We start from the raw sequence: 144,179 nt of genomic DNA on the forward strand, positions 1-144,179 counted from the left end.
CCACCGGCTAAATTGTTGTGGTATTTACCAATTATACCGAGACTAAAACGATTATTTTCAAACGAAAAAGAAGCAAAATTATTGCGTTGGCATTCAGATGACCGTGTTAATGATGGAAAATTAAGATATGTGGCATATTCACCTCAATGGAAAAATATTGATAATATGTATCCAGAGTTTGGCAATGAGGTTAGAAACATACGGTTTGGACTTAGTTCAGACGGAATTAACACATTCGAAACCATGAGTAGTATTCATAGTACGTGGCTAGTTCTTTTATGCATCTATAATCTTTCACCATGGTTATGCATGAAACAAAAATACATAATGATGTCAATGTTGATTCAGGGGCCGAACAACCTGGTAATGACATTGATGTTTACTTGTCTCCGTTGATTGATGATTTAAAAACTCTATGGGGGTACTGGTGTGGAGGTGTATGATGCTTATAGAAAGGAGAAATTTAATTTGAGAGTCATGATTTTTTGCACTATAAGTGATTTTCCAACATATGCTAATTTGTCAGGATACAGTACTAAAGGTTACCTTGCATGTCATGTTTGTGAAAATGAGACAAGTTCAAAGCATTTGAGTAAATGCAAAAAAATTGTCTACATGCGATGTCGACGATTCCTTCCTTGTGATCACATTTATCGAGATAAGAAGAAGGAGTTTGACGGGAATTCAGAACATGAAGCAATAAGGCAACAGTTTGATGCATTTGACTGAGTTAAAAATATAAATACTATGTTGGGGAAAAGAACTTGCGGCGAAAAAACAACCATTTCCACCGAAGGCAATTGAAAAAAAAAGTCAATATTTTGGGATTTACCATATTGGAAGGAATTACAAGTTAGAAATTGCCTAGATGTTATGCATATCGAGATAAATGTATGTGACAACCTTTTGGGCTTATTGTTAAACCTTCCAGGGAAAACTAAAGATGGGTATAGAGTTCTTCAAGATATGATAGAAATGGAAATACGTAAAGAGCTTGCTCCTGTTGAGACGGCCAAAGGTTTTTATCTACTACTTGTGTGCTATACTATGTCGAAAGATGAAAAAAAGGTTTTGTCAATGTTTACATGACATTAACGTTCCATCTAGTTAATCTGCAAACATTAAAAGGCTGGGGTCGATGAATAAGTTTCTTGGTATGAAGTCTCACGATTGTCATGTTTTGATGACACATATGATTCCTATTGCAATCCGTGGATTGTTACAAGATTACGTCTAACATACCATCACAAAACTTTGTTTGTTTTTTAACAAGATTCACTCAAAAATTATTTGCCCTGCTTACGTTGCGTGCATATAATGTATATATGTGTGAACCCTCGGGTGGGCAAAAGTGAAATTGCACTAATTTTGACGTTATTTTACTAATTTCGTGAAAATAACGTTAAAAGTGGCGGAATGTTAATCAGGCATCATGTGCTGGAGTTGATAGCCAAAAGACATGGGTACATGCATCAATCGGCGGTGTCCCGATGGTTGAGTGTTATGTGCCTTATGTCCAAGGCTTGATACAAAACTACTATCGAGCCGGGGGTCTCACCGGAAGCAGCCTCTCTATTCCTAAAGGGTAGAGGTAAGGAAGTCTACATCTTACCCTCCTCAGACCCTACCATAGCTTTGCTATTGGTGGGATATACTAAGTACGATGATGATGATGATGATTCACTCAAAAATTATTGATCCTGAGTCACTGGATGCATTACAAGAAGACATTATCGTCACCATATGTGAGCTTGAGATGTACTTTCCTCCGTTTTTTTATGTGATGGTTCACCTAGTAATCCATATCATAGGAGAAATCAAAGCTTATGGTCCTGTATTTCTACGCTACATGTACCCTTTTGAAAGATATATGAGTATCTTAAAAGGTTATGTTAGAAACCGTTATAGACCTGATGCTTGTATTGTTGAAGGATATACGTCTGAAGAGGCGACCAAGTTTTGCACGAGTTATTTGAACAACATCAAAAGTATAGGTGTTCCTCAATCTCGTCAATCAGGTAGACTTGAAGCGGTCGGAGGTGTTGGTATGAAGATGATCAAACCAAATTATGATCTTTTACAACTTGCACATTTTGAGGTCCTAAAACACATGACATGTATTGCTCCATACATTAACGAACACAAGGGTACACTACGTTCAACACACCGAGGTGAAAAGAGGACCGAGATGTGGTTTGAAAAGAAGCATAATGAAGAGTTTGCTAGTTGAATGAAAAGTAAGGTAGCGGCAACTTCCATTGATAAGGTTGTGGAAGACTTGGGGCGTGGTCCAGACTTAAAAGTAAAATCTTACCACAGAAAAACCACTCTAAAACAAGACGTAACGGATTAAGTAGATTTCGGGATAACATTGATCATTTATGGCCTCAACTCGTATCAGTTGATCCACATTTTGAAGTTTTGCAAGATCCTCGTTCTAAATTGTTTTCCGCGGCTAGAGTAGGAAAAGACAAAGATATTGGATTGTATAAAAATGATACAATCGATGATGTAGTCGACGAATTGGTAAATTTATACACACATTTTTAAATGTAATATCATTCTATGTTATAACATTTATAATTTTTCAAATGGACGTACTGAGAAAAGGATGAAAGAAGATGGAACATATTATGAAAGGAGGTCCGATCCAATAATGGAATGTTTTGGACCAGATCACGGCGGTCGAACACGACTATATTCATGCGTATTAGGTAATGACATTCATATATAAGGGTAATTTAGTTTAATGCTAAATATTATACTGCTATTTTAGTATATTAATTTATTTTTTTTGGTGCATCGCACATTGTTGGAGGATTGTTTAAATGTGAATGTGATGAGGGGGTTAACTTGAATCAAGAGAGCCAAAGTGTAGACGCGACCCAATGTTCTCGTGACTCTAGCTGTGCATCTTATATCGATCATGCAGTTATTCAGGTAATACATCTGAATAAAGCATGTTAAATAAAGCCCAAAAATTAGTTTTTATTTTTATTTTTTAATAAAGCATGTTAAATACATTTGAACAAGTACCGAAATATTATAGTGTTAGAAAACACATGGCTTGTCAATTGGGTTTTATTCGGTTGTAACCGAAATTGAACAGAACCAAAATCATTAAGTTTAAACCGAATAAAGTACCGAAAGTTCGATAAGTAGTTTAGACCGAGCTCGGTTGTTGGTGTGGTTTTAATCGGTTTAGGGCTGGCCCAACCCTTTTTTGGGTTTAATTGGTTCAGATCTATAATATGCAATTAACTATAACATTATCAAATCAAATAAGTTACAAAATCATATAGATTTCCTGAGCTGAATCAAACAAGTTACTGTTTATTTAAAATTTATTTGTTTTTGCAGGATCTACGTGAGTGTGAATTGTTTATGCACTTTGATGCATCTGCGAAAATAATCATTGCTGAAGGACGGGTATATCCTACTTCAGAGTATAGAATCGTACAAGACGTTCTCATAAACGAGGGTTGTTTGATTGTAAAAGTAGATACCATCACGCCACAGTATGTGGGTTTCCCAGTCCCTAATCAAACATTCACCAATAAAATTAGTGTAATGAGTCACACCCTTGGTAAATGTGTTCAGTGGCCCATAAACGCCTTAAAGGTATATTTGACTTATCAATAGTTGTACATATTTTCTTCTTCTTATTATTATTATTATTATTATTATTATTATTATTATTTAATGTATATTACTTGTTTAATTGTAGATAAAGACGCTGAGTCACCCCACCAATCAGCGAGTGACTCGAGGCACAATGATGACGTTTCACCTTATATACCATCTTCACCTGAAAACGATCAATATAGAAAAATTGATTATTGTATGATCCTACTTTTGATAATAATGAATTGGTCAATACTCTGGTAATTAATCACTTCACTTTAGTCATACTATGGTCTGTGTGTAGGGGTGTTAATCGGGCCAACCTAATCAGGTTTCGGGTTAATCGTGCAGGGTTAATCGGGCTTTTTAGAAAGAAAACTAACAAGCAACCAGACCTTATTAAGGTTCGGGTTAGTCGGCTTCGGGTTAATTGGGTTTCGGGTTAGTTGGGTTTGGGTTACTTTTTAGTCGAGCTCCCGTAAGCTAATGAACCGAGCTCGTTTACAACCACATATATGCGTGTGTCTGTGTGTGTGTGTTTAGATTATAACATATTATTTGTTGTTTTAGTGGGCTAATTTGGAAGATGATCGAGTTCAACCACTTCCAAAAAAAGTTAAGGTTGAACACCCACAAGTGAAGAAAACCGCTCAAACCGATCAAGAAAGGCAGTCCAAAGAAATTGATAAAGCTTTGAAGGTAATTAAAAATCGATCAAAAAAGGATTAAAACTTTGGTTGACCGATTACATCGTTACATTGAACGGGAGTCTGATCGAGTTGGGTATTCTACACCTAACGGGATGTTTTCCACGGTAACACCAAATTGGCTCGAGTACGAGGGGATGTTAAAAGATTCGCAAAAGGGTGGGTTGATATCATCATCATAAGTTGGTTTGAAATGTAAGTTTTTTTTTGTACAATATACCGGTTTTATATATTATTGACTTTATTAATTTTATAATGTTTCTTTTTCTTAATTTAAGGTATTTTTACGAGGAGTCTATTCGTTTAGGCAGGCCATGAGGTTTTTTATGCCCTGACTTTATCACCGCACGTTATTCCCAACTTTGTAACATCCCGTTTTCTAGTTTCGGTTAATAAAATGAAAATATGAGTTAGTAAGAGTCAGGCTAGAGTTGGGTTAAATGGATATGCGTTATGGACTTGGGTTATGAAGGAAAGAGGGAAAGACCATGGGCTTAAGCCCATGACCCATAATTATATAAGCCTTAATTACCCATTTAATCATTCATTTCACACATATTCCATACACCACCAATACACACACTTAAGCTCTCTTTAATTTCTCTCATTTCTCTAGCCGAACCAATATAGAAAAACGATCTCGATTCAAGGTAATGATAGTATGATGTTGTTTGAACTCAAACCCGTTAGATTTAGTCACGAAATGACGAGCCAACATCGTTAAAAGGTTAAAGTCACGAGCTCCGGGTGGAATCGAGTATAAACCGAACCTAATATGAGCTTAGGGGTCACCCTAGCTCAGATCTGGATCGAACGGGACGGAAAACGGCGGAAAACGAGTCAGATCTTGTTTTTCCGGTGAAGCCGCGGTTTTCCGGTGACGGCGCCAGAAAGGCGGCATGTACGAGGAAGGTTATGTCAGAGAATGTTTCTAACATTCTCTGACCTAACCCTAATTCGTTAACGAGGAATTAACGAACTAGGGGTAATTCGTCTAATGATTCGTTAAAGGAAGCCTAACGAACCAGACTTAGTTCATGTTCAAGATCGTTAAGGTAAAGATAACGAACTAACTCCCAATTCGCTATGATCATTCGTTTAAAAAAAGATGCCGAATTAGAAGGTCCAATTCGCTACATGGACTGATTCGTTATATGGACTGGTTCGTTATATGGACTGATTCGTTATAAGGACCAGTTTGTTAGAGGGTCCAATTCGTTATAAGGACCTGTTCGTTATGATAAGTCAATTCGTTAAAGAGCTGAGTAACGAACTAGAAGTTTAACAAAATGACAGAACAGTCCCAGGACTTAGAAAAGAATGATTTAATTATAAAATAACCCTTGGAGTTTATTAATTTATGGAAGATACCTTAAAGGATTAAGAGGTTAACAATAAAATATTATCATGAAATCCTAATGGAAAATGTGTTAAGGCAGTTAATGAAAATAAAATTTTTCCAAGCTGACCTGGCAGCTTAACCCCAGCCAGGGGCTCTGCCCCTTGGATCCCGCTAGGGGCTACCGTCCCTAGAACCCCGCTGCCATGGGCGCTATCCCCGGACCCCCGTTCCTTGAGGGTTATAATTAGACTAGAAACGCTATATGGGTAGTGATAGTTAATTGGTACGTGTAATTGTCATATAGTTAGTCGTGCACAGCTCAAGAAAGGAATAACCATAAATGGTGAACGTAATCGCGTTCAGGTGAGTATCTAGCCCCACTTCCTTGTTATGTTTTCGAGGCTGTGTGCATACTCGATGTGATAGTTAATACACTTACCTTAAGTGGTAAGTGTATGCTTCGTATGATTTATGTATGACGATTGCTTGACGGTACTTGAACGATCTTCGGATATTGCATGTACTGTCAGGTAGTAGTTAAAGATATGATTGGTAAATATGATGTATGAATGACGTATGTATGTGATATATATATATATATATATATATGATGTACGAATGCTGTATGTAAGATATGTTGACAGTACGTGAACAATCTTCGGATATTGCATGTATCGTCAAGGATAGTATGTAAAGACAGGTATGGTACAGTGGCACCAAACAAAGGGACCAGAACCTAATAATATCTATGAGGATAGGGACCAAACCCTAATAATATCTGTGAGGATAGGGACCAGACCCTAATAATATCTGTGAGGATAGAGACCAGACCATAATAATATCTGTGAGGATAGGGACCATTCCCTAATAATATCTGTGATGTTGGGGACCAGACCCTTATAATATCTGTGAGGTTATAGGGCGGAACGCTCTTTACATAGTATGGAAAGTTATGCATGTAAAATAAAGTATGAATAATGTACACACCTTCGGGCATGTGTGCAAGTATGTGAACAGATTGTATGTAGTATGATTAACTAGAACTCACTCTGGGTAGGTGACTTTTAGTATGCACGCAGGCGAGTAGAATGAGGCAGCTTGCTTGAGGGGAAGCACATGGCATAAAATTGAAGACATTGGCATCTCAATGAAATGTTATGTTATTTAAAAGACATGTTTTCATGATTAAATGATTCGAATGCTTGTTAAGACAAGAAATGATGGTTATGTAATATATGATGAATGTTTTTGATATTCCGCGAATGTTTTAATTAACTCTGATATTATGAACGATGTTTATGAGTAAATCCAACGTCCAGTGTAGGGCACCGGTAACGGGGCTTTACAAGTTGGTATCAGAGCAAAGTTCGAGATATTTAAGCACCTTAAATGCTTAGACTCGAACAGAGAATGGGATTAAAGTAAGAAAAGAAAGAAGAAGCCAGTCGGAGAATGCCATGTGTCACTCAAGCCAGCTAAGTTAAGGTAAAGTATGTGATTAATTTCACATGTAAAGTTGAATAATGTATGAATGCTAGCTTAATTGCTAAGGATAGAAGTATATGATGATATGAAATGTTTGATTGTCTAACTGTTAGAAGTAGAAATCGCACAAGTGGACTCACAATAGGGAGTGTATAGGACACGGAGAGTAACGTGATCAGCTAATCACAGCTGGCCAATGTTATTACCTATTAGCCTTACTATCCTTGTACTAAATGGTTCCTTAAGTGATGGCGTTTGTATTTCCTTATAGAATACGAATGGCTGGAGCTAAGAAAGTTGCTGGAAGGGGAGGACATAAGGGACGTCGTGGTAGGCCACGCATGGTCTGAGAACCGTCGGTAGAATTAGCTACTAACACTGAGGGAGAAGGAAGTGCAGCTGGTCGAAATCAAAGTAACAACGAAGGGGTTCAACTGGATCCCGCAATTCAAGCTGCCATTGCTCAAGCGGTAGCAACTGCTATGAAAAACATGAATCATGAAAAGTCTGCTGGAATCCAGGCAAAGACTGCTGAGAAGTCTGGAGAAAAGAGTAAGAAAGATGATGAGAAGAAGAAGGAGGAATCAAGTGTGGTTAAGCCGGTAAAGGTTGATGATAGGAGGAGGGGCCGAGGTGGGTGCAACTACAAGTCGTTCAAAGGTTGTGATCTACTGAAGCTAACTGGCTTGGAAGACGCAATCGCTACTCTCCAATGGATAACCACGATGGGCAAGGTTATCCGAATTAGCGAATTCCGTCCCGAACAAGCTGTGGGTTACGCTACCCAATATTTTGGTGAGGAAGCCATGTACTGGTGGGAGTAGATTGAGCAGAGAAGGAGTTGGGAAGAGATCAAGGCTATGAGATGGGACGATCTGAAGGAGTTAGTGATGAAGCGATTATGTGCTGATGCTGAGGTTGAAAGAGTTGAAATGAAATTTCTGAGTCTGAAAGCAGGCAAGATGACACACCGCGAATACACCACTGAATTCAACCGTATGTCAAGGTTGGTGCCAGACATGGTGAACACTGAGGCCAAGCGTTGCTGCAAAATGTTCGCGTCTTGGTCAAGGCTAGTAGAGCGGGTAGTTTTGATTCTGCTGTAGGGTTGGCAGAAATGGTGTATGATGACTTGTCTACAGATGAGGTGGTAGTGGAAGAGAAGAAGGGTAAAAAGTGGGCCGCTCCTACTAAACGACCTGGTACTCAGTTGTGGAACCCCAAGAATAAGTAGCCAAGAGTTTGGGAGAAGAGGTCGTGTAAGACCTGCGGAAAGATGCACGGTGGTGAGTGAAAGTGGAGTAGGAGTTCTGATGTTTGTCCCAAATGTGGAAAGGATCATGGTGGGGAATGCAGGATGGGGTCTAATGCATGTTATAAGTGTGGGAAGGTAGGGTATTATGCCAATGAGTGCAGTGCGAAGCCAGCATGTTACAAATGTGGCAAGACGGGCCATATGGCAAGAGCATGCACCGATGGTGAGGCTGGAGGAAGTGGGAAGAAAGATGCTGATCAAGCAAGGCCAAGGACTAGAGCCTACATGCTGACCTAGGAACAAGCTAGACAGATTCCTGATGTTCTGACTGGTAAGTTCTTAGTAAACGGTATCTCTACTTCAGTATTGTTTGATTCAGGTGCGAATAGAAGTTTTGTAGCTATGACATTTAGTAAACTAGCTAAAATGAAATGTTGCCGAGTGTCTGAAACCTTCATAGTAGAAACTGCTAGTGACACCTCGGTGAAAATAATGAAAATGGTTAAGAATTGTAAGATAGAATTAGAGGGGCATGAGTTGCCTGTTACTTTGTATGTTATGATGTCAGGAGGGTTCGATGTAGTTTTGGGGATGGATTGGTTGTCTGAATACGAAGCTCAGATAGTATGTAAGAGTAGGATAATAAAGCTGAAGTCCTTGGATGGTAGTGCCATGACGGTTTATGGTGATAAGGAAAGTTTAGGGCTTAACGTTATTTCGATGATAAAAGCCGAAAGGTTATTAAGACGAGGGTGTGGTGCCTACCTGGTGATGGGTGGTCCATTGGACAACCCTTAAGTGATTTGAGACCGTAATAATCATGTATTGAATTGATTTATCTTGTTGAATTAGATAACTACAGTGTTTTTGGTGAATTGTAGGTTCAAAGGAGGTTCCGGGGCTATTATGATGAATAACGAAGAAACCAAAGGAATCGGAGACACGAGAAAGGTCAAAAGAGGTGAAAACGGGAATGCAAGGCTCAAGTCCACCGTGACCCACGGTTGAGACCGTGGGCCACGGTCCAAAATGTCAAAAGTAGACAGAGGCCACCGTACCGTGGCCTTTGCTCCACCGTGAAGACCACCGTGACCCACGGTTGAGACCGTGGGCCACGGTCCAGTTTGTCCAGGAATCCACCATGACCCACGGTTGGAAAGTCTCATGGGGGTACTATAGATATAGAATAACTCTCTAAATGAGACTCAATCTATACAATCAATCAGTATGTGCAATATACCGGTCTTTGCGATATGCTCTTTCAAAAAGATCACAGATCTTCCCGCTTAGCTGCACTGCTCTATGAGCTCTTTTGTCCGCTATCGCTTCCTCTAGTACTAGCTCTGATCTCTCTTCAGCAGTTGCAGTACGAGTCTTTCATTCATCTCCTGCCCTTTATAGTCGTAATCGCTAGAAACTCTATATCATTGGCAATTAATTGGCATTGACGTAATCTTTTTTTTTCTCATGTCGGAAGGGGGTCCTGTCGAAAGCCAGAAAAGGCATTGCAAATGGGTTGTAAACCATGGGCCACGGTTCAGGTCATAACTGCCCAATTTCCTTTGTTTATTACTCATTTTTGGGCTGTCTTTTCACATATCCTTCATTCCAAATACCTTAGAGACGAATTGTAGAGTGCAAGTACTTTATTTTGGTGATTGTAATAGTTGAATTGGATTTGGGATTCATCTACATACTTTAATTGATGCTATGATGAACCGAATGATGAGGGGCTAGTACTCTTTATGTTCTCTCCCAAATTGTAAGGTTTTCAATTGGATATTTGTTAATCGTTTATGTTATTTGTGGGATAGTATTTTGATCTTATGATTATATTGCTATGGTGATTGTGAGTTTGTTTTGTAATTGTTAGTATAGTATAAATTCGTGTTCTTGACTATCCGTTCTTGGTGCCATATGCAATCGAGATTTAGTAGAAGAGAATTAGGGTTAACAATACTAAACTGATTATTGAGTGACAACCTTGCGTTTTTATAATCCAAGTACTTAGTCCTCTTTTATCACATCCAAACGCATTTTCACGAACTATATTTGTGTAGTTCATCTCATAAGTAAATGTTAACTTTATCAACATCGGAAACCTGAAATTGAGAGAGAATTGTTTCTTATATTGTTTAAAACTCTTTTATTGCTTTAGTTCTTTTTTGTTAATAAAAACCAAACAACCAAATCTTTGAATTTACTTTTGCACTTAGTTTAATATAGATAAATTTTATAGCTATTCAGTAACCCACTTTCCACAAACTCCCTGTGTTCGATACCCGCTTACCGCTATCTAATTAGTTGTAATCGGTTTATTTTTTAGTGAGTCTTCGACCTCACGTCAAATTTTGGCGCCGTTTCCAGGGAGTAGTGCGCAACGTGTGTTAGTTTTAGTGGTTTTTGTTTGTTATTTTCGGGTTTACGTTGGTTGTGTTAGTGTGCAGGTATCTACAAGTGTATGCATACTAGAAGATCTAACAGGTCATCACCACTAGTAATCGATCCCGAAATTGACAGAACGCTTCGAAGAAACCGAGTTTTACTTATAGAGAACAAGATTTTGAGTTCTCCAACTGCATCAAACTGCAAAATGGATTCACCAATTCCCACTTCAGGTCAACCAATCCCGACTACACCTCCACCAAAGTCACCTCCACCGATCACTACTAATATACCTACAACATCAAGTGAATTGCAACCACCACCCATAACCGAACCCATCTCTGCTCAATACACCTACGCAACATCATCCACATTGCCATCTATTTCCAGCCTTTTTCCTACCTTTTGTGCATTATCATCTCAACAAAATCAACAACCAACCTTTCAACAATCACAATCAAATAACCAATATCAACCCCCACCTTTCATGCAACATTCAAGATCACAAGGTGACGGATACGGATATAGGTTTGACAGTGAATTCTAGGGGTACGAAGTGGAAGGTTACTACATGGGAGGTGATGGAAGAAAAAGGGTAAATCCGGGAAATTTTGGTTATGGTCAATGGCAACAACCGGAACCGTTGTAATAGCTTAATCGAAAACAACCACCGCCGGTTGTCCAACAACACGTTCAACCACCACCAGTTCAACAACAAGCTCAACAACAACCACCGGTTGTTGTTCATCAACAAGTTCAACCGCCACCGATTATTCAACAACCATAAGGGCAACCTCAAGATCAACAATTTCAACAAAAAATGCCCCAACCACAGTTTCAACAACAATTTGCACAGCTAAGGCTCGTTTATAGGCAAATGGGTCAACCAAGAGTACCAATGGGGGTTCCAAGAAGGCATGCAAGAGAGATGGTTAGGGGGATTGAAGCCCATTTTCGACCGATAATTACTAATAACCCGTCTCCAATGGCTATTCCTCATAATCAACAAGGGAGGACATTTGAAGTGAGAACCAATGCACTCTAAAGTCTACGGAAGTATAAAAGGTCTAGCAACGGAAGAACCGTATTTTCATTTGTACATATGACTCTATGTGCAACACGATTGGGGGTCAAGGTTTTTCAGCGGATGAGATTAAGTTGGTTCTCTTTCAATTCTCTTTGGAAGATAAGGCGAAAAGATGGTTCTACACATTGCCTTCCGCATCAATTTACACTTGGGTTGAGATGCAACAACGATTTTTGGAAGAATTTTACACGGCTCAAAAGACTAACGATGCAAGAAGGAGTCTAAGATCTTTCCAACAACAATCGGGTGAAATATTTCATGTGGCGTTTGAGCGGTTTAATATGATGATCTAGAATTGTCCTCATCATGGTATTACTCTTTGGGAGTTATTGAATGCGTTTCATGAAGGGTTGAGTGCGGAAGATGAACAAAAGTTAATGTCGATTATGAATGGTTCATTTGGCACCAATTATGAACAAGATGATTTGACATATTTGGAACAAATGGCGGTCACTTCAAAGAGAAAAGCCCAAACCGTAAGAAGAGCAAGATCGGCGATTGGTAAACCGCAAGTGCAAATTGTGGAAGAAGGATATGTACAAACAACTAATCAGGTAATTGATGTTTGTACAAATTGTAACGAGTTGGGTCATGCTTCGGAGGTGTGTGCGGTAGGTCAATCACCGGTGGAGGAGTTGAATGCACTTCAAAGGGGAGGTAGTAGGAATTACAACATGAACTCGAACACCTACCACCCCGGGTTAAGAAATCACCCAAATTTTTTATATGAAAACCCGGCCACTCAATCTAACCCGAATTTTCAAGAAAATCAAGGAAATTATGTTCCTCGCCAAAAATATAATAACCAAGGCAATTTTCATGGCGGGAATAATCAAGGGTTTCTAGGTCAAGGAGGTGGCGGTCAAAGTGGGTCAACGAATCAAAGTTCATCAAGTGGGAATGAAGTTATGGACATGTTGAAGTTGATGCAACAAGACATGCAACGAACAAATCAACTTGATAAAGTGAGAATGCAAAAGGATGAAGTTAGAGATAAGGCCATCCAATCGTTGACCACACAAAGTGTCGGACTTGAAGAAGAATAAGGGTCAATTTCCAAGCGACACAAAGGTAAATCCTTCTCATAACTCTTCACGTAATGTTCCTATTAACCACGTTAGTGTTTTAAGAAGTGGTAAAGAATACAAAAAGGATTTATCACCGGGTGTGGTTGAAGGGGAAGTTGAGGACATTACGGGTAATGAAAGTGATGATGAAATAGTAACAAATAAACTCACTAAACATGTCACTTTTGAAAAACCGTTACAAAATCCGGGTCAAACTTCAAATTTAAAAAATAAAAATACGGAAGTGGAACCAAATGTGGTTCCATTTCAGTCGGCTTTACTTAACCCGGGTAAGAAAAATATCATTTCAAGAAGGGGCCCTCAAAAACAAGAGATGTGGGAAGTTTTTAAGCAAGTCAAAGTGAATTTACCGTTACTAGAGGCAATCAAACAAGTGCCAGCGTATGCTAAGTTTTTAAAAGAACTATGCACTAAAAAGAGGCAACAAAAAGTGACTACACGAGTGGATTTAACCGACGAGTAAGTTCGGTTTTAAAAGGAGATCTTCCTCCTAAGCTTCAAGACCTGGGAATGCCCTTAATTAATATTCAAGTAGGCGATTTTCAAATGTCTAGGGCGTTACTCGATCTTGGTGCCAGAATAAGCATTCTTCCGGGGGGGGGGGGGGTTATATGACCAATATGAAGTCCTTTAAAACGAGTTGATACAACGGTTGTGTTAGCCGATTTGTCTCATAAACTCCCCGAGGAATTGTGCGGTATGTGTTAGTAAAAGTTGAAGAATTTTACTATCCGATTGACTTTTTGGTCTTAGACTACTCATCGGTTGAATCGACCCAACAACAAAATGTTATATTGGGTCGACCGTTTTTAAACACCGCTCATGCTATTATTGACTGTCTATCGGGTACGGTTGATATGGCTTTTGGAAATAGGAAAATGAGATTAAATGTGTTCACTAACGGATCTAATTCTTTATGTGGTGATGAGTGTTTCATGGCAGATATTGTTGACATGTGTGACCCGCATGATTATGAGGAAGATGCTTTGGAAGCATGTGTTTGTGATTTTTCTGAACAGGTACATCTCTGTGCATTGAGAATGGAAGAGAAAAATCAAGACGTGTTAGCGGTAAAAGAAGGACGACCACCATGGACTCATCAAATTGAAAGTCTACCAGCTGAGATTGATTCGGGTACAAAACCGTCCTTGGAATGCCCACCGAATTTGGAATTGAAAGACTTGCCGAGTCACTTAAAGTATGTATTTTTGGGGGATAATGACACACTCCCGATCATTATTGCATCTAATTTGGATGAGTTTCAAGAGGAAGAATTATTGAAGGTGTTGAAGATGAACAAGGCGGCGATAGGTTGGACAATTGTCGACTTAAAAGGCATTTGTCCGTCTATAGTTATGCACAAAATTATCACCAACGATGATGCGAAACCAACCCGAGAGACTCAAAGAAGGTTAAATCCAAATTTGAGAGAAGTTGTGAAGAAAGAGGTAATAACGTGGTTGGACGCGGGAATTATCTATCCCATCTCGGATAGTGCATGGGTAAGTCCTACACAGGTGGTACCGAAAAAAGCAGGTATACAGGTAATTAAAGATGAAAGCGGTGAACAAATCGCCACCCGTCGGTCACCGGGTGACGAGTTTGCATTGATTATCGTAAATTAAACGCCGCTACATCTAAAGATCATTTTCCATTACCTTTTATTGACCAAATTATTGAAAAATTATCGGGTCAAAAGTATTACTATTTTTTGGATGGGTACTCGGGTTATAACCAAATTGCTATCCACCCGGATGACCAACACAAGACCACCTTCACTTGTCCGTATGGCACTTTTGCTTTTCGGCGAATTTCGTTCGGATTGTGTAATGCCCCGACCACATTCCAACGTTGTCTGATAAGTATTTTTTCGGATATGGTTGGGGATTCACTTGAGGTATATATGGATGACTTTTCCATTTTTGGTCCAACTTATGAAACTTGTCTCAGTGAATTAGAAAAAGTTTTAAAAAGGTGTGTTGAGACAAATTTAGTTTTAAGTTGGAAAAAGTCACTTCATGGTGCAAGAGGGTATCGTGCTGGGTCACGTTATTTCAGAAAGGGGAATGGAATTATATAAGGCAAAGGTCCGGGTAATATCATCTTTACCTCCACTTAAAAACATTAAATGGGTAAGGTCATTTTTGGGCATGAGGGTTTTTATAGAAGATTTATTAAAGGCTTTAGTGTGATCACAAAGCCTTTATGTAATTTATTGTTAAAATATGCTCCTTTAGATTTTACTAACGAGTGTTTGCAAGCATTTAATGTTTTGAAGGAACAGTTGGTGAAAGCTCCCATTTTACAACCACCGGATTGGTCAAAGCCGTTTTAGGTTATGTGTGATGCTAGTGATACTACTATCGGAGCGGTCTTGGGTCAACGAATTGATAAAAAACCGGTGGTCATTTATTATGCAAGCAAAATATTATCCAAATCGCACCTTAATTATACAACCACCGAAAAAGAATTGCTTGCTGTGATGTATGCTTTGGATAAGTTTCGCTCGTATATTTGGGGGAGTAAGGTGATCGTATATTCGGACCATCGTGCGGTTCGATATTTGATGGAAAAGATGGATGCAAAAGCGCGTTTAATTCAGTGGGTATTGCTTTTTCAAGAGTTCTATTTGGAGGTTCGGGATAAAAAGGGGTGTGAAAATGTAGTGGCAGATCACCTATCCCGAATTCCATTGGAGAGTGTTGATGACCCGATGGAGATTAATGAACGGTTTCCCGATGAACAATTGTTAGCCGTGTCGAGCGCACCATGGTACGCTCACTTTGTGAATTATTTAAAAACGGGGTCTATTCCAAGTCACTGGGTGAAGAAAAGAAGGCAACAATTCATGGCCCAAGTGAAACAATATATTTGGGATGAACCGGACTTGTTCAAGATTGGTTCGGTTCAAGTGATAAGGAGGTGTATTCCCGATTTTGAGGTATTAGAGGTTTTGACTCATGCACATGCATCGGCGTGCGGAGGTCAGTTTAGCGGTCAAAAGACGGGCTAATGGGTGCTTCAATGTGGGTTTTATGGGCCCACCATTTTTAAAGATGCAAGTGAGTATGAGCGACATTGCTTGAATTGGAAAAAAGTTGGGTAGTATCTTGAAACGGGATGAAATGCCATTGCAGCCGATTTTGGTGTTAGAGAATTTTGATGTATGGGGAATTGAATTTATGGGCCCGTTTCCAAACTCAAATGGATTTTTATATATCTTGGTTGCGGTCGATTATGTGTCCAAGTGGGTAGAAGCGGTAGCAACAAGAACCAATGACCATTCGGTAGTTTGCAAATTCGTTCAATCAAACATCTTTGCTTGGTTTGGTATCCCGCGGGTTATTATTAGTGATGGTGGGTCGCATTTCAAGAATTTCAACTTTGGGAAACTTTTAAAAAGGTACAATGTGAATCACCGAATTGCTACACCTTATCATCCACAAACAAGTGGACAAGTTGAAGTGTCCAATCGCCAAATTAAAGAATATTTGATGAAGATGGTGCGGGTCGATAGAAAGGATTGGTCTTCTAAGTTAAATGATGCATGGTGGGCATATCGGACCGCCTACAAAACTCCTATTGGCACAACTCCTTGTCGGTTAGTTTATGGGAAAGGGTGTCATTTACCAATGGAGTTGGCACATAGGGCGTTTTGGGCGATCAAGAATGTTAACGCGGATTATAAGGAAGCAGGTGAATTGAGAAAGTTGAAATTGAATGAGATTGAGGAAATCCGGGATGAAGCGCATGAATGTGCTTCTGCATACAAAGACAAACTGAAAAAGGTCCATTATGCAAAGTTGAGAAAAAGGACCTTTGAAGTGGGTCAAAAGGTGTGGTTGTACAATTCAAGATTGAAGTTGTTTCCCGATAAGTTAAAAAGCAAGTGGATGGGCCCATATACCATCACAAGAGTGGGTAGTTTTGGTGATGTGGAGATAGAAGATGTTCAAGATCAAACGAAACAAGTGGTGAATGGTCAAAGACTTAAACCTTACTTAGAAGGAAAGGACATCAATATGCTCGGTGTGGATAGCGCGAGTTACTTGTTAAGCTCACCGGATGATGAAATAAATTAAGAGGCTAAGGTATCTTGTATATTTTAGTATAGGTTAATTAAGTTTTTATTCTAATTGTTTTAAAAATTACCTTGCTCGCTTTGGAGTTGTCCAAATCATGTGTGGGGAAGTCCTTATGATTTTTATATCGTGTTAAGGGCAACTCCGGTTTTTCATAGGGGGTAGGGTAATTTTGAATTTTAATTTGGTAAATAAGTTTTTAATCATTTTAGTTATTTTTGGTTCCTATTAATATTGATTTCTAAATATATATATATATATATATATATATATATATAGAACCGTGGACCACGGTTTGGACCGTGGCCCCCGGTGGCTTACCAAGAGGCACAGTGAAGAGAGGCCCCATGGTACGGTGGCCTCTTCTCGATTTGACAAATTTACACCGTGACCCACGGTGTAGACCGTGGGCCACGGTCCGCCAGACATAAACAAACATATTGCAAGTAACCGTGGACCACGGTTCAAACCGTGGCCCACGGTGCGGGTCGAGATAGTATGGGAGCCGGGTTTTGGCTTAAAAAACAAGATAATCAATTATTTTTAAACCAATCTACACAACATAACTTACCTACCTTCATTATTTACTTCATGTTTCTTCTTCATCTTCCTCACAATCCATCTCTACAAACCCTAACTCCCCACTTCAAACATTCATAACCTTCTCATATCTTCACCAATTCAACCGATTTTTGGGTCTATTTTGACTAGAATTTCACAAGGGTTTCAATTTTATCATTGCATTTGAAAGAATCTCTTGTTTTGTTGGTCGATTTGGGACAATTAAGTCCGAAAATTGTGGGTTTTGGTTTATTTTGAAGCTTTCTTCATCTTCAACTTCTACAACACCAAGGTATGTTATTTATTTTCATTATTGATGGTGTATTGCAATGAAGTTGTAAGGTGTTCATAATTGTTTCTATATACCCACTTGCTTGTTTGAGTAATTAGTAGAATGGTTGTACATTATGGTTGTGGATAGTGAATAATGGCTTGAAACATATGGTTGTTACATTGATTAGTTGGAAATTATGTGTTGAATAATTTATGAAATTTTTGATATATTGATTAACGAGTGATTATCCACAACCATAGTAACAAGCAAGCATGGGGAAGTTTATGTTGAATTAACTTGGTTTGTTCGGGTTGTTTGTTGTGTGTAGATGGGTAGAACCTTGGATAAGGGAAAGGGAAAGGCGTCATCTTCCAGTGGGCGAGCAACCCAAGCAAAAAGGCAAATATTGCATGAAGAACAAGTGCGAGTGCCTGCACAAACTGTAAAACCCGCTTGGAGAGGTTGGGTATTGTCAAAGTACGCGTTGGAATGGCAAGCGGAGCTGTTCACTAATAAGATGGCCACGTTGCATAAAAGAATTGAAGGATACATGTGTGAGAAAGTGGTCACGGATCCCGGGTTTAAGGCGTTTGGGATAGTTGACAGATTTAAAGACTTAGGTTAGGAAGCAGCTTTTAAGTGTTACGATGAAGAGAGTAACACTTTATTTGATAGAGAAATTGAAGAGTGGGTATCTACATTGCAATGTCCCCCCTACAAGAAGGGGTACGATATGAAGTTAATTGAAACGGTTGGGGGAAATGAAGTGGTGATGTCCTTTGACACATTCAATCCGATAGCTCTTTTTGACAGTAAGCCGAGCAATACATATGTGTACCCTTCTGCCAAGGATTTGTTTGAATGTCCTGACAAACACCCCCAATGGTACAACATTCTAGTAAAGGTTCTTAAAGGAGATAGAGGTTTGAGTGATCAGATTAAGAGAAAGGATCTAAAGGTTGAGGCAAAGTTGCTGATGTCTATTTGTCTATACAATGTGGTGCCCCGTCGGGGGGACATTTCGGTAGTAAGGAACAGTGATATTCCCATCTTGTACGCGTTAATGTGCGGAAAGCTGCTCATTTCGTTCCGATATTTAGTAATGCAAAACATTTGGATCAGCCGGGAAAGTAACAAGCGGAAGTTAATACCGCATTGTCGGCTGATCACGACATTGTTAAAGAATCATGGGGTGATAAATGAGTGGGAATGACCAAGGTATTCAAAGAGTTCAAGTTATCAGATTTACCGGGGTGGGTATACACAAAAAATGATAGACATCACGAGCTTGTGTGTGATAATGTGAGATGGAGAGTGATTAGAGAAGATGTAGAAGCCGAGGAGGAGGTAGAACAAGTAGAGGAAATGGGTGAGCCAGATTTTATGGATGTGGGTGGTGGTAGCAGTTTCCAACACGGGGGTTGGGATTATTCGGCTGGGTACGACTCGTATGGTAACAATTGGGCCCATGTGGGGTCAATGAATGAGGTGGTGGAAAGGCATAGGCCTTCCACGTATGAGAATTGGTCGGATGAGTTGTGCGCATTATTTGACCATCATACCTTTATGGTGGCTTATGGTGAGCGGGCCGAAAAAGAGAGGCACGAAAGGTTAGAGATGTGGAACCGTGCCAATGCTTACGGGCAAGAGCATGATATGAATATGAGATACTTGGATTATAGGAATCGGAGGATGCATGATCAATGGCATGCAGGTGAACCGGTTGTACCGGATTCACCAATCGTAGATTACACGATCCCACCTCCATATGACGGTTCAGTACGCTATCTTGAACCACCTCTTCATCATTCCATGTGGGTCAGCCCAATGCAGTCAATGGCACCACCACCACCACAAGAAGAAGGAAGCAGCGGAGGCGATGGGGCGTTTAATTTTGGCCAGTTCTCAGATTTCATGACATCTATCTTTGGGCCGGCCCACCCGCCTTACAACTGATTGAGCCTCGTGATTCCAGGTGAACCTTGTTCTGTATATTTCTATATAGTTGTTATTATTTGTGTTTTTATTTGTTTTTGGGTGGATGGGTGGAGAATGGAATACTTATAATTAAGTATTATGGGTTGTGTTGAAAAAAAGGTTGTGTTTATGAAGTAGTTTGTGTCATTTTTCTCAAAACCGTACATTGGGGACAATGTATCCCAAGTGTGGGGATGAGAAAATTTTCGTTTGTTTTGAAAATTTTTGTTTAAAAAAAATAAATAAATAAAATAAAATAAAATAAAATAAAATAAAAACATAAAAAATCAAAATGTGTGTTTAAAGAAACCGGAAAGCGGTAAGATGGCGGGGTAAAGTTTTGGTCCCTTTTCATAATCACAATTCCCTAAATATATGTGCCTAGTTGTTTTAAAAAAATGAGATTATGTAGTTTTCTAATCAAGGTTAGCATGCTTTCGGTGTAATAACTTGCATAATATATTCGGTTACACTTGAGAATTGAGAAAGTATTGGTTGGTGAGACGATTGATATTATCCGATAGAGCTTGTACAATTAGTGCGTTTCGAGATCTTAGCGTGGCATGAGTGCAAAAGTGATAGAGGCACTTAGGTTAAGCCTCATCTGGATGAGCGAGAGTGTGGGTTTTTAGGGGGTTGGGCCTCATACATTACATATATGAGCGTGGATATGAGAGGGGCGGGGGGTTGGTTCCTTTAGAAAACTTTATCGGGCATATTCTTTTATTCAATCAACCCCGGTGTTATATTGCGAAACGATCCGACTTAATAGGTTTCTATGTAACTGTGTTAGTATTTATCGATTACATATGTTAAGCATCATGTTTATCATGCTTACCAAAAAAAAAAGATTGTGTTAGAGTTACAATGTTTAAGTATGCAATGTTCAAGTTTTATATTAGTTCAAAAAAAATTGATGATGTTAGTGATGTATATAGTTGTTTATTTCATTGTTTATTTAGTTTGTTTGTAATAAGTCAGATCGGATCGCGTGAGCTACTTTCAATATTCCCTTCCATACCCTTACACTTAGCCCCGTTACAACCCATTTTAAGCCCTCTTGATTTGTAATTATGTCAAAGCATTTACATAGGTGGAGATTTGATGATTGTACAAGCGTATGCGAGGAGAATTGATTAAATGTGACAATGTATGTATGATCGTCAAGAAGAGGTTAATGTGTAAATGTGTGTTATGTATAGGTAAAAAACCGAAAGCATGTTAGGTTTGGTTAGAAATCTATGGTTTAAATGGGAACGTCAAGTGGACTAGTGCAACCGATAAAAATAAGGGAATAGGGTATGACTTGGGACCTTAACCGAACCGGAATTGTGGTAAGATTGGTGGCTACAAATTGAAAATAATAAAAAGTTTGTATTGAGATGCTGCTTGAGGGCAAGCAACAGGTAAGTGTGGGAATGTGACGGGTGGTCCATTGGACAACCCTTAAGTGATTTAAGACCGTAATAATCATGTATTGAATTGGTTTATCTTGTTGAATTAGATAACTACGGTATTTTTGGTGAATTGTAGGTTCAAAGGAGGTTCCGGGGCTATTATGATGAATAACGAAGAAACCTAAGGAACCAGAGACGCGAGAAAGGTCAAAAGAGGTGAAAACGGGAATGCAAGGCTCAAGTCCACCGTGACCCACAGTTGAGACCGTGGGCCACGGTCCAAAATGTCAAAAGTAGACAGAGGTCACTGTACCGTGGTCTCTGCTCCACCGTGAAGACCACCGTGACCCACGGTTGAGACCGTGGGCCATGGTCCAGTTTTTCTAGGAATCCACCGTGACCCACGGTGTAAACCGTGGGCCACGGTTTGGGTCGTAACTGCCCGATTTTCTTTGTTTATTACTCGTTTTTGGGCTGTCTTTTCACATATCCTTCATTCCAAATACCTTAGAGACCAATTGGAGAGTTCAAGTACTTTATTTTGGTGATTGTAATTGTTGAATTGGATTTGGGATTCATCTACATACTTTAATTGATGCTATGATGAACTGATTGATGAGGGGCTAGTACTCTTTATGTTCTCTCCCGAATTGTAAGGTTTTCAATTGGATATTTGTTAATCGTTTATGTTATTTGTGGGATAGTATTTTGATCTTATGATTTTATTGCTATGGTGATTGTGAGTTTGTTTTGTAATTGTTAGTATAGTATAAATTCGTGTTCTTGACTATCCGTTTTTGGTGTCATAGGTAATCGAGATTTAGTAGAAGAGAATTAGGGTTAACAATACTAAACTGATTATTGAGTGACAACCTTGCGTTTTTATAATCCAAGTACTTAGTCCTCTTTTATCACATCCAAACGCATTTTCACGAACTATATTTGTGTAGTTCATCTCATAAGTAAATGTTAACTTTATCAACATTGGAAACCTGAAATCGTGAGAGAGCATAGTTTCTTATATTGTTTAAAACTCGTTTATTGCTTTACTTCTTTTTGTTAATTAAAACCAAACAACCAAATCTTTGAATTTACTTTTACGCTTAGTTTAATATAGTTAAATTCTATAGCTACTCAGTAACGCACTTTCCACAAACTCCCTGTGTTCGATACCCGCTTACCGCTATCTAATTAGTTGTAATCGGTTTATTTTTTAGTCTTCGACCTCATGTCACCTGGTGTATGTTGTCAACGCTACAACCGAGACGAAAGAAATGAAATATGTTCCTATCGTGTACGACTACCTAGAAGTATTCCCTGAGGATCTTCCGGGGTTGCCACCGGAGCGAGAGATAGAATTCCAGATAGATTTAATACCAGGAGCCCAGCCCATCACGAAAGCACCTTACCATCTAGCGCCGTCCGAGATGAAAGAATTGATGTCCCAACTGCAAGAACTCCTCGAAAAGGGTTTTATTAGACCCAGTGTTTCCCCATGGGGCGCACCAGTGTTATTCGTGAAGAATAAGGAAAGAAGTATGAGAATGTGCATAGACTATCACGAGTTGAATAAGCTTACAGCAAAGAGTATATATCCTTTGCCAAGGATTGATGATCTGTTTGACCAACTGCAAGGCTCAAGTTGGTTCTCACGAATAGATCTCAGATTAGGCTATCATCAGCTGAAAGTGAAAGAGGCAGACATCCCTAAACAACGTTTCGAACGCGGTGTGGACACTACGAGTTCCTTGGGATGTCATTCGGTCTAACGAATTCTCCCGCAACATTTATGGACATGATGAATTGGGTGTGTCGGCCAATGTTGGATAAGTCAGTTATCGTCTTCATCGATGATATATTAATTTATTCATAAAGCTAGTCTGATCATGCAGAGCATCTGAGAGAGATATTGGAAACCCTGAAGAAAGAGAAGTTATATGCAAGTTTTCAAAATGTGCGTTCTGGTTAGGAGAAGTGCAATTTCTAGGCCATGTGATTAATCCTGAAGGGATTTCAGTGGACCCAGCTAAGATTGAGGCGATAACGAATTGGAAGACTCCGCAGAATCCAACTGACATACGAAGCTACTTAAGGTTAGCTGACTACTATAGGAGATTTATCGAAGGTTTCTCCAAGATAGCCGCACCGTTAACCGGTATGACCCGAAAGACGATAGTATTCAGTTGGGGTAAGTTTCAAGAAGAAGCTTTTGTGGAATTAAAGAAAAGACCCACGCAAGCTCCAATCCTTGCTTTGCCCGTTGGTGACGAGGATTTAGTTGTTTGTACAGATTCTTCGCATCGTGGGTTAGGTTGCATATTGATGCAGCGAGGGAAAGTTATAGCTTATGCGTCCAGACAGTTGAAAGTCCACGAGAGTACTTATCCGATGCATGATTTAGAACTAGCAGCTGTAGTGCATGCTCTCAAGATATGGAGACATTATCTGTATGGTACAAAGTGTACCATTTACACCGATCATAAGAGTTTAAAGTACTTCTTCGAGCAGAAAGAGATGAACATGAGGCAGAGAAGATGGTTAGAGTTGATAAAGGATTACGACTGCGACATTAAGTACTATCCTGGTAAAGCTAATGTGGACGCCGACGCGCTAAGCCGTAAGAATGAAGAAGTCATTGCAACAGTGAAGTCATACCAGCTGATTATGAATTCAAGCCTATATGAAGAAATCATCAAGATGCAATCAGAAGTGCCGATAGATGAAGGATTAGTGAAGAAAGAAAGAATTCACGACCAACAAGATGAGTTGATGGAAAACACGCATGGTGTTAAGACTAGGTTTGACCGTATGTGGATTCCTCGCCATGAAAATCTTAGAGGTCGAATCTTAGATAAAGCTCATAAGTCAATGTATTCAATTCACCCAGGAAATACTAAGATGTACCAGGATTTGAAAAGAGATTACTGGTGGTCGGGTATGAAGAATGATGTAGTGGACTATGTTAGTAAGTGCTTAACTTGCTTACAAGTCAAAGCAGAACATCAGAGGCCTTATGGAAAGATGCAACCTTTGGAGATACTAGAGTGGAAATGGGAACACATCACCATGGATTTCATAACTAAGCTACGTACAACTAAGCATCATGATACCATTTGGGTGATTGTGGACCGTTTGACCAAGAGTGCTCACTTTCTACCTATACGAGAGGCTATCTCGTCAGAAACGTTAGCAAGCTTGTTCATTAAAGAGGTTGTATCTAAACATGGAGTACCGTTATCGATCGTGTCCGATAGAGATACTCGGTTTACTTCGAGATTCCGGAAGAAGTTTCATGAAGCTATGGGAACGAGATTGAACATTAGTACGGCGTATCATCCTCAAACAGATGGACAGTCTGAAAGGACGATCCAAACCCTTGAGGATATTCTACGTGCTTGTGTTTTAGACTTTGGAGGAAGTTGGGATGATCATCTGCATCTGGCAGAGTTCTCTTATAATAACAGCTGCCATTCAAGTATTGGTATGCCACCGTTCGAGATGCTTTACGGTAGAAGATGTAGAACCCATGTATGTTGGGGAGAGATTGGTCAGAAAGAGATGGGAAGTTTAGAAGTTGTGCAAGAAACTTCTTCAAATTTCGATCAAATTAAAGCAAGGATGAAGGCTGCTCAAGACCGTCATAAGTCGTACGCTGATAAGCGGCGACGACTGGTTGAGTTTAACATTGGTGACAATGTGATGCTCAAGGTATCACCTTGGAAATAAATTATTCGTTTCAGGAAGAGAGGAAAGTTGAGTCCGAGGTACATTGGACCGTTTAAGATTGTGGAACGTGTGGACGAAGTAGCTTACGAGTTAGATTTACCAGAAGAGTTGGAAGGAATTCATTCTACTTTTCATGTCTCTCATCTGAGAAAATGTCTAGCCGATGACACGTCTCATGTGCTATTAATGAACATCGAGGTTGATGAACAGTTGAACTACATTGAGCAACCAATCGAGATAGTTGATCGCAAGGAAAAACAACTCCGTCACAAGGTTATACCCTTAGTGAAAGTGATATGGAAGCATCGCAAAGGATCGGGCGCTACATGGGAAGCTGAGGAAGAGATGCGCAAGTTTTATCCAGATTTGTTTTAGTAATAGTTAGGTTTCGGGGATGAAACCTCTTTAAGGAGGGAAGACTTGTAACATCCCGTTTTCTAGTTTCGGTTAATAAAATGAAAATATGAGTTATTAAGAGTCGGGCTAGTGTTGGGTTAAATGGATATGGGTTATGGACTTGGGTTATGAAGGAAAGAGGGAAAGACCATGGGCTTAAGTCCATGACCCATAATTATATAAGCCTTAATTACCCATTTAATCATTCATTTCACACATATTCCATACACCACCAATACACACTCTTAAGCTCTCTTTAATTTCTCTCCTTTCTCTAGCCGAACCAAGATAGAAAAACGATCTCGATTCAAGGTAATGATAGTATGATGTTGTATAAACTCAAACCTGTTAGATTTAGTCACGAAACGACGAGACGACATCGTTAAAGGGTTAAAGTCAAAAGATCCGGGTGGAATCTGGTATAAACTGAACCTAATATGAGCTTAGGGGTCACCCAAGCTCAAATCTGGATCGAACGTGACGAAAACGATGGAAAACAAGTCAGGTCTCGTTTTTTCCGGTGAAGCAGCGGTTTTCCGGCGACGGTGCCGGAAAGGCGGCGGGTACGAGGAAGTTTATGTTAGAGAATGTTTATGAAATCTCTGACCTAACCCTAATTCGTTAACGGGGAATTAACGAACTAGGGGTAATTCGTCTAATGATTCGTTAAAGGAAGCCTAACGAACCAGACTTAGTTCGTATTCAAGATCGTTAAGGAAAAGATAACGAACTAACTTCCAATTCGCTATGATCATTCGTTAAAAAAATGCCGAATTAAAAGGTCCAATTTGCTACATGGACTGATTCGTTATATGGACTGGTTCGTCATATGGACTGATTCGTTATAAGGACCAGTTTGTTAGAGGGTCCAATTCGTTACAAGGACCGTTTCGTTATGATAAGTCAATTCGTTAAAGAGCTGAGTAACGAACTAGAAGTTTAACAAAATGACATAAAAGTCCCTGGACTTAGAAAAAGAATGATTTAATTACAAAATAACCCTTGGACTTTATTAATTTATGGAAGATACCTTAAAGGATTAAGAGGTTAACAATAAAATATTATCATGAAATCCTAATGGAAAATGTGTTAAGACAGTTAATGAAAATAAAATTTTTCCAAGCTGACCTGGCAGCTTAACCCCAGCTAGGGGCTCTGCCCCTTGGACCCCGCTAGGGGCTGCCGCCCCTAGAATCCTGCTGCCATAGGCGCTGCCCCCTGACCCCCATTCGTTGAGGGTTATAATTAGACTAGAAACGTGATATGGGTAGTGATAGTTAATTGATACGTGTAATTGTCATACAGGTAGTCGTGCACAGCTCAAGAAAGGAATAACCATAAACGGTGAACGTAATCGCGTTCAAGTGAGTTTCTAGCCCCACTTCCTTGTTATGTTTTCGGGGCTGTGTGCATACTCGATGTGATAGTTAATACACTTACCTTAAGTGGTAAGTGTATGCCTCGTATGATTTATGTATGATGATTGCTTGACGGTACTTGAACGATCTTCGGATATTACATGTACCGCCAAGTAGTAGTTAAAGATATGATTGGTATATATGATGTATGAAAGACGTATGTATCATATATATATATATATATATATATATATATATATATATATATATACATGTATGTATGAATGATGTATGTAAGATATGTTGACAATACGTGAACGATCTTCGGATATTGCACGTATCGTCAAGGATAGTATGTAAAGACAGGTATGGTACAGTGGCACGAAACAAAGGGACCAGACCCTAATAATATCTATGAGGATATGGATCAGACCCTAATATTATCTGTGAGGATAGGGACCAGACCTTAATAATATCTGTGAGGATAGGGACCAGACCCTAATAATATCTGTGAGGATATGGACCAGACCCTAATAATATCTATGAGGATAGGGACCAAACCCTAATAATATATGTGATGTTGGGGACCAGACCCTTATAATATCTGTGAGGTTATAGGGCGGAACGCTCTTTACGTAGTATGGATAGTTATGCATGTAAAATAAAGAATGAATAATGTACACACCTTCGGGCATGTGTGCAAGTATGTGAACAGATTGTATGTAGTATGATTAACTAGAACTCACTCAGCGTAGCTGACTTTTAGTATGCACGTATGCGAGTAGAATGAGGTAGCTCGCTTGAGGGGAAGCACATGGCATGGAGTTGAAGAAACTAGCATCTCAATGAAATGTTATGTTATTTAAAAGACATGTTTTTATGATTAAATGATTCGAATGCTTGTTAAGACAAGAAATGATGGTTATGTAATATATGCATGAATGTTTTTGATATTCCGCGAATGTTTTAATTAACTCTGATATTATGAACGGTGTTTATGAGTAAATCCAACGTCCAGTGTAGGGCACCGGTAACGGGGCTTTACAAACTTGAACCCGAAAAAGTTAAACGTCACATTATTGACATATTAACTCTTCATAAAGATAAAGAATATTTGTTTGATCCCCATTTGGCAGAGTAATACATATTTTATTTTTACGTCTTTTAATTAATTTTTATATAGTTTATGTCTACATTTTTATCTAATTATTCTATAACTTTCTGTTTTGTAGGGGTCATTGGAATTTGTTTATAATTTCCCCTAAACGTAAAGAAGTATATATTTTAGACTCTATAAATGGCGTTAAGGACCAAGAAAATTATCTTCTTACGAACATAATTCGGGATTCTTTTGGGAAAATGTTTACATGGAAAATAGTTCAGGTATGCTTTTTATTTTTTGTATTTATTTTTTAGTTTTTGCTAATTGGTTTCTAGTTAAATGTATATTTTTTATTGTAGTGCAAGCAACAACAAGGCAGCTGGGAATGTGGATATATGATCATAAAGCATATTTTCGAATTTGTTTATCATTATCATAATCAATTCCCCAACAATGTAAGCATTTTCTAATTATTTATAATAATTTATTTATTACACTATTACATTATATTATATATATATATATATTAGTTTGAATGCGTTTGTTAGTTGTAGTATGTACAAAATATTTCTTATATTAGTAGTAATCCACATGTTTTGTAGTAGTTTTATTGCTTATATTTGTTAGTTGTAGTATGTACAAAATATTTCTATAATCGCATGTTAGGTTAACTTTGGTTACCATGGGCATTCTAGTCAATTGGGATTAGTAACAATATATGTTTGGTTATTCGGGCTTGGGTTTGTTTGGGTCAGGTTCGGTTTTAGAGCGAAACTTAAAATGACGGTCATGCTTTTTGTTTCGTGTTTTCGTTTATGGGTTAGTTTTGGAATGGGTTGTTTTTCGTTAACGTTTGTCGGGGACTTATATATAAGAGTGTGGTTTTGTTCGGTTATTCTAACTATATTTATTTGTTTTTAGATTTGGCAAGAATCTGGATTTGTTAAGCTCAAGGAGATTGATGATACGATAATGGGATTAATGTCATCGCTTTTTGATAGATTATTTGCGAACAAGCCCACTTTAAATTAGATTTGTATACTTTTGATGTTAAATTTTGAAAACTTGTATCCTTTACTTTTGATCAAACATGGAAATGTTGTATGATTTTGGAAACATTATATATATATATATGTGTGTGTGTGTGTGTGTATAGCAAGGTTATAATAAAAAGTAGATGATGTGTGAAAAACGTATATAATATTAAAAACCAAGTTTTACCGAATTCACCTAAAAAACACACAATCGGCAAGTGTACCGGTCGCAATGTAGTTAGCAAGTAAGAACGGATATCGAACCTAGGACACTATGGGTAAACTCTAATTATTAAACATAAAAGATTATTAACCTAGACTCTCTTTTGATTTTTTAGAATTTTTTTTTTATATTAATTAAACTAATAAAACTTAACTAATTATAATTAAACTAAAAATAAAACTTTATAAAAATTGGGTTTTAAAACAGATATGAGAAACGACTACCTAGGTAATGGAATCCTACTAGTTAAACTTAATAGCTAACGAACTTGACTTGGTTGAAAAACAATATCTTAAAAATATGACACTAAAAACCACTAAAATACGCTAGATCGCCTCCCGGCCTCACCAACGACACCCTAGAATTCTAATGACATGTGAAGCTTAATTGTTAAAGGTTTGGTACACCTCCCGGTCTCACCTTGCCTAATAATACTATGGTACCCCACAACCCAAATCACCTCCCGGCCTCTTCGGATACAATATATATTAATATAAAGGGGGTATGTTTAATTAACTTGAGCAAAACTTGTATCACAATAATCTAAGGGGCCTAGGCTAACCCACTCCCGTGCAATTATTACCCAAACCCGCAAAAGACAAAGATGACACAACACTAAATTGCCTCCCGGCCTCTCTAGTGACAGAACAATAAAATCTAATAAACTTTTATTAATTATTCCTACGATTTTTTTGACCATAAATCGCAAACAAGTTGAAAACACAAAGTAGACAACCTAATCAAGCGCCTAACAATCTAAAAAAAAAGTACTAAACACAAGTGGAATAAATATTAAAGTGATAAACTAGATTCAATTACTCAACCATATCATGAACAAACCAATTAAAAATTTTACCACAATATTAAATCAACCAACGTCAATAGTAGTTCGTCAAACTATTAATATAACATAGTGTTCAACCAAAACCTAGATAGTATAAATGTTTAGCTACTCATAATCAAATACGAAACAAAAACAATAAAAGAGTTCATGGCAAAATTATTAATGAAAAAATAATACTTGCCGATATGCTTAAAATTATTTGTCGTGGTGGATTTTTGTGTTGACCAGCCAATCACTTTGCTTCGTTTGACCTGTGAATTGTTCCCTGACTCATGCACAGTAGCCGCAAAAACCCCACCTCCTCTCGAATTATTATTCTTGTTATTGACTTTTTGGTTCCCAGTTTTGTGCACCACACCTTTCGACCAAAACCAAACCTAAAATAATATTATATATCTATTCTAGTGCTGCCGTCTACTCCCAAAAGACCAAAACCTATAAATTGTTTGCTTCGTTTGATTTTTTACCCACAGCCACAACAAGACGAAAAATAATATATTGATCTCTCTTCTGTCTCGTCTCTTTATATATATTTCTTAGTATCTTTTTTAGGGTTTTTTTTTTATCTTTGTATCCAAGTAATAGCTTTACAGCAACGGGCTTTCACCATTAATCTCTTGGCCCGAATCGGTTTTCCTCTTTATTTTGAAAGTTCATGTGACCAAAAATAAGCCCAACCTTCCTTGATTTTGCGGGCCACTCTATCATCAGCCCATTTAAAATGTTTCAACGAGCTCCCCTGTAGTTTGTAAAGAAATAAAACTCATAAGTAACTGGAGCATGGTTAACGTGGAATTTTATCTTTTAATAGGCATATGAACATGAAACTCAACAAAATATGTGGCCATTTATTCCACCAATTATTAATTTGATGCCATGGTGGTCTCAGATTAGCATAAATACTTTAATTTAGCTTATTTAAAAATTTAACCTTTAAAATCCAATTATGAACCAAATGAAAATATATTCAATAAAAAACCGGCTCAAAATACTTGAAATTGTAGGGAATATTTATATAATAACATGTATATTTTAAACCATATCAAATATCCCCACACTTAAACCTTTTTCGTCCCCGAAAAATATATATATATTGCAATGGAATCAGAATTCAAGACTAGTTTTCAAAACATATAGGTTATCTTTTAAGCACAGATAAACGCAAAAACCGCGATTGCCAATATTGTTGTCCACTTAAACCCAGCCACCAGCCTATCAAGACCCAATTGCATTAAGCGCTTTAAGTCAAAAAAACACGGCTACACCTACCCCATATCAGACTAAGAGAGCTAGAAAAACTAGATTCAAAGAAAATTGGTTTGACAAATCACAATAAGCCAAGGACTCGTTGATGGTACTAATTAGATGCACTCGGTGAAATTTGATGGATGAATGGTCATGTGGAGGTTGTACGAGCTATTCATAAATATTATTGGACTTTGTCCTATAAATCATAATTTGATATTTATTGACGAAGAACCTTCGAGCCCCAATAGTGTATCCTCAGAGTCACCATCCCCAAGGTAACACGTAAACTCTAAGTCCCGTCTAGTATGTGCATCTTTGGCCTCTTTTACTAACTTTAAAGAATGCTCATTTGGCATTTTACAATACAAAACTTTTTTCATAAGCATTTTGCTTTTCTTGAACTACTTTTGATAATACAATACATAACTTTCATAACAAACTTTCAAAACATACTTCTTTTTTTTTTTTTTTACTTTTTTTTTCATTTTTTTATATCACCCTAAAATATATAACTATTTTTAAGCTCGTAAAAAGATGGACATATGGTGTGTGCTGGTTTGAGTGTATTTAATTCTTACCATCTCAAAGTTTTCAGATTGTGGTAATCCTCCCTAAGCATCGAAATTCGGTATCACCGTTTTTCAATTTATTATATATATAAAAACTGCTAAAGGGGACTATCAAAGCTAGTTGGGCCTACCGACACATCCCAAGTTTAGTGCGTTATCTTTTATTTAATCTCATATATAATAGTAGTTTTAAAAACCAATCTCAAATTTTTCTATCATTTTCCATTATTTGCAATAAAATTCGTTAAAATTTTTGGGACAAATTTTTTTTAAATTTTTTTTAACCATTTTTATATTTTATATTTTTTTCTCTTTTTTTTATAAAGTTTGAAACTGTATTTTTTTTAACTTTTAAACTTTTTTTTAACCAAAAGAAAACGTCAATTCCCATCCCCACACTTAAAATCTACGTTGTCCCCAATGTAGGAATAGAAAAAGGACAGAAAATAAAAGCAGAATAAAAATTTAAAGTAAATAAAACAATAAATTGGAACAGACTCCCCTAGTAATTATGCAGTTATCTTCACAAGTCTCGTTCCAAGGCGACCGTATAACATTTCATTCGCGGTCGCAGCTTCTGGGTGTCCTCTAAAATATGATAGGCTCAGAAAATCCTCATCCGAATGGAGATTGAGTACGAATGAGAAAATCCAATCCTGCAAAATAAAACTCAAAACAACCCAAGCAGACATCAAACATACTAAAAAAGACTAAAAAAAATAAAATAAAATAAAATAAAGCAGAATAAAAATAAAAGAAAATAATGCAACTTAATTTTATACAGACAATACAACTCGGGCAACGTCCCGAGTGTGCTCTCCTCCTCTACTCTCCAGGCGGATCAAGGTAGATCGCCTACTCCTCGTGATCACCAAGTGGACCTCCAACATAATTCTTCAGTATATGCCTATTCACTTTCCAAGAATATCCATCATCAGCCTCTATCTCAATCGTTCCATACGGAAATGCCTCATTCACTACAAATGGACCAGCCCATCGGGATTTCAATTTACCCGGAAATAACTTCAACCGAGAATTATATGGAAGAACCTTATCCCCACACTTAAACTCTTTGGGGCCCTTAATATGTTTATCATGTCGTTCCTTTGTCCGCTCCTTATACCCCCAACTTCTTTCATACGCCTCATTCCGTAACTCCTCAACCTCGTGAATTTGAAGAAACCGACTCTTTCCCGCCGCAGATAAATCAAGATTTACGGCTCTTAAAGCCCAATAAGCACGATGTTCTAACTCTACTGGAAGATGGCACGCCTTTCCATAAACTAGTCGAAAGGGAGTGGTCCCGATAGGCGTTTTGAATGCGGTACGAAAGGCCCAAAGTGCATCATCTAGCTTTTCAGCCCAGTCCCCGCGACTGTTCCCTACTGTTTTCTCTAAGATTCTCTTAATGCCATGATTGGTGTTTTCCACTTGACCACTAGTCTGAGGATGGTAGGTCGTAGAAAGTCGACGGGTGACCCCATAACGATTCAGAACCTTATCCATCTGAGCATTACAAAAGTGGGTACCCCGATCACTGATCAGGGCCTTAGGAGTACCAAATCGAGCAAAGAGTTTTCGAAGAAATCCCACTACAACTCGCGCGTCATTTCTAGGTAAAGCTTGGGCCTCAACCCATTTGGACATGTAATCGACAGCAACGAGGATGTATCTGTTCCCTCTAGACATAGGAAACGGACCCATAAAATCAATGCCCCATATATCGAAGATCTCAACCACCTGGATGGGGTTTTGGGGCATCTCATTTCGGGATGAGATGTTACCAGCTCTCTGACACGCGTCACATGAACGAACAAACTCATGCGCATCACGAAAAATAGTCGGCCAATAGAATCCCGCATCAAACACGCGTTTGGCGGTATAAGACGCACCAAAATGGCCACCGGTCGGGCCCTCATGACAATGTCGAAGAATACTACGAGCTTCATCACCAAAAACACATTGGCGAATCACATGATCTGAGCCAATACGGAATAAGTATGGATCCTCCCAAATGTAGAACTTAATATCTGCAAAGAACTTCTTCTTTTGCTGATATGTCAGTCCGGGCACTAACTCACCAGAGGATAGATAATTAGCAAGATCAGCAAACCATGAAAACCCCTCATCACTCGCCTTTACATACAGTAGAGTCTCACCCGGGAAATCATCACCAATTCCCTGTTCTCGGGTCTTGTCTAAGTCGGAATTTTCAAGTCATGACAAGTGTTCGGCTTCGACATTCTCAGCTCATCTCTTATCTTTAATTTCTAAATCGAACTCTGAAGCAAAAGGATCCAACGAAGGAATCGAGCCTTCGCATCTTTCTTAGCGAACAAGTAACGCAGAGCCGCATGATCCGAGAAAATGATAGTCTTAGAAAGCACGAGATAGGAACGGAATTTATCACACGCGAAAACAACCGCAATAAGCTCATTCTCTGTCGTGGTGTAATTCTCCTGAGCATCGTTAAGGGTTTTGCTAGAATAATAGATGGGATGAAAATGTTTCTCTCGACGCTTTCCTAACACGGCTCCGACAGTAAAATCGCTCGCATCACACATGATCTCAAACGGAAGATTCCAATGGGAGCAACAAGAATAGGAGCACTCACTAACCTCTCCTTAATCAACTCAAAGGCCCTCAAACACTCCTCACTAAAATCGAACGGCCTACCTTTCTCTAGAAGCGGGGTCATCGGACGGGAGATTTTCGAGAAATCTTTAATAAATCGGCGGTAGAATCCCGCATGACCTAAAAAACTACGAATAGACTTCACGGAAGTGGGTGGTGGAAGTTTGGAAATGGTGTCTACCTTAGCTCTGTCTACCTCAATCCCCGCACTAGAAATTTTATGACCTAAAACAATACCCTCACGAACCATAAAATGACATTTCTCCCAATTAAGCATAAGGTTCGTCTCGTCACACCTAGCGAACACTCGATCTAAGTTACGTAGACAATCATCGAAGGAATTCCCAAAGACAGAAAAATCATCCATAAAGACTTCCATTGAATCCTCGATTAACTCATGAAAAATTGCAACCATGCACCGCTGAAATGTTGCTGGAGAATTACATAATCCGAATGGCATGTGTCGGTACGCGAATGTGCCAAAAGGACATGTAAATGTGGTCTTCTCCTGATCACCCGAGGCGATGGGGATCTGGAAATTACCAGAAAAGCCATCAAGAAAACAGTAGAACTGTTGTCCTGACAAACGCTCAAGCATCTGATCGATGAATGGAAGCGGGAAGTGGTCCTTTCGTGTGGCCTCGTTAAGTCTGCGGTAGTCGATGCAAACTCGCCACCCTGTTACAGTCCATGTCGGTATGAGCTCATTCTTTTCATTCGTGATAACTGTCATACCGCCCTTTTTAGGGACCACCTGGACTGGGCTAACCCACGCGGAGTCGGAGATCGGAAAAATCAAACCAGCATCGAGCAACTTAATAACCTCCTTCTTAACAACCTCCTGCGTGTTCGGGTTAAGCCTCCTTTGTGGCTGAACCACAGGTTTAAAGTCGTCTTCCATAAAGATTTTGTGTGTGCAGAATGACGGGTTTATACCTTTTATATCCATAAGCTTCCATGCAATGGCATGCTTATGAGATTTCAGAACAACCATCAACTTCTCCTTCTCCTCCGTCTCCAAACTCGAAGAGATGATGACGAGAAGTTGAGACCCCTCCCCTAAAAACACATACTCGAGGTGAGATGGCAAATCTTTTAGCTCTAAAGATGGGGGGTTCTCAACAGATGGTTTTTCGATCGGAGACTCTCGCTCTTCAACCGCAAGGACATTAGAAAATATTTGGGAACTCATGATTGGCTCGTGTCCTTCTATCTCAAGTAATTGCTGCTCCTCCTACTCCTGCAACTCAAGATCAAATTCTATCATCTCGAATGACTGATTCTCCACATCGATGATCTGGGTGTCGGACGTGTCTCTCTGGCAGACCTTCATAATATAGTCGCCTACATGCATCATGAAAGTGTCGATGAAGTAGAGAGTGTCGTCATGCTGCTGAGTATGCCTCATGGATTTCTGCACGTCGAATGTGACCGTGTCATCATTAACTCGAAGAGTCAATTTGCCATCGGCAACATCGATGAGAGAGCGTGCGGTGGCTAAGAAAGGACAACCGAGGATGAGCGAAACGTTCGAGTCCTCATCCATATCGAGAATGACAAAGTCGACCGGAAAGATGAATTTGTCCACCTGCACCAACATGTTCTCCACAATGCCCCTTGGGAACTTAACAGATCGGTCTGCCAGCTGGATACTCATTCGGGTGGGAAGCAGCTCTGCCACGTTAAGTTTGGCAAACACAGAATAGGGCATGAGATTAATGCTTGCACCGAGGTCGGCCAAAGCATTGCTAACATGAAGATTACCAATCAAGCAAGGAATGGTAAAGCTGCTAGGATCTGTCATCTTCCTAGGAAGCTTGTTCTGTACGGCGGCAGAACACTCCTCACTAAGAGTAACAGTTGAAAGCTCCTCAAGTTTTCTTCTTATTAGTGAGCAAGTCTTTAAGAAACTTGACGTGTTTTGGCATGTTCGCAAGTGCTTCAATAAACGGAATGTTCACATGGAGCTTCTTAAGCATGTAGAGAAACCTAGAGTACTGCTCCGAATCATTCTTCTTCACTTGACGACCGGGATATGGCGGTTTTGGCTTATAGACGCGCACCGGTTCCTGCTCAACCTGCTTCTCCTTCTCAACTAACGCACCGCCTAACCGTGAGGTACTTGCTGGGCCTCGCCTCTGGTTCACCTTGTCAGGCGGTGTCTCCATTTCCAACTCCTCGTCAACTTCCTACCCTCACTTGGTGTATCTCTAACTACACCTCTCCCACTTCGGTTGGTCACTGTCTTGGCCTGAGCATTTTGAAATGGTTTATAATAGGTGCGGCCAGGATTAGGAACGGTGTTACTTGGAAGACTCCCCGTGGGTCATTGATCAATCTTTGCGGACAACTCACCAAACTTGGCCTTGAGATTCTGAAATGCGACCTGTTGTCCCTTCATGAACGTCTCATACTGCATAAGAGTGGATTTGGTGTTGGCATCATTTTGTAAGAGCTGATTTAGCAATTGAGATTGACTAGCCAACATCTCCTTGATCTTGGAAGTACTATTTGGTACAGGAGCAGGTTCGGGGGCGGGTTCTTGGAACAGATTCTGGCGTTGCTGATAACCGGTGTTACCTGCCCGCCAATTAGAATTAGAATTATTGTTTCGCCACCCAGAATTGAAAGAACGGTTTTGATTAGCAAGAAAATCTACCTCCTCCTGAGAATCAACGGGAAAATCGGCTGTCTCGTGATTTCCACGACATATCTCGCACCTACGAGCTTGCAACTTAAGCTCTTTCATCTCCCTCTTGAGTGCCTCCACATCTGCCGACACACTCGTATTCTGATCAACATGATGCACTCCACGTGATGCTGAGATGGCTGCGGCCTTGGAAGCTGAGACGGACCTTCTACTCGGTGTATGTTGGTCCTCTAATTCAATGCTCTCGAACATTTCTTTAGCCTCCTCTATGGTGAGTTTATCGAACATGTTTCCTCCGGCAGCGGTATTGAACCGCTGTTGGGTTTCGGGAGTAAGACCGTTATAGAATTTTTCAACCACAGCCCAATCGTTTAGGCCATGCTGAGGACAACGACTTACAAGAGTTTGGAAACTCTCCCACGCAGAATAATAGGACTCATCGGGGTCCATATGAAAAGAACGTATTTGCTCGCGTAGACGCCCGGCCTTTGATGGAGGGAAATACTTCCTAAGGAACTTGGATTGCAAGTCGGCCCATGTGGCGATTGAGGCGTTTGGAAGAGAGTCAAACCATGTAGCAGCACGACCAGAAAGTGAGAACGGGAATAACTTAAGATGAATGACGTCGGATGTGATATTATTAATATTAAAAGTTTCGCAGATCCGCACGGATCGAGACAGGTGTCCCGGAGCATCTTCGTCATCCAAGCCGTGGAACTGAGCAGAATTTGTGATGCAATTCATGATGTGAGAGGAAATTTACCAGTTTTGATTATTAGTCGCAGCAGGTCGGACAATTGCAGATCGGGCCCCCATGATACCATCGCTGGCTCTAGCATGAACAGTTTGTCTTGGCGGTGGAACGACGTCGCCCATATCTATTCTAGGAGTAGAGACGCTAACATGGATGTCGGGTGAATCGCTCTCGCTATCTGTAGTCTCCTTAAGTCGCTCTTGAAACTCTCTCTCGGGCTCTTTTTATGCATTGAATAAAGGTGGGCCTTGAGAACGGGTATTATGCATAAACTAAAATAAAAAAATAATTTAGAATTTTTTTTTTTTAAATTATCTAAAACTAAAGTAAAAAACAACAAGTTAAAGCACCTAAAGAAAAAAAAATAACAACTAAAAAGAAAATAAACAATTAAACAGATCAGATAATCAAGTCGGTTTAAACAAAGAATTTGTCAGTGTCCCCGGCAACAGCGCCAAAAACTTGATGTGTGAAAAACGTATATAATATTAAAAACCAAGTTTTACCGAATTTACCTAAAAAAACACACAATTGGCAAGTGTACCGGTCGCAATTTAGTTAGCAAGTAAGAACGGATATCGAACCTAGGACACTATGGGTAAACTCTAATTATTTAACCTAAAAGATTATTAACCTAGAATTTCTTTTGATTTTTTAGAATTTTTTTTATATTAATTAAACTAATAAAACTTAACTAATTATAATTAAACTAAAAATAAAACTTTATAAAAATTGGGTTTTAAAACAGATATGAGAAACGACTACCTAGGTAATGGAATCCTACTAGTTAAACTTAATAGCTAACGAACTTGACTTGGTTGAAAAACAATATCTTAAAAATATGACACTAAAAACCACTAAAATACGCTAGATCGCCTCCCGGCCTCACCAACGACACCCTAGAATTCTAATGACATGTGAAGCTTAATTGTTAAAGGTTTGGTACACCTCCCGGTCTCACCTTGCCTAATAATACTATGGTACCCCATAACCCAAATCACCTCCCGGCCTCTTCGGATACAATATATATTAATATAAAGGGGGTATGTTTAATTAACTTGAGCAAAACTTGTATCACAATAATCTAAGGGACCTAGACTAACCCACTCCCGTGCAATTATTACCCAAACCCGCAAAAGACAAAGATGACACAACACTAAATTGTCTCCCGGCCTCTCTAGTGACAGAACAATAAAATCTAATAAACTTTTATTAATTATTCCTACGATTTTTTTGACCATAAATCGCAAACAAGTTGAAAACACAAAGTAGACAACCTAATCAAGCGCCTAACAATCTAAAAAAAAAGTACTAAACACAAGTGGAATAAATATTAAAGTGATAAACTAGATTCAATTACTCAACCATATCATGAACAAACCAATTAAAAATTTTACCACAATATTAAATCAACCAACGTCAATAGTAGTTCGTCAAACTATTAATATAACATAGTGTTCAACCAAAACCTAGGTAGTATAAATGTTTAGCTACTCATAATCAAATACGAACCAAAAACAATAAAAGAGTTCATGGCAAAATTATTAATGAAAAAATAATACTTGCCGATATGCTTAAAATTATTTGTCGTGGTGGATTTTTGTGTTGACCAGCCAATCACTTTGCTTCGTTTGACCTGTGAATTGTTCCCTGACTCATGCACAGTAGCCGCAAAAACCCCACCTCCTCTCGAATTATTATTCTTGTTATTGACTTTTTGGTTCCCAGTTTTGTGCACCACACCTTTCGACCAAAACCAAACCTAAAATAATATTATATATCTATTCTAGTGCTGCCTTCTACTCCCAAAAGACCAAAACCTATAAATTGTTTGCTTCGTTTGACTTTTTACCCACAGCCACAACAAGACGAAAAATAATATATTGATCTCTCTTCTGTCTCGTCTCTTTATATATATTTCTTAGTATCTTTTTTAGGGTTTTTTTTTATCTTTGTATCCAAGTAATAGCTTTACAGCAACGGGCTTTCACCATTAATCTCTTGGCCCGAATCGGTTTTCCTCTTTATTTTGAAAGTTCATGTGACCAAAAATAAGCCCAACCTTCCTTGATTTTGCGGGCCACTCTATCATCAGCCCATTTAAAATGTTTCAACGAGCTCCCCTGTAGTTTGTAAAGAAATAAAACTCATAAGTAACTGGAGCATGGTTAACGTGGAATTTTATCTTTTAATAGGCATGTGAACATGAAACTCAACAAAATATGTGGCCATTTATTCCACCAATTATTAGTTTGATGCCATGGTGGTCTCAGATTAGCATAAATACTTTAATTTAGCTTATTTAAAAATTTAACCTTTAAAATCCAATTATGAACCAAATGAAAATATATTCAATAAAAAACCGGCTCAAAATACTTGAAATTGTAGGGAATATTTATATAATAACATGTATATTTTAAACCATATCAAATATCCCCACACTTAAACCTTTTTCGTCCCCGAAAAATATATATATATTGCAATGGAATCAGAATTCAAGACTAGTTTTCAAAACATATAGGTTATCTTTTAAGCACAGATAAACGCAAAAACCGCGATTGCCAATATTGTTGTCCACTTAAACCTAGCCACCAGCCTATCAAGACCCAATTGCATTAAGCGCTTTAAGTCAAAAAAACACGGCTACACCTACCCCATCTCAGACTAAGAGAGCTAGAAAAACTAGATTCAAAGAAAATTGGTTTGACAAATCACAATAAGCCAAGGACTCGTTGATGGTACTAATTAGATGCACTCGGTGAAATTTGATGGATGAATGGTCATGTGGAGGTTGTACGAGCTATTCATAAATATTATTGGACTTTGTCCTATAAATCCTAATTTGATATTTATTGACGAAGAACCTTCGAGCCCCAATAGTGTATCCTCAGAGTCACCATCCCCAAGGTAACACGTAAACTCTAAGTCCCGTCTAGTATGTGCATCTTTGGCCTCTTTTACTAACTTTAAAGAATGCTCATTTGGCATTTTACAATACAAAACTTTTTTCATAAGCATTTTGCTTTTCTTGAACTACTTTTGATAATACAATACATAACTTTCATAACAAACTTTCAAAACATACTTCTTTTTTTTTTTTTTACTTTTTTTTCATTTTTTTATATCACCCTAAAATATATAACTATTTTTAAGCTCGTAAAAAGATGGACATATGGTGTGTGCTGGTTTGAGTGTATTTAATTCTTACCATCTCAAAGTTTTCAGATTATGGTAATCCTCCCTAAGCATCGAAATTCGGTATCACCGTTTTTCAATTTATTGAGAACTAGACACTACTTCGTTACATTCATAAACATATAAATAAACTAACGAATCATCTCCTGATTCGTTAAACATCCTTAACAAATCAGGGAGATCTTAACTTAATTCTAGTTTGCTAAACATCCTTAGCGAACTAGACCTTACATCTAACGAACTAACTTAAACAATAATATTTTATTACATTAAACAAAACGTCAAATACGTTAAAGATAAATACAAAGACTCGAGACGCAAAACCGTGCGCTAACACAGTATGTATGTATGTATGTATGTATGTATGTATGTATGAGTGCATGTATGATAGTGGGGTAACTGGTTAACAATGGATATGTATCTTGGATATGTATGTGTACGTATGATTTGTGTATGTATTATATGTCGCCTGATTAACTAGAACTCACTCAGCGTAGCTGACTTTTAGTATGCACGCAGGTGAATATGTTTAATGAGCTAGCATGGGGAGGGCACATGACATGAATTGAACGGCTAGCATCTGAAGATGGAAGAAATTATGCTTTAAATATGATGTTCATGTTAGAGCATTCTCATCCCATTCCCCATCCCTATCTCTATAATTACACTAAAAAACACTACATTACAGTTTTCCCCATCCCTATCTCTCTCCTGTTCAACTAAATAATATTTTTTATACCTTTATCATTACAGTTTTTCTCTCCTCTACTCACAACCAATCCAAAAAGTATTAAAAAATTAATAGGGGCAAACAATGTTCCCCAAATTTACAAAAAATCACTATATTTCTCTCTCCACCCTATAATTTACACTCACAATCACTCACAACATCACCCAATAATTTGCAAACTCCCCACACATAATTATAGGGGATGGGATGAGAATGCTCTTATGGATTTAAAGAAAATATCAAATGTTTTGTAACGATTGATTGATGTTTATGTTTCGAGAAATGTTTTAATTAACTCTGATTTGTAGGAACTGCGTTTATGAGTAAATCCGACTTTAAAGTAGGGCTATCGGGTTCGGGGCCTTACATAAGTACAAATGACTTTTTGTAAAAAAGCCTTATAACATATGACTTTTTGAAAATAAGTTCGTAAGAAAAGTGTTTGGTTTAACTTATAAGAAAAGTCCAAAAGGACTTGTTTGAAAAAATATATAACATAAATTCGTTTACATACTTATAATTTCTCGATTAGACCATAATAATATTGCGTTCGGATTGTTAAAAAACACCAAAATGCACAATAAAACAAAATAATGCATACTACATTCTTATTCGAGATTCAATTATTTCTTGCGCAATAGTATCTCTTCTCGCTGCCATATGCATAACATCATCATCCATACAATTTGTAGTCAGAACGTCTTCATTAACATAATCACGAGTACTACCTTGTGTGGGATTGCAAGATTCTTGTTGTGCCGTGTTAAATGCTTCATCAAACCCACCGACCTTTCTAATAAATTTATGAATCGCCATCGATACAATTCTCACTTGGTGCTCGTATGCGTAATTTACATGCATGTCTATTAATAACGCCCACCTAGCTTTCCACACTCCAAATTTCCGTTCAATCATATTTCGCAATGATGAGTGGTGATAATTAAATGTCTCTTTTGGTCCGTGAGAAGCACGCATAGTGCTAGTCTGTCCACTGTGAAAATCCGGTATATGATCATGAACGTTCATACCTTGGTATGGAGCAAGATACCCTTTAGTATTTGGGTATCCGACATCAACAACGTAATATTTATCTACAAATAAAAGAAATAGTTGTTAGTTGTTCAAACAATTATTTAAAAAATAAAAATTTCATGCAGTCTACAATTGTTGAGAAGGGTTCCTTTTGTGGAAAAGTTTGTGTGCTTTTTGTTGATAAGGTATCCAATACAACATCTAGCTTGTTCTCAAAAGATGATGTTTTGCTCTTGGTTGAACATTTTTTTCCAACACCTTTAGACTTCCTTTTAGTCGAACTACTTTCAAAGGAACAAGGAAACAAAGGCTCATCTAAACTTGTCCCACCCCGACTTAGGGCCTAAACGTGTGACCAATAGTTGGTACTTGTTTTGTAAATATATCAGAGTTGCGGTTATTTAGCAGAAGTCTTTTGTTTAAAAATAAAATATTAATTGTAAGGCCCCGTTACCGGTTCCCTACATTGGACGTTGGATTTACTCATAAACACAGTTCTCAGTATCAAAGTTAATTAAAACTTTCGTGGAATAATAATAATAGTCAACCATTCATTACAAACATCCATAACTTGTCTTTTAAAAACATAACATAACATATAATATCAAACATCATAACAAATCAGATGCCAGTCTCTTCCAATCCTGCAAAGTGTCTCTCTCAAGCTAGCTGTCTCAGTCGATTAACCTACGTGCATACTAAAAGTCAGCTATGCTGAGTAAGTTCTAGTTAATCAGACGACATGAAATTCATTCACACATATGCACCCGATGGTAGATACCTTCATATTTACTTACATATGCACTTTCATTCTTTCTTTCATACTTACACACATACTTTCATTCACACATATACATTTAAAAGAGCATTCCGCCCTATAACCTTCGCCGATATTATTAGGGTCGGTTCCCTACATTCGCCCCTATTATTAGTGTCGGTTCCCTACATTCGCCAACATTGTTAGGGTAGGTTCCCTATATTTGGAGACATTATTAGGTTCGGTTCCCTACATTTGCTGACATTATTAGGTCGGTTCCCTACATTTGCCGACATTATTAGGGTCGGTTCCCTTTTCTAACTATACCTTCCACACCTTTCTATACATTCATAACTATGACTTCCATACGTTCATACATCATTTATACATCATATATATATATTGATGTGTGTCTAAAGGGTGTTTCTTTCTACCGAACTCACAACTAAGTTATAAATTTATAAAGCGGATTTTCCTAAATAAACTACACACAACCGGCAAGTGTACCAATCGTAAGTACTATAGAACTAAGGAAGTCCGAGTATCGAACACGAGGACACGTGAAAACGTCTATGATCACTAACCCTAGAAAAGACCTTCCAATGAATAACATATTTTAAATTGATTTTTAATTATTAAACTACTTGACCTAACTTACTTTAACTAAATTAAAAGACTTAACTTAACAAGACTTAGCGAAACTCTGAGACTTAACAGTAATTGGAAAAAACGTCTACCTAGGTAAGAATCCTATTGAAGGTCTAATAATTTCATGGTATGAATAATCTCATGACATCGGTATCTAAGGATGACACAACTAAGGTTCGCTCAAGAAAGCTACATCACCTCTCGGTCTCACTAACAACCCCTAACTTACACTTAGTTGATTTTAAGAACAAACCGGGAAACAAATTGCTAAAGTGTTCTAATGTCGACTCTCCTCTCGGTCTCACCGACACACGACCCTAATGGAAACGAATACTATGCAACCAAGGATAGAGGAACCATTTGGTTTAACTTAAACTAGATCAACTAATCGCTCACAAACCCAAACCTGGCAAGAACCGAACCCGCTCTCGCGCGATCCTAATCCTAACAAGTACAAGATATGAGACGACCTTACTTGCTATCACCTCTCGGTCTCTAAGAAGGTGCCTACCCGCTGAATTCAATCAATTAACACACCCAACTAAACCCTATGGTTGTACACCCCGCAAACAATCTCTAAACACAAAGTAAAGAGTCAAACAAGCAACAATCAATCAAAACTAATTCACTCAATCAAAGCAAGGGGTTTATGAGTATAATTAATAAATTTACAGCCACTAAACACAAACTAATTCAATATTAAACCAAACTTTCATTAACAAATCAAGTCATGATGATCAAACAATCCATATTACTTACTAAAACCTAACAATATTCATCAAACCAAGGTATAACTAACAAGTTTAGCCTAACATTATTTTTGGACATCGGCTATAACTCTTAATAAACACCATGTTAATCATCATAAACATCATATTAATCATTCAACAATATATCAAGATCATACACAATCCAATCATCAATTCAATTGCAAAAGAAATCAAGTTTAAAGATCAAAATCAACAAGTATGAACCTTGAACAAGAACACAAAGTTTATAAGAGTTATACTTAAGATTAGGGCTGAGATTATTGATGAAGATCAACCCTAGCTGTGTACCAAGTCTCCATTGATGTTATTCTTCTTCCCCTAGCCGCCACAAGCTCAAAACTCTTCTTTTTTCTTCCTTTGTGTCTTCTGAATTGCGATTGGCAGGTTGGGGGCTGCTGATTTCGGGATTTTTGGCTGGTTAGGGTTTGTTTTTTTTGTTAATAATCTTATATAATATCATGTAAGGCTTTGATCTTGTGAGCTTGGGTCGGGCCTTGAGTTTTAGTCTTCAAAATAGATCAAAAAGGCCTCTTTTCTCTTCCAAAACCCATACTTTTTCTCTTGTAAAACTCATAACATACACTAAGCATTAAGCTTTTTAAGATCATGTTAAAACGAGTAAAAATCATCCGTTATTATATAATTAAGCACTTAGAACGTGATAAAAAGGTACGGAAAGTAAGTGTGTTTTACAACACATCATATATATATATATCATATATTTAAACTATCCTTTGACGGTACATGCAATATCCGAAGATCGTTCATGTATCGTCAAGCATTCATACATAAATCATATAAGACGTACACTTACCACTTAAGGTTAGTGTATTAACTAATCACATCGAGTATGCACACAACCCCAAAAATATAACAAGGGATGGGGCTAGAAACTCACCTGAATGCGGTTACGTTCGCCGTTTACCTTTATTCCTTTCTTTAGATATGCGTGACTAACTCTATAACAATTACATGTATCAATTAACTATCACTACCCATGTTGCGTTTCTAGTGTAATTATAACCCTCAACGAACGGGGTCCGGAGGCAGCACCCCTGGCAGCGGGGTCTAGGGGTGGCAGCCCCTAGCAGGGTCCAAGGGGCAGAGCCCTGGCTGGGGTCGAGGGATTCTTTGTAATTAATCCAATCTTTTCTAAGTATAGGAAACTTTCTGCCATTCTTTCAAACTTAATTTTTTATCCAGTTCGTTAACGGATGAGGTTCATTCGTTACTCCTTAACTTATAACGAATTGACCCTCATAACGAATTGGTCCTTATAACGAACTGGTCTTTATAACGAACTGGCCCTTATAACGAATGACCCTCTATAACGAATGAACCTTCTCATGAATGAGGGTTCATTCGTTATCTCTCTGTAGCGAAGGACATAACGAACTGCTGCTAATTCGTTATATTTCTTTAACGAATGGGCATAACGAACTGATGTTAATTCGTTAAGAATTAGGGTTTGGTCAGAGAATGTCAGAAACATTCTATGACATCCTTAAAATCCGATCTGCCTTTCCGGCACTGTCTTTCCGGCGCCGCCGTGCCGGAAAACCGGGCGGTGGTCGGAAAAACGTATTTTGCACCATTTTTCACCATTTTTCGTCTCGTTCGATCCAGATCTGAGCTAGGGTGACCCCTAAGCTCGACTTTTGACCGGATTCCATCCGGATCTCGTGACTTTAACGGTTTAGGGTGTCGACTCGTCGTTTCGCGACTAGATCTAGCGGGTTTGGATCCATAAGATATCATAACATTATTACCTCGGATCGATGCTCGGTTTTCTTGGTTATTTAGGCTAGAGAGAAGAGAAATATGAGAGAGAGATTAAGTGTGTGTTTTGGATGGTGTATGAAATTGGTGAAATGAATGGATTTGGTGGATAATTAAGGTACTTATATCATGGGTCATGGGCTTAAGCCCATGATCATTCATCTTCCCTTATTAATCCAAACCCATTACCCATTTTTATTTAACCCAACACTAGCCCAGCTCATAATAACTCATATATTATTTTATTAACCGAAACGAGAAAACGGGATGTTACATTAATATATCTTTTTGAAACATTAGTTTACTTATAAACCTTTATTTATAATAATAAAATATTTAATTTATTTGGAAAGATTCTCAAATAATAAATACCCTAGTGTTTAATTTATAAATCTTGTTTAAATATTGTTTGAAATATATAAATAATTAAAAACTGATTCATCTCTACCTTGTGAGTGATGTGTGAAAAACGTATATAATTTTAAAAACCAAGTTTTACCGAATTCACCTAAAAAACCACACACGATCGAAAAGTGTACCGGTCGTAATGTAACTAGCAAGTAAGAACGGATATCGAACCTAGGACACTGCGGGTAAACTCTAATTATTAAAACTAATGATTACTAACCTAGACTCTCTTTTGATTTTTATATTTTTTTATATTACTTAAACTAATAATACTTAACTAATTAAAAATTAACTAAAAATAAAACTTTAAAAAAAAATCGGGTTTTACTAATATGCGAAAACAACTACCTAGGTAATGTAATCCTACTAGTTAAATTAATAGTTAACGAACTTGACTTGGTTGAAAAAAAATATATAAAAAATATGACACTACAAACCACGAAAGTACGCTAGATCGTCTCCCGGACTAACCAACGACACCCTATAACTCTAATGACATACGAAGCTCAATTGTTAAAGGTTTGGATCACCTACCGCTCTCACTTTACCTAATAATACTATGGTACCCCAAAACTCAAATCACCTCCCGGTCTCTTTAAATTCAATATATATATATATATATATATATATATATTAATATAAGGGGGTATTAATAATTAATTTGAACGTGACTTGTATCACAATAATCTAAGTGACCTAGGATAACTCACTCCCGTGCAATTATTACCCAAATCCGCAAAAGACAAAGATGACACAACACTAAATTGCCTCCCGGCCTCTCTAAAGATAGAATAATAAAATATAATAAGCTCTCAATAATAATTCCTACGATTATTTCGACCATAAACCGTAAACAAGTTAAAAAGACAAAGTAGACAACCTAATCATGCGTCTAAAAATATTAAACTAGATTAAAATATTAAAACATCAAAAACTATTAAACACAAGTGTAATAAATATTAAAATAATAAACTAGATTCAATTATGTTATGCCTTTTTGTATATTTTTTAACATCACGTGACCAAGTACCCACCACCAAGGAACAAGAGTAGAGACACTTTTTGATTTTCTTGAATTTTTCGTGTTTCCAGATCTCCACAGCAGCCACACCAAAGTAATTTTTTGATTCTAACTTCACGTGTACTCCAAAATTACTTATCCACAACGGCAACACCAAATTAATCATGTGTAGGGTTTTCTTTCTTTTTTTTCCCACCTTCTCGATCTTCTGCCGCTACAAACAAATTATTATTATTATTTTTATTCTCTTTATAATAATGATAATCATCATAGGGTTTTTATTTTATCCCTAATAAAACATTAAGCCCACGTGAGTTTTCTTAATTAATTCATGGCCATTGTTAATTTGTTTATTTTGATTTTCTTGTGGGACCATCTCATATGTCTTGTAAAATTTGAAGTCCAAGACTTCGACACCTACAATGCATTCACAGATTCACTTATTTAGTTTTAAACTCGCTGTCTCACGAAACTAATAAAATCTAGATATGAACCAATTAGATGAATTATATAATAAAAACTAGCTCAAAGGGTATTAAAACTATAGGGAGTATTCATATAATTTATGTATATATCAGAGCACATCAAATATCCCCAAACTTAAACTTTTTTCGTCCCTGAAAAAGTAGTCTGTACAGGATCATAACCGAGATAAACAATATAAACCCACACCTCTTGAATTTATTTAATATATATATATATATATGTATATATATATTGTATTTTTTTCAAAAAAAATTATCAAACACATTAATCACGATTGCCGATATACTTATCCATTTTAAATAATTGTTCACTTGTCGGAATTCGCCTAATAAGATAAATCCGTTTGATTGCCATTATTGTTGTGCACCTAAACCCATGCCCTTTAATACTTATCGAGACAAGTAAGATGCGACGAGTTTATTAATTTATATGATCTAGCGGGACCCACAACTGAAACAATTTTATATGGTTTTACCGGAACCGAGCCACCCAAACTTAACTTAAACCTTATATCTAGTTGATCAAAACATGCTATACCATTTTTAAGAATAGCTAAAGAAGATCAAGGATATTGTTTATCCCCCTAAGCTTAATCATTAAGGTCTACCTAGCAGCCATTAGATATGATTATTGTAAGGCCCCAAACCGGTAGCCCTACTTTAGCGTCAGATTTACTCATAAACACAGTTCTTGCAATCAGAGTTGATTAAAACTTTCGCGGAAACGTTTACTTGAAGCATTCGTTACAAAACATTCACTGATACTATAAAACAAATCATTATATTTAAAACATCTTTTCTTCCATCCTAAGATGCCAGCCGTTCAATCCATGCCATGTGCCATCCTCATGCTAGTTCTTTGGTCTGATCACCTGCGTGCAAACTAAAAGTCAGCTACGCTGAGTGAGTTCTAGTTAATCAAGCAACTTATCATACAACCACTACATGCATCATATACGTATCTGCAGACACGTAGTCCACTATCTAACCTGCTTACCTTACCACTTATCCTCTTATTTACACCTACCACCTTGCCACTTTGCCACTTTAATAACGTATAACGTTATGCCACTTTGCCACTTTAATAACGTATAACGTTATGCCACTTTGCCACTTTGCGCTTTAATAACGTAGTCACATATAGGCTTACCCTACCACGTACTATCGTCGTGCCATTAACACTCTTACTACACTCTTGCCACTTCTAACACGCTCTACCTCTACTTGTCTACAACATGCTTCATATCATTTACATAATAAGCAAGTCACATCATAGCATTCATACACACTAATAACCACTTGGCAATCACTATCCTTGGCGATGCGTGCAATATCCGAAGATCGTTCACGCACCAACAAGTATTATATAATAGCTACCTCGTATAACATCTATAGCATACACTTACCACTTAAGGTAAGTGTATTCACACTTCACATCGAGTATGCACACAGCCCCGAAAACATAACAAGGAAATAGGGCTAGAAACTCACCTGAACACGGTTACGTTCACCGTTAATCGTAATCCCTTTCTTCAGTTGTGCACGGCTGACTGTATAATATTTACACGTATCAATTAACTACTACTACTCATGTTGTATTTCTATCTTTATATGACCCACAACGAATGGGGGTCCGGGGGCAGCGCCCCTGGCAGCGGGGTCTAGGGGCGGCAGCCCCTAGCAGGGTCCAAGGGGCAGAGCCCCTGGCTGGGCGAAGTTAGCTTTAGGCGAAGTTAAACCTTAGGCGAACTTAGCTTTAGGCGAAGTTAAACCTTAGGCGAACTTAGCTTTAGGCGAAGTTAAACCTTAGGCGAACTTAGCTTTAGGCGAAGTTGTCATCAGGCGAACTTAGCTTTGCAGGCGAAGTTCATCAGGCGAACTTAGCTTGCAGGCGAAGTTGTCGGCTGCAGCTACTGTTCGTCCTTAATCATCTTCGTTTCTTAACCAAATAACTCGATTTAGGTATCCACGGAATCGTCTGACCAGCGCCTACAAACCCCAACCATCAAATCGACCTAACATCGATGTTTAAAGGGTGCGATTTAGGCATATAGGTTACGGGTTCTTTTATCAATTGATTAACCCATCAAATCGTAACTATTTTCAGTAAGTTTAGCTTTGTTGGATTCGTTTTTACCATACAAACACAGATCTATCATTTCTATACTAATCCAAACCTAAACGAACAAGTTCTCGATATAAACATACCGTAAATGAGTCGAACTACGAACACGAGCTGGTTTTGTTGCTTTGGTTCGTCACGACGATCTAGCACCAACGAGCTCGGGTCCTCGCCTTTGGATCTTGGTTCGGGTTGTGTGTTTTGGGGTGTGTAGAGATTAGGATGGATAAATGGATGGAATGGAAATGATTGGGGTTTAAGGGGGTATTATACTCCCTTAAGCCCATGGACCGAAGGCCCATATTTCCTCTTGGTCCCTATCTAATCCCATCTAACTATCCTACTAAGTCTTCATATTTTGCTATTATTATTATCGTTCCACTAACTCATTTATTTCACCCGACAAAATAATATATTAAATATTACTTTAGAAATTTCGGGATGTTACAATTAAGGTATGTATTAAGTATCTAACTAGTAACTGTTCCCCACTACATGACATGCCGTTATCAAGCAATACACCAAAGTCCATCACCATAGGTGAATATGCACGAATTCATATGTAGGCTTACATATGGCGTGTCACTTGTGATCCATTTCTTAATGGTAATAGGACGCGAGCAAGGGGACCCCGTATGACTAACAACGTGGATGATCAAGTCAGTAGTGTATTTTGTAATTTGAAGTACGATATGATCAAATTTAATGAGTTATGCTTGGCAGAAAAACTGCGGGTTTGCTCTTTGAGCTCTTTTTAATATTCATAAATCCACTTAGGGATATGAATACCCAGATGATATACTGCATACAGATACATGGTCTCCGAACCCTGAGGCATCCCATAATACATGATTTAAGGTTATAAAACCATACGCCTATGAGGTGTTAACCACAAAAACTAGAAGTATGATATTTATGTTTATATCACAGGCTACTTAGGCATACCCTAACGTTAAACCTACCCAAGCATATTATGATTAGTCTATTTATATTTCTATAATATTTTAATTTTTGCGATCCAACTAAACATAAGGCTTGAGTATGACCCGACAAGTCATCCCATTTTTTTTAATCTAACATATATCCCACTAAAAGCAAGCAATTTAAGTTCAATTAAGCCATCAATCATACTGTCCTTTCATTCTTAATGGGTTGAGCCTACTGACACATCAATTACGGAGTCTACTCGTTCAGTCACATCCCATTATATGCGTTGATTAAAAACTCTTTTTCTTTTAAAATTTCTAAAAACTTTCAAGAGTGTTGTCAAAATTCATCGGTAATAATATCATCTCCTATTTAATGCAGAAAAACAATTTCAAGAGACATTTCAAAACTCTTGTAAATATTTTTTTGAGTTTTTTTATTAGTTTTTTTGTAACTTTTTTAATTTTATTTTTATCTTTTTTTTTTGAAAATTTTGAAACTTGTTTTTTGTTCATTTTTTTCTACCAAATGGAAACGTCCGTTCCCATCCCCACACTTAAAATCTACATTGTCCCCAATGTAGGAATAGAAAAAGACAGAAAATAAAGCAGAATAAAAATTTAAAGCAAATAAAACAATAAAGTGGAAATGACTCCCCTGGTAATAATACAGTTATCTTCAAACGTCTCCCTCCAAGGCGACCGTATAGAATTTCATTCGCGCCCGCAGCTTCTGGGTGTCCTCTACAATATGATAGGCTCAGAAAAATCCTCGTCCGAATGGAGATTGAGTATGAACAAGAAAATCCTATCCTGCAAAATAAAACTCAAAACAACCCAAAGCTGACATCAAACAGACTCTAAATAAAACATACTCAAAGAAAAATAAAATGAAGAAAAATAAAAATAAAAGAAAATAATGCAACTAAAGTTTTATACAAACTCTACTACTCGGGCAAAGTCCCGAGTGTGCTCTCCTCCTTTACTCTCCAGGCGGATCAAGGTAAATCGCCTCCTCCTCGCGATCTCCAAGTGGACCTCCAGCATAATGTTTCAGTCTATGTCCATTCACTTTCTAAGAATGTCCATCATCAGCCTCTATCTCAACCACTCCATAAGGAAATGCCTCCTTCAGAACGAACGGATCAGCCCATCGGGATTTCAGTTTACCCGGAAACAACTTCAATCGGGAATTATATAGAACTAGCATAAGTGCCCGCGCCTTGCGGCGGGATCGTATTAAGGTGTTGGCGATGACATTTGTGTTGGTATATCCGTAGGACCAATTGGATTAGTCGAACCAGAGTCAAGAACCGGATAAGTATATATATTTTTATATAATTTAGTATATAAATTAATATTGATGAACCGTTAAATTGAATAATAACATAAACTTTGTTTAGAGTAAAACTAACTTAAGTATTATCCTTGACTTCTTTGATCATGAATTAACTTGATAACATTATGTACCATTGTTGGACGCGTGGACGTCTTACCCAAATATTTTTAGTTACATGAATTAATAATCAGTTAACTATAACTTAACAAAATGACTAAGCATATTTAATATTTTGGTTCAATATTTTTCAACCAAATGATAAACCAAAGAAAATTGTTTTCAAAAGCTTAAAAAGCAACAGAAAACCTTGACTTTTGTCATTCTCTCTTCTTTATTTTGAGCAAAGCGTGACATAAAACGGTTTATTTCCATTATGAATTTCAATGTTACTTGGTTTGATAACAACCATTTTCCTATTCATACCCATAAATTATATATTAAGTCTAATGTATAGTCAAATTATATTAATTACTTTGCACGGTTAAAATGTATATTTACATTACACATCTTAGTTTAAAATGCCACTTAGAGTTTGAAAAGCTATTTAAGAAGTTAGATGCAACAAAGAAAGACCCTTTGCTATTTTCATTGTTGTCTGATATTATATATTAATTTATCTCAACTCATATAAATATAAAATTTAACAAAAACTAAAAAATAATTGAGCAACAAAGCGGCAAACATTGCATGAGGCAATTGTACCAAACAAAAAAACAATTTGTTACATAATCCAGCCTGACTTATGTGACATATTGTTGTAGAGATATCTTTCAACCGGCGTGTGAAAGGCGTCGTACACCTAATGGGTTTATGCTAATTCAAGTCACATTGGGTCTGCCAATTATGTTATAAATATCAACACCCTAAACTTCAATCTATTATATGTTATTTAACTATTATCTTAGCTGAGCAGATTGAAAGATTAATGTGTGCAAAATTAAGGAAATATCAAATCCACAGGAGGACCATCTCACTGGTTTCGTTGAAGCAAACACCCAATAGCCCATCCAAGTGTGCTAGTATTTCTGCACCTGTGAGGCCGTTCTGGAACGGGAATGAAATTATTGTCTCTTGACCATAAGTGTTGTGTTTTAAGTTCATCGAATAAGTTGAGTAGTTGAAATAATGTATTAAAATAGTTCTTTGCTTTGCTGTAATACGCGAACGGGAGTAGTGAGCGGCCTGAAACTCCGGTGTTGATATCATGTCACGCCATTGCCTGCACACAGACCTACAATTAACAACTTCGATGGCATCCAAGCGTATTAGTATGTGATGTCGAGAGGTAAGCAGGCCATATTCATGGGCTGTAGTGGTGCAAGAAAGGAACATAGATGTTGGAGGAAAGTAAGGTTAATGATAACTTATATAGTGTAGGAAATGTTGAAGTTCAATGCATGCATAAATAGGTGTTAATTGCTGACTTCATGGTGTGAGTTTCATAGATGTTGGAGGAAAGTAAGGGTAATAATAACTTATATAGTGTAGGAAATGTTGATGTTCAATGCATGCATAAATAGGTGTTAATTGATGACTTCATGGAGTGTGAGTTTCATTTCATCAATATAAAATGATGAGTTATTTTATTTAATATGACTTTAAGGGATGAACTTAAATACATAGGAAGCTGAAAATTAAAAACGGTAAGCCCTCCATTAAGAGCAAATGGAAAATAACTGTGAATTATGTATTATCTTATTATCCATTTATTTAAATACTAAAAATATGTCACCTTTTGTAGCATATCCTTTGTTTGATCTATATGATCAGAAACTCGTGGTTGTTCGTTGTTACTTTTTACTTTTTTTTTTTTGAGAAAATATTTGAAGCCAATTTTTTAGTAATAAAACCCCTAAACTCTAGACATGTAAAAAAATAAAAGCCAACTTTAAAGGGAAAAAAACTAAAATCGGACTATTAAAGAGCCCAAAGTTACCAGAAATAAAAAGAAACAAACCAAACTGCAGCAACAAACACAAACTACATCAACAACTGTCTGCAATAGAAAGTTAATAAAGCTGAACCGACTCCATTTCTCACTGTCCAAGCCGGTAATGTGCTGGTTTGATTTTAATAGCTTGAAAATTTGAAACTTGAAACTGACTTATAGATTGTTTGTTAATGTATAAAAATATTATGATGTAATATGGTTAACAACATCTAATATTGTTAGTTTTTACCCTTTTTTTGGATAAAATCTTTGAAGCCAATTTTCGAGTAATAAAACCCCTAAATTCTAGATATGTAAACAAATAAAGGCCAACTTTAAAGGGGAAAAAAACCAAAATCGAACTATTAAAGAGTCCAAAGTTACAAGGAATAAAAAGAAACAAACACAAACTGCATCAACAAACACAAACTACATCAAGAACTGTCTGCGACGGAAAGTTAATAAAATTGAACCAACTCCATTTCTCCCACTCCAAGCCGGTAATGAGTAATGTGCTGGTTTGATTTTAATAGCTTGACGAAAATGAATCTAATTGTTGTAGAATCAATTAAGCAGTGGAAACAATAATCAAATAGCACTATACAGCTTTAATGTCATTAATCACTTTAGACTCCCTATCTTCTAAAACTTCTAATAGTATTACATGCAATTAAATATGTTAATCATTAAACTATATTTGTTTAAACATTTGGGCATCTTATTATTACAATTTCAAATGATAAATAGTAGGTTATGTTCAAGGATGTGATATTTACATGCATGATGTTAGGGATGATATTTGTTAGTTTATTATTTCAGTTTAATAATTTAGAGCAGTAGTTTCATATATTTGGATTGTTGCATGGTGTTATTGAATTTAATCGTTACGAATTTTGGTCTAAATTAATCAGACCGTATAATTTAGTTGTGTACAGGATGGGAAGTCTTCAAACTTTGCAGTTGGTTGGTTTATGAATTCATCTTTCTTGCTTTTGCTATTTGATTTGTATATCACTTGTTTGCTTTTAGTTTTGTTCATTTTGGGATAAACAACTTTCAGTGACGTATAATGCGTAATAATAACCTAAATTGTGTATGAAAATAACTGTAATCATTTAGTTCTTATTCTGATATGGTTCCTTTTGATTTCCAATTTTCACGCAGCTTCTTTCTAAACTCACATCTAAATGTTGCCTTAATTATTTACACTTTTGTCGTAGGTCATGCATGGACATCAAGAGTGAGAAGTTTGGTTATGAGGAGTGGGACTATGTAGGGGGTGTTGGTGAATATGAAGCTGTCATTGAATGCATGTATCAATATAGATATTAAGTTGTGAGTAAATGGAGTGTGGGTTTCATTTTTTTTGAATATGTATGTGGGAATATAAATTGATTAGTTATTGTAGTTAATATGTGTTTAATAGTGGTTATAATTTCTTAGAATGAGGGTAAAGGTGTGCTTACTATAGGGTTGAATGGTTGTGAAATGGATATATTCTTCATTAATTATGATTTAAGTATAGGTAATTCACATAGGGGGGACTACCGGAATACTGGAGCAGTGGGTGGGACCTTGGTGAAGTGAAAATATTTCACCCGGAAAGCCTTTGAAAATGAAAAACAAATCATGGAAATCAAAAGGATACTGAATATGAGTAAGTAATGAGAAACCAATATTCACATGGTAATTTTTTTGTTTCATAAGAAAGAGACATGGTAGACTTTCAAATAAAGCAAATCTACGTATCTTTCTATATATCTTTTGTAATTTACTATGGTATGAAACAGTCAACTTGCAAGTGATGACAAATTAGGTACTACTTCACATGAGGTACAAAGTGGTTGGTGGTGGTGATTTACTGGTAAGTTGAGACGCCTCGTCGGCGGTAAGTAAGGCGGCGAAGCCATTAATGCTATGTTTATATAGCTATAAAGGAGGATAAGGTTTGATGATTAATCAAGTGAGCAATGTAAACCATCAATCCTCGATATTTAATACAACTTAAAATTTTGGAGGTTTTTAATTGTTATTGTTTAATCAGGTACTCACCAATGCATAATGTTAGGAGACCATGGGAGTAATCTAATGATCGCTCTTGTCAATATCCTCCCACCTTATTGTTGACGGTCGATGACGATGACAGGGTTGTGCACTTGCACGCCTTGAATTGTTTGGCGGTATGTATTTCATTTTCGTGTCTATATGGTTGTTGGGATAATACATAGGTAACCAACTTTGGTTAAAAAAAACAAGCTACTATATGTAAGCTAACAAAGTTAATAGAAACATAGGAGTTAAGAATGTGGATAATCACTTAATAACATATTTAAACCATAGACTTTATTAATCTCAAGCTCACTAATGTCTCTTAAAAAAACCATTTATGGATTGTTTTCATACATATTGTATTATCCATCGATTTTACAAATTTCTAACATTACCAAAAATGTTTTTACAAATTTCCAACACTACCAAAAGTGTGCTTAGTTTAGTCCGAACTTTACACAATCATCTTTTTACTTAGCCCAAATCGCCTCAACTTTTCCTTATTACATCCTTCGAACCTTGAGAAATAGTGTATATAGGGTATGATAAATGGAGAAAAGGGAGGTTGAGGGTATGATAAGTGGAGAAAAGAGAGATTGTTATTCATTGGTATGTATATATGTATGTTTATGTAATAGAAGCACAAGAATGCACTATATATAGGCTAACAAAGTTAATAAAAACATAATAACACATGGGAGTTAAGAATGTGGATAGTCACCATAATAATGATAATAATAATCTATAATAATAACACATGAAAACCATAACCTTTTGTTTTCTAAAGGATTGAAGAGTAATGTCTTAAAAATTGAAGCTTCATGATGTTGTACTAAGAGCTTTAGGAATTGATGGATCCATTGACAAATTACTTTTCTTGCCCTATTATAAAATGTCGGTTTTATCCTTCGCACACAATTATGAAAAGACGTTTGTGCCCATCACTCTTCCTTTATATATAATATAGATAACCTTATCCCCACACTTAAACTCTTTAACCACTTAATATGTTTATCACGGCGTTCCTTCGTCTGCTCCTTATACCCCCAACTTCTTTCATACGGCTCATTCCATAGCTCCTTAACCTCATGAATTTGAAGAAACTGACTCTCTCCCGCCGCTGATAAATCAAGATTTACGGCTATTAAAGCCCAATACGCACGATGTTATAACTCTACTGGAAGATGGCACGCCTTTCCATAAACTAACCAAGTGCATCATCCAACTTTTCAGCCCAATCCCCGCGACTGTTCCCAACTGTTTTCTCAAGATCCTTTTAATGCCACGATTAGTGTTTTCCACTGGACCGCTTGTCTGGGGATGGTAGGCCATAAAAAGTCGATGGTTGACCCCATAATGTTTCAGAACCTAATCCATCTAAGCATTACAAAAGTGGGTACCCCGATCACTTATTAGGGCCTTAGGAGTACCGAATCGAGCAAAGAGTTTTCGGAGGAATCGCAATACAACTCGCGCGTCATTTCTAGGTCAGGCTTGAGTGTCACACCCTCAAAAGCCACTAACAGAGTTTTACCGTCAGAGGGTGTGAACTAACAGGATCGAAGTCATTAGTTATATTAAACACCATTATTAAAGTCTTTTAAAAGCAAACAAAGACATACAAGTCTTAAACAAATGCGATAGCGTAATCTGTAAAGTAAATTGTTGCGTCACACAGGACGACTTAAAGCAACAGTTATCATGTTAAAATTAAAAGGGAATTTAAATCATGTTGAGTCAAGAATTGACTTAAGAGAAGTATAAGGAAGATTGGAATCTTCTCAACCTCCTCTGAATTCTCTAAGTATGGAATCCGAGCACACTTGGATTCCTGGGTAAGGTTTTCTTACCCTAGCAAGGTATTTTGTCCATCGGGCAAGGTTATCTTCTAGAATTCTTCTTTAGTGTATACCCGAGTAGGGTTCACTATATCTAGCAGGATTGTTCTTCATAGCCGAGTAAGGTTTACCTCCGGGTAAGCTCTTGACTAACCAAGCTCATGAAGCCAAGTGATTGGAAGATCGGGCAAGGTATTCATTAATAATAGTGGTCCGAGTAAGCTTGATATGAGTAATGAAATATCTCAAGGAACATCGGGCAGGGTTCAACACTAGCAGGCTACAGTGTTACCAAGCACACTTTGCTTTGCTAATAAGCTATTTCTAGCAAGGAGTTGAAGGGACCAATGAAGAACAAGGTTGCTCGTAAGGTCATATCCGGCAAAGCTTGATGTGTTAAAGAATATTGAAGTCTGTTAGATGAGTATTTTCCTTTGGAAAATACTCTCTAAGTAAAGACTACCCGGAGAACTGTCCAAGCACACTTCAAGGTTATCAGGTCTACCCGAAGAATACTAAAGGCACAAGGCCTACCCGGTGAAGACATCATATGCCAAAGTCTACTCGGAAGACCTGTTTTACACTTAGTATAGTTTTGAATATGTATTATTTATTTAGGGTTTCTAGAAGGAATGACAGCTGTCTGGAGGTGTCAGGCCTATAAAAGGAATATTTTAGGGCACGTCTCAAAAGAGACGGAAAGATATTATTGAGTGTGACGGCTGTCATAAGAATTGTACGGATATAACTTTCCCTTCAAGAACCCTAAGCCGATTATCATTTGTATGATCTATATTATATGAAAGGAAATCTTTTGAGTGAATCTTGTGTGTTAGTTACCTTTGATCAACCTTTTAGCAACTACACTGTTTGTTATTGATTCCGCCTTTAACAAACTGTTTTCTTTCCCAAAATAACAACTGTCATTACCTCTCTTGTCGACACATTTAATGTGTGAGTTATGACTTTTGATTGTGAGTGTGAGTGAGTATATTTTCAGAACCGAAAGGTGGTATCAGAGCTTGTTTGTTGTTGATTTGGGTAAAGAATCTGTTGCTGATTGAAGTCTGTTGAAGAACAATGACGTAAGCAAAGCACTAGTCCATTGGAGAGTGGCGTCAGCTACTCTGTTCTTCATTTCTGTCCGGATCTGCATATTACCGGTGTTTTATTTTACTTATTTGTTCAAAGTTATCACATTTGTTACTTAATCTTGCTCTAGTCGAACCAGATACATCACATTTGAAGATCCGGTTCTCATATCTGATTATTTTCAAAATCTGTTTTTACTAATCAACTGATTCCGCTTTTCAAAATGTCTGGTTACGAAGAACAAGAGGTTACTACTAACAAGATTCCTAGACTTAATGGACAGGAAAACTTTACGAAATGGAAGGTATTATTTGAAGCATCTTTTTGCTATAACAATGTGGATATGTGGAATTCAATTAAGAATGGTCCTCAAAATACCACTAAAGGTGCAAATGCAACTGCAGCTGTACGAAAAAGAATGAGAAAAGTGGATGACAGAGCCTTAGCTATGATCAAGCTAGGACTGTCATGGGAAATACTAACCAAAGTTGCTCATCATACCACTACTAAGGCAATGTATGATGCAGTTCTTGAAATGTATGAAGGGAACACTTAATTGAAAAACATTAAGAAACAAAGATTGAAGCAGCAATTGGAAAGGTTCAAGTTCAAAGATGGAGAGAGATGAAGTCTATTCTAGAAAGATTTCTAGCAATTGTTAATAAGTTGAGAACAACTGACTATGTCATGACTGATTTTGATCTGAATACCAAGCTGCTCAATTCAATGCCAAAAGAATGGTACACTGCCTGCAAGTTCATTCTTCAAAAGCCCAACTTTAATGATTTGAAGGTGGATGATGTAGTTTGTTTCCTTCAGGCTGCTGAAATTGAGATGATTGAGAACGAAATGATCAGAGAAGAGAAGCCATGTTTCCAGGTGACCAATGCTCTCATTGCGCCTATGGGAAACTTGTCAACCAAAAACCAACAACAGATTCCCATCATAGAGGAACCAATTGAACATGGTGTTGATACACCTAGAGCTTTTGTTGGTGGTAGTTCAAGCAACCCATAAAACCAATCAAGGTTCAATGTCCAACTCTTAGAAGACAGTGATTCAGCCTCAATGGCAAATGGACATTGCACCTTTTATTGGTGGAAATGGAAGTCATGGATCTGATTATCAAGCATTGTTCTCAATGTTCATTGAATCTTATAATGCTTTTGTTGCAAGGAATATGGTTCATACTAGCATTGGTCAAGATGATTTGGAGCAAATAGATGCAGATGATTTGGAGGACATGGATTTGAAATGGCAAACTGTCATGTTGGCTCTTAGAAGGAAGAGGTTATACAACATGACTGGTAGATCACTTTTATCAGGGCCAAATGAAAGAATTGGTTTTGATAAGTCAAAAGCCATCTGCTATAACTGCCAACAACCTGGTCATTTTGCCAGAGAATGCAACATGCCAAGAAACTTTCAGATGAACCAGTTCAGAACCAGTCAAGAAATCAGCAGCAAGAGTACCAACAAAACCAGCAAAGAAACAACAATTTCAACAACTACAATCCAAACAACAACTATAATCCCAACTTCAACAATTACCCACAGCCTCCAGTCAACAATCAACAAACTGTGCCTCAAACTCAAAATTTTCAAAGAAATAACAACCAAAATCTTCAAACTGCTCCTTCTAACCAAAACAGAAACAATCAAAATCAACCAAGAAATCAAGGGAATGTAGCTTTGGCTACACAGCATGAGAATGATTTTGATTGGAGCAATCATGAAGAGGACATTGCTGATGACATCAAAAGGGCAAATGTTGCACTTATGGCTTTGATTAAGAAAGAAGCTGGAACCTCATCTCAGGTATACTCTACTCCTACAGTTGATTTAAATGAAATTATCAATGAATTAAATGTAAAGGTAGGCAAGCTGGAGAGTGAGTGTTTTAGGAAACAAAGTATCATCAATGGATATGAGGCAAGTGAGTTGATTAATGAAGATAAAATTAAGAGTTTAGGAGATGATTGTATGAGCAGCTATAGAACTCAAAAGAGATACACCACTGAGATAGATGGGTTAAAGAAGATGATTGTAGAAGTGAAGGTTCAGAACACAAAGTTTCAAGTTGAAAATGTATTCCTCAATAACTTGCTTTCCACAGGAAAAAATTGTGGGGTTCTGAATCAAGTGAAAGAGGAAGACAAATACAAAGCAATTCCACCACCATTCAACAACAACTTTATACCTAAAGTTGACAAAGAGAAGAGAGATGCATATCTACAATAATTCAGAGATGTCTTTCAAGACAAAGAAGAATTTATTAATCTTTACAAGACTGTTGAGGTGAGTGATGAAGGAGAATTTATGGTAAAAGAAGAAATGAAAGAAGATAAGTCAATTGGAGTACAAGTCTCTGAAGATGATTTTGACTCTGATGATCTGAATGAAGATGACTTAAGTGATTTGAGTGATCAGATCACCAATGAAGAAATCAAGGCTGCTGAAAGGGGTAGAAGATTGAAGAAACCAGAATCAATTGACAAACTTCCATTGTATGCACCTGTCACACCAAGAATGAAGAAACAAAATGAAAGAATGAAGAAAGAGCATGTATCTTTTGATATTTGTGAGAAGAAAAGGATAAACTACAATGCAGTGAGGCCACCAAGCAAAGCTGTATTGGAAAGGATTAAGAGTAACAACAAGAAAAAGGTGTCTGAAACAGATGATGTTGAAAACTTTATCCCTGTTTATCCAGTTTTCTCTAGTCATGAGGTGTTTGATATTGGGGAAGTGGAAACTTTGGAAGAATATGAGAAGAGGCAATTAAGACATAAGGAAAGCAAAGATGAAGAACCTTTGATTATGAAGAAAATTGTCTTTGTCAAAAGTAAGGTTGAAAGACAAGACATCAAGATAGAGGAATTTGTTCCTTTCTCAATTGATTTTGATGGTCTGAAGAATCAGAAGACACTTGGAGTCAAAGCACCTAAACCAAGTGAAAGTTTCAAGAAAGGAAGTGATCATGAAAAATACAAAGGAAAAGTTTGGTGCAAGAAATGTGATGAATATGGCCACCACACTGATTCTTGTAATTAGAGATTCAAATTCAAGCCCTTTCATGTCCCAGATGAGACAAAGTATGGACAAGACTTTGTTCTGTACAAGCAAAAGTATGATGCATACCTGGGAAAAGGAAAGGTGTGTGGAAAAGAGACCATGAGTGATGATGACTTGAAAGAAGCAGAAGAGACTAAGAAAGGAAAGAAAGCTGATCATAAGACAAAGAATCATGTGACCGAATCTGTTAGAAGAAGCAAGTCTCCTAAGAAGTCTGAGAAAGCTGTCAAGAAGAACTTTCAACCATTGAGAATTGTTTCCAAACAAGACACAAGATTAGACAAGTCTGATGATTCTCAAGGATCACCAAGCAAAGAGAAGACAAGAATCAGAGGTATCTTTCCTTGAAAGAAACCAACTGACCTGACTGGTGATGAAAAGTTTCTGTTGAAACATGGTTATGAACCTCAAGGGTTCCTTTGGAAACCTAAGGTCGAGGTTAAAGTAGATAAAGTTGCTGATGTAAGAGACTACGCAGAAAAGAAAGACTATGTTGTTCAAGAGTATGACAATGCACCAGAAGAATGCCAGAGCACAACCTCGTTTGTTAAACTCCAAGAGAGTGTGGATATGAAACAGACAATTCAGACAACATTGAAGTCACTCATGAAGATCCTGAACCAATAACACTCACTTCCAATGCTGCTACTGAAATTGAATCTAATGATTTGCAAGTTGAGATAGCTTGCACTTCATCACTCAACTAATCAAATTCTTTCATTAATGCAGGAACAGTCCACTCCACTGAATGAAGTATAGTACATGGATAGTGGATGTTCTAGGCACATGACTTGTGACAGGAGGTCACTTGTTAACTATGAAGAGAAGTTTGAAGGTCCTGTGACATTTGGCAGTGGTGAAAATGGTGGAAAGATAGTTGGAAAGGGAATTTTAACAAATGGAAAGGTTTCATTTGATAATGTGTTTCATGTTGAAGGACTACAATATAATCTATTAAGCATATCACAGATGTGTGATAAGGGTTACAAAGTTGGTTTTGATGACTCACATTGTTTCATTTTAAAACCTGAATTTGTAATCCCACCTGAAATGACCATGATGATGGCCCCAAGGAATGGAAATTTATATGAGCTGAATATGAAAGAAGTTGTTTCAAGGGGTGGTACATGTTTTGTTTCCAAAGCCACTGATAATGAGTCAAAATTGTGGCATAGGAAATTGTGTCATGTGAATCTGAAGAACATGAACAAACTTGTGAAAGGTGAGCATGTAATTGGCTTGCCTACAAGAGAGTTCAAATTGGATGATCATTGTATCTCATGCTAGAAAGGCAAGCAACACAAATCTTCTCATAAGACAAAGCTCATCAACTCAATTGATCAAGTGCTTGAGTTACTTCACATGGATCTTTTTGGTCCTGTGAGTGTACCAAGTATAGGCAAGAAGAGATATTGTCTTGTGATCATTGATGATTACTCAAGATATACTTGGGTTTATTTCCTAAGTACAAATGATGAGACTGCAGAGTTGATTAAGGGCTGTGTAACAATGATTGAGCACAAACTGGATAAAAAGGTTAAAATGATGAGAAGTGACAATGGTACTGAGTTCAAAAATGTAGTCATTGAAGAGTTTTGTGCAGGATAGGGAATACTTTAGCAATTCTCAGCTCCTAGAACTCCTGAATAAAATGGTGTTGCAGAAAGAAGAAACAAGACATTAATTGAAGCTGCAAGAATCATGCTAGCAGATGCTAACCTGCCAGTTACATTTTGGGCAGAAGCCATTAATACTGCATGCTATGTTCAGAACAAGGTGCTTATCAACAAAAGGCATAACAAGACACCATATGAAATTTTCTTTAATAGAAAGCTATATATAAAGTTTTTCAAGCCTTTTGGATGCAAATTTTTTCTTTTGAATACCAGGGATTACTTGAACAAGTTTCAAACAAAATAATTGGATTGCTTCTTTGTTGGTTATTCTACACAATCAAAAGCCTACAGAGTGTATGTGAAAGACCATTTGAGTGTTGTTGAATCATCTGACATTGTCTTTAATGAAAATCAGTTCAACACAGTTGATGGTGCAGCATGGTTGTTTGATCATGAGAAATTGATTAGGTCTTTCAAGATTTATCCTGAAGACTTTGATGACTCATTCTACAAGACCAGTGTGATTGAACTAAAAAAGAAGAAGAACACATTGGACTTAGAAAAGTTGTGGAAGAAGGTTGCAAGTAAAGAATCTAAATATTTTTTTATAAAAGATCCCTCAAGTGCAAACATTGAGCATGTTCAAGAAAATGATCAAGAGAGCAATCAAAGTCCAGAACAAGATCATGCAGATATCAATCAAGACAATCAAGAAATGCAAAATGATCAAGTTCAGAATGAGGGAAACCCAAGCAACCAAACAAGTGAAGAGGAAGATGTATCAACAACAAGGTTTCAAGAACTGTTTGAAAGATTGAATGTGGAAACCAATGGTGCATCCACTTCAAGACAGAACAATGAAGAAGCACCAGAGTTTCATGATGCTGAAACTGAATTGATCATTGAAGAACCAGAACTCAATGAATCAAATCTCGACACTAATGTGTTTACTGATATGATAATTCAAACCCCTTATGTTGTAAAGAATCATCCTTCTGAAAACATCATTGGAAATGTATATGAAAGAGTTACAAGAAGTCATTCTAAATCTGCAAACATCTGTTTGTACTCCTGCTTTCTATCCCAAATAGAACCAAAGAACATTGATCAAGTTCTAAAGGACAATAGTTGGGTGGAGGAAATGCAATAGGAGTTGGCACAGTTTAGAGATCTACATGTTTGGGATCTTGTTGATAGGCCAAGAAACAGGTATGCAATTGGAACAAAATGGGTTGTTAGAAATAAAAGGGATGAAAGGGGTATTGTGATTAAGAATAAAGCTAGAATTGTAGCACTGGGATGCCTTGAAGGAATAGACTTTGAGGAAGTCTTTGCACCAGTTTCAAGACTTGAAGCTATCAGGATCTTTCTTGCCTATGCTGCCTCAAAGAACATTAAGATATTCCAGCTTGATGTCAAATCTGCCTTCCTAAATGGAAAGATTGAAGAAGAGGTGTATGAACCACCAGGTTTTGAGGACCCAATGTATCCTAACAGGGTGTATAAGTTAAACAAAGCCTTGTATGGATTTCATCAAGCTCCAAGAGCTTGGTATGATGAGTTATCAAATCATTTGCTTGAACATGGTTTCCAAAGGGGAGCCATTGACAAGACCATCTTTTACAAAAAGAAAGGAAGAGATTTGTTGTTACTACAAGTCTATGTGGATGACATTATTTTTGGGTCAACCAATGAATAGATGTGTATGGAGTTTGAAGGGGTAATGAAATCCAAATACAGTATGAGCTCTATGGGAGAAATGAACTTCTTTCTTGGATTGCAAGTTCAACAGAAAGCTGATGGGATTTTCATCTACCAGTATAAGTATGTACATGACATCTTAGACAAATTCAAATGTAACGATTTGAAGACTACTTCAACTCCTATGGATACTAAAGAGAAGATGGTAGCTGATGAAAACGGGGAGCCAGTAGATGTACATGAATATAGAGCAAAGATTGGATCTCTGATGTACCTTACTGCTTCAAGACCAGATATCATGTTTGCTGTGTGTGTCTGTGCAAGATTCCAGTCAAGTCCAAAGGTGTCTCACATGAATGCAATCAATAGAATCTTCATATATTTGAAAGGAAGACCTGACTTGGGAATTTGGTATCCAAAGAACCAGTCATTTGATTTGATTGCCTACACAGATAGTGACTATGATGGGTGTAATATGAGCATGAAGTCAACTTCAGAAGGATGTCAATTCTTGGGTGATAGATTGGTGTCATGGCAATGCAAGAAGCAGACTACTGTGTCAATCTCAACTGCTGAAGCTGAATACATTGTTGCATCTGCCTGCTGTACACAAGTTCTCTGGATTCAGAATCATATGCTGGACTATGGTTTGAATTTTCTACACACCCCTATTTTCATTGATAACACTGCTGCATTTTTCATTGTTAAAAATCCTATGCAACATTCCAAGACTAAGCACATTGAAATCAGACATCACTTCATAAGAGATTTTAGTGAAAAAGGTTTAATTGAGGTGAAAAGAGTTGATACAAATGAAAATTTAGCTAACCTATTCACTAAACCACTTGATAGAACCAGGTTCAACTTTCTTCTGAAAGCCCTGGGCATGATCAACTCTAATGAAGTTTGATTGATGATGTGTGCTTGACTATGCAAAATGACTATCTTTTGAATAATGTCTTGAATGTTGTGTTAATGTGCTTAAATATGATACTTTTGGTGTTAACTGATATGTGCTAAATTGATTATCTGTGCAAATTAGATATCATTTTTGCTTATGTTTGTTTATCAGTTGACTGATAGGATGTTATGATAAGTAGTTTGATTTGCCTAAAGTGATTAAATGCTTATCTGATGTCATGATTGATTGTTTGAATATGTGTTGAATCTGATTAGATGATGTTTTTAAGATCTGTTAGACTATGAATTGTGTGAAGTTTGCTTATTTTGATAATGTCATTTATGATTAATAGTTGAATATGTTATGCTTGTAATTGTGTCAAAATGTGTTTTCATGTCAAAATGTTGTGCTAAACTGAAAGTGCAATGAAAAACTTTTTGAACAAAACTATTTTGATTACATAGAGCAAGTTGTTAATGGTGTTGAGATATGATAATACTATTCAGTTCAAGCTTTGAAGAAGCTTAAGAAGAATTTTTTTTAAGAAAAGTCTCAAAAAGTTACGTTTGCTGAAAATTATGTCATTTGCTCCAGTTGGAAAGACATATACTTGTATATGTTTGGTCTTGTCGCCTGTTCTCAAAATCGATAGGATAGCCATTAACCTAGAAAACTAAAAGCATTTGGGGCAATTATAACTTGTTTTCTATACTTTCACTTAAAACTATGTAAATAACTTTATTTTGAAAGGACATGTACTCACATATATGTTTGGTCCTGTTGACTACTTGTGGTCAAACATGATAGCCATTTACCTGCCAAATTGGAGATATCAGAGTGTCTGAATTTAAAACTGTTTCAAGCGGGAAATGATAGTACATTGATTACTTAGCCAATCATATGGATTTAATAGGCCAAAAGTGCACTTGGTATAGTCATTAACATATATGGTTGCTTTCTCATGATGTGTAAATTCTAAGGTGATATAAACAAATAGGAATTGCTATGTCTTATGTGGAGTTACATTGTTGTCTATACATGTTTCTAGATAAATCTTTCCAAATGATTGGCAGAAAAGTGATTATACAGTCATACACAAGCCTGTTGGTATTTGGTCACCAAAATGAAATGTCTGATTTAACGAATGACAAAGAACAACTGTGAACTACATGATTTTAAATATTTTATCAACCAAAAGTTGATCTATGTTCACAAACTTTTATAAAGAAAATACAAACATGAGGATTAATTCTAGAACTATAGGGGTGGAGGCCATCATATAAGTCCTTTAAACATTCCAAATGAAAGGCATGTAAGTCCGACTTGCGTGGCCTTTAAGTCCAACGTTCAACCTCACATAGGTTTGTAAATTTGAAAAGAAAACTATAAGAAATTTTAAAATATGTCCTGTCATTAAAATTTTTTTGACCAAATCCAGGGGGTCAAAGTCAAATTGGGGTGATCTGGAGAAAGCCAAATAAGCCTTGAGAATAGATAAGGAACATCAGAAAACAACATGTGTTATCCACTAAGAAATATGCATATTAAATGAAACTTAATCATATCACCAAAGAGATGAAATTCATGTTAAGTCTAGACCTGCTGTTGACCTGTCTATGTTGTCATAATAAGGATGAGAATGAAGTATTAAGAAAGCTACTTAGTCAATATGATCCCATTAATTGAGATATTTTCAGCAAAAGAGAAGAAATTGTTTTGAAATGAATCATAACTGAAATTTGATCTCTAAATGCACCATTTGCTCTTAAACAATGAGTTTTCAATGTTAAATATAACTGATATTGTGTTTAAAGCACAAAGTGTTGCATTTTGCCTACAAATGGTTGATTATGTAATTTCGGGTAAGGTTTGATGTTTTATAACCTTTCCGGGCAAACTTAGATGTTGTTATCTAAGTTTATTAATTTCGAGCATGCTTTGAAGTACTAGATACTTTTTGGGTAGAGTTTACTATTCTAATTACTTTCCGAGCAAGCCTGATTGTTTATGTTTGAATACGATGCTTTCTAGCAAGCTTTGTGATTAATTGTGATTTTCAAGCAAGCTTTAGTGATTTTGACCTCTAGCACACTTAGGTGTGTTTTATTGTTTAAATTCATTTCTAGCAAGCTATGTGTTGTTGTGATTATGATTCTTTGAAATTACAATTGTTTTCGGGTAAACCTTGTTTCCCGGGCACACTTATATTTCGGGCACACTTTGAATTTTCATATGTTCCCTTAATATACTGGGTAATATCAAATTGACTTTCCGAGTACACTTTATATTAGGAATCCACTCCTAGCACACTTTGTATTTCTTGAAGGTTTTTGGGCATACTTTGCATCAAAGTATACTCGACTGAGTATTGAGAATAATTTTCGGGTAAGGTTTGCGATAGGCTAAGTTATTCGGGTAAACCTTGTCTAATCTATAATGAACATTTTCAGGTAAGGTTTGATACTTGAACTTTATCGGGTAAGGTTTTTAGGTTTTAATACTTTTATTGGATAAGATTATAATATAACAGCTATTAACTCAGTAACCGACAAAATGCATTTAAAACCCACTTTAAAAGGGTATATAAGAGGGAGTGAGAGAAGTTTTTCAACATTATTTTCCTTCTCTCTCTCTCTCCGTCCACTGATTACCCTCTAAAGAGACCTAACCGACTTATCGCGTTCATAATAATCCAAAACCCAATTTATCAGACCTTACAATCCGACTCGGTAAGCATTAATTAACTGTTTTCCAATCACGATTAAGTGATAATGGGCTCTGATTATTCATGTTTACTAAAATCACTGTTTTATGTGTAGGTTATAAACTTGTCGAAGAACAGGTTCTTAATGATATTTCTTTCTTTCTTCTTCAAAATTATAACTTGAAATTAGTTAAAGTTATAAACTTTAGGACTAATTTACTCTTTGAATGTGTTTGATTATGTTTTTTTTTTGAAATGGCGGAAGATATCCCTCCACGATATGAGTTTGAGCACAAGCACAATATGTATGCCTTGTTGCAAGTGATTCCGTCAAATGAAGAGGTGGCTGTAATGATCAGATGGTTGCAAAAATCCAAAATTAACTTTGCTTTGACTGAATATCCAACGATTGGAGATCAGCAAGGTTTTATGACGATGTCAACGGTAAAGGGATTGAAGCCACTGTTGCAAATCAAGAAATTCGGATAGATGAAGGAGTTATTAGAAGATTCTTGCGGTTAAATGATGATAACCAGGATTCAATTTATTTGACAACTGCTCAACTTTTCAGAATATTTAGTCAAATGATGGGTTATCAGGGGACTGTTCATGAAGGACAATTCCAGAAAGGAATGTTCCCCTTGTTATATCAATTTTTGATTCATCAAATCATTCAGGCTTTTCCCCTAGAAAGGGATCATGAACTCTTATTAGTCGAGATCTGGATAATGTCACAGTTGCAGTCTTATTCAGATATCCTTTCAACTTTTCAAAGATGATATTTGAAGGACTGGTGAGCAATTTGAAGAAGGGACACCATGATAGATTCTTGCAATATCCCAGATTACTACAAAATTTTCAACCAGGAATTGGAAGATCTACCTGTTACAGGAACCACACATTCATTGCAAAATCCGGACACTTTCAAGAGAATTTCCATGTCAAGTAGTACCAACAGATTCGATCCAAATATTGTACATGAAGATCTACCATGGCTAATGGTTGATAATATCCAAATTCCTCATCTACATGAGTTATTAGCTTAAGAGGAACAGGTTATAGAGAATGTGAATGATGAAGATGCTGACTCTGATGGAGGAGATGAGAATGTGAATGATGATGGTAATGATGATGATGATAGAAATGATAGATAATGATGGAGAAGATGGTGACGATGGTAATGATGGGAATAATGAGAAGAGAGATGATGTTGATGTTGTTTTTGCAGAAGGAGGAGATGCCAATTTTGATGATTATGAACAACATTAGGGGGAGGTTCAAATCACTCCAACACCACAAACCACACCCCTTGACTCACCACAATAAACACCACCCTAGCCACCATCACCAATTGCCCAATCCAGTCACTCACCTCCACCAGCTTTAAGCCAAACCTCACAACCTTAAATCCAATCCCAACCTCAAATCCAACGCCAACCTCAAACCCAACACCAGACACAAACCTCAAATCCTTTACCAGACCCATTTCCCATGACACCACCCACTACACCTCCCCATATTTCTAATCTTTACCAAAGAAATTTTGACTTATGATTGAAGCTGTGAAGTTGAGAAATGAAAATGCAGATTTAATGGAAGAAAATGTGGAGCTTAAGGCTCAGTTGGCTAATGCAAAATCAAGAATTCAAGCCCTGGAGCAGGAGGTTGAGAAGACCTCAGCTGCCCCAAAACAGGGAGAGAATATCATTGTACCAACTGATGAAGCTGAAAATGTTGTGATTGAGAATATGAGTGCACCAACTGGTGCTACTGGTACTGATGAGGCTGTGATGGTAAATGCTGGTGTGATGTCAATCTATGATGGTTTGACTTGTCTATTAAATACATATGGTTCTTCTGAGGGAAGCAGTGAAAGACTGATATCAGAAGAGGACAATGAAGCTGATAAATCTGAAGAAGATCAGCAAAACTATGATGCCGATAACGAAATTCTAAATGTGTTAAACAGAGATGAGGATGAGGAAAGAGGAGAGAAGGATATTGAGGTTGAAGGTGAAAGGATGAATATTGATGCAAATGTGGCTACCACTGATGTGGCCACTGATATACAGACTGATGTGTTGACTGATGTCTCAACAGAAGTTGAAACTGATGTGATCAATGATGATGATGCTGCTACTGAGGAGCTAACACTCACTAAACCTGAAATTGAACAACTTGAAAGCTCCAAGAGGGTAGAGCATGATGAGGAAATGGATGATTTGGACAAAGAATTTTATGGCTATCAATCTGAAAATGAAGAAGATTTGAAAAGAAGAATGGATAAGGGTAAAGCAAAAATTACTGAGAATGATGAGGAAGAAGAGCCTACTAAGGCAAATATTGGTAGACAAGAGGAGGAAGAAGATGAAGCCACTGCTACTGCCAAAAGATTGGAACAAGTCATAAATGAAACATGGGAGAGGGAACACATAGCCCGAACCATTGATCCAGCAGAATTGGCAGAACAGGAAGGTCTAATTGATCAATCCAATGTTAACAAAGTGATTGATGAAGAAGAGGCTGAGGATCAAGAAGTGATAGAAACTTTGATAAACTTGAAGAAAGCTGAGGAAGTTGACAATTCCTTAGCTATTGTATTGAGTATGTTTGCACAGTCTTCAAGCCAACCTCAACAGGAACCTGAAAAGGAACCTGAGAAATAACCTGATGAAACATTTGAGGAATCGATGGCTAAAGCTTCAAAAATCATGAAGATGTGGGCAGATTTGAAAAGTTTTATTCAAGAAACAGAAAAGCCAATGAACAGGCCAAAGGAGATGAATCTGTGAAGAAAGTGAGATGGGATAAAAAGAATAACTATTTTGTGGAAACACCTGATGATGAAACAAGTCCTCTGAGGCCAGTTCCACTACAAACATTGAGGCCTGAAGAATTAATTCAAGGAGTACCAAATGTTCCAGTCACTGAGAATCCAACTCCAAATGAACCAAAAATTGATGCAGTCAATGAAACAACAGAGGAGGAGGATGAATCTCATGAATATGAAACTGATGATGATATAAATGATCAAAGCAAAACTAATGAAAATGTTGATTTTGTGTCTCCACAGGTACAAATGACTGAAGAACAAAGGGTAAACATTCAGCAGAGTTTGATTGATGCCAAAAGAAAAAATCCTCTGATAATCAAGCTAATGAGTCATGGAATTAGTTTTAAAGAACTAGTCTCTTTGAATGATGATGATGAGCTGCAAAGAATATTGGATAAAGAGAGAGAGAGAGAGATCATCGATAAACAAATCCAACAAAAGAACAAAGACAGTCGAAGATTCAGAGAGTATCTAAGGATGCACAACTATTCTAAGAAAGATTTAAGTTATTTCAAGTTTGAACGACTTCGTGATGCCTATTATACAACGAAAGCTGCTCAGAAAGAGGATGAATTGAAGAGGTTTATGATGAAAACTGCAAATGAGAAGGAAAGAATTGAGAAAATCTACAACAAATATGGAGGAAAATGCAGATTCTTGTTAGAACATGGAAGAACTCTTAATGATGTGGAATCAATGACTAAAGAGATGGTTGAGAGAGAGTTTAAGTATCTGACAAGAAAAATACAGAATGAAGAAGGAGAAGAGAAATAAAGAGGGTGTTTGGGATTGCTTATTTTCACCAACTTATAACTTATAAACTTTTTGAAAAGTAATAAGGTGTTTGGGATTGCTTATATTGTGAGAGGAAAAGTTCCATAAGTTACACTTTTGTAACTTATTAACTTAATGAAAAGTTATAAGGAGGCATAATAAGGAATCCCAAACACCCCCAAAGACTAGCAAAATTAGCAGCTTTAGCCGAAAATATTGAAACTTTGAGAGTTCAACCTGAATCATCAAAAAGGAAGTCATTGGAAGAACAGTCTGAGCCTCCCAAAAAGAAGAGAAAATTAATGACTTTGAGGAAGAAACAAGAAGGTGAGAATGAATCAAAGAAGGCTGAATTGGATGAAACCCCATTCCCAATGGAAGTGAAACCTGAACACAAGGATGAACCTATTGTTCCTTGGGAAAATGCAGAAATGATATAGATACTAGGGGGTATAATGGTGAATAAGAAGGGAATGAGTGAGAATGCTTTTGATGCATTGAATAAGTATAAATTGAAAGAATTGTTTCACTTGCAAAAGGCTGAGTGGGAGAAAGTCCTGTTAGAGGGTGAAAACCCCAGAAGCTTCGTTTATGGTAGATTTGTACCTGCAGGAATAATGAAAAATCCCAGGGTAGTTAAAATGATTCTGAGTCTTTGCAAAGATGCAGGTGAAAACTTTGCTGATCTGATCAACTACCCTGCTGAATTGATTGAATCGATGTATATGAAATCTTTTGTTATATCTAGGCCTAGCTGATGTGTTGTAATACACACTTACTTTCCATATCGTTTTATCATGTTTTAAGTGATTATTAGTTTAATTATTAATATTTTTGGCTTGTTTATGCTTGATTTTACAAAGATGATTGATTACTTGTAGGTTTTGAGCTTTAATGGAAAAAAGAGTCAAATTTGAAGACTTTAGGGGCTTATTTGGTCAAGTTTTAATACTAAAAGTCAAGGCCCGACCCAAGCCCACAAGTTAGAAGCCTATCTTGCATATTATATCAAGAAAAATAAAAAAAACAAAAAAACCCTAACCCCTAGACAGATTGCGATCGGACAGAAGAGAGAAGAAGAGAAAAAAAAAAGAGGTGGCGGCTGTTTTGGTGGCTATTGGACGGCTAGAAGAGAAGAAGAACACCAAGGAGGTTTGTACACAGCAGCTACAGGTCATATACACTCATAATCTCAGCCCATAACCTTAAGTAATCATCCATAAACTTTGTGTTTTTGTTCAAGAACCCTAACTTGTTGAGTTTGATCTTTTATTTGGATTGTTTTGCAAGTAACTTAAAGATTGACTTGTGTTTGATTGTTCTTGAATCTTGAATGAGTTTACTTATGTTTATGTTGATGTTTATGATGTTTAAATCAGTTGTTTGTTGCTGTCCAAAACCAATGTTAGGCTAAAGTAGTTAGTTCTACCTAGGTTAGATGAATATTGTTAGGTTTTAGTAAGTAGATTGGATTGTTGATGATCATGACTTGAATTGTTAATGTAAAGTTTGGTTTAACATTGAATTAGGTTGTGTTTAGTGGCTGTGTTTTGACTAATAATACTCAATTACCTCTTGCTTTAATTGATTGAATCGGTTTTAGTTGATTTTAGCTTGTTTAAACTATTTACTTTGTGTTTAGAGATTGTTTGCGGGGTGTACAACCGTAGGGTTAAGTTGGGTATATTAATTAGTTAAAATCAGCGGGTAGACACCTTCTTAGAGACCGAGAGGTGATAGGAAGTAGGGTCGTCTCATAGCTTTTACTTGTTAGGATTAGGATCGTGCGAGAGCGGGTTCGGTTCTTGTCGGGTTTGGGTTTATGAGCGATTAGTTGACCTAGTTTAAGTAAAACTAAATTGTTCCTCTATCCTTGGTTGCGTAGTATTCGTCTTCATTAGGATAGTGTGTCGGTGAGACCGAGAGGAGAGCCGACATTAGAGCACTATAAGAATTCGTCACCCGGTTAGTTCTTTAAATCAACTAAGTGCAGGTTAGGGTTTGTTAATGAGACCGAGAGGTGATCTAGCTTTCTTGAGTGAACCTTAGTTGTGTCATCCTTATGAACCGGTGTCGTGAGATTCTACAATCCATTAGCTTATTATACCTTCAATAGGATTCTTACCTAGGTAGACCTTTTCCCCATTGATCAATCTTATTTTCAAAGTTTCGTCTAGTTTTCTTAATTTAAGTCTTTTAAGTTAATTTAAGTTAGGTTAAGTAGTTAATAATTAAAAATAATTTAAAATATATTATTCTTTGGTGAGTCTTGGTTAGGGTTAAGTCTTAAGTACATTTTCTCGTGTCCTTGTGTTCGATACTCGGACTTCCTTAGTGCTATACTATTAGTGATCGGTACACTTGTAGGTTTTGTGTGGTTTATTTAAGATTTTCATTTAATAAATTGAAAGCTTAGTTGTGAGAGCATCATTATACACACATCAAGTTTTTGGCGTCGTTGCCAGGGACACGTTTAGAGGCGTATTAAGAACGACTCGAGGTAGGACTTACCTTGTTTGCTACTTTTTTTTTCTTGTTTCTTTTGTTTGTTAGTTTAAAATAGTTTAGCTAATTTTAGTTTATTTTGTTTATTTTAATAGTTGTATGCGACGTACTCGATATCTAGGACCACCAGAAACCGAAGGAGTTTCCGAACCAGAGAGAGCTTCGTGAGAGTCATCGTACAAAACCGTCTTCCAGTTCATCTACGTTCGTCGGTAATACATTCTCTTCTGCTACCTTTTCTAAACCCGTCATTAGCGATAGGATTATGGGTGATGCGAATCCATAACCGAGGAGGACAGTTGTAGACCGGACACGTCCGTCGACGCTGGCGCGAGATCCAGCATTGCTCCACCAGCTATCGAAGTTATCACGACTTGGCAGATTCCATCTAATATTCTGAACATGATTGCTCATTCTGCTCAATTTCATGGGTTGCTCCATGAGAACCCACACGCTCATCTCACTCGCATTACACGAATTTCCGACACGTTTCATCTTGCCGGCATATCCGAAGACGCCATCAAACTCCGCATCTTTCCATTCTCACTCGTTGATCATGCGATTCTGTGGCTTGAGTCCCTCCCACAGGGATCCATTGCTACTTGGGCTGCCACGCAGACCCAATTTCTTGAAAAATACGATCCTCCGGCTAAGGCCGCTCGTTTGCACAACCAGATTCACTCTTTCCAGATGGAGGACACCGAGAGCTTCTACGAGGCGTGGGAGAGATTTAAAAATCTACTTGTTTTATGTCCGAACCACGACCTACAAGACTGGGCAGTCGTTGAGAAGTTCTATAACGGAGTGACGTACGCGACTCGGAGTATGCTCGACACGGCTGCAGGAGGTAACTTATTGACAACGAAGGATACGGATGAGTGCATCGATTTTTTTAAGGGGTTAGCCATGAGTGGATACCAGCGACCACCAGCTAAGAGTACCAAAACCGTCGACTCCTTATCACGCGGCATGCATTCGGTCGACACGAGCACCGCAATTGCAACACAGGTTGAGGCGTTGGTGAAGATCGTGAAGGACCTGCTGGTGAAAAGTAAGTTATGCGAGATCTGTAGAGGGGGGTGGTGTGTGTATAATGTTGCTCTCACAACTAAGCTTTAAATTTATTAAACAAGACTCCTAAAGAAACCACATAAAACCGGCAACTGTACCGATCACTAATAGTATAGCATTAATGAAGTCCGAGTATCGAACACAAGGACACGTGAAAACGTACTTACTACTTAACCCTAACCAAGACTCACCTAAGAATAATATATTTTAAATGTTTTTTTAATTATTAACTACTTAACCTAACTTAAATTAACTTAAAAGACTTAAATTAAGAAAACTAGATAAAACTTTGAAAGTAAGATTTATCAAAGGGGACAACGTCTACCTAGGTAAGAATCCTATTGAAGGTATAATAAGCTAAAGGATCGAATAACCTAACGACACCGGTATCTAAGAATGACACAACTAAGGTTCGCTCAAGAAAGCTAGATCACCTCTCGGTCTCACTAACAAACCCTAACTTATACTTAGTTGATTTAAGAATAAACCGGGGTATGAATTGCTAAAGTGTTCTAATGTCGACTCTCCTCTCGGTCTCACCGACACACTACCCTAATGAAGATGAATACTACGCAACCAAGGATAGATAAACAACTTAGTTTAACTTAAAATAGGTCAACTAATCGCTCACAAACCCAAACCCGACAAGAACCGAACCCGCTCTCGCGCGATCCTAAATTTAACAAGTAAAAGCTATGAGACGACCCTACTTCCTATCACCTCTCTGTCTCTAAGAAGGTGCCTACCCGCTGACTTTAACTAATTAATATACCCACTTAAACCCTACGGTTGTACACCCCGCAAACAATCTCTACACACAAAGTAAAGAGTTCAAACAAGCTAAAATTAACCAAAACCGATTCAATCAATCAAAGCAAGAGGTATAGAGTATAACTAATAAAAACACAGCCAATAAACACAACCTAATTTAATGTTAAACCAAACTTTTCATTAACAAATCAAGTCATGATGATCAACAATCCATATTACTCACTAAAACCTAACAATATTCATCTAACCTAGGTAGAACTAACTAGTTTAGCCTAACATATTATTTGGACAGCAGCTATACATCAAAGTAAACATCAAATAACTCAACCAAAACATAATTAAACTCATTCAAGAATCAATATCAATCAATAGCAACTCAATCTTCAATTCTAATGCAAAACAATTCAAGTTTAAAGATCAAAATCAAAAGAGTATGAACATAAACAAGAAAGCAAAGTTTATAAGTGTTTTACTATCGATTATGGCTGAGATTTATGATGAGAAACGACCCCGAGCTGCTGTCCCGAAACGCCTTTGGCTCTCTTCTTCTTTCCCTAGCAGCCAACTAGCTACAAAAATTATTTTTCTTTCTTGGCTGCAATTCTTCCGATCGGATAGGTAGGGTAGTTAGGTTTTTATTTATATGTTGTTATTACTTTGGTGATCTCCTCACGTGGGAATCACTTCCCACCACACAAATATATTTGTGTGTGTGTTTCCTCAAAACAAACACCAAATAACAAGCCTCCACTAGCCGACCAATTATTCAACTTTACTAACTTTTGTTCTTTTTTTTTTGTTCTGAAAGTTGCGATCGGACCAGATGGATGAAGTTAGGGTTCTTTTATTTTTTTTATCTTCATATAATAATGCATGAAAGGCTTGGATCTTGTGAGCTTGGGTCGGGCCTTGACTTGTAGTATTCAATCTTGATAAAAAAGGCCCATAGAGTCTTCAAACTTTACTCTTTTCTCCATCAAAACTCATAACCTACAATTAATATTCAATCTTTGTAAAATCAAGCAAAAACAAGCCATAAGTATTATTTTTTAAACGATTAAGCAATTAAAACATGATAAAACGATACGGAAAGTAAATGTGTTTTACAACATATCAGGGGGCATGATACCGTTCAGTTCCCCGTAGGTTTCCAGGAGGAGTCAGTCGACTTTGTTAATAATCCAAACCGAAATTAAAACTCTTTCAATTCTTATAATTTGGGGTGGAGAGGTAACCAAAATTCCAACTGGAGGAATGGAAATCAGTCCGGCTTCCAGCAGCGTCAGAGCCTATTTCAGGATTCCGGTGAGGGAACGAGTAGTGGGGAGAAGAAACCCACGTTAGAGGAGATGATGGCACAGCAGACACAGATGTTGTCGCAGCTTGTGACTCAAGAGGACTCCCGTCACAAAGAGACTCAAGAGAAATTTCGGGAGCACGAGTCATTCATGAGAAATCAAGGAGCGTCAATTCAAAATCTTGAGCCTTAGATAGGAGAGATAGCAAGTCGTCTGAATGAAAGGTCGCCTGGTACACTTCCAAGTAACACTGAACAAAATTCGAAGGCGTTCGCGAAGGCGGTGACAACGAGGAGCGGTGCAGGGGCACGTAGCGAGCCCGTGATTCAGGAGGTGACGAGAGGAGTCGTTGAGGAGCCTGCGGTAGATATAGAGGAGCAGGTAGACGAGGAGATTCAGTTGGAGTATCCACCGGCCAAGGTGTATTAGAGGCGCAGCCTAGGAAATACAGCACAGGCTGAGAACCAGCCATTACCTAGCACACCACCGAGAGTCTACAAACCTAGACTCCTATATCCCTGGAGAGTCCGTAGGGATAGAGACGAGGTGCAGAACTGCAAATTTCTTGATCTTCTAAAGCAGCTTCATCTTAACATTCCATTCCTTGAGGCACTTACTAAAATGCCCAAATATGCAAAGTTCCTGAATGATATTCTTTCAAATAAAGAGAAGTTAGCCGAAGTCTCTTCCATTCCTCTAAGTGCTTGTTGCTCTCCAGTCTTGCAGAGAAAGTTACCAGAAAAGATGTCCGATCCTGGGAGTCTCACGATTTTCCTGCATCTTGAGTGATAATACGGTTGTTCATGCGCTGGCGAATCTTGGTGCCAATATTAATCTCATGTCGTATTCCGTATATCGCAAGTTGGGTCTAGACGAACCACGTCCTACCCGGATGAGTATCTAGCTTGCTGATCGTTCTGTGAAATACCCCCGAGGGGTGGTCGAGAATATGCTTGTTCATGTCGACAAGTTCATCTTCCCGGTGGACTTTGTCATCTTGGACATGAACGATGATGATAGTGTCCCACTTATCTTGGGCCGACCATTCCTTGTCACTACACAGGCATTGATCGACGTCTGCGAGGGTAAGCTGATCCTAAGAGTTGGGGATGAGAATGTCACCTTTGACGTTCGACAGTCACTGAAACACCCCAAGTCTGCTGATGACTCCTTATACTTCATTGATACCATCATGGAGCATGTCGGGGAGTTTTTCAGCGAAATATATGGAGGATCTGCCTCCGTCACCCAGATTCTCGATAGGGAGATTCTAGAGATTGAGATGGTCGCCATGACTAATCAATCCTTAGATGACGACACCGAGTCGCATATCCCTGAATCTGGTGTGTCTGCTGAGATCGTAGGAGACGATCCGATGGATCGACCTTCTGTCGAGAGTCATCCTTCTTCCTTAGAGCTTAAGGATTTGCCTGCCCACCTTGAGTATGTGTTTTTAGATGAAGAGAGGAAGCTGTTGGTTATCATTGCATCTGCTTTGACGGAGGTCGAGAAGGGGAAGTTGTTGAGGGTGCTACAAGAGCACAAAGAGGCTATTGCATGGAAGATTATCGACATCAAGGGTATCAACCCTTCGTTTTGCACTCATAAAATCCTCATGGAGGAAAATTCCAAAACTGTCATTCAGCCGTAACAGCGGCTTAATCCGAAAATGCAAGAGGTCGTGAAGAAGGAGATCATTAAACTCCTTGATGCGGGGATCATTTTCCAATTTCTGATAGTGCTTGGGAGAGTCCAGTCCAAGTGGTTCCTAAAAAAGGTGGCATGATTGTTGTCACCAATGAGAGGAATGAGCGTATTCCCACTAGGACTATGACGGGATGGCGAGTCTGCATCGACTATCGCAGGCTGAATGATGCCACCAGGAAAGACCACTTTCCTTTACCCTTCATTGATCAAATGTTAGAGCGTTTAGCAGGTCAGCAATACTAGTGCTTCTTAGATGGTTTCTCCGGGTACTTCCAGGTTCCGATAGCTCCCGACGACCAGGAGAAAACCACCTTTATTTGCCCTTACGAAACGTTTGCCTATAAACGTATGCCGTTCGGACTTTGTAACGCACCAGCCACATTCCAGAGGTGTATGGTAGCCATTTTCCATGATATGATCGAGGACTCCATGGAGGTGTTCATGGACGATCTTTCCGTATTTGGGAGTTCCTTCGATCATTGTTTATCTAATCTTGAGAGGATGATGTCCCGCTGTGTCGACACCAACCTAGTCCTTAACTGGGAGAAGTGTCATTTCATGGTTCGCGAGGGCATTGTTCTTGGGGCATCGGATTTCAAGTACGGAGATAGAGGTTGACCGCGCAAAGTTCGAGCCCATTTCTAATATCCCCTGACCACTTCTGTGAGATCCATTCGTAGCTTTCTAGGTCATACCGAGTTTTACCGCCGGTTCATCAAAGATTTTTCAAAAATCGCGAGACCCATGACCAAACTTAGGGAGAAGGATGTTCCATTTGTTTTTTATGAGCAGTGTATCGAGGCGTTTGATCTTCTGAAAGACAAACTTGTTAACGCCCCGATCATGGTTGCTCCCGACTGGTCGTTACCATTCGAGTTGATGTGTGACGCGAGCGACTTCGCAGTCGGAGCGGTTCTTGGACAGCGGAAAGATAAACACTTCCATCCGATCTACTATGCTAGTCGAACCTTAAATGGCGCATAGGAAAGCTATACTACCACCGAGAGAAGAGATTTTAGCTGTGGTGTTTGCTTTCGATAAATTTAGGTCTTATCTGGTTCTGTCCAAAACGATTGTTTACACGGATCATGTCGCTATTCGATATCTTTTCAGCAAGCAGGATGCTAAGCCTCGTCTTATCCGTTGGATCCTGTTGCTTCAAGAGTTTGATATAGAGATCCGTGATAAAAAGGGGGCCGAGAATGTGGATCTTCCAAGAACTCTCTACTTTGACTCAGTCTCTGAATCTTTAAAGGTGATTACGCAAAGTAGACAATTGAGAGATATTGTATTTAGAGATGACTTTGCTGAGTATTCAAGGGAACAGTTGGAGAAAATGGCCACATTAAATTTATATGATTATCATAATAGAAACAAGTTGGCAGGGAGACAGCAAAATGAATTATCAAAGTACTTGAAAAATGAAGCTGACAAGGGGTTCCCAGAAGTTGACCAAGGAGGACAGAATAAGAAGAGAAATTAAATGAAAAAGATAGGAAGTGCTGAACTGAATTATCAATTGTCTGACAGAAATAAAAATCCCCTGTTAAATATGAATACTTGTATAAGCATTGGGAGAAAAATGACCCGCCCAAACTACACTGTTCAAAAGAATGGCATCATTGCTGAAATTGAATATAAAGAAAATGATGGCCACTATTTGTTTTGAAATTCAGATGGGCTTATTTTGGGGATAATCAAGAAGGATGAAGATCTGACCTATCTGCATGATGAAGATCTTAGAGATATAAGGGATATGGACATTCCTGAGAGTCACACTCATTACTAGATCCTATCTATCTTTAGACAAAGGGCAAGAACAGTGATAATCAATCGAAGACAGGCAGCCTGTGATGCAAGGAGAAGATAAAAGTCTTAGAATAGGTTTTTCTATGTAATGTCTTCGGACAGAATTTTGAATATGTAATTATTTGACATTTTGAATATGAAAAATTTGACTTTGATTTGATGTGTATTTTAACTATGTGTAAGTAACTATAGAAGTGTTTTGGGACATCTGAGGTGTTCCAATCTACGGGGAGATTGTTGAGTCAAGAATTGACCTAAGAGAAGTATAAGGAAGATTGAAATCTTCTCAACCTCCTCTAAATTCGCTAAGTATGGAATCCGAGCACACTTGGATTCCCGGGCAAGGTTTTCTTACCCTAGCAAGGGATTTTGTCCATCGGGCAAGGTTAACTTCTAGAATTCTTCTTTAGTGTATACCCGAGTAGGGTTCACTATATCTAGCAGGATTGTTCTTCATAGCCGAGTAAGGTTTACCTCCGGGTAAGCTCTTGGCTAACCAAGCTCATGAAGCCAAGTGATTGGAAGATCGGGCAATGTATTCATTAATAACAGTGGTCCGAGTAAGCTTCATATGAGTAATGAAATATCTCAAGGAACATTGGGAAGGGTTCAACTCTAGTAGGCTACAGTGTTACCAAGCACACTTTGCTTTGCTAATAAGCTATTTCTAGCAAGGAGTTGAAGGGACCAATGAAGAACAAGGTTGCTCGTAAGGTCATGTCGGGCAAAGCTTGATGTGTTCAAGAAGATTGAAGTCTGTTAGGTGAGTATTTTCCTTTGGAAAATACTCTCTAAGTAAAGCCTACCCGGAGAACTGTCTAAGCACACTTCAAGGTTACCAGGTCTACCCGAAGAAGACTAAATGCAAAAGGCTTACCCGGTGAAGACATCATATGCCAAAGTCTACCGGAAGACCTGTTTTACACTTAGTATAGTTTTAAATATGTAATTTGAATATATATTATTTATTTAGGGTTTCTAGAAGGAATGACAGCTGTCTGGAGGTGTCAGGCCAAAAAAGGAATATTTTAGGGCACGCCTCAAAAAATACGGAAAAGACAGATTACTCAGAGAATATTATTTAGTGTGACGGCTGTCATAAGAATTGTACAGATATAACTTTCCTTTCAAGAAACCCTAAATTGATTATCGTTTGTATGATCTATATTATATGAATGGAAATCTTTTGAGTGAATCTTGTGTGTTAGTTACCTTTGATCAACCTTTTAGCAACTACACTGTTTTTTATTGATTCCGCCTTTAACAAACTGTTTTCTTTCCCAAAATAGCAACTGTCATTAACTCTCTTGTCGACACATTTAATGTGTGAGTTATGACTTGATTGTGAGTGTGAGTGAGTATTTTTTCGGGACCGAAAAATCATAAGAGTATAGCGTATGCATGTCCTAAACCGCTCGCCCGCCTCGGCTACCTAAGATAAACATACTAAAAGTGTCAAAACAAGGTTGGTGAGTTCACAGGTTTAAGTAAATTAAGCGTTGTGTTTTAGCGTTACCAGATAGAGTTATGTCAATATATATCAATAGGTAGCTAGCCTATCAAGCATGTATTACTAAGTGTTCAACACCAAAGCTGACTGATTATACGTTTGCCTTGCCACCATGTCAACCACGACCATGGTAATGTGTTAGCCAAGATTACACCCACTCGACCTACAGTCGAGTTTAGAGTCGGTGGGGTTTGTCAAACCCAGTAGTACTACTCAACACTGACTAGCTATTATCCAATATTAACCGGTTCGATTGTTCAGAAGGACTTAGTTGGTTTGTTTCCAGTTAGCCTTACAAGTGATATATATAGACTAACAAAATCTAAAGCGTTAGAGTATGTTATCCCCCCTAATAAAAGCGCTAAACAGTAAAAGGGGCTGTGAAACTCACTGTTTGCGAAGTCATCGAAGTCCGAGAAAAGCGTGCATAAAAGAAATCCTCACTATTTCTCTAGTTAGCACCTTGGATTTTCAAACAAATTGTAAAAAAATTTCTTGTATGTATGTGTGTGTGTGTTTCGGTTGATCAAGAGAGGGGGGTTGCCGTCGCAAGGGGAGGGGTGGGGGGAAGGGGATTAGGGTTGGGTTATTAATTTGTTTAAATAATTAACCATATTACCCTTTGCACCCTAAACTTCTAGTTAATGCAATTCTAAGGCAAATTCGTTTAGTTCTATGATATAATGTTACACACCAAGCATGTAGTCACCTATAACATAACACGTATTTATTTCAAGTGCTTGTTTATATTATTTATTGTTTGTTCACCAACGGTTTGAGTCGACTCGTGTGTGGTTCGGTGAAACTCTGAAAGAATACTTGTGTAATGATTGTCACGTATCATTTAAACTCTAATTAAATGCAATGAGGAATGCGTTAACTGGAATGGCATAGTTCGTGTGATCTTGAGTTTGAATTAACGGAATTCGGGTTAACGGAGTTAACCTGAAATTGACGAATGTCACATCATTCCCTTGTTGAAAGAATTTTCGTCCCGAAAATTTGTGTCATGTCACGATGACTGCCTGAAAAAGGCAAAAGTTTCCAGTTTTTCACATCGTCCCCCAATTGAAAGAAATTTCGTCCCGAAATTTAATTCATACCTCCGGTGTTTTCTGATGATTTTTCGGCTTACGCGATTTTCGCTGCTTGGTCAACCCTTTGAAAAGGTGAGGATACTTTTTCATCATTTGATCCTCGCGTTCCCACGTGAACTCTGGTCCACGTCTCGAGTTCCAACGAACTTTAACGATGGGAATCTTGTTGTGTTTGAGTGTTTTGGTTTCCCAATCCATGACTTCGACAAGTTCTTCGATGAAGCGTAGCTGTTCGTCAACTTGCAATTCGCCCAAAGGAATTGCTAGTGTTTCGCAGAAAGGCATTTCTTCAAGTTGGATACATGAAAAACCTTGTGTACGCCGCTGAGTTCTGCTGGTAAATTCAATCGGTACGTTACCCGGCCGATACGTTCAGTTATTCGAAATGGGCCAACGTATCGTGGGTTTAGTTTGCTTCGTTTCCCTAAATGAACTACACCTTTCCAAGGTGAGACTTTCAGTAAAACCTTGTCATCCACTTGGAATTCCAGAGGTTTTCGGCGCTAGTCGTCGTAGCTCTTTTGGCAATCCCGCTACCAAGTGTAATGGGTATGAGGTCGATGAAGGTATGACCCGACAGTTTCAACTTACATCCCGCTAGTACGTGTGTTGTTTCTATAGACTTACCATTAGCTAATTCAACAGGAAACTAAGCATCTAACAGTGTCGGGGTTAAGTCTAACAGTTTACAAAAGGCTTTCAACAGAAAACTCCTAACAGCTCCAGTGTCAAAAAAATAGAAGCAAAACAGTCGTTTACGTGAAACTTACCGGTAACCACGTTCGGATCGCTGCGGGCCTGACCCGATCCAATGACAAAGGCTCTACCCTTAGTACCGCCTCCGTTGTTGTTGTTGCCTCCATTGCCCTCATTCTGCCTCAGTTTAGGAAAGTCCTTCCTGAAATGACCCTCCTGGCCATACTCAAAGCACCCTTTTGTAGTTGCAGGCTGTTTAGGAGTACCATTTCCCGTTAGTTCTCCTCTACAATCCTTGGCCTGATGACCCAACTTATCGCACCGCTAACATTTGATACGGTCGCATGGGCCAGAATGTTGGTAGTTACACTTGCTACACTTTGGGTACTTTCCAGCGTAGTTACTCGAACCCTGTCCGCCACCGGTGTTGTTGTTGGAACCCTGATTATTAAAGTTTCGGGTGAGTTTGGGTTTATGGTGGTGTTGTTGTGGAGGGTTTGATGATGAGGACCTCGTGTTGTCAAACTTCCTCTTTCCATTCCCAGAGTTGTTGTTGTTGTCCTTACCCGAGTTGTCAAGGGTTTTAGAGGTGGAACCTCTAGGAGGTAACTCACATTGGGCCACTGCTTGATCCGTCAACTTGTGGGCTATTCGAATCGCTTGTTGTATAGTGGTCGGTTTTTAGAACGTCACCATACCCAGAATCTGGGGCACTAAACCATCGATGTACATCTCAATTCTTTTGCTCGGTGGCTCTATCATCCGCGGGCACATCACTGCCTTCTCGTGAGAACGGGTGGTGTAGGCTTCCATTTTAGAGCCCACCATCTTCAAAGCCCAAAATTTTGATTCCAGCTTCGAGATCTCCTCTCTAGGACAATACTCTTCCGTTATCATGTTCTAGAATTCTTCCCAGTTCATGGAATTCGCCAATTCCAATCCGAGTATCCGCACATTGGAGTTCCACCAGGTGATGGCTGAATCTTGGAGCGTTCCAGCAGCAAACTTGACCCTGCTAGCCTGTGGACAATTTCACATTTCGAAGGCTGACTCCACTTTATCTGCCTAACGCAGGAACCCTCTAGCTCCCTCAATGCCCTTAGACGATTTGGCTTTACAATCCAGGAAATTCTTAAAGGTACAGACTCCGGCTTGGCCTCCGGCTTGATTTTGAATATGAGAAGCCAAAGTTGCCGCCGCATGGTCGTTCTGTAAGGATTGGAGTTCTGTTGCGGTCATGTTGATTTTACCGCGACCACATCCCGCGTTTTCTCTAGACATCTCTTTAAAATCACAGCATACAATGTTAGACATGAACACTCGGTTTCATATACAATACACCATACATGTAATAAAAGGTAGGAAAGAAAAGAAATAAATACATCGCATCACAACCATATAATAATCCAAATAATAAATCTTGATTAAAACCATTGTATCCTCTACAAAGTATTTAAAATCAATCCTTAAAATCATAGAAAATATAAGTTGGATGGATACAACCCCTCCATCTAGGTGTTATCATCCTGAGATGTCGTCGTCTGAGGATACGTCCGAGTGTGCTTCCTCCTCAGCCGGCTCGTCCTCTGGTCTTCTTCAGGATCCTCCTCTGGTTCTTCTGCGTTCGGAGCAATTTGTGCCTCTAGTGTCGCGCAACGAGCTAGAGCTACAGCAGCATGACCTCTTGCATCTCTAACTTCTTCCTACAAGTCTAAGATTTCTGATTGCATCTTGAGCACTAGCTTCATTAGATGAAAATGAGCATCTTGAGTTTCCTTCATCACGTCAGCTTCCTAGTTTCTGCTCCATCACCTAGAAACCCAGTAACATTCGCTCTCGTTGAGTGCATGATGTCAATTTCACGATCCAAACAGGAGGCGAAAGCTGTGAAAACGCGCTACATCGGAAGGGTTAGGGGTGGTAGTGTGTTGTAAGACATAGGACAGCCCGGGATGGGTAGTGGGGGAACTTTCTCACGGTAAACAAACTGCTCGATCAAACTTGGGTACCAACTCCAGTTACAGTTGCTCTCGTACGCGACTCCAGATGGGCAGTGCCTCTTCGTTGTGGGAGCTGCTAGTGTTGGGCCTGCTCGAGGTGGTGATGGGTTAGGAAGCTGTGGTTCCTTTCCTATGGCGTGGGACACCTGGTCGAATGATGATGATGGTGTTGACATCCCAACATAATAGGTCGTGTATGGTTTACGTGCATATGAGTGAATGAGGAAAAGAGATAAAGAAAATGAATAGTTAATATATATATATATATATATATGCAGTGCGTAAGATCATAACTAATGGATCGTTGTGGTTATAGTCTAGTATGAATTCAACTCTATTTCTCTATAACCAATGGCTCTAATACCAATCTGTCACACCCTCAAAATCCACTAACGGAGTTTTACCGTCAGAGGGAGTGAACTAACAGGATCGAAGTCATTAGTTATATTAAACACCATTATTAAAGTCTTTTAAAAGCAAACAAAGACATACAAGTCTAAAGTAAATGCGGAAGCGTAATCTGTAAAGTAAATTGTTGCGTCACAAAGGACGACTTAAAGCAACAGTTATCATGTTAAAATTAAAAGGGAATTTAAATAATGAGAGTATAGCGTATGCATGTCCTAAACCGCTCGCCCGCCTCGGCTACCTGAGATAAACATACTAAAAGTGTCAACACAAGGTTGGTGAGTTCACAGGTTTAAGTAAATTAAGCTTGCGTTTTAGCGTTACCAGATAGAGTTATGTCAATAAATATCAATAGGTAGCTAGCCTATCAAGCATATATTACTAAGTGTTCGACACCGAAGGTGACGGATTATACGGTTGCCTTGCCAACATGTCAACCACGACCATGGTAATGTGTTAGCCAAAATTACACCCAATCGACCTACAGTTGAGTTTATTGTCGTGTGGGGTTTGTCAAACCCAGTAGTACTACTCAACACTGACTCGCTATTATCCAATATTAACCGGTTCGATTTTTCAGAAGGACTTAGTTGGTTTGTTGCCACTTAGCCTTACAAGTGATATATATAGAGTAACAAAATCTAAAGCGTTGGAGTATGTTATCTCCCCCTAATAAAAGTGTTAAAGAGTAAAAGGGGTCGTGAAACTCACTATTTGCGAAGTTATCGAAGTCCGAGAAAAGCGTGCATAAAAGAAATCCTCACTAGTGTTGTAGTTAGCACCTTGGATCTTCAATCAACTTGTAAAAATATCTTGTGTGTATGTGTGTGTGTGTGTGTTTTTCGGTCGATGAAAGAGAGGGAGGACTGCCGTCGCAAAGAGAGAGGGGGGAAGAGGATTAGGGTTGGGTTATTAATTAGTTTAAATAAATTACCATGTTACCCTTCGCACCCTAATCTTCTAGTAAATGCAATTCTAAGGAAAATTCGTTTAGTCCTATGATATAATGTTACACACCAAGCATGTAGTCACCTATAACATAACATGTATTTATTTCAAGTACTTGTTTATATTATTTATTGTTTGTTCACCAATGGTTTGAGTCGACTCGTGTTTGGTTCTGAAAGACTACTTGTGTAATGATTGTCACGTATCATTTAAACTCTAATTAAATGCAATGAGGAATGCGTTAACTGGAATGACATATTTCGTGTGATATTGAGTTTGAATTAACGGAGTTCGTGTTAACGGAGTTAACCAGAAATTAGCGAGTGTCACATTGAGACTCCACCCATTTGGACACGTAATCGACAGCAACGAGGATGTATCTGTTCCCCCTAGACATAGGAAACGGACCCATAAAATCAATGCCCCATATATCGAAGATCTCAACCACCTGGATGGGTTTTTGGGCATCTCATTTCGGGAGGAGATGTTACCAGCTCTCTGTCACGCGTTACACGAACGAACAAACTCATGCGCATCTCGAAAAATAGTCGGCCAATAAAATCCCACATCAAACACGCGTTTGGTGGTATAAGACACACCGAAATGGCCACCGTCGGGCCCACATAACAATGTCGAAGAATACTACGAGCTTCATCACCAAAAACACATCGCCGAATCACCTGATCCACGGCAATACGGAATAATTACGGATCCTTCCAAATGTAGAATTTGATATCTGCAAAGAACTTCTTCTTTTGATGATATGTCAGTCCGGGAACTAACTCACTAGAGAATAGATGATTAGCAAGATCATCAAACCATGGAAACCCCTCATCACTCGTCTTTAAATACAATAAAGTCTCACCCGGTAAATTATCACCAATACCCTGTTCCCGGGTCTTGTCCATGTCGGAATTTTCTAGCCATGACAAGTGGTCGGCGGTGACATTTTCAGCTCCTCTATTATCTTTAATTTCTGTATCGAACTTCTGAAGCAAAAGGATCCAACGAAGGAGTCAGGGCTTCGCATCTTTCTGAGCGAACAAATACCGCAAAACCGCATGATCAGAAAAAATTATAGTCTTATAAAGCACGAGATAGGAACGGAATTTATCTCACGCGAAAACAACCGCGAGAAGCTCCTTCTCTGTCGTGGTGTAATTCTCCTTAGCATCGTTATGGGTCTTGGTAGCATAATATATGGGGTGAAAATGTTTCTCTCGACGCTGCCCTAACATGACTCCAACAGCAAAATCGCTCACATAGCACATGATCTCAAACGGAAGATTCCAATAGGGAGCAACAAGAATATGAGCACTCACTAACCTCTCCTTAATCAACTCAAAGGCCCTCAAACACTCCTCAGTCAAATCTAACGACCTATCTTTCCCTAGAAGCTGGGTCATCGGACGTGAGAGTTTCGAGAAATCTTTGATAAATCAGGGATAAAATCCCGCATTACATAAGAACCTACGAATAGACTTCACGGAAGTGGGCTGTGGAAGTTTGGAAATGGTGTCTACCTTAGCTCTATCGATCTCAATCCCCGAACTAGAAATCTTATGACCTAAAAAAATACCCTCACGAATCATAAAATGACATTTCTCCCAATTAAGCATAAGCTTCGTCTCTTCACGCCTAGCGAGCACTCGATCTTAGTTACGATTAACTCATGGAAAATGGCAACAATTCACCGCTGAAATGTGGCTGGAGCTTTACGTAATCCAAATGGCATGCGTCGGTACGCGAATGTGCCAAAGGGACATGTAAATGTGGTCTTCTCCTGATCACCCGGAGCGATGGGGATCTGGAAATAATTGGAAAAGCCGTCAAGGAAACAGTAGAACTGTTGTCCCGACAAACGCTCAAGCATCTGATCGATGAATGGAAGCGGGAAGTGGTCCTTTTGTGTGGCCTCGTTAAGTCTGCGGTAGTCTATGCAAACTCGCCACCCTGTTACAGTCCGTGTCGGTATGAGCTCATTCTTTTCATTTGTGATAACTGTCATACCGCCCTTTTTAGGGACTACCTGGACTGGGCTAACCCACGCGGAGTCAGAGATCGGAAAAATCAAACCAGCATCGAGCAACTTAATAACCTCCTTTTTAACAACTTCCTGCATGTTCGGGTTAAGTCTCTCCTGCAGCTGAACCACAGGTTTAAACTCGTCTTTCATAAAGATTTTATGTGTGCCAAATGACGGGTTTATAACTTTGATATCCATAAGCTTCCATGCGATGGCATGCTTATAAGATTTCAGAACAACCATCAACTTCTCCTTCTCCTCCGTCTCCAAACTTGAAGCTATGATGACGGGAAGTTGAGACCCCTCCCTTAAAAACACATACTCGAGGTGAGATGGTAAATCTTTCAGCTCTAAAGATGGGGGGGGTTCTCAACAGATGGTTTTTCTATTGGAAGCTCTCACTCTCTCTCTCTTCAACTACAAAGACATTAGAAAATATTTGGGAACTCATGATCGGCTCGTGTCCTCTTATCTCATGTAACTACTGCTCCTCCTTCTCCTGCAACTCAAAATTGAATTTTATCATCTCGAATGACTGATTCTCCACATCGATGATCTGAGTGTCGGACATATCTCTCTCGCAGACCTTCATAAGATAGTCTCCTACATGCATCATGAAAGTGTCGATGAAGTAGAAAGTGTCATCATGCTGCTGAGTATACCTCATGGATTTCTGCCCGTCGATTGTGACTGTGTCATCATGAACTCGAAGAGTCAATTTTCCATCAGCAACATTGATGAGAGCGCGTGCGGTGGCTAAGAAAGGACGACCGAGGATGAGCGGAACATTCGAGTCCTCATCCATATCGAGAATGACAAAGTCGATCGGAAAAATGAATTTATCCACCTGCACCAACATGTTTTCCACAATGCCCCTTGGAAACTTCACATATCTGTCTGCCAGTTTGATACTCATTCGGGTGGGAAGCAGCTTTCCCACATTAAGTTTGGCAAACACAGAATAGGGCATGAGGTTAATGCTTGCACCAAGGTCGGCCAAAGCATTGCTAAGATGATGATTACCATTCAAGCAATGAATGGTAAAGCTGCCCGGATCTGTCATCTTCCTAGGAAGCTTGTTCTGTACGGCGGCAGATCACTCGTCACTAAGAGTAACAGTTGAGAGCTCCTCAAGTTTCTTTTTATTAGTGAGTAAATCTTTAAGAAACTTCACGTATTTTAGCATGTTCGCGAGAGCTTCAATAAATGGAATGTTCACATGGAGCTTCTTAAGCATGTCGAGAAACCTAAAGTACTGCTTCGAATCATTCTTCTTCACTAGACGATCGGGATATGGCAGTTTTGGCTTTTTGACGCGCACCGGTTCCTGCTCAACCTGCTTCTCCTTCTCAACTGACACACCACCTGACCATGAGGTACTTTCTGGGTCTCACCTCTAGTTCACCTTGTCAGGCGGTGTTTCCATCTCCAGCTCCTCATCAACTTCCTCCTCCTCACTTGGTGTATCTCTAACGACACCTCTCCTACTTTGGGTGATCACTGCCTTGGCCTGAGCATTTTGAAATGGTTCAGAATAGGTGGAACCGGGATTAGGGACGGTGTTACTTGGAAGACTCCCCGAGGGTCATTGATCAATATTTGCAGACAACTCACCAAACTTAGCCTCGAGATTCTGAAATGTGTCTTGTTGTCCCTCATAAACGTCTCATACTGCAATAGAGTGGATTTGGTGTTGGCATCATATTGTAAGAGTTGATTTCACAAAAGAGATTGGTTAGCCAGCATCTCCTTGATCTTGGAATACTATTTGGTACAGGAGCGGGTTCGAGGCGGGTTCTTGGAACCAACTCTGGCGTTGCTGATAACCGGAGTTACCTACCCGCCAATTAGAGTTAGAATTATTGTTTCCCCACCTTGAATTAAAGGAGCGGTTTTGGTTAGCAAGAAAATCTACCTCCTCCTTAGAATCAACTGGACAATCGGATGTCTCGTGATTTCCACAACATACCCCACACCTACGAGCTTGCAACTTAAACTCTCTGAGCTCCCTCTTCAGTGCCTCCACATCTGCCGACACACTCGTATTCTGATCAACATGATGCACTCCACGTGATTCTGAGAAGGCTACGACCTTGGTAGCCGAAATGGACCTTATACTCGGTGTATGCTGATCCCCTAATGCTATGCTCTCGAACATTTATTCAGCCTCCTCTATGGTGAGTTTATCGAGTATTTATTCAGCCATGTTGAGGACAACGGTTTATGAGAGTTTGGAAACGCTCCCACGAGGAATAGTAGGACTCATCAGGGTCCATATGAAATGAACAGATTTGCTCGCGTAGACGCCCAGCCTTCGATGGAGGGAAATACTTCCTAAGGAACTTGGATTGTAAGTCGGACCATGTGGCGATTGAGGCGTTTGGTAGAGATTCGAACCATGACGCATCACAAACAGAAAGTGAGAATGGGAATAACTTAAGATGAATGACGTCAGATGATATATTATTAATATGAAATTTTTCGCAGATCCGCACGAATCGGGACAGGTGTCCCGGAGCATCTTCGTCATCCAATCCGTGGAACTGAGCAGAATTGGTGATAGAATTCATGACGTGAGAGGGAATTTGCCAGTTTTGGGTATTATTCGCAGCAGGTCAGACAATTGCAGATCGGGCTTCCACGATGCCATCGTTGGCTCTAGCATGAACGGTTTGTCTCGGCGGTGCAATGGCGTCGCCCGTATCTATTCGAGGAGTAGAGAGGTGTACTTGGATGTCTGGTGAATCACTCTCGCTATTTGCAGGCTCTTTAAGTCGCTCTTGAAACTCTCTCTCAGGCTCTTTTGATGCAGAGAATAAAGGTGGGCCTTGAAAACGGGTATTATGCATAAACTAATACAAAAAAATATTTAACTAATTTTTATTTATATTTATATTTTTTTAAAAGAAAAACTACACCTAAAGGCGCAATTAGCAAGTAAAGGCACCTAAAGGAAAAAATTACAACTAAAAAGCAAATAAACAAATAAACAGATCAGATAATCAACTCGGTTTAAACAAAGAATTTTCCAGTGTCTCCGGCAACGGTGCCAAAAGCTTGATGTGTGAAAATGTATATAATATTAAAAACCAAGTTTTCACCTAAAAAACACACACAATCGGCAAGTGTACCGGTCTTAATGTAACTAGGAAGTAAGAACGGATATCAAACCTATCACACTATGGGTAAACTCTAATTATTAAACCTAATGATTACTAACCTAGACTTTATTTTGATTTTTATATTTTTTATATTACTTAAACTAATAATACTTAACTAATTAAAAATTAACTAAAAATAAAACTTTATAAAAAAATCGATTTTTACTAATATGCGAGCAACAACTACCTAGGTAATGGATTCCTACTAGTTAAAGTAATAGTTAACGAACTTGACTTGGTTGAAAAACAATATCTAAAAAATATGACACTAAAGACCACTAAAGTATGCTAGATCGCCTCTCGGCCTCACCAACGACACCCTAGAATGTGAAGCTCAATTGTTAAAGGTTTGGAGCACGCCGCGCCGCGCGACCGGGGAGGCCAAGGCCCGTCGCGCGGCGCCTAGGCCTTGCTGGTAGATTTTTATTTCGTTTTTGCTTCGAGTTGGGCCTTATTTTAGGTATTTAAACATGTTTAACTTAAACCTAATCATAACCTGAAGCCACCAGCCGAATTTTAGAGTTCTTGGAGCATATTTTCGTGGTTCTTGGTGATTTTGAAGGCAAGAGGACAGCCGGTGAAGACATATAGGCTCGCCTTTGGAGATTACAGGTTTTATCACCTTTGATCTTTCATTTATTAGATTTTCACCATGTTTTCAATATTACTTGTTTTGTTTGATTTAGACTTTATGATGCTAGGCTAAATTCCTTAAACTACCTAGGTCGTGATGAAGCTTAGTTCGGTTTGATTTTATTTGGATTTCGTTTCGTTATGGATTTTATGTTCTAAGTAAATTGCTAAGCTTGGTTCAATTGATGCGTATGATTGCTTGGTTTAGTTTACTTGAATTTATTGTTTCACATTACCCTTGTTGACTGTTTCATAGGATAGGGTTTTGTTAGGTCATTTGCTGTGTGTTCTTGACTAGTTTGTGATTAATATCGATTAAAATCATAGAAACAGTAAAATCAATTAAACAGATAGAAGTGAGCTGCTAGTCTAAAAAGCTGTAAGATGATAGGCTATTAATAGATCTTTGCTCGACGGGATTGCTAAATTTAGTTCTTCGTAAGGAGTTCGTCTAGGTTTAATTGTCAGCTTAGTCTATTAAGTTAATTGAATCTACTTTTCTATCTTTGAATTCTGCGCTGTAAGGTAGGTTTTTTTCATAAAGATACTTAGACATATGTTATTAAATAACCGTAAGGAAGTTTAATTCATAAAACTGGTGAGTCTTAAAACTTGTTAAAAATCCATAGGTGTCTTCTTGAAGTTCAAGCGTCATGTTCGGGTTTTCTGTTAAGGGTCTATTTTATGATCTCAGTTTCATAACTTGAGTTTTCCATTTAATTAATAACCGTAACTTTGGGGATTCTAGCCTAGGTAGTTATCTTTATCATCTGAATCAATCCAAGTTTTCTTAATTGTTTACTTTAGTTAAATTAATTAGGTTAAGTTTTTTATTTTAAATTAATTAATTAATAAGTAATGATTATGTTTTATCATTAACATATTAATTAGGTTTAGGGTTTTAATAATTTATTATTAGTTTAATATTTAAGTAATTATTAGTTAATTATAAGTAAGTTAATTATTTTTAGTTAATTATTATTTAGAGTTTAATTATTAGTATTAAATTCCCCCAAAAATATTATTAATAAATAGTCATGTCTTGTAGTTGAGTCTTGTTTGCTAACTTCGTAATTTATAGAGTCTCGTGGGTTCGATATCCGGACTTACATAGTTGTACTAGAGTCGACCGGTTCACTTGCCGGTTAGTAGTTTAAGGGTCTAGAGTATTACTTAGTGTCTAGATTAGTATAATTTAAGTTAATAATTATTTGACTACTTTTACCACATCAAGTTTTTTGGCGCCGTTGCCGGGGACTTCTTAGCGATTGCGTTATTTGCTTTATTTGGACTTAATTGCTACATACGTGCTATTTGTTTTATTTCCGTTTAAGTCATAGGAGTCTAAGTTAATTTTAGTTTATTATCGTTTTTAGCTTTAAATTTTAATTTTAATCTACTTGGTCTGTTACGTTTTCTGGTTTATGCCACATCTTCGTTCGCAAGGACCACCGCTGGTAAATCTGGATTTTTCTCCGTTCAAGACCGAGACTAGCTCGTCAGCAGAGAAATCACCGTCAGAAGCTACTTCTTCTCCAAAATCGTCACCGCACAGTTCACCACCAGAAAGTCCGAGAGGTCAACCAGACGTCCAAATGGCCGACGATAGAACAGTTGCTGCTCAAGCCTTCGATGGCTTAACCGGAAACCAATTATGCATCGTTGTTCCTGAGATCAACAATTCCAACTCATGGCAGATTCCGTCATACATCATGAACAACATCGTTCAAACTAATCAGTTTCATGGGAACGATGACGAGGATGCATCGCCTCAATTTAACCGACTTTACCGCGTTTTGAAAACTTTTAATTTGCAAGGTGCTACTGAAGATGCAATTTTCTTACATCTTTTTCCTTTTTCACTTGCAGGAAAAGCGGCTCGTTGGCTTGACACTCTGCCACCTGGAGCGTTTACTACTTGGGAAGCACTGCGTTCAGCCTTTATCAAAAGATAATTCCCACCGGCTAAAGCGGCTATTCTTCGTGATCAGATTTTCTCGTTTCACATGGAGCCGGATGAAGAGTATTGTCATGCTTGGGAGCGTTTTCAGAACATGCTAGCTCGTTGCTCACGGAATGGTCTCACACCTTGGGCTCTAGTGGAAAACTTTTAAAACGGGCTGACATATGAAACCCAAGTTCATTTTGACACTGCTGCTGGAGGTAACCTGATGGAAAGGAAAAACGTCACCAAATGCAACGAGATGTTTGAAAGCTTTGCTCAATCTGACCTCGTCAAAGGGCCACGACGCGGGAATTCCACTCCCGTTAGCAGTACATCCCCATCTTCTCGAGGTGTACACCAGGTTAATCTGGATATTACTGTGGCTTCTGCTTTGGAATCGTTAACCCGAGAGGTGAAGGAACTTAAGACTAAGGTGGACAAGTGTGAGTTTTGTAGAGGTGGACATAGAACTTTGGAGTGCCTGGTGATGAATCAGCAGGTCGAATTTGTTGATGGTCAGAATAGGTTTCCTAACAACAACTTCAACAACAATCAGAATTGGAACACCTACAAGAACCCAAATCAAAATAACTCCAACTGGCGTCCGTCAGGCGCACCATCCGACTATCAAAATTCTTACAATCAAGGACAAGGTCAGTACAATAATAATAATAATAATAATAATAATAACAATGGTATTAATGTTCAAAATAATGTGCAGGATTCTAATGGAGGAATGGGAAGTCTAGAGGAGATGATGAAGCAAATCTTGGAGAGGGATCAAGTTACACAGAAAAAGTTTGCCGAACACGATTTGCTCTTCAAGAATCAACAAGCTTCTTCGCTCGACCTTCAAAGGTGAGTTGGTGACATTGCTCGTCGTCTTGATGAAAGGCCTCAAGGACAGTTTTCGGGTTTTACACATAAGAATTCGGACGCTCAACTGAACGCAATTATTAATCGTATCGGAAGGGTTTTGGGTCCCGAGGTTGTTAAAGAAAGGGTTGGAGTTGAAGAAGAGGAAGAGGTAGATGAAGAGATTGAGATGGAAGCTCAGGGTAAGTCACAATTTAAAACACCAATTATTGAGCCACAAGTTAAGAAAAAGCCGGTTGAATTTAGGCCACGACCTAAAATTAATATTTCCCATGTTCCTTATCCCGCTCGTCTCAAGAATCAAAAGTACACGAGGGAATACGGGCATTTTCTAGATATGTTCCGACAGTTAAAGATTAATCTTCCATTTGTTGAAGCTCTCCAACACATGCCAAAGTATGCGAAATTTTTGAAAGATTTACTCAAAAGAAAAGATCGGTTGGGAGAGGTTTCGTCTATTCCACTTAGTGGGGATTGTTCGGCGGTAGTGTTGAATCGGGTCCAGGAAAAGTTATCGGATCCAGGTGTGTTTACAATCCCATGTACGTTCGGAAGTGATATGATGAGTCAAGCGTTGACGGATTTGGGTGCGAGTATTAATCTTGCCATATTCGTTGTTTGAAAAGTTAGAGTTGGGTGAGCTTACACCGACTCGTATGTCGTTTTCATTGGCGGATCGTTCGGTTAAGTATCCGCGAGGTATTATTGAGAATCTGTTAGTGAAAGTTGACAAGTTTGTATTTCCGGTTGATTTTGTGGTTCTTGACATGGAGGCCGACGAGAAGGTTCCCATTATTCTCGGTCGCCCGTTTTTTAGAACGGCTAAGGCTCTTATTGATGTGTATGAGGGGCGGATCACACTTCGGGTTGGTGATGAGAATGTTACTTATGATATTGCAAAGTCGATGAAGCACCCGGGTGACAACGATGATTTTTGTGGTCTATGCCATTCGGTATATTTTCTTAATTCTTTTATTCCGGGTTTTGATAAGTTTCTTGATTATATTTGTGGAACCGATATGGTTGGGATGGATACGGATGAAGAGTTGACGAAAACTATGGGGGATGATGAGGAAGAATTTGTAGATAACGTTTCTTGTTCGGCGGAGATCATGGAGGTTAGTGAGATTATTTGTGAAAAAGAGGCGGAAAAACCCGCTCCGTTGGAGTTAAAAGTTCTTCCGTCACATTTAGAGTATGCGTATCTTGAAGAGGGCTCGGATTTGCCCGTTATTGTTTCTTCTAAGTTGAGTAAGAAAGAAAAGTCAAAGCTGACAGAAGTGTTGAAGATGAATAAAGGGGCGATTGCATGGAGACTTTCAGATATTCAAGGTATTAGCCCCACTTATTGTACCCACCGGATTTTGATGGAAGATGAGTATAAACCGGTGGTTCAACCCCAAAGGCGTTTGAATCCAAATATGCAAGAGGTTGTCAAGAAATAAGTGCTTAAGTTGTTGGATGCCGGGGTGATTTATCCGATTTCGGATTCTCCATGGGTAAGTCCGACTCAAGTTGTTCTGAAGAAAGGGGGGATGATGGTTGTTATGAACGAGAAGAATGAACTCATCCCTTCGCGTACAGTTACCGGTTGGAGGGTTTGTATTGACTACCGGAGGTTGAATGATGCTACTCGAAAGACCACTTCTCGTTATCGTTTATTGACCAAATATTGGAGCGTCTCGCAGGTCAGCAATTTTATTATTTTCTTGATGGTTTTTCAGGTTATTTTCATATTCCAATCGCACCGGAAGACCAAGAGAAGACGACGTTTACGTGTTCGTATGGTACATATGCGTATCGTCACATGCCGTTTGGGTTGTGTAATGCTCCGGCTACCTTTCAGCGTTGTATGGTGGCAATTTTTCAGGATGTGATAGAGACGTCCATGGAAGTTTTTTATGGATAATTTTTCGGTGTACGGTAATTCTTTCGATCATTGTTTAGGTAATATTGAGAGGATGTTGAAGAGGTGCATCGAGACGAAGTTGATGTTGAATTAGGAAAAGTGTCACTTTATGGCGACGGAAGGGATAGTTTTGGGCCATAAAATTTCAAGAGACGGTATAGAGGTGGATCGAGCGAAGATTGACACGATTAGCAGGCTTCCTCCATCAACAAATGTCAAAGCTATAAGAAGTTTTCTTGGTCATGCGGGTTTCTACCCGCGATTTATCAAAGACTTTTCAAAAATTACCCGCCCGATGACCCGATTATTAGAGAAAGATACCCCGTTTGTGTTCGATAAGGAGTATTTGAAGGCGTTCAAATTTCTTAAAGATCAACTTGTAAGTGCTCCTATTCTTGTGTCACCGGATTGGAATTTACCGTTTGAGCTCATGTGTGATGCGATCAATTATGCGGTTGGAGCAGTTTTGGGGCAAAGGCGTGATAAACATTTTCACCCTATTTATTATGCATGCATGACATGAATGACGCCCAAGAGAACTACACCACCACCGAGAAGGAACTTTTAGCCGTTGTGTTTGCATTTGACAAGTTCCGGTCTTATCTCATACTTTCTAAGACCATCTTTACTGATCATGCGGCGTTGCGTTTTCTCTTTCACAAGAAAGACGTGAAGCCCCGTCTCATACTGTGGATCCTTTTACTTTCTGAGTTTGATATAGAGATTAAAGACAAAAAGGGGGCGGAAAATGTTGCAGCGAATCATCTTTCTCGCTTAGAAGATCCGAAGAGGGAAGAGATTCATGAGGAAGAAATTGGTGATAGATTCCAGCATGATTCGATTGATTTTGTTACGGCCGAAAAGCAAGATTTTCCATGGTTCACCAATTTTGCTAATTATTTATCTACAGGCCTTGTGTTGAAGGGGATGACTACTCAACAAAAGAAAAAGTTTTTCCGAGATGTCACTCGGTATGTTATGGACGATCCTTTTCTTTTCAAGATTGGTGGTGACCGAATTCTTAGAAGATGTGTCAAAAGAAGAAGGGTTGAATATTTTAAAGCATGTTCATGAAGGTATGACGGGGGGTCATCATGGTGCGCATGCCACGGCTCAAAAGGTATTTGATTGTGGTTTTTAATGGCCATCGGTTGTTAAAGATGCGGTGGAATTTGTTAAGATGTGTGATGCTTGTCAACGCACCGGAAATATTTCATCAAACAACGAGATGCCTCAAAACCCCATACAAACTCTTGAAATTTTTGATGTTTGGGGCATCGATTTTATGGGATTGTTTCCCGTTTCCGGTGGTCACAAGTATATTTTAGTGGCGATAGAATATGTTTCAAAATGGGTTGAAGCCCAAGCATTGGCCACAAATGATGCTAGAGTTGTTGTGAAGTTTTTAAAGAAGTTGTTCACTCGGTTCGGAACTCCACGGGCGATTATTAGTGATCGAGGTACTCATTTTTGTAATTCTGTCATGGAGAAAGCATTAGCTCGTTATGGAGTCACTCATCGCACCTCTACCGCTTACCATACTCAAACGAAAGGTCAAGTCGAGAATTCTAATAGATGGGTGAAGAGAATTTTAGAGAAACGGTGGGAATAAGTCGGAAAGATTGGTCAGAGAAGTTGGATGATGCGCTTTGGGCATTTAGAACTGCCTACAAGACACTGTTGGGTACTACACCATTTATGCTAGTTTAAAGTAAAGCATGTCATCTTCCCGTTGAATTGGAGCATCGGGCTTTTTGGGTGTTGAAGACGGTAAATGTTGATCTTACTGAGGCCGCTAGAAAGAGATATTTTCAAATTCATGAGTTAGAGGAGCTTCGTGATGCGGCGTGTTCTCGATCGTTGGATATCAAGGAAAAGACGAAAGTGTTGCACGATCGACGTTTAAAGGGAGGTAAAGACTTCAAAAAAGGTGATAAAGTATTGTAATTTAATTCTCGTTTAAAGTTATTTACATGTAAGCTGAGATCCAACTGGACGGGATCGTATTTGGTGAAGGAAGTATTCCCGTATGGAGCGGTAGAGTTAGAGAATCCGGACAATGGAACTTCATGGAAAGTGAACGGTCATCGTCTAAAGCATTATCTTGGAGGGCCGGAGGAGTCAATCGAGGTGGAGGAAACTCCCCTCGATCCATCGAACTAAATCATCGAAACGGGTTCTTGAGTGAAAACTCAAGTGTAGAGTTTGTATAATTCTTTTATTTTATTTTCGTTTCGTCGGGTCACTAACTTTAGTTTCTTTGTAGTTTTATTGCGTCTTCGAGTCGTTGCAAGGAATTATCACCAACATAACGAGAGGTTTTACGAGGATTCGAAAGATGCCAGGTAAGTTTTGCACGTAAAATTAACATAAAATGGGCATAAGAATGAGTGGGTAATTTTCTAAATTTTTTCTAAGGCAAAAAGAGGCACCAAACACTTAAAACTTTCTGTTAAAACACCCCGTCGCGCGCGCGACGGGTGTATTCTTTGGCAGTCGTGGACGCGGAGAACAAACAACAAAAAAAATCTACAGCACGCCTGTGGCGTCGCGCAACCGGAGGGGACCCGGGCCTCCGCGCGACGCGGCGCCCCCTACACACATATCCGAAATTATTTTTTTTAATTTTACACCATATTACATCAAATTTTCATCATTTTTCAAAACCCCTCTTTCCCTCTTGAACCCTAGCCGCGATTTCTTCACATCCCCACCATAATCTACCAATTTTTCACCATTATTCTTCAAATTAAAGCTTAAAATCACTATCCTATCACCCTAATATCATAACCCACCATCAATTTTCACCTAAAACTCACTAAATCTCTCACTTGCACACACTTTGGTTTTTAACTGTTTGCAAGTTTATCCGGGTTTGACACTTCTACAAGGTATGATTTCTTGTACTTTTTGTATTCTTTGTACATTCTAATGTTAGTTTTAGCTTAGGTTTTGCTAACTTTGTTGTTAGGATTTGTTCAAGTAAGTTGTTTAGGTTCGTTGTTGGGTGCGGTTTGGTAAGGCTGGCAGTCTAGTTGAGATTTTGGTGCGGTTGGTTGGGTTGGAATATGTTGAAACTTTATTTTTGGTTGCGGTCGGGATGTCGGTTTGGGTATTACACGAGTGTATCTAGCGTTGGAATTTGGTTTGAGATGTTGAACTATTGATGTTTTAGTAGTTAAAAACAAGCCGGAAAACAATTTTTATGCAATATATATTTTACCAAAGTGTGGTTTTTCGCTCGTTTTCGACTCAATTTTGCGGGTTGTTGGCACTTGGGTTTAATTGGGACAATTAAAGTGCCAGGAGGAGGTGATGTTTGTTGAGTCGGTTTGAAGGTTTTCGGGTTTATATACTAGTAAAAGTCTATAAAAAGTTGGTTTTCCGTTAGCTTTTAAGTAAAAAAAATTAAACCACTCGCACTTATTCAATTTTCATTTAAACGAGTCGGTTTGAATTATTTTGTAACCCGGATTTCCAAATTTATTTTATTTTCAGTTTATAAAAAAATAAAAAATAAAATAAAAATAAAAATCCGAAAATTAAAAAAATATTTTGTTTTATTCTTTTTAGTTTATTTACATACTCCCATGTTTGTTTGTTTGTTTAAATGTGTTTAGATGTCAAAAGAAGCTGGGAAGCGAAAACGAGGACCGGTTGCGCGATCGTGAGGCGAGCCAGAACCGGTTATTGTTATGGAGTCAAGGGCTCGGGTGACTGAGTACCAACCCAGACCAATTGTGTATAAAAGAGCTCCAAATCTCATGAAAAGTTCATTGCTTAAGTTCGTGGTAGATTCACATGAATATGGTCAAGTATGTAAGTTAATAAATTCGGATCTTCTCACTTTCAAGACTATAGATAAGGATTTAGTGGATTCGGTTGGTCAAAGAAGGCGTATTGAAGAATTATTAGGCTCGAAATTTAAGGCCATGTTATGTTTAAATGAAACGCAGTATCACGAGCTGACATTAGAGTTTTTGAGCATGTTTCAATACAAAGATGGTAATTTTCCTCAGTCGAATGCGGTGTCGTTTTCTTTGGGAAGGAAATTGTATAATATGACTATGGCACAGTTTGCGGTGGCAAGCGGGTTTTATACGGATAATGAGGTAAAAGAGCCGGGGTTTTTGACAAGTATTCGGGGTGCGTTTACGAATAGGCAAGAAGTGAGCTATGGTCAGGAAGAGTTGGCTGCTTTTGGAATAAAATTGCGATTTGTCCGTTTTCAGGGTCGATGGTTAGCTCGGATATTAGGGATCCTGTGCTTCGGTTTATTCACCGGGTTTTGGTGAATACATTGATTGGTCGCAGTTCAGGCGATAATAAAGTAAACTGGTTGGATATCTTTTGCTTGTTGGCGATGGTTAAGAAGGTTCCTGTTTGTACATGATGTCAGTAGTTCAGTGTCTAGTGTCTGTAATCGAGTCGTTTGGATTTGTGTTTGTACGTAAGCAAAGTTAGCTCACAAGTTCGCTGATACAGGCGAACTTGTGAACTAAGCAAAGTTAGTGACAACTTCGCCTGAATATGCCAGGCGAAGTTGTCGTGATATATATGTCCTAGGTTACGGCTTAGAAAAAAAGAGAATTCAATTAGTGTATTCAGTTTACGTGTAACGAGTCCAGTATTAGTGATAGATATCACGTGTTTTCCGGTTGCAATATAACGTGTTTGTGTTTATTGTAACGTGTGTTTAATCGTATCGTCTTCTACGCTCGTAACGTCTTACGTAGGGATTCCGCACCTACGTAGAATGAGATATCTCGTGTAGATCCGGCTGGGAACCTACAATTGGTATCAGAGCTTTTGCTCGATTGTGTGGTTCGGGATTATCACGCGGGTGTAGAAATCGTTCCGTTCGACTATTCGTGGGACGAGTTTTCTAAGTATTTGTGTCCTACTCACCTCCTACAATCATAAACAACCCATTACACCTTCACAAACCTCGTAAAATCCAGAAATCAAACCTGCATATTCATCGTGTTCATCAGGCGAAGTTGCCGTCACTGTTCGTAGGGTTTCAGCGAAGATATAAGGTTAAGCGAAGTTACCCATAACTTCGCCTACCTCTCAAGTTCGCTTACCTTAAGCGAAGTTATACACAACTTCGCCGAATCAGGCGAATTTAAAAAGGAAGCGAAGTTCAGAATCAGCGAAGTTCAGACTTAAGCGAAGTTATCCACAACTTCGCCTACAGTACTGTTTAAAATAAAATTTTTATTTTTCGAGTTTCTTTGGGTTTCGTGAAAGATGTCTTCAATAAACATTACGGAACTGGTGAAGATGGAAGTGGAAGCAGGTTCGGCTACAAAGGCACCAAAGATGCTTAAGAAAACCGATTATGTAGCGTGGAAAGATCGTTTTGAATAATATGTTAAGTACCAAGATGCTAAAATGTGGGTATGCATACAAGATGGTTACATTCCACCTACTGCTGAGTATAAGGGTCGTGATCAGATAAAGAAATACAAAGAGATGGAAGAAGAAGAGAAGAAAATGTATGAGGCTGAAAGCAAAGCTCATGCTGCGATTACTATGGCTCTTCCACAAGAGATTCTACACACCTTCAGAAAGTATAAGACTGCTAGAGAGCTTTGGGAAGCTCTTAAAAACCGTTTTGAGGGTAATGTGGGAATTCGTGCTTCAAAGATTAAACTACTTAAAACCCAATTCTCGGTCTTCAAGTACTTGAAGAATGAATCACTTGATGATATCATCACTAGATATTATCATCTGATGACCGAACTCAACAATTATTCAATTGCTTACAAAGAAGATGAAATTGTTGAAAAGCTTCTTGATGCTCTCCCACCGAAATGGGAGATGTACACTGTGTTGATGAGAGAAGACAAAGACTTTGCTGACTATGACCTGGAAACAGCAGTTAACAAGCTACGAACTTTTGAACTAAACATGGTTCGAAAAGAGACACCTACTGATCAGGTTCAAGATCCAAGAATGTATGGTGCAAAGGTTAATACAAGTTCAAGTTCGAAGTCTGATTCGTCTGCTTACTACTCAAAGGGAGAGTCGGGCGCTAACTCAACACATGAAGGTCATGTATCTCTCAACATGAATGGTGATGTATGCTTTGTAGCTGGAGGATCAAATGCTTCTAACCCTCAAGCAACCAAGAGTAGTTTTACCCCAAGTGTTTCGAATAACAGCTACTCAAGGATGCCCATGAGTGTTAAATCTGCTGAACAGCAGTTTGCTCTCTATGCATCCTTTATTGCTTCGTATGAAAATTACATTCAGGGTAAGATTGTTGATCCAGCAATATTGGAGGAAGACTATGATCAGATCGATGCTGATGATCTGGAAGAGATGGATCTGCAGTGGCAGATGGCGATGATTGTGAGAAGGGTTAAGAGGTTTATGAAGAAGACAGGAAAGAAGTTTGTTGGTGAGAGACCGGGTTTTGACAAGTCAAAGGTGCGCTGTTACAACTGTCAACAGAATGGCCACTTTGCGAAGGAGTGCACGAATGAGAGAGTTGAACGTAGTCAGAACAGGTCGACACACCAGAATGGGGGTGGTAATGATAATAGAGCCATGATTTCCAGACAGAATGGGGAGTATAACTGGAATCTGCATGTTGAAGATGTGTTCGAACAGGCCAATTTGGCGAACATCGAAACTGAAGATAGTGAGAAAGTGACTGGCAAAAGTGAAGCTTACATGGCAGAAACTCAAAATGAAGCTTACATGGCAGATGTGAAAGACCAGCTCACCGAGGTAAGTACTAAACCCCCATGCACTAAATGTGAAAATCTGTCTGAACAATTGACAACTATAACTGATCAGTATGTTAGTTTGGATGCTCAATTTAAAACCTTAAAAGAAGAACATCATTTCACTAAAGCTAGAGAAAATAGTTATAAAGTAAAAATAAAAGCTAGTGAAAAAGATATTAGAAGTCTTAAAGCAAATCTAGCTGAAAAAATTAAAGTAATTGATCTTAGCTATGAAGTGTTAGAAGAGAAAACCAAACTAATAGCTGAAAGGGATAAACAGATAGCTGATCACCAGGTGAAAGTGGTGGAACTAAACAGGAAACTTGAGAAATTCAGAAATTCCACCGCTATACTTGATCACCTCGTTAGTGATCAATGTTCCCCAGTTAAAAGGGGAGGAATTGGTTATCATGAAGTTCCACCACCTTACAATCATAATTACACTTATGATCCTAGTAATCAGAAATCTGTTGATGTTGATTATAGTCAGACAGTTCCGGTTAAGGTAACTAGTAAAGAACCAGAAGTTAGTAAAGGCGAAACAAGTAAGCCTGTTTCGAGTGTTAAAATTTCTGCTCCTAGTCCTGTCTCATCAAACTCGGACAAGTCATCAGAGTCGAGTGAGACAAAAGAAAAGGCAGTGTTACCAAAAAGTGGAGAGAAAAATAAAACAACTGGAAAGAAATCTTCACTAAACCCGTATGTCCCACCATATGTGAGACAAACGGGCAGTATTGCAGCCTCATCATCTAAAACAACTGTTGAAAAGAAAGTTGAACACAGGAGTTGTTTCAGATGTAATCAATTAGGACACCTAATTGCTGATTGCCCTCTGAAGCGGAGATTCAGAGGTGTGAGGCCTTCAAAAACTGAAAACAGAACTAACAGTAACTACAATAGTGGTAAAACTAAATCAGGTTTTCAAAGAAAAAGATCTCAGTTTTTCACTGCTAACAACCAAACCATAAGTAATAATTCATTTAATTCTCGAAGGTTTGGATGGCCTCATAATCAAACTCCAAGAAGGTATCCTTTTAGGACTTACAGGAATTATTCTGAAACTAACTTTGGACAGCCAAGGTACGGGATGTATCGACCCAAGACCAATAGGTCTTGGGTCCCCAGATTTTAATCATCTGCTTTAATCGTGAAGGAACAATTGAACAGGGCTGCAAACAATCAATGGGTTGTGGATAGCGGCTGTTCCCGGCACATGACGGGTAACAAGAATTTGTTACACGATTGGAAACCTGTTCAGGGAGGAAGAGTGAGTTTCGCTGGAGAGAGCGGTGGAAGGATTACAGGAATTGGGACAGTGACTAACGGAAAGATGACGTTAGAGAAAGTAAATTTTGTTGAAGAACTGAAGCACAATCTGCTGAGTGTTTCGCATATTTGTGACAAAGACTACACCGTGCATTTCACCAAGAATGAAGCGATCGTGCTATATCCTGGTTTCAAGATACCAGAGGATTGGATTGTTATGAAGGCTCCAAGTGAAAAGAATACGTATATAATGGACATGAGGTCGACTGAGATGGCCACAGAAGAATCGTGTCTTCTGTCGAAAGCAACTGAATCGGAGTCCGAGTTATGGCATAGGAGAATGGGGCATATTCATCTTCGAAAAATGAACTACATTGTCAAGAATGGGCTTGTGCTGGGTGTTCCCTTGAAGAATTTCAACTTTGAAGACCAATGCTTATCGTGCAAAAAGGGAAAGCAACACAAGAAATCCCATCGTACCAAGAAAGTTAACTCAATTGTCAGTACCCTAGACTTACTTCACATGGATCTCTTTGGTCCCGTGAATGCAAAAAGCCTAGGAGGAACATCTTACTGCTTGGTGATCACTGATGATTTCTCTCGATACTCTTGGGTATATTTCCTGAAGTCAAAGGATGAAACGGTTCAGATGGTGATAAATTTGATTACATAAGTTGAGAACATTATGGGAAAAAGAGTTAAATACATCAGAAGTGACAATGGGACTGAGTTCAAGAACTATCAGATGGAGCTCTTCTACTTACAGAAAGGAATCGAACACCAGTACAGCGCTCCGTATACTCCACAACAAAATGGAGTGGCTGAGAGGAAGAACATAACGTTAATTGAAGGAGCCAGAACCATGCTGGCTGATTCGAAACTTCCTGTGGTGTTCTGGACTGAAGCTGTTGCAACAGCCTGTTATATCCTTAATCGAGTGTTAACCGTTAAAAGATTAAAATAAAACATGTTATGAACTTATGCATGGGAGAAAGCCCAACTTGAGTGGTCTTGAACCATTCGGGTCCCCGTGTTCGATATTAAAGACAAATTCTAAATTTGGTGAAGTAGCCGACGAAGGAATTTTAGTCGGATACGTTGTTGGGACTCCCAACAGACGAGTCTTTAATACATCGACCAGCAAGGTTGAGGTGGTCTGTAACACTGATATCACAAGTTACAAATCACCAAAACCAAGCACGGGACCCGCTGGGGTTTTCGACTATGATAGACTTTTCAAATCTTTTAACATACCTTACTTGGATTGTGCAGAAGTAGATGAAAGAATTGCTTCGAAGATGATTTTTGATGAGGAAGACAATTATGTGCAACGACCGAAGTATGATGAATGTCAGCCTTCCTCGTCAAATGCTGTCGATACCCCTGCTGCCTCTACTGAAGAAGAATTTTTCAATCCGTTTCGCTCTCAACAACAAACACCCACTGATGAGCAACCTTCGAACCTGGAAGACAATCTAGATGTCAGTGCGGTTCCGACTACGAGAGTTCACAAAAATCACCCATTGGAGAATGTGATAGGTGATCTGTCCGATGGTGTACAAACAAGACAAAACTTGAATGAGCACACCTGTGTTTATACAAGCATTAAAGATTCAGGCATAATCAACGAATGCTTGTACACCTGCTTCATCAGCCAGATTGAACCAAAGAACTATCAAATGGCTCTCAAGGATAGCTCGTGGGTCGAAGCCATGCAAGAAGAATTAGCCCAGTTTAAGAAGATGGAGGTTTGGAACTTGGTTGCAAAACCAAAGAATGTGCATGCGATTGGCACAAAATGGGTCTTCAAATGCAAGAGAGATGAGAAAGGGATTATTATAAGGAACAAGGCGAGGCTGGTTGTAAAAGGTTTTAATCAGCAAGAGGGGATTGATTACAATGAGGTGTTTGCTCCTATGGCAAGATTGGAAGCCATTCGATTGTTTTTAGCATTTGCTGCTCATAAGGAGATAAAGGTATTTCAGTTAGACGTGAAGAGTGCGTTCCTAAACGGTAAAGTCGATGAGGTTGTGTACGTTGAGCAACCTCCGGGTTTTCCTGACTCAGACTTTCTAGATCACGTATACAAGCTAAGTAAAGCACTGTATGGGCTACATCAGGCCCCTCGTGCCTGGTATTCTACACTATCCGACTACTTGCTTGAAAATGGTTTTGAACGGGGAAAGATTGATAGCACTTTGTTCTTCAAAAAAAAAGGGAGCGACTTTCTACTGGTGCAAGTCTACGTGGACGACATCATCTTTGCTGCATCAAAAGTCGCCATGTGTCAGGAGTTTGAGGCCGTCATGAAGAAGAGATTTGAAATGAGTGCTATGGGTGAACTAACATTCTTTTTAGGACTGCAGGTTGATCAGAAGAAAGATGGGATGTTCATTCATCAGACTAAGTATGTCCATGATGTTCTCAAACGCTTCAAGATGGAGGACAGCACTCCATACGATACTCCAGTCTGCGTCAACCACAAATTGGGTGCTGATTCAGACAACGATGCAGACGTGGACCCAACTCAATATCAGGCAATAATAGGTTCTTTAATGTACTTAACTGCTTCTAGGCCTGATATAATGTTTGATGTTTGTCTTTGTGCTCGCTTTCAGGCAAACCCAAAGGAATCTCACTTGAAGGGTGCGAAGAGGATTCTACGGTATCTCAAAGGAAAGCCTAAGCTGGGATTGTGGTACACGAGAGGAGGAGACTTGGAGTTGGTCGCCTACACAGATTCTGATTATGGAGGGTGCAATCAGAGTCGGAAGTCAACTACAGGTGGATGTCAGTTTCTTGGTGGCAGATTAGTGTCATGGCAATGCAAGAAGCAGACCTCAGTCGCGATTTCAACCTGTGAAGCAGAATACATGGCAGCATCTAACTGCTGCTCCCAGGTTCTTTGGATTCAACAACAGTTGCGCGATTACGGTCTGAATTTCACTCATACTCCTATTTGCATTGATAATACTGCTGCTATCTCAGTAACTAACAATCCCGTAAAACACAGTAAAACTAAACATATTGACATCCGTCATCATTTTATACGGGATTGTGCTGAGAAGAAACTGATTGTGCTCGAAAAGGTTGATACGCTAGATAATTTTGTTGACATGTTTACGAAAGCGTTTGACAAAACTAGATTTCAAAACCTTGTTGAGCTGAATGGGATGATCAATCCCGAGTAACCGTGTTTTTATCTTTATTAAAAAAAAAAACGTCAATATCGCTTAGAATTATGTCGGTTGCCTCAGTTTAAAGGACATATCTTCGGATATGTTTGGTCCTCATTTCTACTTGTTGAATATAAGGATAGCCATTAACCAGATGACTGAAAGTGACCGGGGCGGTTTATGATGTGTTTTTATTCTTTCGCTGAAAATTAGTCAATCATACTTAGTTAGAAGGACACATACTTGTATGTGGTCGGTCCAGCTGATCCATTGGATCTTCGGGATAGCCGTTTACCTGAAAACTTCAATTTGATCGGGGCGATTGAAGTTAAAAATTTTTCCGGGAGATGAAATTATTTTTCAAGTCTACTACTTCGTAAGAAGTTCCTTTACTATGTTTAACAGAAAATTGATCCAACCTTGGAAAGTGAAAGATATACTGATTCTGTGTGCTTAACTAGTGAAGTTATTAGGCCTAAAAGACTTTAGAAAAGTCATTGTATGTCATGGTAGCTTTTTATGGTGCTTAAAAGTAGAAGTGATACTAACTAAATCTACTCGATTTTACGTGGAAACTTCTTAACAGTTGTGCATGTCTCCATATATATCTTTCCGAATGATAGGCAGAAAAGCGATTACCCAGTCATACACGAGCCCGTGAGTGTTCTGATTCCCGTGAAGATAGCGTGTCAAGATACTGCAGTGATCCAGATTCGGGACTTGCAGTAGTTTACTACTCTGAAGTCTGTGTAAATACTTAAAAAAAAAAAAATTGAGTTATTGAGACATTATAGAGTTCATAATGATAAGACTTCTCAATCAAGATGCAAGATAGAGAACGGGAAGCAGAGTCCAAAGATCGAAGAGTTCCTACTATTTAATCAGACACTACGGGTCGAGGTCAACTCGGGGTGACTTGGGGAAAGCCAAATACGCTTTGAGAATAGATAGGAGGCATCATAATCTCTGAGTTGTTGCCCACTTAAGTTTTGAGCTTAATTGAACCGAACCCGTATCACAGAAACGATGAAAACTATTTTAAGTTAATTACCTGCTTACAACCTGTTTCTTTATGTCTTAATACAGCTGAACACGGATCTGTGTGACAGTCACGTAGTTAGTATGATTCCTGTTCGGATCTTTTCTAAAACATGGTAGTCCCTATCAAGGCTGAAATTTGATCCCGTGTACTTTATTTTTAAACTTTTTTCTGCTTATGTAGTTGTATGCTTTTATACCTGGTTACTTGGTCTTGATCGTATCATTTAACACTTTAAAGGTTGTTTTTAAAACTTAATTGCAAATTGTTCAAATTATAGGGGTTTGTTTTGAAAATTTTAATATCGGCGAAGTTGTCCATAACTTCGCCTGCAATAGGCGAAGTTATCCACAACTTCGCCTGTATAATTTTGACCCTATATAAAGGAAATTAAAAGGTCAAACTGGTTCATTATTTTCAAAACCCAGCGAACTTATCAGCGAACTTAACCTCTAAACCCACAGCGAACTTATCGATCTTCATCTGTGTTCTTATTCCAGTTTCTAATCCGTGCTTAAAGGTGTGTAGGGTAATCGAATCGACTAATCATGTTCATTAACGTTTATCATCGGTCGATTCGACCCGTTTCACGTCCTCGTTTTTCGAACCCTTAACAACCGATTTTCAAACGTATCTTTACGTGTTCATAATCAAACTAATCGTCCAAATCGTCATTAAATCAAGTTTTACGAGATCCGCAAGCTCAAAATTGACCAAATCAAGTCGTTCAATAAACCTAACTGATGCCGTTTCATATTCGGCGAAGTTACAGTTTAGGCGAAGTTGCCCGTAACTTCGCCTGAGGTTTAACTTCGCCTGATAATTATTTTTGAAACAGTTTATGAGGCGATGTTGTGGTTAGGCGAAGTTACCATTAACTTCGCCTGGACCTTTTTACTTAACAGTTAACAGACGAAGTTAAAGTTGAAGCGAAGTTGTTTCCCAACTTCTCCCCACCTTTAACTTCGCCTATACAGAAAAGATCACAACTTCGCTCATGGTAACAGGCGAACTTGTGATTTGCTTTGTCGCTTATCTAACTTAGTCTGTTTGGTGCAGATATGGCTGCTATAGGTGGTGCAGGCGGTGATGACGGTGGAGACAACCAAAGACAGTTCTTCCCGGGTCACAACATGTATATAACATTAGACCCGGAGGCGAGCGGAGTTGATGATTTCCGCAAAATCATCACATTCCTACTACGCTCGCGTATATTCCACGCGATTACGACAACACTGCCAATATCCTTGCCAAACATTGAGGATTTTTGGCAGGCCGTGGAATATGATTGTAGGGTCGAGCCCCCGGTGATGCGAGCAACAGTCAACAATCACATTGTTCAGTTCTCATCTGAACAAATCCGAGCGGCTTTACGTTTTGGAGATGAGACAAGAGATGACCCGACAGATTTTGTAGCTCCTTTCCGTGATGGAGCGTTTTTGAGGATGGGATACTCAGGTCCCTTGGGAGATACCCAGAGAAGGAAGGGATTTTTGCTTGACCAGTGGCGCTTTCTCATGCATGTCATGATTGTATGCATGTCAGGGAGAAAGGCGGGCACTGATGGCATGGGTGCGACCATGCAGTCGGCTATGACTGCTCTGACTTATAACAAGCGTTACAGCTTTAGTCAGATGGTCTTCTACGATATCGATCGACAACGAAGAGCGGTGGCGCGTGAGAGATTTATCATGTATCCAAGATTTCTCCAAATGATCTTGAATCATGTTGCTCCAACGCTACCTCAGCGCCGCCCAATCCGATACGTAGAAAGTGTGAGCAAAAGGATCTTTGCCCAATGCAGATCCTCCAGTGCGAGGAGCAAACCTGAGCTCCGTCCTCGACATACTCCACTATTCGGGTACTTAATCAACCCGGGGTATGTGCCTTCTCGAGGGGACGAGTTTCGGGACCCGGCACCACAACAGGCAGGAGCACCTCAAGCTATACCTGCTGCTCCTGTTGTGTCACCGGAGGGGAACATAGACCTTGACGCAGAGTTTGGCGGTCAGGGATTTTTTGACATGGAGATGGTTGATCCAGAGGAGAATGTACAAGTCTTGGTTGAACGAGCTTCGGGTGTGAATGTTACTAGGGCAGCTACAACGGTGGCTGACTCAGATTCTGATGATGAATTGGCCGAAGCGAGACGGATTTTGGTAACACATGAACTGACTCATGGGAAAAGAAAGAGAACTGATGATGATAGCGAGTCAGACTATGAAGAAGAGGTACAACAGTTGATTCGGAGATCAAGAAGGGAACGGGCAGGTGCAGGATCGGGAGCCGGTGAGAGCTCGAGGGTGGTACGTTTCACCCCACCCGCACCGTCCGGTATGACAATGGTTCCCTCATTATTACAGGTTACAAGGCCAAGCGCCACGGACATTCCCGTGGTGGCTACCTCATCCTCATTTGGCCTCCCACTCACTTCATTTCAACTATCGGCTCCGGAGATTGTCTCGTTGCCACCTCCAACTCTTACTCCAACGGAGGTCGTGGCACATTTTATTGAGTCGACGGTTGTGGCCACTGCAGGGTTATCGGTGACGATACCACCTGCGGTTACGTCTACTTCTGAGGTCCCGGTTACATCGGCAATCCCTCCTCAGTACACTCATGATATATCTCATATGAGGTTTGATTTTGATGCAACCCTATCAGACTCTGAATGAATAGCAGCACTTGAACTGGTCGTGGCAGAGCAGTCAAGGATTAATCTTATCCAGACCCAGGCTATTCAACGGGGCAGAGAATCAGATGCAGTCGTCCCTGCTGGTAGAACATGGAAAAATCATAGATGCTCTGAAGGAGTTCTTGGCATCTCAGGGGGAGACGAGTTGTAAATGTGATGAGTTGAGGACCAAGAGGAGAAATGATCGAAACGATGATCCCAATGCATCGAAAGGTGCAGGTGGTGAGTTGCCAAGAACTGTACAAGCTCTTGGGACTTCCACAACTCAGGGGGAATCGACAACTGCAGCTGGTGGTGATGATGTGGTGGTAGTGGAGGTTGAGGAGATGGATGATGACTTTATGTGTGATGATGATGTATTACCGAGTGATGAGATAGAGAAGATTGGTGAACAGATTGTGATTGATGATGAGATAGAAGAGGTAGAGATAGTAGAAGAGAATGTAGAGCATGAGATTCCAGAAGTCGATAACGCAGATATGAGTAAAGAGATGGGAAATGATGAGACTGAATGGGAAGAGCAGCCTAGATGGAAAGAAGGCTATGCTCAGTGGTTCGTCAAAACGAAGAAACCAGTGGTCCCTACTATGTTTAAGAAGACTTACAACATTAGAGGCTATGCTGAAGCGAGAAAAGGGATTATTTGCTGGATATACGATGAGCAGTTGAGGCTCTTCGTGATTAAGAGATATGATGGTATTCAGTACTTCAAAAGAATGTTGAGATCGTTGAACACACTGCCAGAATGTGAAGTGAAAGACTTAGCCAGATTGGGATTGATAAATCGAAGTGATGATAATATGGCTAGAGTCATCGGGAAGATAGTATGGAAGGAGAGTATAAAGGAAAAGAAGTTCGAGCTGCTGAAACCACAGAAGGGTAAACTTATCAAAGATAAAGATAGAGGGTTGAGAGCAGATGGCAAGCCTTGGATGATTATGAAGTATAAACCGATCCGGTGTTTGAAAGAAGTGCCGATGAAACAGATGCTCAAGGATGTGCTGAAAGAGCTAAAGTGGTAGTATGTAGATTGTGAGACAGCTGAAGCAGTGATGGAAGACGAAGATGAACAAGAGCTGCTGAGAGTCTATGATCCGATGCATCTAGTGAACCTGTCTCGAGCTGATCTGCAGGTGCTGAATGAGAAGAAAATCTTTTATATTCCTGCTTAGAAAGACGAAGCGAGGAAATATCAAAGAGTTGTGTCGGTATGTGTACGAGAAGGAGTGAATGCTTAAAGATGAAGATTCAAGAGTGTTGAAGATTACAAGACACGTGTTTGAAGATAAAGAGATGAAGCTACTGCCAAGGGGGAGTCTGTTGGTACATGATGTCAGTAGTTCAGTGTCTAGTGTCTGTAATCGAGTCGTTTGGATTTGTGTTTGTATGTAAGCGAAGTTAGCTCACAAGTTCGCTGATACAGACGAACTTGTGAACTAAGCGAAGTTAGTGACAACTTCGCCTGAACATGCCAGGCAAAGTTGTCGTGATATATATGTCCTAGGTTACGGCTTAGAAAAAAAAGAGAATTCAATCAGTGTATTCAGTTTACGTGTAACGAGTCCAGTATTAGTGATAGATATCACGTGTTTTCCGGTTGCAATATAACGTGTTTGTGTTTATTGTAACATGTGTTTAATCGTATCGTCTTCTACGCTCGTAACGTCTTACGTAGGGATTCCGCACCTACGTAGAACGAGATATCTCGTGTAGATCCGGCTGGGAACCTACAGTTCCGATTAATTACACGATTCTTTTAGCATGTTCGTTTCATCAGACGAGACGTGGTGGAACCAAAAATAGGTCAAAGTTAAATATGGGTCCATACTTTACACTTATTGCTAAAACTTTGAGTGTTTGGTAGGTTTAAACCGGAATATATGAGACTAGGACCCGGAATAGAGTTTTTGGGAGTTAAGGATTTGAGAAAAGCGGGCATTTTGAAGGAGACTGATCCGTTAGAGTGGGAGGATGTTAAGATGGGCCCACAGATTCATCCACCATCGAGCACCGCGGCTACTGCGGCTATGAGAGCCGGCTCACCGTCACGTCACCAGAGGCCACTCCACAGATCAGAGAGACCGGGTGTTCAGTTCCCGGTCAGAAAGCCTCGCCCCGAGAGTATTACTTTGGATTCATTATATGACCGGATGGAGTCCGATTTTGATCAGATCAGGGGGATGTGACGGAGCAGCGGGATGAGTTGGGACAGATGATAGAGGCGAACCAGAGAAGGTAGGATGAGCACATGAGATATATTATGACTGCAATGAGGATTGGGTTGTCTGCTTCTCTTCGACAGCCGGACGTTGCGGGTCCGAGTGGGTCGAGTGCCCCGGGTGGTTTGGGGTATGGTCATGGAGTACCTTTTTATGGGTCGGGTCATCCGGAATTTGATAATGTTGAGCCATACCACATTCTTGAGCAAGAGTCGGAGGAAGAAGGGGACGAGGATTGAGTTTGAGTTGAAGAGCTGGCATGGGAGTTTATGTTTTTATGATATTTTTATTTTTTTTTATGATGTTTTTGTTTTTATTTGGTTTGTATGAATATTATTTTAGACTTTTTGGTTGGGTTGGCGGGTTGGAAGTTGGTGGACGATGAAAACTTATAAGTAACCTTTATTTTTTAGATTTTATGTTTGATGTTACTTAGGTTTGTCGAAAGGAGTAGCTGGGTCCGTTCAGGAGAGAGAGAATGAGTTACCATTTCATGTTAAGCGGTCGGTGAGAAGAGCACCCATGGAAATAGACTGGCACATTGACAGTCTCGCATATTATCAGCTAAGTCTTTTCCATTGTACTTTGTTTTTATGTTTTTATTTTTATGTCTTTGTTTTTATTTTTAGGTTTTGTGCTTTTTTTATTTATATAATTTTAGCTTTTGTCTTTTAAATTTTTCGAGTCGTGTTTCCCGTCCCCTCATTGAGGACAATGCAAAATTTAAGTGTGGAGATGAGACACAAGTGTTTCAACTAATTTTAGTTTTGTTTTCGTTTTCCTATTTGATTCTTTGATTTAAAAAAAATTGAAAAATGCTTTAAAAATGTCCCTTGAGTCTAGGTTTTGTTGCATTAAAGTGGGAGATGATGATTTTATCGGAAATTGTTTTTTCAAACTACTAATAATATGAGATAAATAAAACAAAGCGCACTTAACTTGGGTTGTGTCGGTAGGCTCAGCCTTGAAAATGAAAGGGCAATTTGATAAAATGGTTAAAACGGAAATCTTTTGTGGGTAAAGCGTTTTGTCCGTGGAAAATAAGTAATGAAAGTTCGGGCCATACTCAAGCCTCAATTATTGGTATGAAAAAGTGGAAATGTCATAAATTTTAAAAATCTGAATACGTTATCATATGATGGTTGAGTAGGTTTAACGTTAGAGTATGCCGTGTAGCCTGTGATATAAATCTTAAACTGCTAGTTTAGTGTTTTACACCGCAATGGCGTATGATTTTATAACCTTAAATCTAGTATTGATGGGATGCTTCGGGTCCGGAGACCATGGGTCTGTATGCATTCTATTCATCTGGGTATTCACAATTCCTAAGTGGGGCTGTGGATATTTAAATAAAGCCAAAAAGAGCAAACCTTTATAAGTCTTTAAACATGATCACAAAAGTACAAAAGTACAAATTCACTATAGACTTGATCATCCACGCTGTTAGCCATGTGGGGTCCCCTTGCTCGCGTCTCATTAGCATTAAGAAACGGACCACAAGGGACACGCTACATGTAAGCCCTACAGATGAAATTTTGCATTCTCACCTATGGTGATGGGTTCGGGGTATTGCTTGATAACGGGGGTATGTCATGTTGTGGGGAACACTAGCTATTAATTAATTGAACCTTAATCATATCTAATGGCTGCTTGGTAGACTTTGATACTTAAGCTTAGGTGGATAAAAAATACCCTTGATCGTCTTAACTATTCATGAAAAAAAAATAGAGAAACAAAAGTTTTAAATCTGCTAATTTTGAGGTTTAAGTCAAGTTGGGGTGGTCTGGTCCAGTAAAAGCTGAAAGTAAGCGGGTCTTAATTGTGTAAACCACTGAGTACTATTAATGTCGGATCTTATTTGTCCTGGCAAAGATTAAGGCATGGGTTTAAGTGGACAACAATATCGGTGATCGCGGTTTCTGCGTTTTTCTGAGATTTAAAAATTAACCTATATGTTTGTTAGACTTTAATTTTCCGATTCTGATCCAACTGCATTAATTTTCTGAGCTTTCTATTTTTTTTACACCACGTGACCAAGTACCCACCACCAAGGAACAAGAGTAGAGACACTTTTAACTTTATTGAATTTTTTGTGTTTCCAGATCTCCACAGTAGCCACACCAAAGTAATTTTTTGATTCTAACCTCATGTAAATTACTAATCCACAGTGGCACCACAAGTTAATAATGTGTAGGGTTTTCTTTTTTTTTTCACATTCTCGATCTTTCGCCTCTACCAACAAATTATTATTTCTTGTATTCTCTTTATTATAATAATAATAATAATAATAGGGTTTTTATTGTAGCCCTAATAAAATATTAAGCCCATGTGGTCTTCCACGCCTGCCACGTGTTGATGCGTCATAACGGACCATCACGTATCGCGATGGCCTTATGTGGAACTCATCGCGTATCGTGATGGGTTCCTGGATACAATTTTCACTACTGGTCCCTTAACATTGATAACTTGACATGTCTGGGTCTAACTCTCATTGTTCAAAAATACTAAGGCGGCTCTCAAGCGGCTCGCGGTGATGCAAGTGTGCAAAGTGCGCCATTAAAGCGCACATTGCGCCCAACGCCCTTGGCCGTCGTCCCCATCGTCCTCGTCTTCGCCCGAGCCCGTGAACGTCGAGTGCTTCGCACCCTCTGCTGGGACCACTTGGTGCATGCTTATTGTCACGCCCCGAACCCGGTGCCCTACTTGGACGTTGGGTTTACTAATAAATACAGTTCTAAATATTAGAGTTAACTAAAACTTTCGTGGAATATTAATAATAGTCAACCATTCATTACAAACGTTCATAACTTGTATTTTAAAACATAAGATAAAAGATATTATTAAAACATCGTGACAAATCTTCAGATGCCAGCCTCTTCAATCCTATCAAGTGTATCTCTCAAACGAGCTGTCTCAATCCTATCAAGTGCCTACTAAGAGTCAGCTACGCTGAGTGAGTTCTAGTTAATCAGGAAACATACATTACATTCACATACTTACGTAAATACGTGTCCGAAGATACATACCTTCATCTTTCCTTACATACTTACATACATACGTACATTCATTCTTTCTTTCATGCTTACATACATACATACTTTCATTCATACATATACGTTTTAAAGAGCATTCTGCCCTAAAACCTTCGCATATATTATTAGGGTCTATTCCCTTGATATAATGCTAAATATTTATGTTTCCCGTGTATATTTTATTTAATATTTTAATAGTTTTTAATCGTTTTTAGTCGAGATTTGAATACTACTAACATTTTTATGTTTCGTAGGTTCCGGGATTTGATCGTGATTAAAAAGGGCGAAAAACGAGCCGAAACGGAGATCCGGAACGCGTCAGGAAGTGTCAGAACAGAGAACCGGTCAGACCGGACCGGCCCCCTTGGTGGAGCACGTCGCGCCATGCGACCAGGGAGGCCAAGGCCCGTCCCGCGGCGCCTAGGCCTTGCTGGTGGATTTTTAATTCGTTTTTGCTTCGAGTTGGGCCTTGTTTTGGGTATTTAAACATGTTTAACTTAAACCTAATCATAACATGAAGCCACCAGCCGAATTTTAGAGTTCTTGGAGCATATTTTCGTGGTTCTTGGTGATTTTGAAGGCAAGAGGACAGCCGGTGAAGACATATACGTTCGGCGTTTGGAGATTATGGGTTTTATCACCTTTGATCTTTCGTTTATTAGATTTTCACCATGTTTTCAATATTACTTGTTTTGTTTGATTTAGACTTTATGATGCTAGGCTAAATTCCATAAACTACCTAGGTCGTGATGAACCTTAGTTCGGTTTGATTTTATTTGGATTTCGTTTCGTTATGGAGTTTATGTTCTAAGTAAATTGCTAAGCTTGGTTCAATTGATGCGTATGATTGCTTGGTTTAGTTTACTTAAATTTATTGTTTCACATTGCCCTTGTTGATTGTTTCATAGGATAGGGTTTTGTTAGATCATTTACTGTGTGTTCTTGACTAGTTTGTGATTAATATCGAGTAAAATCATAGAAACAGTAAAATCAATTAAACAAATAAAAGTGAGCTGCTAGTCTAAAAAGTTGTAAGGTGATAGGCTATTAATTGATCTTTGTTTGTCGGGATTGCTAGATTTAGTTCTTCGTAAGGAGTTCGTCTAGGTTTGATTGTCAGCTTAGTCTATTAAGTTAATTTAATCTGCTTTGCTATCTTTGAATTCTGCGCTGTAAGATAAGTTTTCGTCATAAAGATACTTAGACATAAGTTATTAAATAACCGTAAGGAAGTTTAATTCATAAAACTGGTGAGTCTTAAAACTTGTTAGAAATCCGTAGGTGTCTTCTTGAATTTCAAGGGTCGTGTTCGGGTTTTCTGTCAAGGGTCTATTTTATGATCCCAGTTTCATAACTTAAGTTTTCCATTTAATTAATAACCGTAACTTTGGGGATTCTAGCCTAGGTAGTTATCTTTATCATCTGAATCAATCCAAGTTTTCTTAATTGTTTCTTTAGTTAAATTAATTAGGTTAAGTTTTTTATTTTAAATTAATTAATTAAGTAATAATGATTATGTTTTATTATTATTATATTAATTAGTTTTAGGGTTTTAATAGTTTATTATTAGTTTAATAGTTAAGTAATTATTAGTTAATTATAAATAAGTTAATTATTATTTAGAGTTTTAATTATTAGTATTAAATTCCCCCTAAAATATTATTAATAAATAGTCATGTCTTGTAGTTGTACTAGAGTCAACCGGTTCACTTGCCGGTTAGTAGTTTAAGGGTCTAGTAGTGTCTAAATTAGTATAATTTTAGTTAATAATTATTTGACTACTTTTAGCACATCATCCCTACATTCGCAGATATTATTAGGGTTTGTTCCCTTTTTAACCATACCTTCCATTCATACTATTATCATGCATACCTTTTGTAATATAATCATACTTTCGTATATACTCATTTCAATACGTGTTGTCATACATACATATTTCATACCAAGCATACTACATATTACTTTCCCTGTTGATACGTGCAATATCCGAAGATCGTTCACGCACCGACAAGCGAGCATTCACAACATTCATAGTATTCATTCATACATTCATACATACTAACACATCAATCATTATAGCATACACTTACCATTTAAGGTAAGTGTATTAACGTTCACATTGACTATGCACAAAGCCCCGAAAACATAACATGGAAGTGGGGCTAGAAAATCACCTGAATGCGGTTACGTTCACCGTTAATGGTTATTCCCATCTTTAGCTGTGCACGACTAACTGTATAACAATTACACATATCAATTAACTATCACTACCAATATTGTGTTTCAAGTTTAATTATAACCCTCAACGAACGGGGGTCCGGGGGCAGCGCCCCTAGCAGCGGGGTTCTTTGGGAGGCAGCCCCTAGCGGGATCCAAGGAGCAGAGCCCCTGGCAGGGTCGAGCTGCCAGGTGAACTTGGAAAATTTTTATTTTCATTAACTGTCTTAACCCGTTTTTCATTAGAATTCTAATTTATAAAGTTCGAGGGCTTCTTTGTAATTAATCCATTTTATTATAAATCCATGGACCTTTAACGAACGAGGTTCATTCGTTATTTCTTAACAAACGGATCTTTATAATGAATTGACCCTCATAACGAATTGGTCTTTATAACGAATTGGTCTTTATAATGAACTAGCCTTAATGAATGATCATAACAAACTGCTGCTAATTCGTTATTTCTCCTTAACGAATGGGCATAACGAATTGTTGTCAGTTCGTTATTCTTCCATAGCGAATGGGCATAACGAATTGTTGTTAATTCGTTATCCTACCATTAAAGAAATAGGGTTATGTCAGAGAATGTAAGAATATTCTCTAACATAACCTTTAACCTCGTACGTCGTTTTCTAGTGCCGCCTTTCCGGCGCCGTCATTGCCGGAAAAACGAGATCTCACTCGTTTTTCACCGTTTTTCGTCCCGTTCGATCCAGATCTGAGCTAGGGTGACCCCTAAGCTCAACTTTTAATCGGTTTATACCCGATTCCATCCGGATCTCGTGACTTTAACTGTTTAGGGTGTCGGCTCGTCGTTTCTCCACTAGATCTAGTGGGTTTGGATCCATATAATATCATAACGTTATTACCTCGGATTGATGCTCTGTTTTCTTGGTTATTTCGTCTAGAGAGAGAGAAAGATAAGAGAGAGCTTAAGTGTGTGTTTTTTATGGTGTGTGGAATGAGTGGAAATGAATTGATTATGGGTTAATTAAGGTATATATATATCATAGGTCATGCGCTTAAGCCCATGGTCTTTCTCCCTACCTTATTAACCCAAGTCCATTACCCATGTTACTTAACCCAACACAAGCCCATCTCATAACATCTAATATTATTATTTTATTAACCGAATGAGAAAAAGGATGTTACACTTGGCATAAAAGAATATTACTATGGAAACTTTTTTCCTTATAAAGTGTTTTCATTTCTTTACCACTTTCCATGTGGGATGGATTCCATGTTCCTTATTTATATCCATGTGGAATGCTTCCACTTTCTTACATCCTTTCTTGTGGGTTTGAATTTCCTTCTTCCATATCCTTAACATGAGATGACTTTCTTTATTGAATATTTTTATTTCCTTATAAAATGTTTTTACTTTAGAGAATCATTTTGATCCTTCAACTTTACTAAGTTGTCAAATTTGGACCAAAATTTTGAGGATGTTACAAAACTCATTTCACCATTGTCTCATTTGCCCTCTATATATTGAAATTGTAACGGAGTCATAGTTTGATCTCCTACGGCAACCGAATCCCAAAACAAATGAGCATAATGAGCCTAAAATATTTTCAAATTTGCACCCTTAAATTTGGCAAAGTCTTTATCAACCTACAAGATAAATGGATTAATTAGTGAGCGATTTTCGATGTGAATATAAATGGATTTCACTATGCAATCATAACAACAAATGATTAAAAATAAAAATTTAACTTACCTTTATTTTCTCCTCTCGCCACTTAGGAGATGCATCAATTAAGCTTCTCTTTTTATGGCATCCCATTTGTTTTTAATTTGTTTTTTATAAAGGGTTATGCCTATTTTCTCATACATGGTTTTTGCTATATTCTCCCACCCAACCTTATTAAAGTGAGTACCGGGTTTATTCCCTTTTCTAAGTTCAAGCAAACACGCATCGATAAACTCCTTGAATGCATCATTATTCCACAAGAATTTTGGTTTTTTTGTTTTAGTTGATTTTTCACAAGCAACAACATTTGGGCGGTTTACATCCATTATCTGATACATGGCCACAAATCAATGTAGTCCTAAAATCACATTTTATAAACCTAAACAAATTCCCATTACGTATTTTTTTTCTCTTTTCACTTCCTACTGTTTTCTTTTAGTATGTAACTCGACCCTATAACATATATATTCTAACCATATCATCTATCAACGTTTGCAAATCTGTTTAGCAAATAATAATCAAATGCAGGTCTAAGTCAATAGATGGATAGCAAATCACAAATTGGATGTTGAAATTGAAAACTACTCTATAAGTCAAATGATTTGAAATATGAATATATGATAGTCAATTATGTTTGGTGTAAAAGTCAATCATTGGATAAACTGAACATAATGCACTTGAAAATATTATCAATTAACCAATATACTTAACCACAATGATCCACGTTGTTGGGCACAATGTACAAAACTCATTAATAATAATAATAATAATAATATAAATATAAATATAAATATATAATAGTAGTAAAATTATTAACCCATAGCTAATTATTAACCCAGTAAAGATAACAATAATATATAACAATAGAAAAATTCACATACAAACACACAAAAACAGTAGAACAAAATCAAACAAATTCACTAAAATCGATTGTACAAACCTGGTGGGGGGGGTGAGGTGAAAAGAAATTGGTGACTAGAATGGACTACACCTTGTGTTTTATAATCGAATAGAGGGGAGCCAGGGGTGTAGTTGATAACTGCAGGGGTTTAATTGATGGTGGTAGGGTTAAATTAATGGTGGTAGGGATGTAGTTGAGAGCCGCATGTGTCAAATTGGTGTTAAATTGATGGTGACAGAGAGCTGCAATGGTTATTGTTGGTGTGAGAGCTGTAATGGTTATTGATGTGGCAGGGATGATGAGAGACCTGTAAGGGTGTAATGTTACTTCTCACCAAACCCAAAAGTCCAAAACGCTGGAATGTCTTAACTTTATAGGAACTTCCATTTTACAAATGGTGAAAAGTTAAAAGCCAAAATAACTTATGGATTACCAAACATCTTTTAAACTATTAACTTTTTCCAAAAGTTAATAAAGCCAAAAGTAGGGTTCAATAAGGAATCCCAAACACCCCCTAAATGCTGAATTTCGGATAGCATCTTGATTTCAAATCTGTCATTTTCAAACCGAATTGTTGAATTTAAACAATTAATATAGCTTTTTTTTAACGAATGCATATATTTTTACGACATATATATGGTTTGGGTTCAAATGGAAAATAGATTTTCCTAAAAAAGCTTGAAGGAGAGCATTTTGGTCCCCACCACTTTCATCTCAAAAGTTCACTTACATTTTCACTCATCACTCACGGCTCACCGTCACCACCCACCGTCGACCTTCACCGAATAAACGGTTACCATTTCTATCAATTGTGTTTTCAACATTAAAAAACACTCTAAAAACACAAAATGGAGAAAAAATAAAGAAAATTACATATGTATAAAACATTTTTTGGGTTTATAGGTGTTCTGCCATTTGAAGTGGCGGAACCCATAATGGTTGCAGAGCCTGTCAGCAATTGTCTTGTGAGCTGGAGGTTTTTCTGGTGTTCCGTTATTTCAAATGGCGGAAGTCATATATTTACCATATGTTCCGCCGTTTGAAACGACGGAATCCCACTTTACCCTATACGTCAGCATATATAGCCCGCCCCTATACATTTGTTTCACTCCCGCCATTGAAATGGCATTAGTGAATAGTAATATTCCTGGCACGTCTGAGGAGACCTTTTAACCAAAATGTTTACTCATGCCATTTCAAATGGCGAAAGTGAACAGTAGTGACACTGACACATTGACAAGTCTTTTCTCATTTTGATCATACTATTCACTCATGTCATTTAAAATGGCGGAAGTGAAACAGACGTACAAGGTAAAGTAGGGTTCCGCCATTTCAAATGGCGGAACACATGGTAAATAGTTCACTTCCCTCATTTGAAATGGCAGTACACCCAAAAAACATTCAGCTCACTAGACAATTGCTAACATGCTCTGCAATTATTATGGGTTCCGCCATTTCAGACAGTGAAACACCTAAAAAATTTCTCTCCCCTATAAATCATTTCAACCCTTTTATGTTTTTCATTCCCAAAACTTTTCCCAATTTTGGTAAAACATAATAAACAAAGCACTATTGACTCTAGGGTTGGAAGATGGTGAAACAACAGCTGCGTAGCGGTGACAATAATAAGAAGAAAGATTACAATAAATAAAATAAATATCATAATATATATGCAATCAATCATATCCAACAAATATTTAATGACTTTGGTGAACTAATAAGATGGTTAATAGTATAAAATAAAAGGTTCCGGATTTAATATATATATATACAGTGTGTAACATCTAATCGTTCAAAAGAGAATCTAAAATATGTTGAAGTCCAAATAGTTTCAATACAATTAATATTTTATATTAGTTTTAAATTATATATAGTTTCCACCTGCTACTAACTTTTATTTAATTAATTATGGATATATTTTCAATCAAGAATTTCTTATTATTTTCACATGTAGCTTTTACAAGACTCACATTTGCTTCATAAAGTAGTGAATAAATATAAACGTACACTCAAATTAATCCTAAAGAGATTTAAAGGGTCCATAAATGGTACATATAATATATGTTAATAACGCCCACTATTGTTTATAGTATTTTAAATGATGGTGGATGATAACACATGGATATTAAAATTATCAACTTTTAGGTGTATCTTTTCGCATTTGTTTCTATAAATTAAGAAGGTTTGTAACGTTTTAACATGTCAAATTGTCTCTCAAATTCGATTGACAAAGAGATGGCAATGCAAAATGAAGAGCTATATGAAAACTTACTTTGTTCTCAAACTCATGTATGGAACCACATTTTTAGTTTCATAAAGTCTATGTCGCTCAAATGTGCAATAGAGCTTCGGATACCTGATATCATAGATCGCCATGGTTCATCAATGTTGCTTTCCGAGTTAGTGGATGCCCTCCCGATAGATAAAGAGAGAACTCAATATGTCTATCGACTAATGCGCATCCTCGTTCATTGTGGCTTTTTCGTGAAACAAGGAGAAGGCTATTTGCTTGCTCCTGCTTCACGGTTGCTTCTAAAGGAAAATCCGTTAAGTCATAGGCCCCTTTTGTTAGCCATGTTGGATCCAATATTTCTGAACACATGGCAACACATGACCAAATGGTTCCATAATGAAGATGTGACCCCCTTTCACTTAACCCATGGGAAGGGTTTATGGGATGTGTTAGGCCAAGAGTTAAGGCTTGGTCAGTTATTCAATGAAGCGATGGCTAATGATGCGAGCCTTATTATAGGCATTGTTCTTGAACGATGTGGGGGTGTTTTTGAAGGAATGGATTCGATTGTTGATGTTGGGGGTGGTACCGGGACAGTTGCCAAAGCTATCGCGAAAACTTTTCCGAATATTAGTTGTATCTGTTTTGATGTTCCTCATGTGGTTAACAGTTTGGTTGGAAGTGAGAATTTGAGTTATGTTGGCGGAGACATGTTTGAAGTTCTTCCCAATGCTAATGCAGTTTTGCTTAAGGTATTCTAGTGGATTAATTATTTCATTTTTCTAATATGGCTAAGACAAGTTACAAATTACAGTATAAAAGAATTTTGTTAATAGTGAGGTATGTAAAAAATCTCTTGTAAATCTCATAGATACAGAATGGTAAAATAGTAACTTATATAAAACAAAATCTCGCTAACACAAACTATTTAAAAAAAACTCTACGTAAAAGCATCAAATATTTCTCTTTCTAGGGAAATCCGTTTTTTATTAATTTTCTCATTTTATGTACAACTTTTTTCTCTATGTGTGATCAATCAAACTAAAATCGGTCACTAATGTAGGACAATTTTGTTTCAATCGCAAATTTGATTGCAAATATCATTTTTTATAGAAGTTTTCATTAGTTGTATATTATTTTGTATATTATTGGTTAAAGTAATTGCAACTTTGACCAACAATATACACAATAACTATACAAAATAGTATGCGACTAATAGTTTTTATAACGACTATTCAAACACCCATTTATTTCATGCTCCTACACTACTTCAAGAGAATAACTTCTTCATGCCCATATTTAAACCATGTTTTTTTTTCTCAAAAGAAGAAAGAGCCTTTATCAGCAAGTCAAAGCCGAAATGACATGTTTTATGGTTGAGAGACAATTAATAATTCAAAAATTTTATGGTCTATTAAAAAGTGTGGCTTCATTTGTTATCCTACAATTATTAATTTCATATACTTATTTAGACCGGTATTTGTGTACATTAACTTCAAAAGGTGATTTATATTTTATTTATTTTATAAATAGTGGATTCTGCATGATTGGAATGATGAGGAATGCATAAAGATATTGAAGAACTGCAAAGAGGCGATTCCAAGCAAGAAAAATGGAGGAAAACTAGTGATCATAGAAATGGTCGTGAAGGTTGATGAAGGTGTCAATGAATTAGTCGAATCTCAACTTTTATTTGATATGCTTATGATGACTTATATAACTGGGCGAGAAAGGAGTGAAAAAGATTGGGCGAAGCTGTTTATTGATGGCGGCTTTAGTGATTATCGAATAACTCCGGTTTTGGGTTCACGATCTGTCATTGAAGTTTATCCATAGTTTGTCAGGAAACATTGCTTTCTATAAAAGGCATTTCCTGATGAAGTTACTTAAATAAGAAACGTATTATCACTTTCTTGCTTGTGGTTCTTTTTGTATCACTGTTTAATAATATTATTATTATTGAGCGTGCTTTTATGTTACTCTGTTAGCGAGGATGTGCAACATTGTACGCTATATATCATTAACATAAAAGGAATGATGTTTTTACTATACTTGTTCTTGCAATGGTTGTTTGTATGTTTTGGTCTAACTTTGTTCTAATTTTCATCATTCAATATGTTTTTTGTTTAACTTTAGTCTAAACTGGAAATCTTATCCAACTAGGGCCCTAAAACCCTAACTTGAATTCACTTCCCCTATAGGTTGCGTTATTATTTTATAAGTTGTGTTATTCTCTTCATGCGTAAGTATTTTATTTAACATAATGCGATAGTAAGTTAGCAACATTCCTGGTCGTTTATAACAAACAACTGATTAATGCAACTAACTACTAAAAATAGAAACAACAGATGAACTAAAAAGTTGATAATCGTATCAGTAGTTACTTGCTACCTAGCCACCAGTTCTTCACATCAATACAATCTGACCTTCAGTTCAGTAGCGTAGCGTAGCTTGGACGAAAACGACCTGAGAGGGACTCATTGTATAAAATTTTACATAAACGAGGGGGCGGTGCGGGGACCTTTGATCCTCACTATGCTTCGTCCCTGGCACCTCAATACACTCTTGACACTCATTATATTCGTTACCCTAATAGTTTTTCTTATACTTATTATTTGTGGGCCTTGAGTTAGTTTTTCGTGTTGGGCTTATGGATATTGGGTTACTAGCTTGGCCCATAAGATTCATACAATCAGTCTTTTAACATGCATTTTAAGTAGGATAAAATCCCCATTACAATAATTGTGAGAGAACGAACTAAGAGGCATCATGTATTAATTTGAAAAAAGCAATATTTGGCATGATTTAACTCTAAATTGTGTAGCTTAAATAGGTTAATTCTAGTTTTGGTTTTATGAACCTTAAGACTCCCGTTATGTAGGAACTGAAATGTATGTCATATATGAAATTGTATGTTAGAAGAGGGAGATGGCCGTCATATATGAAATTGTATGAAATTGTATGTCATATATCTTTAAATATTATTATATGAAATTGTATGTTAGAAGAGGGAGATGGCCGCCATAAACAATAATGTACACGGTAGGTCTTTTTCTTGAGATTATTCAGCAACTTTGCGACAACTTCCTGGCCCAATAAAAGAAAATTTTGTTCAATTAATTTGATGTGAACTGCTGTTAAGTTTCAATTGTTTAGACCTTAAGTCGGAATTAGTAGTAGTAGAGGCAAAGTCTCTTGAATACCTAAAAGTTCTTAGTTAAAGCACCCAGAGTAAAAAATAAATTGTATTTAAATTTTTTTTAATTGTTTAAATAATAAAATACGTATTACCATTATCAACTAAATTTCTTTCAACTATGCAACAAGATTATAAATTAACAAAAAAATCCATTAAATAATAATAACAATAATAATAGTAGTAATAATGGGGAGGGGGTGTTGAAGGAACGGTATTAGTGAGTTAGCACACCCTTTAACTTTTTAAAAAAAAAACTCGAATGTCATTTAAAACACATGCATGAACCTGGACCCAAACCTGACATGTGAACCTGAACCCAAGCCTGACATGGGTTTTGCCAGATTAACAAAAATATAATTTAACCTAAGATTTTGTTTTTAATTTTTTTCTTTTTCATACAGTTACTCTAAAATTACAATTAGAACAACAATTCAAATGTATCTAAAATAATTATGGTTAAATTACTAAAGTGATGCTCAATTCTATATGATATATTAATTGTTATTAATTTCACAAACAGCTACTCACTTATCACATAAAACATATTTTTTAATATAAAACTACAAGTGTAAAACAAGCCAGCCCACGAGCCTAGTAAGTCAACCAGACCACTATAGTTAAACGCGTTCACGGTTTAATTTGAAGTGAACCCGAACCCATTTAGACTGTTCTTAGGTTCATGACGTGCTTTCGTGTCATGTAATAACTAGATTCATACCTCTAAACAAAGGTGTAAGTCTAAGAACGGGTGACCTAGTTCAACATGTTTTGTCAGAATATTATCTACTTAGTCTCATCATAGACGAGACATGCTTAACAAGCTTTACCAAACAGCAAGCACGCATCAAGCTAGTTTTTGGAAAAAAGAAGTTTAATCTACAATGTTGAGCAAAGTAATATATTTCTAAAATTAGAAAAAGTGAAATATCTTGTGTATATATATAATATATATATAGGTGTGTATGTGAGAGACGAGAGAGAATTGATGCCACCTCACCTAGTCCTTTGCAAGTTTATAGAGACAAACTTGTCTTCATGTACTTTACTCTACAACAAGGAGGTTTGTGTCCTTCAAGTTTGTCTATTGCCACTTAGATCCAGACCTAGGAAACCGAAGCCTGTTGTGGACGCACTAATAGTTTCAAGCAAGCCCCAACGAGCTTGGTTCTAGCAATAAGTGTGTTTCTAATACAGCAAAGGTTTGCTTGTAGAGTTGTAGTCAAACCAACGCATCTTTGTTCATCTTTTGTCGTGGTTCTTGTTTTTTTGTGCGTGCTCGTATGTGTGGATGATAATACACTCACCGGCAATCACGACCACCATGCGACGATCCTTTGCATAAAGAATATTCACCACTAAAGATCTTGGTAAGTTTAGTTATTTGTCGGGCTTTGAGGTATCCTACACAGATGATGGTTTGTTTATTAATCTAACCAAGTTTTACACTAGGTAAAAAAAGGATACCTCTTTATTTCTTCTAGTTCTGTCACTACCAACGACTTTTACCAACTATATTGTACGGACTTTGATTTCCAAAGGATTTTAAATACATACAAATTGAGTTCTTTTTACCGATTGATATTAAAAAAATTAAACAACTAATATGTTACCTGCAGAATTATGTGGGTAATTGTCGAAAGGTTACTCCTTTGATAATTTTGCCGTTGGTGATATTCATTTGTTTAATAGTGAATTGTGGCGTTCACTAATGAAAAATCTAAAGAAAAGGTAAAGCTAGGATGAAAGGAGCTTTTTATTTATTGTGTGTGATTCATCGATCAATAAAACATACAAAATACTTGCTTGTTGACTTGATAACATACAACATTTATTACTATATGTTATCAACCTTACATCTCCATTTTATTAACTAGCACTAGAGCAAAGAGTCCTTATAATCCCTTGTGAACCAGTAAGGGGAGTAATTTCACTCATCTTAACCATGGCCGCGGCAAAATCAGCATCAAACGTTGAAGGATTGTCAACATACTCGTTCACGATGCTATCAGTTGAGTCTCCATTAAAGAGGACCTGGTCTGATGTAAGAAGACCCCTACTACTTTGTAGGTTCCTGAAGTAGTTGTTGTCGAATGTATTCGGTGTCACTAAATCAAGTGGTTCCAAGTTCCCATCGCCATTAGGTGCATCCGGTGGGCAGTTTGCCTGAAGGGAGCTACGAAAAGCAGCATCTATGTTCGAAGTATTGTCGTATATCCTGTCCCGAAACCTTACACATCTTGCCTGTCCAATCGTGTGAGACCCTACAAGACAACAATTATTGTACATGCTTTATTATTTTGGAAATAGAAATGTTACTTATGTCAAATGTCCTGGTGCTTAAACCTTGGTAGCAACTGTTTATAACACATTAGAAAATAGATCATTTTTCTACGAAAATTTTCAAAGACCGACAGACATCCGACCAAAAAAGAAAATTCAAGTTTTACCACAGTAATGCAACAAAATAGTAACAACACGATTTGTGGCAATCATTATAGTTATAAATTTAATATAACAATTTTGTCGGGAAACTTTATAAATATAACTATTTAAGGTTTTTTATTTGAGCGACGACTTTCCTTGTGTGTTAGGCCACCGTATTCCCTATATATAGAGAGTCCTATTGCCTGACTTTGACCATACTATGTTGTCTTAACAAAGCAAACACTGGCTTCAGAGTTTGTCTTGGATGTTACCTCTAAAACTATAACGTCGGCTGCCATTTGACAATTGTTGTTGCCGCACAAGATAGAACTTATGTGACATATGGTGTTATTAATTTGTTATTGTGATCATTAAAAAAGTAATAAAAAAATATATTTAACAAGTCAAATAAATAATTATAATTTTCCATCGTCAAATTAAAATCGTCCAGCTTTGAGCCTCTAATAATGACTAAAATGATTTGCAACAAAATTTAGTGATAATTTTGCAACAACATCTTTGCATCCAAATTCGTGACCAGCCATTATTGCCATGCGACTTTACTTAATTTTCAACAAACTAAAGTTACAAACCTGATAAGGCAACCATTTCTCTAGTGTTGAGACCCTTACTATCAAAGTTACTTATAAGTTGCCCTAAATTAAAATTCCCTCTTGGAAGCTCATTAGCAGCAGCAGTCGCGTCTGAACCCGTAGAATCTCTTCTTCCAAGTCTTACTGTCCATGACGGACCGTTGACCTACATAGTGTAATCGAACATGTAATTATAGCCTTTAACAAACTTATATTATACATGTAATTGTTTTAGTTATGTTAATACCGCGACAGAAGCATCACGAGCTGCAACAGCCAGTATATCTGCACACGAAACAACTCCAGGGCATACTCCTTCAACTGCGGCTTTAAGATCATCAATAACATTATAGCCCAACACGCCATCGTTCGCTGGCGATTCCCTCTCACTACCAGTACCTGATAATAAAAGTGATGCATCACAACCCTGCAAATCTAACCATATTAAGTAAATTGCATGTTTATAACAATATTACCAAAAACATATAATTAAAGATAATAACCTGAACGAAACAATCGTGGAAAAGAAGCCGAATGAGCAAGGCTGCATTGCGACGATTATCTGAAACCGCGGAACGAACAGAAGTTTGAATGGTTGAAAGTGCGTTAGGGCATGTGGTATCATAAAAGGTGGTTGACAATTGAGCTTTGCATGGCATGAAGTGGTTCAGTGATATAAGTAAAATGAATAGAGGAACCAAAGTAGTTCTATTGGACTTATAATAACCCATATTCTTAAAAGAGAGAATGAAGCTTAAGCTTCTTGTTTTTTTAAGAATATGTAGCTTAAGTTGAGTAGGAAGATTGTCATGCACAGATATATACACACACGCAATGCATACATGCAATTTATTATTATTATTATTATTATTATTATTATTATTATAAAACTTTATATATTGTTGTAAACTTGTAATAAAAATGATACAAAAACTAAATCATTTAAGTTTTTAATTATAAGTGTTTCAAGTTTTTAAATTTTGTACTTCCATCTGCTAAATTTGTTCATATATTATAATTTTTAACCGCTTATCAATAAATATGTAAGTAATAAAACATGTAAATGTGTAAGTAAAATAATAAAGATGATTGGTTGATATGAGTTCTAAAAGTTCTTGTATTATTTGAGATATTTAAAATCAATCTCATCTTGTGTGTTTGTATATATGTTATTATGTTCTGCGCATTATATATATATAACGTTAACATAATTCAATATTAATCACACTTTTTATTGAATAAAACATCATATATATGTTCTGCATATTAACTATAACACCATTCAATAATAAAACTCTTCATTGAATACTAACTAAAACATCATGTAATAACACGTACTCTGCATATTAACTATAACACCATTCAATATTAAATAAACTCTTTATTGAATACTAACTAAAGCATCATGTAATAACACCTTGTTTATTATGACTATCATTGAATACGAAATAACACACCATGACATTTTGAGCTTCATCGTCACTCACCATTTTTGTGTAACACTCAAATTTCAAGTAACGGCTTTTATCAAACCCGGTTAATTTGAGTAAATTAGAGATCGGATGTTTTAATCCGAAATCTAAATTCCAATAACTACCAATCAGTTTTATAATTTTAGGGATTTACCACCATAACATATATATACCGGGTATAAAAATACCATCATCTCCCTAACCAAAAAGCTCACATCCCTGAATTCTAAAACATATCATATAATTGTCATTCATTTAATCATCTTAGCACACACAACAAAAAAAAAAAAAAAAATTCCATCAACAACATCAAAAACTAAAACACAATATTTAATTAATAACTAAAACATAGTGACAAAAAAAATACCCACAATATTCAAGAATCAAGACTTAAAACACGGTGACTATAAATTGAAACACAGTGATCATTAACACAACTGAAATTCGTCTACACTTTTCCATCAATAGTAATGACAATTAGTCTAAACAACTCTCAACAATCAATATGCAATCCTGTTTACACATCTTCACTAAAATAAGTTAAATGTAAATTTAGATCCACTAATTTGCATCGTTTCTTTTTGCCAAAAATAAATACAAGCAAAGTACCATATTGCCCTTTTGATTAAATTAAATAAAAAGCCGCATGTCATACTCTGATACTCTTATTTTTTTCTATACTTCTTAGAAATACTAACTTCTTATTTTATGTGTGTGTGATGAAGATAGACTTATTATATACGCATTACACAAATTATTGCAAGAATACGTAGAAGAAAACATTTCATTAGTAAGGTATATTTACTACACATGTGTAGGTCAGTAGGTTATTAAACAAAACGAATAAACTAGTAATTTGAATTTTTTGTTTATATATGTAATTATGTATATCCTACAGATTTTGTAGGTTGTATTTCCTACATAAACGTAGGTCTTGTGTAGGTTACTTAAAAACATATTAACAAATCTACCTATTTTAATAAAAGAAATTAATAAACGTGGACACGTGTCATTTGTAGATTCATTTCTAAGCCTAAATTTTCTGCTCAAATTGTGATTCTATTTTTAATAAAAACATGTTTATGTCGGTGTAATCAAAACATATCTATACGTTCTTTAATCGAATAACTAATCACCTAATTTGGATTGAATATATGTGGGTATTTATGTTAATATATAATTAAATTATTTATATCTTTAATGAAACTATATCTACCTTTTTTTATTAATTCAATATATATACAATTTTGAGTGCATGACATGAATGTGATAAAATTCAATAAACGGTATTTATAGGTCTACAATGATAAAAACAAGAAGAAACTATGAATGAATAACAATTTTATTCTCATATGTTCATTCAATTTTCATGGATCTATAAAATTTCCATCCGTCTCTTTCGATACTGCATTACAAAGACGTGTTTTATTTATATTTTATATATGATTTTTTTTATATCATTTATAATGAAATATCTTGTCATCTTTTGTTAGAATCCGCTATTCTATTAATAATATAATTACAACTTATAAAATCAATACGTGAATGTTTTCGTAATTATGAAAGAATTGCATGAGAATACACCACGTATTTGTATGAATATTCCATTAAAAAATATAATTTGAACTTATAAGCCCATTTAATTTAATCAACTAAATATTTCTTTTTTTTAGTTATAATTAATTTATATAGTTTAATTGTATTTATTTTAAATATCTCATGCATCACACGGGTTTGAAAGCCAATTAATTTAGTAATTTACATGTACATACCTAAAAAAAAGCTAAAAATCACATCATTTGAAACTTGGCGCCATAAGTGATCAAATTGTCCACTTCACCGTACATAATTGGTCATTTTTTTTAACATTTTAAGATATTATTTTATTTGTTTTTATTAGTAGAATTTTTTCTTAAGTAGCGTTTGGTATGCAGAAATGAATGACGGAATGGAATGAGTCATTGTGAGGGAATGGAAAATAGTGTGTTTGGTAGACCAAAGGAATGGAATGACCCATTACTTAGTCCATTCCATTTTCTCTAAAATACATCAATTTCATTACATCCATACCCCATGTTTTTTTTCATTCCATTCCCTCCTTCACCCTACATAACCTCCACCACCCTACCAACAACACCACCACCCAACATCAACACCCACCACCGTCACCGCCACTAACCACTGGCGCCACTGGCACTAGCCACCACCATCGTCGTTCACCGCCGCCGCCAACCATCGCCATCGGTGGCAGCCACTCAGCACCGCCAGCCGCCCGCCGCATATATCAACCATCACCCGACCATCACACATGCCGCCCACCGTCACCGCTGCCCACCACCGCCGCCACTGCCACCAATCACCACCATCGGCGTCCTCCGCCACCACCATCCACCTCCACAAACCATCGCCATCAGTGCCAGCCACCCACCACCTCCAGCCACCCGCCGCATCCATCAATCATCGCCCCACCATCACACAAGCCGCCCACCGTCATCGTTGCCCACCACCACCTCCACTGTTACCGCCACCTCCACCTCCACCGTTACCGCCACCGCTCCCACCACCACCACCACTCACTACCATTTTAATTTATTTATTTTTTATATTTTTCTTACCTACAAACAATACAAAGTAAGGATTCATTTCATTCCCATGTGGTAAGCAAACAGTTCATTGGAATGGTAATAACCCATTCCATTCCTTTGTCCATTCCATTATCACGTCCATTCCTTTCCGTCGTCCATTCCATTACCCCATACCAAACAGACCCTTAGTTTTTGTTTATGATTTATGTTAACACCGTCATTCCAATCAAACTCATGCCATTCGGCAGCCACAACCCTTTGACTTGTTAACTTGCTTCCATAACGCGCGGTTTGTATGCCGTTATTTTTAAATATGTTAATTTGTTGTATTTTGATGTTAAAGAATATATATTTCGGTATCGTAAGCCAATACCGAAAGATTCACGTTAATTCACCACCCCAACATGCGTTTTTTTAACTATTTATTGTTGACAACGTCAATTCATGAAAAATTCTCATCGATCTGCTGTCGTATTGCGCATGTTTATTTGCCATGGTTTTTTTTATATATGTTAATCTGATGTATTTGGTTGTTGAAGAAATTATTTTTTTCATTTACTTTTGGTGTGGAAACCCATACCAAAAGAATGCATGTTCGTTCGCCATGACAACACGTAAATTTTTTAAACAAGTTAATATTTTAAATTGTTATTAACAAATTAGTAGTTTTTTGGGTTTAATCCGGAACCGTAACAAACTTAACATCGCATCACGCATGTTTTCCAACCGACTATATATTGTTCTAAATTATATTTTCTAATCATAAGTTATAAAAGTGTCAACACAATTAGCCCGACACAATGCGCCATTTATGCTACCTAATTAAACTTTAATTAAGAATATCTTAACAATTTAGATTCATTACCTTTTTATGTAATTCTTTAGTTTAGGAAAGTCATCAAAATAGCCCCTGTTAAGAAAATAGTCTTAACTTTTTTGAATTATCAAAATAGTGTTGACTATTTGCTCATGTGTCAATCATTCATCTTATGCGCTAAGACTGAGGGGTGTGGGGCTTCAACGGGGGCGCTAGAGCCCTTTCGCTCGCGTCCCCAGGCGCTAACACCACACCACCAGGCGCTAGCGGGGGCGTTAACGCGAAAAACAATGCAGGCGTGAGCCAGTTAGCGGGAGAAGAGAGAGGGCTGCACGGGATTTGAGGGTTTTTTGACCGTTGGGAGCCGAACAAACCCAAAAAAAAAATTATTTTTCCTATATAATTATATCCCATTTCACCCATTTTTATACCAAAACTTCAAACCTTCACCCAAAATCAATTCATCTTCTCAACTTTTTTTTAAAAAAATGGCTGGAAATTGGTACCCAAACCTTGATTCAGATTATCGGCTTGTTTACTAATCTTTTCAACAGGAACAGCGGTCGTATGAGACCAAGTGGCAGTGATGATTTGGCGGTTTACAATTTCACGGTCGAAGAGTGGAAGCAGGAGTGTTTGCGGAGGTATGGGATGGTGAAGATGTGGGACGATTTATTGTTGTGGGAGAGGTTGAAAAGGTGTTCCAAGTGGGTTGAGCTGGTGGCGCCGGACTTTGATGCGGAAGTAAGGGCGAAACGGACTAAAACTAGTTCGTCTGGAGCGTATAGCACTTCAACCGGGTCGGATTGCCGCGTTGGATTCTACCTAAACATTGCGGAGGAGGAAACGTCTTCACCGCCGAGGAGGCGGCCATTGGGAAGGGACGCCAAGGGGAAAAAACCGGATGAGGGGGAAGCCGTAAACATCGCCAATCTTGTTGAATCCCTCAATAAATTCAACAAAGCCATGGAGGTGGTCTCTAATGACAAAAAGGAAAAAAGTCGAATGAGAGATTTGGACTTTCTTACTAGAGACTTCAGTAACCTAAATTCGGTCGATCAAATGCTAATGGAAAAGCAAAAGGAACGTATCCGAAAGAGGTTGATCGAAGAAGACCAAGCCGAAGAATAAGAATAATGTTTTTTTTTAGTACTTTAATTTTTATTTTATTTTTAGATATTAATGTGTTTTTTTATTAATGTGTGTTTTTTTTAATAATTTATGAGTTTTTTTAATAATACGTTGTTTGAATATATTTATAAAAAAATAAAAAAAAATTCGCTGGAGCCCCTGCTGGAGCCCCTCCACACTAGGGCCGGGGGCTCCAACACCCCCCTTATCCAGTTTCTCTCTCTGCCACACGTCATAATATTATTGGTTGGAGCCCCCATTAAAGCCCCCCACACCCCTCAGCCTAACCTGTATATCTCCTGCGTCATTATTTTTCTTTTCATGCGCCATATGGCGTAGCACGTCACTTCCTGCGCCGTCTCTTCACTTCAATACAAAAGTACACCTAGCTCTAGTCATCTTCTTGTCCCATATGACACATCACATCGTCTCATGCGCCGTTATTTGCATCGTCTCCGCCATTATTCTACCTACGCCGAAAGGACATACATTTCTGGTTAAATAGTAATTTAGCAAACAATTCCATAACTAATTTGATAGTTTCTTTTTAGTTAGAATGACTATTCTCGTGATGTTCCCTTATTTTCAACTTATGTATTACATGCAAAATTGTTGTAACAAGTCTAATGAAGAAACACTAATGGACCCCGGGCAGATTACGGATAATCTGGGGGTTAAATAGATGTTTCCCACGAGGGGTTAGACCCGGCAAAGATGGTTCTTCTGATAACCTGCAAAACAGACACCGTGAGCTCGTCACTGAGAATGGGGGGTACCTCCTTGTGACCACCCTCTGGCGTGAGAATCAGACTAGATTGCTCTTGAATATAAATGTATATTAAGAGATTGCTAGAGCAGATATCAGGTATAATATGTAAGATACGAGATAGTATATGATAAGATGAGATGATCATACCATTTGGGGTATTTATAGCCGAAGGTAGGTTTCCAAGAAGGTATAGCCGGCTGAATAGTATTCCTGTTCTACCAACTGTGGCCTACGCACGTGCCATGCTGGTAGTTGGTGGGTAGGCAGCGGCTGACAGTGACCAGGCCTGCTGTGTACTATTCCTTTTCCACCAACTGCCGGCTATGCACGTGGTATGACAGGAGTTGGTGAGTAGGCAGCGGCTAATAGTGACATACAGTACAAGAGCATGCTGCTCGCCATACTGTTGTCAATGAGCTGTCGTATCTTTGGTCAGATCTTTTGCCCATACCTCGTCAGGTACAGTACAAAAGATCTTCCCGTATCGTACGGACTGGCTTATTTGGGCGGGAGTATTCCCCCTCCCGCCTTTGTGCGGGATTGTTCCCGGCTTTGCTCATTCCTTCAGGTGACAACTGAATTATTGAGAGCTAAGTGCCTTGTGCGTGTAGCCTTGCTGCGCGGGTGGCCTTCCGTGATGGCTTGTATCCGCAGCTGCGGGAACAGGCGGAGTACTTCACCATTGGGAGGCATTTCCTGCGGGAACAGCTTGCGTACTGCGCGTAAGGACGTCACGTCTCTGAGCATGGTGGGTCCTGCGGATCCAGTTGGTTTCTGCGCAGACGTCTCTCTTCAAGGTGAGTCTTGCGGGTCCAACTGGGCTCTGCTGGGACCTACCTCTTCATCTAAGGAGACAAAGCATGTGCAATTGACTCATAATGCTTGATTAGTAATCAAAAGGTGGAAATATCTATACAAGAAGAAAAGTATTCGCACATAGCAAGAACAATCAAATGCATTTAATGCATAAATTTGAATAAATCATGTTTTTATATATCATAACGTTGATTTTGGCCTACAATCAACATGCAACTTGCAACTGATAATCACTTTCAATAACTGACTTTTACAAGTTACGACAATATAAGGCTGAGGGGTGCGGAGCGCGAGAAAGGGCGCAAGTGGCGAGGCGGTCGCGCCCCGGGGCGCGAGGACCACACCACCGAGGCGCTATAGGGGCGCGAGAGGGGCGCGAGCGCGGAAAAAGAGGCAGGCGCGGGTGGGCTAGCGGCTGGGGGGAGCGTGAATGAGGCTTGGGATGCGTGAAAAGAGCCGTTGGGTGGGTTTTTTATTAAAAAAAAAAAATTTCCTACTCTATATAAACATACCAATATCAACACAAAATCAAACACGATTTTTCTCTCTATTCAACCTATATCAAACCCAAACCAACACCAATATCACATACCAATATCACATACCACACCCAAAACCCAAAATCACCCCATCTTCCAAACCTTTTTTTAAAAACATGGCTGGAAATTGGTACCCAAACCTAGAATCAGATTACAGTTACGACGATTTATGGTCGGCACCGGACCAAGCGATGTTTTATTCGGGGTCGCAACAACCATCCGGATTTCAACCATCCAACATACAACCGTCTCCTAACTTTGTAGTTCCGGAGACACAAGAACCAGAAGGTGAAGCTGCGGGACAAAGAAGACGCGTCCACCGGAAAAAACAAATTGCAACGGACGGGTCGGGTTCGGCTTCGACCGGAAGGACGAAACGGAAAATCACTCCGTGGTCATCGGATGAGAAGGAAGCCCTGTGTCGGGCTTGGATAGTCACTTCTGAGGATCGGCGTTGCGGTAATTGTTTTAACGTTTTTAAAAATGATTTTTAATAAAAAAGTTAAATAAAAAAGTTAAATGACTTACAAATTTATTTATGCATTTTGCAGCGGACTACCAAAAGAGCAAGGTCTTTTGGACAAAGGTTAGGGAGACGTTCTATTCGCTCGTTGGGAGTACAGAGCGGATCGCCGATATGATTTCGGGTCGGTGGACCGAAATCAGAAAATTTGTCGGCTTGTTTACTAATCTGTTCAACAGGAACGCCGGTCGTATGAGACCAAGTGGCAGTGACGATTTGGCGGTTTATAATTTCACCGTCGAAGAGTGGAGGCAGGAGTGCCTGCGGAGGTATGGGACGGTGAAGACGTGGGACGATGTAAAGGTGTGGGAGAGGTTGAGAAGGTGTTCTAAGTGGGTTGAGCTGGTGGCGCCGGACGTTGATGCGGAAGTAGGGCCGAAACGGACTAAAACTAGTTCGTCTGGAGCGTACAGCACTTCCGCCGGGTCGGATTGCCGGGTTGGATTCGACCTAAACGTTGCGGGGGAGGAAACGTCTTCACCGCCGAGGAGGCGGCCATTGGGAAGGGACGCCAGGGGGAAAAAACCGGCTGAGGGGGAAGCCGTAAACATCAACGATCTTGTTGAATCCCTCAATAAATTCAACAAAACCATGGAGGTGGTCTCTATTGACAAAAAGGAAAAAAAAAGAATGAGAGATTTGGACTTCCTTGCAAGAGACTTCAGCCACCTAAATCCGGTCGACCAAATGCTGATGGAAAAACAAAAGGAACGTATCCGGAAGAGGTTGATCGAAGAAGACGAAGCCGAATAATAAGAATAATGTTTTTCTTTAGTACTTTAATTTTTTTTTATATATTAATGTGTTTTTTTAATTAATGTGTGTTTTTTTAAATAATTTCTTGTTTTTTTAATAATACGTTTTTTTAATACATTTATAAAAAAATAAAAAAATAAACCGCTCGCGCCCCCTCTCGCGCCCCTCCACACCATGGCCCGGGGCGCTATCACCACTACCAACACCCATCTTATCAAGTTTCTCTCTCTGCCACACGTCACAATATTATTGGCTGGCGCCCCCACTCACGCCCCCTCTCGCGCCCCCCACACCCCTTAGCCTAACTGTGTATATATTACATCAAATCAAATCAAATCAAATCATATGTTACACGTAGCCAACGGCTGCCGGTGTTGAACATAGTAAGTGGCTGTGTTAATCTTGAGACTGTTCTTTTGTCCCATGCATACAAATGAAAGGTTTTGCTCAAGTGATCATTTAAATATGATTGTGATTTGCGACCATACGAATTAAATAATTATTGAATTAGTTATCCGTAATCTTTGAAAATAGGGGGTTCAATTATTTGACAAATTTTCAAATCCTTACTAAAATCAATGAATATCTTTTATTTATGCATGTTTTTATATATATTATAATTGTTTTGTGATAAGGGATGTCTATCGGAAGCTTCACGTGGTACCCAAGCCATATCTGTTAGTAGGTACCCTGGTTGTGTCGGGCTCAGCCGACACCATTTCATTTCGTATAAGAGTGTAGGGCTAATATTCTATATTATTATTAGAATTGTATATGTTTTTCTGTTTGTTTATAGTCTGTGTATTACGTACTCAACACATTTATTTTGTATATATGAAACGTAAACCTTGGAGAAATGGGAACCCTATAAAAGAGTCACTTTACCCATTTCTCCAAACAACACTCACGGAAATAAAACAACTTCCTACAACACCTCACATTTTTCTCTCTTTGTGTTTTTGCAAACTAAGATCTGAGATCCGAGTGTTAGTAATTTCTGCTAACTAACAACACGGATTGATTCGAGTAAAGTTGTGAGATCCATTTAGAGGACTTACAAAGAGTGTAACACTAAAGTTTCGAATACATGCAATCTTTAATGAAGATTAAACCCATTGATTTTATAAAAAGAAGCTATTTGTAAAAGTTGTTACTAGAAAACGTTATAGAATAGCATTCAAGTTTTAAATTTGTTTCAATTAAATTAATAATATATGTTTTTCTCTTTTAAACCACTCAAGTTTAAAATTGTCTCAATTGAAAGTTGAGTCATTAACCTAATTGATAGACAAAAGATTTAAATGAGTTAATTGAAACAAACTTAAAACATTGCTACTATTCTAGTGTGAAAAAAGATTTAAATGAATTAATTGAAACAAACTTGAAACTTTATTACTATTATAATGTATAGTGTGTTCACTATTTTTTTTTACTAAGTTGAGTTGCA

At 38.1% G+C, this 144,179-nt stretch overlaps 2 protein-coding genes and 1 pseudogene across 2 annotated transcripts; 2 read left to right on the top strand and 1 right to left on the bottom strand.

Moving 5' to 3' along the window:
• The first annotated feature begins 12,328 nt into the window (after positions 1-12,328).
• On the top strand, positions 12,329-116,999 carry LOC143540425 (uncharacterized; annotated as a pseudogene).
• Positions 117,000-127,110: 10,111 nt separating this feature from the next.
• On the top strand, positions 127,111-128,961 carry LOC143540412 (trans-resveratrol di-O-methyltransferase-like). The gene is made up of 2 exons (XM_077033482.1): positions 127,111-127,860; positions 128,642-128,961. The coding sequence occupies exons 1-2, from the start codon at positions 127,111-127,113 to the stop codon at positions 128,942-128,944; spliced, it is 1,053 nt and encodes a 350-aa protein (XP_076889597.1). The 3' UTR covers positions 128,945-128,961.
• A 3,083-nt stretch (positions 128,962-132,044) lies between these two features.
• Positions 132,045-134,108, bottom strand: LOC143540431 (basic peroxidase-like). The gene is made up of 4 exons (XM_077033495.1): positions 133,828-134,108; positions 133,572-133,751; positions 133,325-133,490; positions 132,045-132,568 (listed from the first exon to the last, which is right to left on the bottom strand). The coding sequence occupies exons 1-4, from the start codon at positions 134,053-134,055 to the stop codon at positions 132,174-132,176; spliced, it is 969 nt and encodes a 322-aa protein (XP_076889610.1). The 5' UTR covers positions 134,056-134,108; the 3' UTR covers positions 132,045-132,173.
• Positions 134,109-144,179: the final 10,071 nt, after the last annotated feature.

This window comes from Bidens hawaiensis, unplaced genomic scaffold (genome assembly GCF_021521415.1).
Source record: "Bidens hawaiensis isolate Kalapana, Puna unplaced genomic scaffold, B.hawaiensis_p1.1 tig00012230_1, whole genome shotgun sequence".
Classification (NCBI taxonomy): Eukaryota; Viridiplantae; Streptophyta; class Magnoliopsida; order Asterales; family Asteraceae; genus Bidens; species Bidens hawaiensis.

What these genes read in the sequence shown, in the direction of transcription:
- LOC143540412 (XM_077033482.1), top strand. Translation starts at nt 127,111, where the DNA reads ATGGCAATGCAAAATGAAGAGCTATATGAAAACTTACTTTGTTCTCAA. An exon ending in CTAATGCAGTTTTGCTTAAG is followed by an intron (nt 127,861 to 128,641) that starts GTATTCTAGTGG and finishes TTTTATAAATAG; the next exon opens with TGGATTCTGCATGATTGGAA.
- LOC143540431 (XM_077033495.1), bottom strand. Translation starts at nt 134,055, where the DNA reads ATGGGTTATTATAAGTCCAATAGAACTACTTTGGTTCCTCTATTCATT. An exon ending in TCCACGATTGTTTCGTTCAG is followed by an intron (nt 133,752 to 133,827) that starts GTTATTATCTTT and finishes TTAGATTTGCAG; the next exon opens with GGTTGTGATGCATCACTTTT. An exon ending in CTCGTGATGCTTCTGTCGCG is followed by an intron (nt 133,491 to 133,571) that starts GTATTAACATAA and finishes TACACTATGTAG; the next exon opens with GTCAACGGTCCGTCATGGAC.